Source organism: Brassica napus, chromosome C5, assembly GCF_020379485.1.
Source record: "Brassica napus cultivar Da-Ae chromosome C5, Da-Ae, whole genome shotgun sequence".
NCBI lineage: Eukaryota > Viridiplantae > Streptophyta > Magnoliopsida > Brassicales > Brassicaceae > Brassica > Brassica napus.
Window position 1 is genome coordinate 18,395,303 of NC_063448.1, and position 122,436 is coordinate 18,517,738.

The following is a 122,436-nucleotide window of genomic DNA, read 5'->3' on the forward strand; positions in this document are numbered from 1 at the left end:
TTACTTGAGTATTTTTTTGGTCAGCTTACTTGAATATATTTGGTTCTATAAAATATAACCTTATTTTAAATATAAAGATTAACTACATTGAACAAAAAACATTAAAAATGGTAGTATTCATTTACAAAAACTGAAAATATTAGATTAAAATTGTAAAAATTAAGAAATTAACAGAAAAATAAAAAAATAAGTATAAACGAATTGAAATATTTTTAATGGAATATTATAAGTATAACTATACATTTAAGTGTTAATTTATAATATAAACAATTGATTTACACTGTTAATATTTTACTCAGCACTTCAATATCATTCAGCCTAACATAAAATGTAATGAAATGCAATCATGTAATGCCTAATCAATTCACACAAATGATAATCATAAAAAATATAAAACTATTGACCTCGAAATATAGCAACTCACAATTAACCAACTAACTTATGGTTTCATAATTATAAAAAAAAAATAAGAACACACCTACATCTCATCCATCCAATATAATATGTTATACGCCGCAACCTATTAATAGAGACACAAAAATCAAAATCAAACAAATTCATCTTAACATACATAATCGGTAATCCTTGCACATCCTAACATTAATGAAAACTATAAACTTTATAATACACTTCTCTTGCAAAATTTATATAAAACCACGTTAAAAAAATATACACTTTATAGTTACAAATATATATATCACACGTAAAGCATATTCTGCACGTAGTGCGGACCGACCCTAGTATCTATCTAATTATATAAAAAGATGTTTGCTCCCTCTTCCTTAACCCACCTAAGCATCCAGCTAGGAAAGTCAAGCTTTCTAAAGTTGACACGTGTCCAAAAATTGTGAAACTCACCGTTTCATTTATTCCTCAGTGACATTTCGTTTGGACATTGTGTTTATTTTACAGTTGGGCTAGCAAAATTATATTGATGTAAGCCCAAAAAGTACTATCCAAATCACATTCTTATTCTTGCGATAAGCTATCTTCATCTTCCTCATTACTATGTCGTTTCAAACTCGGCATTGTCTTCAATTTCCGTTTGATTATCATTGTTTTGATGCGTAGACACTAAAAAGAAGCCCCTTCTGAAACCCTGATCTCGCCTCAAAAATTATGCACTCTGTATCATGCTTTGATTAAACTAACAAATCCACCTTCCGAGATTGACCCACCATCGCAGATCGCATACAATTGCAGAGGAATTGATCTTCTTTTTTTTGTTAAGAGAGAGATCTGTGCTTGAAAACAAAAAAAAAACTTTATCTTCCTAGCTCTGTCATTTATAAGAACCCAGAAGACACGAGAGTGTGTTTTTTTTTTATAAGGAGCTTAAATGGAAGGGCCTGGAATGCTGAAATTTTGTTTAATCGAAAGACGAGCTTTTTTTAATAGATGGACGAAGAATGAGACATCTTGACCGTTGAAATAGTATAAGGGATCCATGGTCATTACTAACCGTTGGAGCAGAGTGTTAAATGTTTTTAACGTGATTTTGAAAGCCCAGACTGGCATTGGGCCCAAGATACACAGTTGTTTCCTCAATTTTATTGCTTTCAAATTTATCTTCTATTGTAACATTTGTCTCCGAATGTCTTTGGTTGGAACTTGGAAGCTAGGAAGATGGACAGATGCATGATTGGCATTTTACGATGACGGTCCAAAGGAACCTCTACTGTCAATCTTCTTTTTAATGCTTAATGCAAATGTAACTATAAAACTACGGAATTAATCAGTACGTAACATGACCAGTTAGAATCAATCTACTTCCAGTCTAGGAAAATAAGTCATGTCAGATCACTAAAAGTACAAACCCATGACCTGGGTTTTAAAATAGCGCTTGGTGCTCAATGGTGATGAGCTTTGTGCCTTGCGTCATGCAGATGTCTTAAAAAGACGTTGGGTTTGAATACAACACAGAAGAGAGATTAACATGATAAATATGAAAACAACACAAGCTTTAGAGAGAGATAAAAATAATAAATATGCACGCAATATAGAACTTAGAGAGAATTTACTTTATTAAGAAACGACCTATGCCGTTTAGGTACAAGACCAATGTTTTTTTTTTTGGTCATTCAGTGACCAAAGCTACAATCTTTAGTATTGTTTTGTTAAAAGTTAAAGCACAGAACAGAAAATAAAAATACAAAAACATGAATCATCGATAGTTAAACTAAAACAATAGTTAAAAGAAAGCAAAATAATATTTTTTTATAAATCTTTTAACGATTAAATAATTTTCCAATTTTTAAAATAAATAGTCAAATAAATTGATAAATTGTTTTAATAAAAACATGAAAATTTATTTAATTTCAGTTGAGAATAAAAATATTTTAAATATATTTATATCATTTGTTCATTTGTTTACCCGTCCGTAGCGCAGACCGACCCTAGTATCTATCTATATATATAAAGTAAGGTTATCTCTCCGGTGAGAGCGCCACGTCACTAAGTCGTTCGACGATATGGCGACACGTGTCCTGATTTATTTAAACGCTGCGCATCATTTTCTCGCTGGTTACGTGGGCTTCGTTTATGTGTTGTGTTTTGGGCTGTGTATGGCCCGTTAGAGTAGAAGTCCTAAGTAACCCTAATTTGACTCCAGAGAAAAACGAGTGTCTTCTTCCCTGTACGTGCTACACCGATCAGATGCCAATTCCACTTCTTCTCATCGGCTGAAACGGTCCGTGATCAATTCCATTAGTTCACTCCCCCACTATTTCGTCTTCATTGCTTCGTTTTGATTTGAAAGGCGGTTGTTGTTGGGTATAAATATGTGTGAGTGTTTCTCCCTTTATCTCATCTTATCTTGCATAATTTAAATCTCATACTAATTGATCGTGTTATGGATGCTTCTTTGTTTATCGACATTTTTTTTGATTCGGCGAGCCTCTTACTGTTTGTTCAACAATTTTTTTCTTCATTTCCTGCGAGTTCCTTACTGTTTGGTCATCGACATTTTTTGAATCGGCGAGCCTCTTACTGTTTGTTCATGAATTTTTTTTCTTGGATCTTCTTCCTCTTTGTTGATTATGAGATGTTTGATGGTTGAAGAGTGTAACGACCCCGATTTTGGTTTAGTAGCTCATGGTTTAATTTAATTATTTGATTGAACCTAACCACTAATGAACCGAGTTGTATATATCCATGTGTATATAATCCCTTCTAAAACCTAAAGCGAGAGAAATGTTTGTTGTATCGAGAGAAAGATCAGCCGCCTCCTTTAATCTATATCTCTCTCTGGTTCCCTTCTTCTTCACGTGTGCATGGCTGTCTATCGGAGAAGACGAGACGTAATCACCGATCACCACCATCTATCACCGTTGAGCCACTATCCGGATGTCACCTTCCTTGCTTGTTACGCCGGAGCCACCATGTAGCGTTTAGGACATGGGCTTGTCGTCAAATATCAACCACCACTAATGTGTTATGGTTGTCATGCGATTGATTCGAGAAGCATAAGACGAGAGGAGGAAATGAGCCAAGCCGGAGTCACCGTCTCAACACCACCAAACCACCACAATATAAGCCATAGGAGGAGCAAGCCATGTAACCGGAGACTCGTGCGTGATCACCGGAGTTCGATCCAACCACCATCATCACACGTGATCCAAAAGCTGTGTAGCTAAGTGTTCCTCCTTGTTACTTGAGATACAAGCAACCTTCATCACTTATTAAATAAAGCCTAATCGTATCATGCCATGCGCAGGAGGAAACATAAATCTTTGTGTGAATTATTTGATAAGTAATTCATGCTAAGCTTAGTCCTGTTGCACGAGATGAAGGTTCCGATCCATTTCCGATTTTGGCTAAGGTGAGGGTCTTTTCTCGAATTCCTCTTACACGGCTTAGGACCCTGAATAAGTATAATTTATTTCTAATGTGTTTCCGTCTACGTGAAATCGAGTCTGTTATTGCTTGTTTAGTTTTTAGGTTCTTTGCTTAAACCGGAACTAGGGTGTTAGAGGATTCAACAATGATTGTTTCATTTAAAATTGGTAAATAAAAATAGTTCTTTTATTAGGAGTTATGTGATTGTTTGAGACGGATACAGAGACGGACTTCTGTATGCCGGATTGTGTGGAGGTTACGGTCAGCTATAGTCGACCGGTTGACGCGTAACCCAGGAGGTCGATAAATCGTCTACGGGCGTGTGTTACCGAGCACTTGTTCGGTGTGTGTATGAACCGAGCACCTTTTCGGTAGTGTTTTGGCCTGTTAGTGGGCAGCGAGTGTGCACCTCGCTAGGACCATTGTTTGATCTTTGGGTACTTTAGGTACCGTGTTTGCAACGTGTTAGGATTAAATTATATTTATTCGGAGTGCTCTGTCCGGGTCCATGGACTTCGGGTTTAGTATCCCATACCTCACTGAGTGACTTCCCCGTTACTCACCCCTCATTTGCCCCTTGCAGGTGAGACAGATGAGTATATGATATTTGGACGGATTTGGTGCTACTGGGCTTTTTATTCGGATTTTTATTTGGGTATAGAGTGAGTGGAGTCGTGTATATGGGCTATTGTGTTATGAGATATTGTTGGTGGCACGCTGTTCTCCAGATAGGAGGTGACGGGTGTCACAAAGAGGCTAACCATCTTCAAAATAATTTGGCTGCAGAGAAGATACGCCGTGGTGGTGACCTACGGGTGAACCTTTCCTGTTTGTTCATCAAAATATTTATTTTTTTGCTTGGATCTTTTCCTGTTTGTAGAGATAGGTTTTTGATACTGCTTTTATCTGTCACCCAGTATTGTAGTCATTCTGCAACTAAACATGTGTGAGTTTAGTAATATATGTGGTCTGACGGGAGATGGCGTTCTTAGTTTTATTGTGCTGTTTTATTGTGGCAGGTGGAGGGATCATAAATTCCACAAGAAATGATTGCTATACTGCAAAGAGTCGTGGAAGATAGTTCACATGTTCTTTTAACTGCAAGGTTGAAGCAGAGGAAAGAAGAATCAATTTACGTCTGAGAGAGGAACAAGATGCTGCTTACAGGGCTTCTCTTGAACCCGATCAAGTAAGTTTGAGTTATTGGTGTTTACAAGATCCGTTGTGATTAGTCTAATGGCCAAATTTTGGGGATCTTTTTTGTGTTGATTAGGCACGGGAGAGCCAGAGACAGGAAGAGGAGGAGCGGTTAGAGAGGGAAGCTGCTGAGGCAGATAGGAAACGAAAATAAGAAGAGGAGGCTCAGGAGAGATCCAAGCGTGAAGCTGCAGAGAGAGAAACTGATAGAGTGAGAATGAGACCAGAGAAAGCACTTGCTCTTGGAGACGATCCTGAGAAAGTACCTGATGTTGCACAAGTAAGTTCTCCTCCTTTTCTTCGCCATTCATTACTTTCTCTGTTTTGCTTTTGTTGGGTATTTATGGTAAACGTGGACTGTTTATTTGCCGTGACAATGTAGGTTTTGGTATGGTTCCCAAATGGAGAAAGAAAAGGGAGGAGGTTTGAAAGCATACCAAGATACAGACACTGTATGACTGCGTTGATTCACTTGGAGTGCTTGAAACAGAAGAGTATAGCTTAATCACAAACTTTTCAAGAACAGTGTACGGAAGAGACAAAGAGTCAATGTCACTGAAAGATGCAGGTTTGCATCCTCAGGCAAGTCTGTTCATTGAGATACATTAAGTCTCAGATTCTTCTGTTTCTTTCTCCTTAAGCCACTTTTTTCAGTTTTTTTTCATCTCTTTTAAAATAATTAGTAGTGTAGCTTCAGTGATCCGATGAATAAGATAACATATATATACACATATTTTCAGAAGTTGTGTCACATATTTGATATATTTATTTCTTAAAATGATGAGGTCTCGCATTGTACCTTTTTTCTTCGTGTCATATTGAAAACATCAAGATCAGTCTTTGTTTCTAGCTGCAACAAATAATTCTTTAGCTGGTAAATTTCTGGGGATCAAAAATGTGTTATATATTGTGAACTAGAAGAAAAATGTATGAAAAAGTACAATTGACTAACATTTTAAAAAAGGTCAAAAATAAAAATATTGATGACAATATAAAATAATTATATATTGGTGGTAAGCAAACTAAATGATTTCTAACAATGATAATATAATAAATAGTAAAAATTGTAAGAGAAAATAGTAAGAATAATATAATAGGAAAATGATTTTTTGGATTAGTCAAAACTTAATTACATCATTAATCATGATAAAAATAAGTACTATAATAAGTTCTGACATTTTTTTTGCCATCTCAACAAACGGAAAAAGAAAACATGATAAATCAGTGTAAATTTTTAAAATTTATAATAAAATTCACATTTTTAACATTTGAATATTGAACCATATATGTTAACAATACAACAAATGCTCCATAAATAATCTTTATAGCTAACAATACATCATATATTTATGGTTGTTTGTTATCTTTTTGGTTTAACCTAAACTTTGGTAGTAAAAAAAAAAACAAATTACAGAATATATTATTTTCAAATTTTTGTTAATGTGGGTTTGAAGAAACATAAAAATATCAACATGAATATATTTTTCTCAAAGATGATAATACATGAATATATTAACGATTTGTAAATATTAAACAATAACAACTAATATCAAATTTTTATGCTACTTGCCTATTTTTCTTAAAAAGATAAAAATTAGATTTTCATTTTCGATTTTTAAAATTATATAATTTGAGAAGAAATGTATTTAGAATCCATTAAATTCAAGAAAAGCAAAGGTTGTGAACAAATTAAAATATTTATATTTTGATGAATTGTTTAAATATAGTAACAAATGTACAATTTCAAAAAAAAAAAAAAGTAAAATTTATAGTAAAAATATTGAAATTTATAATAAAATAAACTAAAATTTTCATTAAAATTTAGATATGTTTGTATTATTGTTTAATTTGCTCATAATAAAATAAACGTATATAAACACATCAGAAACTCAAGGTCTGTGACGGTCACACGTGTCTCTTTTTTTTTTTAGAAAAATGTTTCTTTCACTTAGATTATTTGGGCTTTTACGGTTTGTAAAGTGGGCTGATGAAACTCTTCATCCAAATACGATAGTTACAGTCTTCATCTTAAAAAATGGTGACGTCTACTTTGGGGAGGTGATGGGAGATGAATATTCATCGCCAATCTCAGGTGCGAGCTGCTGTTCGTTGTCGAATCTTCTAAATTTCATCTTGCCAGAAAAGGGAAACATGAACCGTTATGGGTTGCATTCAATTGTTCTCATTAACGGCTCTCTTAACTCCTTCTCCCCCACTCTTTCCACAATTCCTCATTCAATGCCATTACCCCTTTCCTTAAGTCGGTGAATCTCAACTATAAAAAGTGAGTCTTGATCCCGTGAATATCATTCTTTCACATATCACAACCCAAAAATCTTTCTTTGAGCACATTAACACCGGCGGAATCCACCAGAGAATTCGACTAGCCAATTTCCGGCGAATTCGACCTTCCAAGTCCCAGCGTGGTCGATACGGGTTCCATCTGCGCTTCGATAAGGGTTTCGAGCACAGAGAGCGCGTGCATTAGCGTTTCAGGAACATACTGGCCACCAAACTTCCCGAACCTACCAAACGAATCGGGTCGTTGCCACAGGGTCGGGTCAGATCCGGCGGTCATTAGAACAGGCGGATCCTTGGCGTTGGTGCAGTAGACTGAGAATGATGACCTTGAGCGGGGGACGTAAAGTTGAGAACTTTGGAGGGTGATGATCTCAAATGGGGTCTATTGGGAAGAGGAAGATGATGATGAAGGAGGAGGAGAAACTGAGGTTTTGAATCTCTCACAATCAATGTCCTTTAAAGTACGACTTTTTATAAATTCTTTAGGACAAAAAAAATAGACAGATTGGTCAGAATTCTAACCACTGAAATAGATAATGAATACAGATACATATATACAGTATATATATATAATAGGTTGGTTGGTAGGATGATGAACATAGAATTAGATTTTTAACACATGGTTTCGTAAAACATATTCAAATGAACCATCACCTACCCTCATCTTTTACTTCAGCATACTTTTTTTTCTTTTTACTAATTTTTTTCCCCACCCTTCAAATTAACTTTCAGCGATCAAGTTCAGCAGAGTACATGCTTCCAACCAGCTCATGTTTGGTCTAATGTTGAACCAGACATCAGCAGCATAAATGATGGTGAGGAGGTACTGAACACATAGACTGTCATGGACCAAGTTTAAGCGTTAGTAGGGATCAAAGCTAAAGATAGGTTGCTTACCGATTGAAATCTACTAAAACGACTTGATTTTAGTGCAAGTAATTCTGTCTTGATCTGTTTTTTTTGGATAAACAGTACCTTCAGTTTCTGTTTTTACTGGTTTGGGATGACACTAACTTTGTTTTATCTGATTTGTCTCTGGTGTTGCCTTCTCAGTTGGATTGATACCACCATGGATACGCATCTCTCTGATCCGATGGGAAAACATCTCTGGCATGCAATGGATCCCCAAGATTTTAGCCCACCTTTTAGTAAGCTCACTTGCCTTAAGAATTCCCAAGTATCTCTTAAACTTTTCTTCAGCATGTGATGATAAGAGAACTCTTCTTCCTAATGTTCTTGGGAAATAAAACTCCTAGCCCTTCCTGTTCAGATTACATCTTCCCTTTGATGCCTTCCTAGATGCAGCTTATGATTATCAGAGTGTTTCCATAGACTTTTATCTAGATGAATCTGATTTAAGAGTTCTCCTAATCCCTGGATACTTCTATAATCCCAATGCTCACTTAGAAGTTTTGGTTTTGTACAGGTAAAAAGAGTTCTTCACATTGTGGAGTTGGTGGTAAAAGGCAGCAGGGGCATTAAGTTGGAGGAAGGACCTGAATGGAGAGAAGGAAAATCAAAGATTCTCTTTAATGGCTGGACCTGTAATGGAAAGAACAAGTGAGATGGTGATTCAGAGCCCTCATCTGGTCAGCTTCCTGTCAGAATGTGGGAACGTCGCTAGGCATAGATTCACAGAGTTGTCAAGGGTACCTTACAAAAATGCAATTAATTATGCAGTATACTTGGAAGGGTACGCGAAAGATATCTCTATAAATGTTATTTAGTGATCCTGAAAGTACCAAAGCATTATAGAAATAAAGCTATCCAAGATTCAATTAAAATTTTGTTTAAAATTTTTTCTTACATGTAACTAACCTAGAAAAAACTATAAATTGAAAGTTGTCGCATGTTTAACAAGAAATTGCGAAAGACGGAAAAAGTGCTAAAGAATTATAAATTAATCTTCTATCTTTTCGTTATAACAGACGAAAATATTTCGTCGTAAATTTACATGGTGTTTACAACGCAGTTACGAGGAGACCAACTTTTATCGTAAACGCCATGTAAATTTACTTTACGACGAAATATTTTCGTCGTAAAATCCATGTAAGTTTACGACGAAAGTACGTGGAATGAGAAATACGTAGTAATCGTTACATTGACATTACAACGAAACATGTTACAGTTATATTTAGGTGAAAACATGTATTCAATGTGCTTTAACTTACCTAATTTCGTCGTAAAGTCGTTGTAAATATTATGTTAAAACCATGTAAAACATTCCTTGTAAAATCGTTGTTATATTTCAACTACCCAACTCGAAAATTTCTCTATATATATGTCATTTCCCACAACTCTCTTCCTCACAACACACAAACGGAAAAAAAAAATCCGAAAAAAAAAGATTTCAAAAAAAAATCTAAGAAAAAAATGGCCGGTGGCGGTAGTATTTACGAGTTATGGAGTTGGATGTATTTGCACAAAGATTCCGACGGGAGGGTGACGAACGCATTTCTGAGGGGGCTAGAGACATTCATGCACCAGGCGTGCTGTACACCGATCACGCAAGAAAGCGGTAAGATGTTCTGCCCCTGTCGGAAATGCAAGAATTCAAAATTTGCACGTAGTGAAACTGTATGGAAGCATTTAGTAAACAGAAGATTTACACCATAGTACTATATTTGGTATCAACATGGAGAGGGTTATGGGGGAAATGAAGCTAGTAGTAGTAATTAATAATTTTGAGGATGCTCATCATAGTGAAGAACCGAATCATTTGCATAATGAATATAATTATCATCAAGATCAGGAGCAGATGCTAGATCATGATAGGGTTCAAGATATGATCAGTGATGCATTTTTAGAAACAACAACAACAATAGCTGATGGAACTGGAAATGTAGAAGAACCTAATTTGGATGCAAAAAAGTTTTATGAAATGCTAGATACTGCAAATCAACCAATCTACACTGGTTGTAGAGAAGATCTCTCTAAATTGTCTCTAGCAGCTAGGATGATGAATATTAAAACGGATCATAATTTACCTGAGAATTGCATGGATGCATGGGCGGAGTTGTTTAAAGAGTATTTGCCAGAAGACAACGTGTCTGCTGAATCTTATTATGAGATTCAGAAATTGGTTTATAGTCTTGGGTTGCCTTCGGAGATGATTGATGTTTGCATCGACAACTGCATGATCTACTGGAAAGAAGATGACAAGTTAGAAGAGTGTCGATTCTGCAAAAAACCACGATTCAAACCGCAAAACCGTGGGAGGAATAGGGTACCGTACCAAAGGATGTGGTACCTACCAATTACAGACAGATTGAAAAGATTATATCAATCTGAGAGGACTGCTGCGTCGATGAGGTGGCATGCGGAACATGTCCAGAGAGATGGTGAGGTTGCACATCCATCAGACGCAAGAGCGTGGAAACATTTCAACAAGGTACACGCAGATTTTGCTACAAATATTCGGAATGTCTATCTTGGGTTATGCACCGATGGATTTAGTCCATTTGGAATGTCTGGTAGACAATATTCTTTGTGGCCAGTCATTCTTACGCCGTACAATTTACCGCCGGATATGTGCATGGAACAAGAATTTCTATTTTTGACCATATTAATCCCTGGGCCGAAGCATCCAAAACGGTCTCTTGATGTTTTTCTTCAACCGTTGATAGAAGAGCTAAAGCAATTGTGGTCAGAAGGGGTGAGGACGTACGATTGTTCCTTGAAAAACAATTTTACGATGCGAGCAGTTATGATGTGGACGATAAGTGATTTCCCTGCTTATGGGATGTTGTCTGGCTGGACAACACATGGAAGATTATCTTGTCCATATTGTCTTGGATCGACGGATGCTTTTAAACTGAAGAATGGTAGGAAGATTTGTTGGTTTGATTGTCATCGTCGTTTTCTTCCACTTGCCCATCCGTACAGAAGAAAAAAGACATTGTTTCGGCACAAAAAAATTGTCAGAGACGGTCCTCCTCCATATCTCACCGGCCAGCAGATCGAAGCAGATATTGATTATTACAGAGCTCAGGAAACAGTTAAGGTTGGAGGTAATTGGCATGTTCCTGGAAATATGCCTGATGAGTATGGTGTCTCTCACAATTGGCATAAGAAGAGTATATTTTGGGAGCTACCCTATTGGAAGGATCTTCTCTTACGCCACAATCTGGATGTCATGCATATTGAGAAGAACTTTTTTGAGAACATCATGAATACATTACTTAACGTCCCTGGGAAGACAAAAGATAACAAAAAGTCAAGGATGGACTTACCTGATATTTGTTCAAGAAGTGAGTTATATATTAAAAGCAATGGAAACGTTCATGTTCCCATCTTCCGGTTGTCATCAGAAGCCAAAACAACCTTATTTGACTGGATTGCATCAGAAGTTAAGTTTCCTGATGGTTATGTTTTAAATCTGTCAAGATGTGTTGAACGATGTCAAAATTTCTCCGGAATGAAGAGTCATGATTGTCATGTGTTTATGCAATGACTACTTCCATTTGCTTTTGCCGAGCTCCTTCCAGCAAATGTCCATGAAGCACTTACAGGTAATTATAATTTTATAATATATATATATGTTATGAAATGTTATTAATTTGATTACTTTTGCAATATACAGCCATCAGAGCATTTTTCAGAGATCTTAGCACACGTACGTTAAGGAAGAAGTCATCGAACAACTTCATCAGAACATTCCGATCATATTGTGCAACCTGGAGAAGATATTTCCTCCTTCATTTTTTGACGTCATGGAGCATCTAGTTGTCCACCTACCGTATGAAGCATTGCTTCGTGGACCTGTTCACAACGGATGGATGTATTCGTATGAGTGACAGATGAAACATTTGAAGGGGAAAGCAAGAAATCTTGCAAAAGTGGAAGGTTCAATAGTTGCGGGGAGTTTGACAGCCGAAACATCCAACTTCACATCATACTACTTTGCTCCAATTGTTCGTACGAGAAAATGAGTTCCTAGAAGATATGATGATGGTGGAGTACCGACATCATATCCAATTCATAGTGTTCCTGACATTTTCTGCGAAATTGGACGGTTTGGTGGTAAAATGAAAGAAGTATGGTGGTCAGGTCAAAGGATAAACATAGTGCCCACACTTATATTCTGCTCAACTGCGAGGATGCAGTGACCCGTTACTTTGAAAGGTAAATATTTTTGTGAATGTTAATTATATGAATTGAAGTTAATTATGTATCACTTGATTATTTGTTTAATTTGCAGCATGTTTGTATCTCAAGTTGAAGAAGCAATACCAGGAATATCTGCAACTGATGTGGACACACGTAAAGATAAGCACTTTGTCAAGTGGTTAAAATCACAGGTACGTAATATATCTCATACATTGATTAATTAAGTAAGTGTTTTGATACTTCAATATTAATTAAGAATATCTGCTTTTTGCAGGTTGATTATGACGATACTTATTATCCCGTATGGTTTCACGAATTGGTTCAAGGTCCAGTTGCAAAGGTCACCACATCACCTATGTATTTCACACGAGGATTTACCTTTCACACATACGAGTATCGGAGACATAGGGCAACGAGTAACTATGGAATATGTGTGAAAGGTGAAACAAACTTTTACGTGATCTTGCAAGAGATTATTGAAGTGGAATTTTCGGGGTTATTGAAGCTAAAATGCGTCCTCTTCAAATGTGAATGGTTCGATCCTGTTGTGAACCGAGGGATTCGGTATAACAAATTTGGTGTTGTGGATGTCAATTTTGGGAGAAGATACAACAAATTTGAGCCTTTCATTTTAGCATCACAAGCCGAGCAAGTTAGCTTCCATCCTTATCCTCAGCTTCGAACTTCCGGGATAAACTGGTTAGCTGCTATCAAAATTACACTTCGTGGACGCATTGTCGCTGGAGAAGAACCGCCCTTGCAAGAAGAAGACGCTATCAATGAAGTTGAGGTACCAGAACAACCAACTGATGAAATCCTTTTGATCAACCCGCAAAACTTTCAATATGAAGATTTTCCTGAAGATGCGACAGATGAAGCACGTGAAGACGAGTTCGAGAGAAGCGACGATGATGATTGTAATGATAGTGATGAGAACGAAAATGATTTAGAGTGATGTAATATTGATGAGAACGAAAACGATTTAGAGTGATGTAATATATGTAACAAATGTTGTATTTCTCTATTGTAACGTATGTTTAAAGAAATATTGTTTTTTTACCATCTTAATGTATGTGTAACAAATGTTGTTTTATATAATATGTATTTCTTTAGTTTTTAAAAAATTATTTGGAGTTTTAGGGTTTTAGAGTTTAAGTTGGAGAAAGAGCAAGAAGTAGTAGAGAAGAAGATATGATGTTAGATGATATGTGACTTTGGGGTTTAGCGATTTCATTCTCAGTGTTTAGGGTTAAGCGTTGTAAAATCGTCGTAAATGGTTAAATCTATTCCACGTAATTTCGTTGTAAATGGAAAAACGCGGGCCTGGTAACTTCGTCGTAAACGGACGTTTCGACGTAATTTCGTCGTAAACCAAAAAACGCGGGCCTGGTAACTTCGTCGTAAATGGAAAAACGCGGGCCTGGTAACTTCGTCGTAATATTACGTCGCGTTTACGATGAAACGTTTTCTATATATTGAGACGCCGAGAACGTGGCTGCCTCGTTCATTCCTCCCAAACTCCTCTGCTCTTCCTCTAAGGTACACTCCTTTTCCTCTTCTATATTTTTTTTAAGTTAGTTTAGGTGATTAATTAGTTAGGTAATTAGTTTAGGTGATTAGTTAGGTAATTAGTTTAGGTGATTAGTTAGATGACGGAATACTATAGTTCAGGTGATTAGTTAGGTAACGAAATATTTTTTTAATTATATCATCATAATTGATTAAATTTATTTTAATTTTTTTTACATGGCTCCTAGAAGGAAACCAGCAACACCTACTTGTGCCCAGTTGTTTGGCGATGGTTCCGGTACATCTTCCTTCGGTCCATCGTCTTCCGATGCAGTTCCAGACTCTCAGACTTCTCAGAGAGTTTTTTCGAGTCCTCATCTTCCACCGCAGATGCCTCCACCTCCTCCTCCGGCGGCTGCACCTCAGCCTGTCCCAGAAGATGCAGTTCATCTGGATTTGCGTGTGCCTTCATATGCTCCATTCACGAGATATACGGTGGAGGATTTGCTTGCCCAGCCTGGACGGGAGGGTTTGGATGTTCTAGACCCCGATAGACCCCGAGGAACCTATTGGTAAGTTATTAATTTTTATTACGGTTAAATTGTTTTTTTTTCAGGTTTGGGGCTAACAACCGTGTTAGCTGGAGCGTTTCGGTGACGATTAAGGGTTACTACGACGGGGCATATCCGAACTGGCCATCCCGTGCTCGGCTTCTCGAAGGACGAAGGATAAAGATGGTCATTTGCCCATGCTTCACAGAACCGGACAAAAACCTCATGCAGGAGTCCGTCTAGAAGCTGTAAGTTTTGTTTTAAATATATATTTTAAAATATTCAATTACTATAATTTTTAATATTTAATTTAATTTTTTTTGTAGTTCGAGAAGACGGGAGTCTTACCATCTCTGTCTGACCTATTCAAGATAACTCACGCCACATCCGACGGAGTTTTTGTGGATCCTGTATCTGAGAAACTCTTCCAAGCAGTGGTTGGTCGGATTGAAGAACGGGAGACGCAACTAACCCAAGAGTCTCCCGATGGATTACCAGTCACATTGTCCACCGAAGAGGCCGACCGAATCTTCGAAGAGGCACAACTTAAAATTTTTGTTTACATTATTTTAAATATTTTAACATAATTAACTATATTAATATATGTTTTGATTTTATAGGTGGCTCCTAAAAATAAGGGACGGATAGTCGGTATAGGCTCTGTTAACAAAGTTACAAGGGCAACTTCGTCATACACTTCGAGACGGGATGAAGAGACTGCTCAGATGAAGGCTCGAATGGATAGCCAACAGGTTCGTTTAGACTCTCTTGAGGATTTGCTAGACGTGATGGCCGTGGGAAACCCGGTTATGCAGAGAATGTTGAGTGAGAGACAAGCCGCTCTTGGGTTGCCAGTACGAGATCTCCAAGAGTTTGATCCAACCCGTCAACAGCCGAGCAACCCCACCAACTACTTCGAGGATATTTAGTTTTTTTTATATTTCTGTTTGTATTATGAATTTAAATATTATTGTATGACTTTTAAATGCCTTTTTAAAATATGTTTTTCAATTTCATATTTCGTTTTAAAATTTAAATTATTTTAAATTCTGAATATTAAATATAAATTAAAATTTATTATATATTAATTAATAATAATATAATAAGAATCGATGTAAACTCCTCGTAAACATTACATGGAGTTTTCATCGAATGTTTACGAGTGATTAACATCGAAAGATTTACGAGGGAGTTTACATCGAATGTTTACGAGTGATTAACATCGAAAGATTTACGAGGGTTTTACATCGAAATGTTTACGAGTGATTTACAACGAAAGTATTTACGTTTGCTTTACATCGAAATCATTACGTGAGCTTTACCACGAAATCTTACGTGTCATTTACGACGAATTCTTTTCCTGCGCTTTACGAGGAATATATTTCGTCGTAAACGTAAAGAGTCGTTTACGACGAAACCTCCGTTACGACGGACGTTTAACAACGAAACGTCTTTCGAGGTTAATTCGTCGTAACACCCCGTTAACGACGAATTTACAACGAATACTGCCCTAGTAAAAAATATGTTTTCTTGTAGTGTAAATAAATAAAAAAGAGGAATTTCCAGTCATGTAATTCAGTCATTATTATATTCTAAAATCAATAAGATCTTTTTTCTTATCAAACAACTTCCAAAATAAAATATAAAACAGTCCACCTCATCAAATAAACATAATAAGAATATATGAAAAACTAAAACCAAAGCAATAAAAACATAGGAAGTACTACTACAACTCATGCATTTATTTAGTTAGAATATTTGGTATTAATTTATATATTGAAATATGTATTTTACACTATATATGTGATTTAATATATAATTTTAATGAATAAAAGAAAATATTAAAATAACAATAAAAGTTATAAATGAATTTTATTTTGAATAAAAATATAAAAAAATACAATGTTTTTATTCTTATGTAAAAGTTTTATGAGTTATATATAATAGTTATTAATTTATAATTTTAGTAGGACCATTTACATAAGAATTTTCTAAATCCTTATAAATCACGGAGTTGGCCAAAACCACAGATTTAATAAATTTATGAAATTATGAAATTTAATAATTATCTAATAATAACTTATAAAGTTAAAAATGTATTCTTAAATCTGTATTCTCACATATATACAAATATTTGATTAATATACCTATTAGACTTCAATAATACTCCATCCGTTTCAGAATAATACATGTTTTAAAAAATTTACATTTTTAATAAAACATATTAAAACTTAATTATAAATGCATAGTTTTGTACTTTTATCTTTCCTATATTTAAAAACCAATAAGATTTTAAAAAATACAATTAATGTTTTTGAACTTCACAATTTTTCATTATTAGTTGACAAAAATTGCATTGGAAATATAAAAAAATTATATTTTTGAAACAAGTTTTCTCTCTAGAGCATGCATCTTTTTGAAACAGATTGAGTATATGTTAAGAATATAATCTTTTCTTTGCATGATAAAAGTTTCCTAGGCCTATTAAATAGATGCATTAATACTTAATATTGTAAATGAAATATAAAAAGTTAATGAATAAGTGAGAAAGTATATGAAATTTCTTTTTAATAACTATGTACTAACCTGATTGGTATTTTGAAAACATAATAATATTTAATAATAAAAATTAAATAAATTGTGCATATTTATTGTGAATATTTTGATTATATTTTTACACTGAGTTGTAATCCAGAATTATATTGTAACTATAGTTAGATTTGTAATATATTTTTTTTCTGTTAATAGTTTAACAAATAACATAATACATAGTGATATTCTTTATAGAAGTTTTAGTGTATTTAACTCCTATATAACGTTCGTTGTCAAAAAATAAAATAAAAAAGCTTATATACAGTGTTTTAGGAAGTATTTTACTTTGGTATGAAATATATTTTTTAAATAAGAGATAATTTAGTTTTACTAAAAACAGTGAATATTTGATATTAGCTTTACCTATTATAATTTTAATAAAATATATTTATATAAAATATATTATAAACATTAAATAACATATAAGAAAAAGAAATTTCCTAAGATAGCTTTTTCACGTTTTTGTTCTAAAAATAACAGTCAATGAAGAAAGTGACCAAAAATAATTTTATTAAAGAGCAAAAATACATTTATAACTAATCTAGACTTAGTGTTAAAGTTAAGGGGTATAATTTTGAGGATAGAGTTTTATATTTTAAAAAATAAAAAATAAAATTAAAATTTTCAAAATAAAAGAGGCTATTTTGGTATTTTTTCTTATTAGAGACTATTTTGTGACAAAAACTTAAAAATTGATATTTAAAAGAATTGCCCTATAAAAAATAATAAACAAAAACATGATATAAATAATATATATAGCAAACTGAAATATCATATAAACAATTATTGTAAACAAGCAAAATATATCTTATCACATATAATTTCTCTTCACCTAAAACTTTATAACAGACAAAAGTCATTATCATATACATTTCTTGCAAATGCAAACCTGAAACACAAACATAAGATTGTATAAAACTTAATAACCATAGATCACAATTAAAGTGTATCCCGTCCGTAGGCGGGCCGACCCTAGTATCTTTATATCTTTATATATAAAGAAGAGTTTGAATCTCTCACATGAAGCCACATGGGATGACAGGTCAGAAAGTCAGGCTTCCAGGAATCGACACGTGTCCCCTGTCCTTAAACTATGCGTTTCATTTAATTGTTAACAACATTGATGGGCTTTTGTGTGTTTGGACTTCAGGCTTTGTTCCAAGAACCCATCTCGATAACGAGCAACCCTAATCCTCTCTACCCACGCCTCATCGAAATTTAGGGTTCTACGCAAGATTTCATATCCAATGTTCGAGCGACTGTGTTGCCCAAGTCAACCTGATGAATCCTTTGTTAGGGTTTCGCTTGCGTCATTTGAGATTCTTCTTCTCCAATCGAAACGCTTCCATTTCAGATTCATCACATTTAACCGCCACTTAACTCCATCAACACGATCTAGCCATCGATGTGATCTTCTGTCTTGCGAGGCAGTTTATCTTTGAGTATAAAAAGGTTAGCTTCCCTCCCCTGAACAATCACCTTCTAAAACTTATTCCCAGGGAAATGGCTAACTCCAAAGTTTCTTTAGAGTTACAATTCATCGGATTTAGTTCTTAAATCTAAATCCATCACTTTACACTTCGTATATCCCTTTCGACTATAGGAGGCCAACACGTACTCTATGGAAAGGGAAGATGGTGATCGGAAAAGATGCCCTTTTCGTGATCATGGGTCTTAAGAGACTGAACATAGGTGGCGAGAAATTGAAAAGACGTAAGCAAACCACTGATTATTGCATACAAAAGAGTTTGAGGCGGGAGAAGAAGACTTGGAAGATATGCAGCTCCTTCTATGAGACGCCTTCCACAATGTACTCTGAGCTCTCCTTCATACTAGCTGTTTTTATCATCTCATCATATCATATTTAGTGGCATCCAAAACGAGCAAGGAGGTGTTTTGAGAAGCGGCGGGAAGTGGTGGAGGCAGAGGCCAAGGTGGTGGCTACAGAGGACAAAAAGGTGGCTGAGCTCTAGACTGTTGTGCGTAAAAGTGGGATGGAAAACGGAATAGCGAGCTCTAACATGGTATTAGGAAGAACGTGTAAGATAACAATAGCCATTTCTACAGTTTCTGATCATCACATAAACACGCTCCTGCCTGTCAAAGAGCATTCGGAGATGAAGCAGTAGTTGTTGCTTCGACTTACGCAAGGATCTTTCTCTGTAACTCGGTGGCTACGGAAATGTGTTTCCGCTTGAGTCAGAGGTTTATGTATGCGATGAGTGTACGACGGGAGAAACGGTGACGATCGAGCTAAGAGAGAGCGATGGGTTATTGACTAATTACTCGACCGGGAAACAATATAAGCTATAGGCGATAGGTGATGCTGGGCTGGTAATGCTGGTGGTATCTTTTCTTATGCGAGGAAGATGGTAATGATTCCATCTCCATTAACAGCTTAACTCCACATTCAATATGATGTGTTCACAGTTCTGTTCTCATGACTTTGTTGTTGTTGATTATTTATCTACTCAAATCTATCTCTCTTTTCAAGGACTGAGAAGATGACTGCATTTTCCATGTAGCAGAGATATGATTTTTATGTACTCATTATCTTCTGTGTCTCAACTAGATTTCTTAAGTAGTTGATACCCGTTTGTGTCTTTGTATTCAACTTATTTTGTTGGTTGGCACACATTCTGTACTATATTTCCATAACGTCCACTTGGATAATTTGTTATTTATTTTTTCTTCATGGATATCACTTATACAGTTCAGAAATAACATATATGGCTATAACAATTGTTGACGGATCTTTGAAAAGTTGAACCAATCACAAAAGCTGCTAAAAAGTGTGATGCAGATTGGAAAGTGCATAGTAAACAAGATGAACAAATCAAAGTTATAATTGATAATCAAATGCAAGAGTTAAGTAAAAAACATGAGAAAAGGTAGCCAAAGGGATCTGGCATGGGACATACACTTGCAAGTGCTTGCATCTATGTTGATCATAATAACTATATAAGACCTAGATGGACGATGGCCTTAATGAGAAAACACCCTGAAACACCTACGCTACAAGAACATGCACACACTTAAAAAATTCCAATTGATAGAGTAGGAGCATAAGATAGTTTCACCAGTTTTAGCATAAAGAAACGAAGTTAAATATGAAGGTTTTTACATTTCTAAAGAGTGCAAAAGCTTTTTCAGAACCAGATGGGCAAGACTGCAAAACCATTAATACTAAAATGTCCTTAAAGCCAGACAATAGCATCCACCTGAATGTTATGGAATGGGCTTATGGAAAATTGAAGATAAGCTAAAGACGAAATGAGTTAATTATGAAAGAAAAACAGTATAGAAAATGAAAGACCGAGCCATTCTAATGAGCAGCATCGGTTGTAGGAAATAGGAAAACCAAAAAATGGAATGGGTAAGTAGAAAAGAGAGCAGACAAAATTAGTAAGAGCTGTTCTTATGGCTCAAAAACAAGTTTTTTTTTAAACAACCATTCATATTAGAGTCGTATTACGGTATATATTTAAATATTTTGTGTTCTTAAATATAGTCAAATAATTTTATATTTTTTCGTAAGTCTTTCTTTAAGACCTTTTAACACTTTTAACTGGGATTACATTTTTAGGCTGCTTACAAAACCTATTTGTCACGTATGTGTAACATATCAACTAGGACAATCTTTCTACATTTTTCTGAATTATTTTGCTAATTTTCTATTCCGTCAAAAAATAGAGAATAATGAAGGTTAAGTCTATTCAACATTTGTATAATATTTTCTTAATCTACAATGATTTTGAAAATGCTTCATAAAATTAATATAAATTCATATAAAGTCAGTGAAAGTTTGTTCATATGGAATCGTTTGTCAATGATCCAAGCTATACCAAGTAGCAATATTTGACGACTCTTGGATGGAAGATTAATGAGAAGAAAGCTGATCGCTGCTAGATGAGAAAGTAAAATCACTTAAGCGTTTCGATATTAAAAGGAAGCGTTATATTCGCAACATGCTCCTCCCAGGGGAGGATCTACAGTGATAGCAACGGGGCACGTGCCCCCAACTACTTTATAAAAACATTTGGTTATTAAGATACGTTTGGATTTTGTAGAGTAATTGGTAAAGATGCCCCCGCTTAAGCCCATCCACATTGAGTTCTAAACTCATAGTGTTTGTATTCTTTTTGTTTTTTTACTATCTTGCTATACAATTAATGGTTTTTTGACACGTCCACTTTTACCGTATCAGTATCATTCTTAATTGGTATTAAAAGCTTTCCATTTTTTTTTTGTCAACAATTCCTTTTCCATGTTAACATATTTTTTGTTTTGTTTATTTGTCTTTTTTAATATTTTCATCTTAGATTTCAATATTTTCTGAAGCATATATTAAGCCCACTATTTTAATTGTAGACATTCACAATTGCCGCAAACAAACAAATAAAACTAATTGATATTCAAATAATAAAAATAATTCATTCATTTTAATTTAATATTCTAGAGTTCATTTCTTTATAATATAAGGACCATAACAAGTTATGTGTATCATATTGACATATTGTTATATATATATATATATATATATATATATATATATAAAAAAAACTTGAAGACAACTTTTCTATATATTTTAATTATTTTTTTCTGCAACAATATATTCTTGTGCATAATAACATTTGTATTTAGCAAAATGAAAACTATTTTATAAAAGATATCATGGATTAAAAAATATGTTTATTTTTTGTTACAGTTTATAAATGATTAAATTTATAATTAATATTTTATTATATATTTATTTATTTCATTTATATACTTATTAATGTGCCCCGTCTAATAGTTAGTCTGGATCCGCCACTGGCTCCTCCTCAAACCGGCTAAGAGGTGTCACGTAAATAGCTTGAACAAACGATGCAAACGTTACTTTCTCTACAAGCAAGTTATGAAGTTTGTTGACTACATTTGAACGTGGATTTTATAATACAAAGCCATGCAAAACTATCATTTCTGATTTTCCTTCCAAGTTCTCATGTTCCCATTCAACTTATGGTTTGTTCTAAGTTATGATTTCCTATTGCAAGTTTTTCCACATTATTTATGATTTATAATAATAAATACCTTCTTCGTTCCAAAAGTATTATTGTATGACGCTAACTTCTGATACCATCAATATGGATCGGATAATACTTTGATAGTCAATCTCATAATAAAAAAAAGAAAAAAAAACATAATACTTGCACCTTATTATAGTTAAAAAGACAAACGTTGTACATAAAAACATATAGTCCAAAACAAATAAATGTCCGTCCGGAATAGAGAATTTGTGTGTTTGTAGTTGTATAATATTTTTTTAAAACTAATTAAAGACGCGAGAATAAATTTTTAAAATACATGAATTCTCATTAAAACCACCTTCTAACATCAGCTATAGCACACGTGAAACAATTTTGAAGTATTTAAAATAACTAAATTCAATTAATCTACACTTAAATAAATCAAAGTTTTTTTAAATCCAAAGCATTAACATGGACTATGCATCACACATTATATAATATTAAATTTACAAACCATAATACCATATAAATAAACAGCCAAATATTAAAAATCTCAAGACTAATAAAAACATATTACAATTTTACAAATAAACATAACACAAATATACGAAAATGACAATGAGACACCTAGGATCCACGTATATAAATACTTTCATATCGGAGTGACACGTGTGCAGGGAGAAAACCGCATCGTTTCATTAAAGAGATGGTCATGTTGGGCTTTGTTCTATGTGTTGGTTATGAGTTTGAAAGCATAGCCGGCCCGATATTTTTGAGATACGGGAACCCTAATACGGCTTCAACAAAGAAGGAAATCGTCCTTCTTCTTCGATGCGACTTGCGATGCAGTGACTCCTGCGATTCTTCTTCTAGAAAGTGAGGTCTGACTGATATCACCATCTTAACTCATTCGACCCACTCCAAGCACGTTTCCTCATTCAATGCATCGTCCCTCTGTACAAGGCGGTGAGTCTACATTTATATAAAGGTTAGCTTTAATCATGTGAACATCATTCTCACAATCCTAATAATCTTATGAGATAAGAGCATTCAAACGAATCTAGTTTTTGTTTCCGATTCTTCTTCCATGATCTCTTTTTTTTTTTTTTTGGTTATGTGAGTGTTATTGATCATATCCTGTTGTTTTACAACAACAGTTTCTTTCCTACGGCTTGATGTTTTAAGAAATTGATATCAATCTCGCTTCTGGATTTCAGACTTCCGACTTCCTTCAATGAAGGTATTTATTTCTCTCATTCAATCCATACGTTAATCTCCCAATACTTTTCACTATCAATTCATCATCAGTATATACGTTTCGAAATCATATCAACAGAACACTATAAAAAAAAGTGAACCCCGTTCAGATAACACCACATCTCATTAGCCTCATTACAAAATTTGCAACTCGCAAAATCATTCCCTCTCCACCCCAAAAATGTCTGAAATTGATGTGGTTACAATTGCAGCTGACGGTAACCACGCCACGTCTGATGAAATCCCTCTCAGCTGTTCGTCTCAAGAGGTTGTCGGATGTTCCGCTTCTAGGGAGCTCTCAACATCAAAGAGGATGGTGATATGTTTTATAACTGAATAATCTACTAATTCTGGTTTGTTCATGGTGGGCTAGGTCAACGTTGATTGAGGATTGTTTCTTTTGTTTTTGGTGGGTTAGGTCAACGCTGGGAAGCTTCAGAATTGGCCTCAAGTCATGGGATCAACTTCAGAAGCTGTGGTATGTTGTTCTCCAATAGAAAAACATGGTGATGACTCAGAGCCATATGCTTCAGGCCGAACTAATGTTTCCAAACCCTGAACGCATTTGAAAGGTAATAGTAATTCAAACATCTCTCATGAAGGTCAAGAGTTCTATATGCCACCTAAAGCATGTGCTGAGAGGTAAATGCTCTGTGACCCATTGTGCTTATTTTCTTTATCGAGCAGTAAACTTGAGTCAATTGACACTTGGGATTAAGAATTAAAACTAGCATTTAAGACACTGAAGAAGATTATTTTCTCTTAGAACTGGTCTAATAATTCAAATTTTGTCTCTGGCAATATAAATGTTTGTTCGGTAGTATATGCAGATTTCTGTAAAATCATGGTTGATGTTTATACTGAGTATTCATAGCCTTCTATCTTCCTATGATGAGGGAAGTATGGTATGGTGTTAACTTATTTATATCTATAAATCTGATGTTGTGGGTGGATGCATTCTTAGCTTTTTCTTTTTGTTTGTCAATTTTATGATACTTTTCTATTGATATGTTGTTTAAAGGCTCCAAAATGTTTGACTTTGAGATTATCTTCTCTGACGATTTTATTATGCTCGCAAGAGTGTGCAGTTCACACAGCTTGAACATGTTACTTCTCTTGTCACGAAACAGTGGTTTGGTTATATCACAATTAATAAATGCGACACCATTTCTGAGCAGAATATATCTAACAAATTGTCATTATCGTTTTGCAGCGGAATATAACTGAGGCGCTTCGATTTCAGCGGATATAAATTAAGTCATTTATTCCAGTATTAACAGTTTTTGATTGTCTCAGTTCTTATTGGATAATATGTGCATTCTAGCCACTGTAAAACGTATTAGATTTTATTTGTATACTTGCAAAAACAAATTTCCACAATGCACTTATCTATCAGAGATTTTATTATTTATTGTTTCATGGTAATTTATATATTGTTTCATGGTAATTTATCTATGCTAATAGATTGTTTTCTTTTAGTAAACCTAGCAAAACTTTGTAGATCAGAATAAAAAATTTCACATGTCAATCATGACCATTATTCTTTCTACGAGAAAACTTTTTATATGATGACACGTAACGCAAAAGTAATGTTTCCACCTAAACTAACAAATTATTTTTCTTCCTAGCTCAATAAAACATCATATACTAGGTTCAAGAGTATTTACATCATCAATTGTATTGAACACAACTTATTTGGTGGCCAGTGATTCGCTCAAGTGAGCAAAAAATCAAAACGCACATGCTGATGAAACGTGAGTTTTCCGTAATCCAATCTCCTGGTTAATCTTCATTGAACTTGATACTCCTTCTCGCAACCGCCATAACTGCTCGGTGGGATGAGAGAATCACATGTCATACATTTAAGCCTAAGAAGCTACATGAAACATCAAACCTTCCCTTGATCTAGCCAAATGTTTTTTCTGGACGAATAGAATAGAGAATGACAAACATTTGTTCTATTCGTCCAAAAAAAACATTGGCTAGATCAAGGGAAAGTTTGATGTTTCATGTAGCTTCTTAAGCTTAAATGTATGACATGTGATTCTCTCATGCCACCAAGCAGTTATGGCGGTTGCGAGAAGGAGTATCAAGTTCAATGAAGATCAACCAGGAGATTGGAAAGAGTGTGTGTGTATGTCTATGGGGGAAGCTATGTTGTAGTCATTGTAGTCCTAGACGGAAAATCTCATTGGTTTTCCAAACATCCTGCCAAATAAAAAAAAAACCCTCTCATGCACCCAGGCTCCTAAAACTTATTTTAAAGTCGTTATCGCTCATGTCATGTTAGCAAACACTATGACTGTAAAAACAAATAAAGAGAGTTTTAGAGGTATTTTGTCTACCCAACCGGTGGCGGACCCATCAATTATATTAATCTGTGCCATAATTTTCTTTTTTTTTTAAATCACAACAAAAGGGTCAGAAGAAGCATCGAACTTTGGTTAAGGGGTGTCAACCCTTAGCAAATAGCCAAATACTAGTTGGACTGATTATTCTAAACGATTTTCAATACAAAAACAGTTGTTTTTATCATTTTACCTGTGTCAACTGATGCCACAGGTCTTTTACTGGGTCCGCCTCTGTACCCAACAAAACCTATCTAGGTTACAGTCGAAAGTTAGCCACCATAATCCAGTACTATAGACCCATAAATGAAAACGTTTAGAAACTGGATTACCCAACAAAAGATGTTTTCACCGCAGACAAAAACTAAAAAAAAATAAAAATGTTATAAGGATGTCCATAACCGGCCCAATGCTAGAGAGAGGGAGTCAACCGTGAGGAGAAAGAGAAAGAGAAAGAGAAAGAGAAAGAGAGAGAATAGGCATCTTGTTTTTTCCTTATTAGATTATGATTTGTACTCTTTCCATATTTGTATTTTCTTTCTTTAGTCTTTCTATTATTCTATGACGGTGTAATTCCCTATATATAAAAGGCTCCTTATGTTTATGAATAATATAAAAACATATATTATATTCTCTTGTTTCACAACACGTTATCAACACGATAGAATCTAAATCCCTAAGCTAAAACAAACCGCCTAAAACCCTAACCCTAATCGGCGAACACACTACAAGAAAACAGCGGTATTCTGACGGACATTCCGACGGAAAATGAAATCCTCGGACTTTCCCGAAGAATTTCCGAGGATATTCCGAGGAAACCCAAAATTAGGTTTCCTCGGAATATACCGACGGAATTCCGAGGAAATATCAATCTGTCGGAATATTCCGACGGAATAATGAGGAAAAATGTATTCTTCGGAAAAAACCGATGAATTCCGAGGATATATTATAGCCGTTGGAGAGCCGTTGGGGGATTTTAAAAATTCCGAGGAAATTCCGACGAACTAGCCGTTGGTGTCGGAATTCCGTCGGAATTTCCTCGGTTTGTCGGCAAGATTTCAACTATAAATACAAGCACCCCTCTTCCTCTTCATTCACTCCATATCTTCATCCTCCCTCTTACTCTCTTTACACACGAATTTGATTCATAAAAAACATGTCTTCTTCAAATTATTTTCGTTCTTGGATCGATCGACCTCATTTGGATCCGAACACGAGATTGCTTACAGAAGAATACCAACGAGGTATAACCGAATTCATGGGGTTAGTTCACCGACAACCGGAAGCAAAAACATGTATGTTAAGATGTCCTTGCTCTAATTGTAAAAATAGAAAGGTTATTAAAGAGTGGGATGTTTGGAATTAAAGAGTGGGATGTTTGGAATTAAAGAGTGGGATGTTTGGACTCATCTATATTTGACTGGGTTTACACGAAGTTACAAAATTTGGTATCATCATGGGGAAACTGATTATGAACATGGTAGTACTAGCGAACCTTAGCCAGCGGTTAGATTAGAAGAACCAATTAGAACGGATGTAGATTATGGTGTAGGTACTGAGGAGATGGTAAATGATCATTTTAGAGGGGAAGATTTACCCAATGCACAAGCTAGGAGATTTTATGATATGTTGGATGCTGGAAAGCAACCATTCACTACAAGAAAACACGCCGAATTCCGACGGAGGTTCCGACGGACACCAATGTCGTCGGACATTTGTGACGGATTACTGACAAATTTCCGACCAAATCCCAAAAAATGAAGTCGTCGGAATTCCGTCGGCCATTTCCGACGGAATTCCGACGAAACATGGTTTGTTATTTTCCGACGACTTTTCGACGACATTCCGATAAAAAATCTAACCGTTGTAGTCGTCGGAAGTTCGTCGGTATATTCCGACGAATTTCTGACGACATTCCGATTAACAGTAAAGTCGTCGGAATTCCGTCGGTATTTTCCGACGAATTTCCGACGAACCATGTGACCGTTGCCGACAAATATATATGACCGTTGTATAGCCGTTTGAGATTGGACAATACCGACGGAATTCCGACGGACTGCTTTACATCCGTCGGAATTTCGTCGGAAAGCCGTCGGAGGTCCGTAAGCAATTTCCTATAAATACAACCCCTCCTCATTCAACTCATTCACACTTCATTCTCTCTTCATTCTCTTTAGTCATAAGAATTCCGTGAAAATCATGTCTTCAGAAATTTATTATCGTTCGTGGATGGATAAACCTCATTTGGATCCGAACACCAATTTGCTTACGGAAGAATACGTTCAAGGGATTGGAGAATTCATGAGGCTTGTTCAACAGCAACCGGATGCAAAAAGTGGTATGTTAAGATGTCTCTGCTCTTCTTGCAATAATAATAAGGTTATAAAAGAATTTGATGTTTGGACTCATTTGTATATGAAAGGGTTTTCACGTAATTATAAAGTTTGGTACCTTCATGGGGAAACTGGTTATGAATATGGTAGTACTAGCGAACCTCAGCCTGTTAGTGAACTTCAGCCTGATATTAGGTTAGAAGAATCTAGAACGGATATAGATTATGGTGTAGGTACAGAGCAGATGGTACATGATCATTATAGAGGGGAAGAACCAAACCCCGAATCTAGGAGATTTTTTGACATGTTGGATGCAGGAAAACAACCTTTGTATCAAAATTGTAGAGATGGTCATTCAGTCTTATCATCTGCAACTAGATTAATGAGTATTAAGACAGACTATAATTTGGCTGAAGAATGTATGGATGCGATTACTGATTTTGTCAAAGGTATTCTACCTAAGGATAACCATGCACCGGGTTCATACTACGAGGTTCAGAAACTTGTTGCAGGTCTTCAACTACCGTATTAAGTGATAGATGTATGTATTGACAACTTCATGATCTACTGGAGAGCGGATGAGACACGGAATGTATGCAAATTTTGAGGGAAACCTCGTTATCAGAAGACGAGGGGAAGAGTTCCGATCCCATTCAAAAGAATGTGGTATTTGCCTTTGACGGAAAGATTGAAGAGGTTGTATCAGTGTGAGCGCACAGCAAAAGCAATGAGATAGCATGCAGAGCATTCCACAAATGGTGAGATTAGACATCCTTCAGATGCAAAGGCTTGGAAACATTTCCAGTCAACATATCCAGAATTTGCGGAAGAGAGAAGAAATGTTTATCTTGGATTATCTACAGATGGTTTCAGCCCATTTGGAAAGCATGGAAGACAATATTCTCTATGGCCAGTTATTGTGACACTGTACAACTTACGGCCGATCTTGTGCATGCGACGAGAGTTTTTGTTTCTCTCAATTCTCGTCCCCGGGCCAGATCATCCTAAAAGATCACTAGATGTGTTTCTTCAACCACTAATATATGAGTTGCAACTACTATGGGCGCATGGTTTTGAGACATACGATGTTTCGCGCAAAGAAAACTTTCAGATGCGGGCAGTACTTATGTGGACAATAAGTGACTTTCCAGCATATGGTATGTTATCTGGATGGACAACACATGGGAAGCTATCATGTCCATATTGTCAAGATGACACAGATGCTTTCCAACTAAAGAACGGAAGGAAAACGTGTTGGTTTGACTGTCACAGACGATTTCTACCACCTGATCATCCATACCGCAGAAGTAAGACTTCGTTTACGAAGAACAAGCAGGTGTTTGATGGTCCACCTGAGGAAGTTAGTGGGAAAGATTTGTTGAAGCAGTTTAGGTATTTTGATGCAGAAAGGACGCCATATGTAGGTGGACATGAAAACATTCGAGTCAATGCGGTTGGAGAGCTACATAACTGGCACAAAAAGAGTATTTTCTGGGATCTACCATATTGGGAGAGTCATCTATTGCGGCATAATTTAGATGTCATGCATATTGAGAAGAACTTCTTCGATAATCTGATGAACACAGTCCTTAACATCCAAGGTAAAACGAAGGATAATTTAAAGTCAAGGTTGGATTTAGTCGATATTTGTGATCGTTTTGAACTTCACGTTGACGAGAACGGTACGGCCCCTTTTCCCATTTATCGGCTGGATGGTGCTAGAAAAGAAGAGTTCTTTGATTGGATTACAGATAAAGTGAAATTTCCTGACGGATTTGCATCATATTTGGGGAACTGCGTTGATAGAAGCGAAGGAAAGTTTACTGGCTTGAAGAGTCATGATTGTCATGTAATTATGCAGCGCCTCCTTCCGTTTGCTTTTTCAGCATTATTGCCACGTAATGTTCATGAAGCAATTGCAGGTATATTATATTTTTACAATTTAATTTATTTTTATATTTAACAATTATGCTTATAAAAACTTAATACTTACGAAAATTATGTCTTTTATCTATGTAGGGATTAGTGTTTTCTTCCGCGACTTATGCAGCAGAGTAGTGACTGAAGAGGGTATTAATAATTTGAAGACAAACGCACCAGTCAGCATGTGCAACCTTGAGAAGATATTTCCTCTATCTTTCTTTGATGTAATGGAACATCTTGCTATTCATCTCGCAAGAGAATTGGAACTTGGTGGTCCTGTGCAGTACAGATAGATGTATATTTTTGAGCGTTATATGCATCATCTGAAGAAGATGGTCAAAAATCAAACCAGGGTGGAAGGATCTATAGTGGCACAGGTGATCAATGAAGAAACTGCAATCTTTGCTGAAAATTATTTTCCACCAGAAGTGCATACAAAACACCGAAGACCTGCTCGGCATGATGATAGAGGGGAGAGAGCAACATATCATGTTACTGTCCCAAGCATGTTCAAGGAAATAGGACGACTTAGTAGAAAATTCACGAAGCGGAGACTTACGGACACTGAGCACGCTCATTTGCAAACATATTTGCTCACCAACTGTGAAGATGTTCTACAATATGAGAGGTAAAAATATTTATTCATTTATTGTTAGATTAATATTCAATAAATTTATTTCATATTGATTATATTTTTGTATATAGTGTATATATGGCGGAGTTGCGTATGACTCACAGGCATGCAACAGAAGATGAGCTTCGACAACTTAGAGATAACGGATTTGCTGCGTGGCTTCGTAGTTATGTGAGTCATATATCATATTACCCTATGCAAATGATTATTTTAAATTTAATATATATAAACTAATTAACTTTTCAATCATATATGTTTTTAATTTATAGGTGAATGATGGTTTGGCCAGAGGTCTTGTGTTCGATGATTGGATACGCGAATTTGTGCAGGGACCAAACTATGTGGTCAAATCATATCCTAAATTTTGTACGCGAGGATAAGCATTCACAAGGAAAGGTCATTCTAAGACAACATATGATGCTGGTGTTTCATCTTATTCTGGTGACGATGTCTACTACGGCAACATAAAAGAAATATTGGAAATCCAATTTCTTGGAATGGTTGGATTGCGCTGTGTAGTATTCTATTGTGATTGGTATGACACCACCCCAGATAGAGGAGTGAAGATTGATGCGTTTGGTGTTACATCAGTTCATTCGCGGCGGAAACTTCAATATTATGATCCCTTCATTCTTGGTTCGCAAGCTGATCAGGTATGTCAATCTATTCATAATTTTTTACCAGTATAATTAATTAATGTTATATATTTTACTAATACTTGTATAATTGATATGTATAGGTGTGCTACATCAGTTACCCTCAGGTGACGTACAGAGACGATCCATGAGTTACTGTAACGCAAATCAACCCAAGAGGACGAGTGGATGGAACTTATGATGATGATGAACCATTGCAACCAGTGTCTACCAGCAACGCCCAGGCAGTTGAAGATTTGGAAAATGTTCAACTCGTTGAGAATTTGACTGTGTTTGGACATGACGCTGTCGTACATTCAGAGCCAGAAGCCGAGGTTGGGGAGTTTGATAAAGATTCAGAAGATTCTGATTAGTTTTTTTTTTTTTTTTTTTTTATTGGTCCGTCGGAAATCCCTCGCAATATACCGACGACATAGCGACGACATTGGGTTTCATTGAAATTTGGAAAGGTCGTCGGTATTTCGTCGGAATATACCGATGACATTCCGACGAACTGTCGTCGGAATGTCGTCGGTATATTCCGATGAATTACCGACGACATGTGTTTCTATAAAATTTCAATCATAAAAATCTATAAATTTAGATGCCAAAACTATGTAAATAACACATAATAAGTGTTTAGTATAGTATTAGATCGCAACCGTTCAAATATAACAACTCATTAAAATATTTATGTATGCATATCATTGTTTTCATAACATCTCATCTTAACATTATATACTTATGTTCACCAAGTCGAAAAATGGCATTAGCCGGAGCATCAACCAGATGATGTACTCCATGCTCCGTTTTGGATATCCAAAGTGGAGTGTGATCCCTTCCGACGAACGAGAGTTGTGGTTTTGTCAGTTTGCGGTATAGTAACTCTTCATTTTTTTTAAGTTTTTACATTTTTTTTTAATATATTTACTTATTAAATTGTGTTTGTTTTGTAGGAAGAGTTCAACTGGCACTCCGATCTTACGGAAACAGTCCGTAAGAAATTCAACGAAAAGGCCATGGACTCTTATACAAAGCAGATACACGCGTGGAAGACAGTTTGGCAGAAGAACAAGAAGCCACGATTCATCAACGGGACGGTGTGGGAGCAGTTGATAGCTCATTGGGAGAAGGAAGAAACTGCAGAGACGTCTTCTAGGAACTCCAGGAACCGGAAGAGCGATCGTGGCGGGAAAGGTATGTATGTGCACAACCTCGGCGCTTGCTCTATGTCTACTAAGGAGGATGAACTTGTAAGTTTTTTATTATTATTTATCTTTATATTTTTTAAATAAATATTTTATATATTCCTTGGCTAATAATGGCGGTTTTTTTAGATCGAAGCAAATGACGGTAATCCCGTTGATCGTTTCCAACTCATTAAGGTGGCTCACACTAACAAGACGACGGGTCAAATTCAGGACCCCGTGATCAAAGGTGTAGTTGATTTTGTGGAAGCTGAAATAGTATCTCAATCTCAGCCTCTCTCTGATGACGGCGACTCTACGGGAGCTTCAACCAACCTGTCTCTATTGCAAATAAATGAGATGGTTGAAAAGTTAATTTTTATTATTAATATATTTTTTTTTTACTGTCGATTACTTATTTGTCTCTATTTACTTACTTTAAATATTTTTGTAGGCGGTTCCAAAAAGGAAAGGAGACCGTTTAGTTGGGTTGGCCCGTCGTGCTGGGAGGATCATCTGCTAAGGCATAATTTAGATGTCATGCATATTGAGAAGAACTTTTTTGACAATCTCATGAACACGATCCTTAATGTTCAAGGTAAAACAAATGATAATTTGAAGTCAAGACTGGATTTAGTCGACATATGTGCTCGTTCAGAACTTCATGTTGATGAGAATGGTAGGGCTCCTTTTCCCATATACCGACTTGGTGCAGGGGGAAAAGATGCGTTCTTTGATTGGATTTCAAACGATGTGGAATTTCCAGACGGTTACGCATCTAATTTGCGTAACTGTATCGACAGAAAGGAAGGAAAGTTTACTGGCTTGAAAAACCACGATTGTCATGTAATGATGCAGCGCCTCCTTCCGTTTGCCTTCAAGAAACTATTACCACGAAATGTTCATAAAGCAATTGCAGGGATAAGTGGTTTCTTCCGCGATTTATTCACGAGATCAGTGACTCTTGAAGGTATTGAAAATTTGAAGACTAACATAGCCGTGATTCAGTGCAACCTTGAGAAGATATTTCCTCCCTCATTTTTGATGTTATGGAGCATCTTGTTATTCACCTAGCAAGAGAATTGGAACTTGGTGGTCCTGTGCAGTATAGATGGATGTATCTGTATGAGCTGTATATGTTCCATTTGAAGAAGATGGTGAAAAATTTAAGTAGGCTTGAAGGTTCTATAGTCGCACAGATGATCAATGAAGAAACTTCAAACTTTGCCGAGTACTACTTTCCAGCAGAAGTTCAGACCAAAAACAGAAGACCTGCTCGGCATGATGATAGAGGCGAACGGGCAACATATCATGTTACAGTTCCGGACATTTTCACAGACGTTGGACGACTTAGCGGAAAACCAAAGGACCGTCGACTTACTGAGCAGGAGTAATTTGCAAACATATTTGCTCACCAACTGCGAAGATGTTCTTCAATATGAGAGGTAAATAAATAAGCTTACAAATTTTTATTTTAACAAGTTGAAATTTAAATCTTAATTAATTACATTATTGTCATCATATGTACAGAATTTTCATGGCAGAAAGGAGGTTCAAATATAGATACGCCACAGAGGACGAACTAGAAGAAATGAAGCAGAGAGAATTTTCTGGATGGATGTTTACTTATGTGAGTGCTTTAAACAAATTAAAATATCATTTATCACATATTTATACTAATTCACATTTATTGATATATAGGTGTCTGCTGGTTTGGCCAAAGGTGAAACATTTGACGATTGGATACGCGAGATGGTCGTTGGACCAAAATTTGTTGTGAAGTCATATCCGAGATTTTGTACTCGAGGATATGCATTCACAACTCAGAAGAAGAGACGTTCGAGTACGACTTATGATGCTGGCGTTTGTTCTGCATCAGGAGATGATGTATACTACGGACACATACATGAGATTTTGGAAATCAAGTATTTGGGCATGGTTGGATTGCGTTGTACTGTTTTCTATTGTGATTGGCACGACAACACTCTAGATCGAGGTGTGAGAACAGATGCATTTGGAGTTACATCAGTAAATTCGAGGCGAAAGATGCAATTTTATGATCCTTTCATTCTTGCTTCTCAGGCCGATCAGGTAATTAAATGTTATTTATTTAGAATGTGTATTAATTTATAATTTTACTAATAATTTTTTAAATGTTACAGGTTTGTTATATCAAGTACCCCCGGGTAAGGAACAGAGATGATCCATGGGTTACTGTTACAAGACTCAACCCGAGAGGCCGAGTTCAAAGAAGTTCTGAGCTGGAAGACCCACTACAACCAAGCACATCCGGCAACTTAAGTGCAGCAGAAGATTTAGCTGGAGTTGGCCTTGTAGTCGATTTAAGCGACTTCGGAGAGGAAGCCGTCGTTCACGTAGAGGATGAACCAGTGATTGGAGAGTTTCACCAAGATCCAGATTCAGATTCATCTGGTGATGATGACTCGGAAACAGACTAGCATCGACTTTTTTTGTTTTTTTGGAATATTCCGACGAAATTCCGAGGAAGATAAGAGTTTCCTCAGAATTTCCTCAGAATATTCCGAGGAAATTCCGAGGAAATAGGGTTTTTAAACCGAAAACAACGTTTTACGGTTTAAATAACACTTATATAACTCTTATTAAGTGTCTTAGACTGATTATGAAGTCAAACATTAGTTCCTTACCCTATAATAAACACTTTTCCGATTGTATGAACGAAGTCCCCACAACGTAAGAGAAAAACTTATACACTTTAACTATAAGGTGAAGGGAATACTTTCAATTCGTTTTGAAATTTGTTATTTCATGGTTTATGATCATCTATACAAAGAATCCTCAATGGTATGCATTACAATTGTATAAGAAATGAAATACGGCAAAAAAATTGATGTTTTGAAACCCCAAACACTAGTTCCTCGGAATTCCCTCGGAATATTTCGACGGAATTCCGAGGAAGATAAGAGTTTCCTCGGAATTTCCTCGGAATATTCCGAGGAAATTTCGAGGAAATAGGGTTTTTAAACCGAAAACAACGTTTTGCGGTTTGAATAACACTTATATAACCCTTATTAAGTGTCTTAGACTGATTATGAAGTCAAACATTTGTTCCTTACCCTATAATAAACACTTTTCCGATTGTATGAACGAAATCCCCACAACGTAATAGAAACACTTATACACTTTAACTATAAGGTGAGGGGAATACTTTCAATTCGTTTTGAAATTTGTTATTTCATGGTTTATGATCATCTATACAAAGAATCCTCAATGGTATGCATTACAATTGTATAAGAAATGAAATACGGCAAAAAAAATTGATGTTTTGAAACCCCAAACACTAGTTCCTCGGAATTCCCTCGGAATATTCCGACGGAATTCCGAGGAAGATAAGAGTTTCCTCGGAATTTCCTCGGAATATTCCGAGGAAATTCCGAGGAAATAGGGTTTTTAAACCGAAAACAACGTTTTGCGGTTTGAATAACACTTATATAACCCTTATTAAGTGTCTTAGACTGATTATGAAGTCAAACATTTGTTCCTTACCCTATAATAAACACTTTTCCGATTGTATGAACGAAATCCCCACAACGTAAGAGAAACACTTATACACTTTAACTATAAGGTGAGGGGAATACTTTCAATTCGTTTTGAAATTTGTTATTTCATGGTTTATGATCATCTATACAAAGAATCCTCAATGGTATGCATTACAATTGTATAAGAAATGAAATACGGCAAAAAAAATTGATGTTTTGAAACCCCAAACACTAGTTCCTCGGAATTCCCTCGGAATATTCCGACGGAATTCCGAGGAAGATAAGAGTTTCCTCGGAATTTCCTCGGAATATTCCGAGGAAATTCCGAGGAAATAGGGTTTTTAAACCGAAAACAACGTTTTACGGTTTGAATAACACTTATATAACCCTTATTAAGTGTCTTAGACTGATTATGAAGTCAAACATTTGTTCATTACCCTATAATAAATACTTTTCCGATTTTATGAACGAAATCCCCACAACGTAAGAGAAACACTTATACACTTTAACTATAATGTGAAGGGAATACTTTCAATTCGTTTTGAAATTTGTTATTTCATGGTTTATGATCATCTATACAAAGAAACCTCAATGGTATGCATTACAATTGTATAAGAAATGAAATACGGCAAAAAAAATTGATGTTTTGAAACTTCAAACACTAGTTCCTCGGAATTCCCTCGGAATATTCCGACGGAATTCCGAGGGATATTTAAGTATCCGTCGAAATTTCCTCGGAATATTTTCATTTAACCGGGCAAATATTTCGCGAAAATTGAAATTGGAATTCCGACAGAATTCCGACGGATAGTATCCGTCGGACCCTAGGTTTTATAACCACGAGCCGCTTCTTCTTCCCCATTTCTCTCTTCTTCCTCTGTGCCTCCTCTCCCTCTTCTCCGGCGATTTACCCTTCCTCTCCGACCTCTTCTCCGGCGATCTCCCCTTTCTCTTACACAAATCATGTAAGGACCCTATCCCACTCTCTTAGGTTCTATTTGTTAGGTTTTTGTGTAGATTTGATAGATTTTTGTTAGGGTGATTAGTTAGGATTGTGATTTGGTTGTATAATAGGTTTAGAATTGTGATTTGGTTGAATAATTTGTTCTGTTGAATTGATTAAGAATTTTTTTATAAATTTTTGATTTTTTTTGTATTTATAAATTCGATTTTTGTGTATAAATTCGATTTTTATATTTTATAAAACGATTTTTGATATTTTACAAAACATTTTTAATATCTTTAAAACTTTTTTTGTGATTAAAAACTATTATTTGGGATTTAAAAAAATATTAATTTTTTTATATTTATATTATATAAAATTCTATATTTATTAAACATTTTAATATTATTAAAACTATTTTTTGTAATTATTAAACTATTTTTTATTTATTAAAACTATTTTTTGTTTATTAGAACTATTTTTATATATTTATTAAACATTTTTAATGTCTATAAAACTTTTTTGTGATTTAAATTTATTTGGGATTTTTTTATATTTATATTATTTAAATATCTATATTTATTAAACATTTTTAATATTATTAAAACTATTTTTTGTAATTATTAAAGTATTTTTTATTTATTAAAACTATTTTTTGTTTATTAGAACTATTTTATATATTTATTAAACATTTTAGTGTCTATAAAACTTTTTTGTGATTAAAAACTATTATTTGGAATTTTTTTTTTTTTTTAAAATTAATTTATAAATTTCTATATTTATCAAATATTTTTTTTATAATTTACACGTCGCATGATGATCAGACCCGGCCACGGCAGCGTCGTGGTCGTGGTGGTACGGGGAGCCAGTTTTCGGATTCCAGCCATTTTCAGGATTCTCCTTCGCCCCACAGCTCCTACCATACATCTCCCTCTGCTGCACCCGCTCCTGCTCCTCTCGCTCCCGCTGCTGCACCCGCTCCTGCTCCTCCGGGTCCTCCGGGCGTGATGAGTGTTGCGGAGTTGGTTCGACAGCCCGGTCGTGACCATCTTCCCTATCTCACTCCGTATCCACATGGACGGGGTCAAACATGGTAATTAAACATATTTTTTTTCATTAAAATTTGATTCATTATTAAGCGTTTGTTCTTTTTATTAGGTTCAACCGATCCGGGAACAGGATCAGCGCATGGATCAGCCGTATGATGTACTCGGCCCTCGACAAGGGACATCCGACTTTCACTGACTTCCCTACCGACAAGCAGCATCTGTGGTTTCGGCAGTTTGCGGTAAATATTCTATTTTTTTACTTATATTTTAATCTTTAATATAAATTTTCTACTAATTGTGTTTTTTTTTCAGCAAGAATTCACCTGGAATTCCGATGAAACGCTCTTTATCTATCACCACTTCGTCTATAAAGTTATGGACAACTACGGGAAGCAGATCCACGAGTGGAAGAAGAAGTGGGAAATCAATAAGGTTCGATTTAATTTATTAAACAATTTTTTAATTTATTAAAGTATTTTTTAATTTATTAAACTATTTTCTTTTCATTTTTATTAAAAGGTCCCAAAGTCGATAAACAACACGGTCTGGACGGAGTTGTGTGCGCATTGGGATAAGGAAGAGACGAAAGAAACTTCTTCCACCAACTCCACCAACCGCAGGAGCGACCGTAAAGGGAAGGGCGTCTTCAAGCATAACTTTTTTTTTTGTCATCTACTTTACAGACTCATATAGACTCTGTGAACCAAACTGGGAGATCTTGATCCATGTGAATTACAAGAGACGTTTCTTTCCTAGCGCTACGGGCTAAGCTATCCGCCTGCTTGTTCTGCGTTCTTGGGACATAGATAATCTCTGCACAGGAAAAACTCTCCTTCAAGCTGTTTATATCCTCCAAATAACTTGCAAATGCTGGCTAATCCTCTGGTGTTGAAACCATCTTCACCAATTGAGAACAGTCCATTGCAAACGTAACCTGAAATTGTCGTAAGTTTTTCATACATTCCATTGCCCATAACAAAGCTTCCATTTCTGCATGAAGTGGAGAAAGGGACGCCCGGACATTCCTTGCACCCATCAAACCCGCAAATCCCTCTAGAGTACTATACCATCCTTGTCCTGAGAAAATATCATTGTCTTTCCAGGAACCATCCGTAAAACACCATCTTCCTGGGATTGACGGAAGAACCATTGCACCAACCTATTGAACTCTCTTTTCATCAGTCAGAATTTGCGACTCAGCCCAAAGCTTTGATTCCGTATCAGCCAGTTTAAGGGTATCTAGCGGATCTACATCCATATTACTAAAGACTTTATTATTTCTTCCCTTCCAAATATACCATAGTATCCATGCAAACTGATGATCCTCCATCTGTGGAAGCACTCTCCAAAAAAGATGATCCATGTTCACAAAGAGGGAGCTTGTCGGAAACATATTTGGATTTGTTGGAATCTTTGAAAGAGCCCATGTCTGAAGTGCTGGAGGGCATTCAAAAAACACATGGTTGATTGATTCCTCCTCCGCACCACATCTTGCACACACAATGTCTCCGGGTATCCCTCGCTTATGCAGATTTTTCTTGACTGCTATACACTCTGTCACCAATTGACATAGGAAATGTTTAATCTTTGGTGGACACCGTATTTTCCAGCAATGTGCCTTCAAAATATCCACCGTAGGTCCAAACACTACTGGTGGTTTTTCCCTATCTGGATATATCCTTTCCACCTGATATCCAGATTTAACCGTGTATTTTCCATTATTTGTGAAATGCCATCCATCTTTGTCTGCCATCCGAGTCCTACTCAAAGGTATACTCTCTATTAATTTCACATCCTGTGGGTCCTCCAAAGCCCGAATCGCCTGCTAATTCCATCTTCGCAAATGAGAATCAATAAGCGAATCCACTGTAAGGTCTGAGTAAAGATTGTGTTGATTTTTATTTGCTGGTCTCGGGCGAGTGGTTGGGAGCCAAGGATCATTCCATACAGATATGGAGGATCATGTTCTCACCCTTTTGATTAGTCCTTTGCTTACCAGAGATCTAGCAGAAACAATACTCCGCCAACCATAAGACGGAGAGTATGAACGAATCGGTTCCAGGGGTGAAGCATTCCTGTAATACCGACCTTTAAAAACTCGAGAAAATAGAGTATCTGGCTTTTCTATCAGCCGCCATAATTGTTTCCCAAGCATTGCGGTGTTAAAGTCAGTGATATCTTTAAACCCTAAACCTCCATCTTCCTTACTTACACATACTTTGTCCCATGATTTCCAATGCATTCCTCTTGTGCTACCGCTTGGGCTCCACCAAAACTGAGCTAGTGCACTCGTCAATTTTTTTGCAGTAGCCTTGGGTAAACGATAGCACGACATCACATGATTTGGCAAAGCCGTAATCACGGATTTGATGATCACCTCCTTTCCTCCTTTTGTAAAGAACTTAAAAGTCCAACCATTGACCCTATTATTTAATCGTTCCTGAATAAAGACAAAAACTTGTATCTTAGAACCTCCAAGACTCTCCGGTAATCCTAAGTATGTTCCCATTCCTCCCAAATTTTGAATGCCCAAAACATCCCTTAGCTCCTGTCTGACAGATTCTTCAATTTTGTGTCCAAATTGAATGGAAGACTTATCAAAGTTTATAAGTTGACCCGAAGCTTTCTCATCTTCCTTTAATATCCTTAAAATAGTATGACACTCCTCCTTTTGAGCTTTGTAAAAGAAGAGACTATCATCCGCAAAAAGCAGATGTGATATTGATGGGCATGCCCTGGCCACCTTTATTCCTGTTAATTGTTTCTCCCTCTCCGCCTTCTTAATATTTGATATCAGAGCCTCAGTACACAGAATGAATAAATAGGGAGATAAAGGATCTCCTTGTCTTAATCCCCTCTGTGGTATAATAAGTCCTTTTGGTTGGCCATTCAAAAGAACCCGATATTGAACTGATGATATGCATTCCACCATTAGTTTAATCCAATGCTCATGGAACCCCATCTTTTGTAATAATGCCTTAATAAATGCCCATTCAACCCGATCATAAGCCTTACTCATATCCGTTTTGACTGCCATATACTTGCCTTTACACGCCTCATTAGTCCGTAATCCATGAAACACGCCTCATTAGTCCGTAACCCGATCATAAGCCCTACTCATATCCGTTTTGACTGCCATAGTCTTCAAGCATAACTTGGGTGCTCAATCTATTGCCTCTCTGGGAGATCGCATGGTAAGTTCAGCCGCTTTTTCTTCAATTAAGTTTTGAAATTTTATTTTTTTTCCATTTCTTCTAATTTCTAATGTTTCTTTAATATATGTTTTTTTTCAAGGCGGAAGAAAATGATGGCGAGCCGGTTGATGATCTCGCCCTAATGAAGAGGGTGTATACCAACAAGAAGACCGGCCAGATTGATGACGGTCTTGTGAGGGAAGTGGTCAGCCTGGTCCAAACTCAGGTGCAAGACGAAGTGTCTCAGCTTCAAACCGAGGATGACGCTTCGACGGCTTCGACCAACTTATCTCGGTTTTGAATCAACGAAATCGTTGAATCCGTAAGTTCTTTTTTTTAAAGTTCAATTTATTTATTTCTTGATTTAAATTTGTAAATTTGGCTATTTTCTATTTCAGTCGGTTCCAAAGAAGAAGGGATGTTTGGTCGGTTTGGGTCGTCGCACCCGGTTGGTTCCTCCTTCTTCTGCACCACCGCCCTTTGTTGATCCAGAAGTACTTACGGCTCAGTTGAAGGACAAGGATGATCGCATATCTTTGTTGGAGACCCAGATGGCGGCTCAACAGGCGGGCTATGAGGCACAGAGGAGGCTGAACCAGCAAATGATGGAGATGATGCAGAGGATGTACCCGAAGGAGATCTTCCCGGATGTGCCAGACCCGTAGTTTTTTTTTTTTCCAAAACTCGAAATGTTTTATTTTTATTTGTGAAAATTTGAATATTAATTAATATGATTTCAATTTTAATTTTATTTTTATATTTTCGAATTTAAATTTCAAAAATTTTATTTTTAAAAAAAAATTAATTTTTTTAAATTCCGAGGAACGGGGTCCCTCGGAATATACCGAGGGACATGTTCCTCAGAATATACTGAGGGACCTCGTTCCTTGAAATATACCGAGGGACATGTTCCTCGGAATATTCCGAGGGACCCCGTTCCTCGGAATATTCCGAGGAACATTTCGTCGGAACTTCTGAGGATTGAACCATCGGAAAATCTATCGAAATATCCCGAGGAAGCTCTCCCTCGGTATATTCCGAGGAGCTTTCCGACGAACAGGTGGTCCTCGGAATTTCGTCGGAAATTTGTTTCCTCGGAATTCCGTCGGAAAATTCCGAGGGATTTCCGAGGAAAATTGAATTTCCGAAGAGTTATTTCTGAAGACTTGTTTCGTCGGTATGTCGTCGGAATAACATTATTCCGACGACATACCGACGATTTTTTCCCTCAGTATGTCGCTGTTTTCTTGTAGTGACATCCTTACCGGCGAACCATCCTAATCCCGATCATGAAACCTTACATCCCGATCCTTGTTTGTAATCTGTTCCCGATCAGCTTCAGCTTAAGGCGTTCCTGATCCTAGCTAAGACGATCTCGGCTTGTTCAACCTCAGCTCGCAAACAAGACGATCTCAGACAGCTCGCGGATAGCTCGCGACCCGATCAGCACGTTGGACAGCTCGCGTTCCCGATCTCTACAATCAGACAGCTCACGACAACATCAGCTCGCGTTCCGATCAGTTCCAGCTCGCGGTTCATCTCTTTGGTGGTCCATTCAACCCTACTTGAGGTTAAGGTAATTCAAAACCTTAAAGAGAACCCATAATCGAATTTGATTGTTTGATAAAGAATTGAAACCATAAAACTATAAACCCTAATTGTATATGTGTTGAAATCAAAACCATAGGGTAATAGATCAAAACCCCTATGAGTAAATGGAAGCTCATAATCATAAGTTCGATACCCCGAATTCCTTTATCCTTAGCCGCATACATGCATAATGCATACTATGCAAGAAATCGATCAAAACCCTAAAATCCTAAAACATGATCGATTTTGAACAAACCCTAAACTAATCGATTGATTGTTGGATTGCTTGAACCGATTATATGTTTTGATTGATTGAATATAATTACATAGGAATCGTTTGCTAAGATTTTTTAATCTCATAATTGAATATGGTTGTTTTGAAATTGAATCACATTGAAACCGATTGCATAAAGATCATATAGAAATCGTATTGTTTAATTGATAAAACCGTTTGCCAGGATTGATAAATTTATGCTTGAATTGAAATTGAAATTGAAACCCTAATACTTTGAAATTGAAATTGAATTCTAGCTTGATAGTTTGATCGAAATTGATTGTTGCTTAATTCGACTTTGAAATAGATTGATTGAATTAATGAATCCGATTGCATGATCTTGAGATTGAAACCGCCTGTTAGGATAACTGTTTTCATATGACCTAGTCTTGATTGTTTGAAATCGAATACTTGAATCTGAAACTGTATAATCCGATTGAAACTGAAACTACATGCTAGATTAATTGTTCTAGACTTGATCATACCTTGTAGTCGTGAGGCTTGTTACAATTAGAAATGAGATATGATCACCAGAGAACGGTGTTATTACAAAAGGCTATGTATGATTGGAGGAATCTCAGAATCCAGGACTTCAAGTCCGTGGACGAATATAACTCGGCCCTGTTTAAAATATTTTCAAAATTGAAACTGTGTGGTGAGGATATAACGGATAAGGATATGCTTGAGAAAACATTTTCCACCGTCCACACAAGCAATGTGTTGTTACAACAACAGTACCGTGAGAAGGGCTTCACAACTTATGCTAATCTGATCTCTTGTCTCTTGCTCGCTGAGCTGAACAATGAACTGTTGATGAGAAATAGTGAATTGAGACCTCCTGGAACAAACCCATTACCTGAGGCACATGCGACCGTAGAGGTTAAGAAAGAGTCGAACCATGTCCAGAGTGATAGCCAACACAACTGTGGTCGTAGAAAATGGCATGGATGTGGTGGTCGAGACCGAAAGTCGTTTGGTCGAGGCCAAGGCAACTCATATGGCCGTGGCTCCTATGGAGGCCGTGGACATGGCCGAGGTCGTGGTACATCTTTCAAGCCACAAAACTCGACCAAATCCGTGTGCCATAGATGTGGTATGGATAATCATTGGGCTAAGACATGTAGGACTCCGAAAAATCTCGTTGACCTCTACCAAGAGAGTTTGAAAGGAAAGAATCCTGAAGCTCATATGACTTATCAAGATGGTGAAGATGATTTCAATCATGACCGAGACGATCTTATGGATTATGAAACTTCAGATTGTTTAAAAGAATGAGGTTGAATTAGACATCTATGTTTTCATGTTCTTTGCTTTATGTTTTCTATGTTTTGATTGCTTTGAACTTATTTTATTAATGAATGAAAGTTTTTATATGAAGTCTCTAAAGTATCATTCCGGGTATAGCCAGTCTCATAGAGGGCTACGATCAGGCTAACATCCTGTTGCCTAAGGGTACGCATCTAGAGATATCTGATGCATTGTATTCACCTAGCTCTAAGAGAAGCCTATTATGCTTTAAAGACATTTGAATGAATGGCTTTCATATTGAGACTAAGGGCGAAGGAAACAAAGAGTTCCTTGAGTATATACATGCGTTCTCTACTGGCCTTTTACTATGCTAAGGTCGGAATGATAGAGACCAATGCTGGTGAGTTCACGTCCCAAGCGTTTAATGGTTACTGTATGTCCATGGGGGTAAGTGTGGAACACTCCGTGGCACATGTACATACACAGAACAGCTTGGCCGAATCATTCATAAAACAAATCCAGCTAATAGCTAGACCATTGCTTATGAGGTCTAAGCTTCCGGCCACAGCTTGGGGACACGCGGTCTTGCACGCGGCCGAACTGATTCATATCAGACCGTCTAGTGAACATAAGTATTTCCCATCACAATTGCTTACGGGTCATGAGCCAAACATATCCCATCTTAAAACATTTGGTTGTGCCGTCTATGTACCAATTGCTCCACCACAGAGAACAAAGATGGGACCTCAAAGGAGGATGGAGATATATGTTGGATATGATTCCCCCACGATTATAAAATATCTTGAGCCAACTACGGGTGATTTATTTAAGGCCAGGTATGCGGATTGTCACTTTGATGAATCCGAACATCCAACATTAGGGGGAGATAGCAATAAGCTGGTAAAAAAAGATTACATGGAATCAAACATCCTTATCTTGGCAAGATCCTCAGACTCAGGAATGTGATTTAGAAGTCCAAAATATTATACATTTACAAAAGCTAGCTAATCAATTGTCTGATTCCTTTGCTGACCCGAAAAGAGTGACTAAGTCATATATACCAGCTGATAATGCACCAATCAGAATTGATGTTCAAGAGGGACACAATCAAGTTGCTACAGAGTCTCGACAACGTTTGAAACGTGGTAGACCAATAGGTTCCAAAGATAAGAACCCTCGGAAAACTAAGAAAGGTGCAGAGCATGAAACCGAGGTTGTTGAAACCCTAGACACGACCGCGGCCGTTCCTAAATCCCGGGACTTAACCGCGGCCGATCCCAAAACCCTAATAGCGATCGCGGCCGATCATGAATGCTTAGATGTGGCCGGCCCTTATGTATCTAATACTGATTCTTGGGACGCCAAGATTCAAGGTACTGAAGGTCCTAATAATAAGGAGATCTCAATAAACTATGTCTTGTCTGGGATACAATGGAACAGAAAGAATGTCGACATTGATGATATATTTGCATACAAGGTAGCACTTGAACTTATGGATTTGAATGAGGATCATGAACCTTGGATTGGATCAAATGGAAAGAAGCTATAAACGTGGAGTTAAACTCTTTAAAGAAGAGTGATGTCTTTGGACCAATAGTCCGGACACCATATGATGTTAAACCAGTCGGCTATAAGTGGGTCTTTGTGAGGAAAAGAAATGAACACGGCAAGGTTGTGAGATATAAAGCACGGCTTGTTGCACAAGGATTTTCACAGAGACCTGGAATAGATTATGAGGAGACGTACTCCCCTGTGGTGGATGCTACTACTTTTAGATTCCTGATAAGTCTGGCTATAAGAGAGAACTTAGACTTGCGGTTAATGGATATTGTAACTGCATACTTATATGGACCACTGGATAATGAGATTTATATGAAAGTACCAGAGGGTATAGATTTGAAAAACAAATCGAGTACTCGAGAACAACACTATATAAAGTTGAATAAGTCACTTTATGGATTGAAACAATCAGGTCGAATGTGGTACAATAGGCTAAGTGAGTACCTAGAGAGAGAAAGATACAAGAATGATCCGATCAGCCCTTGTATCTTTATAAAGAAATTCGGCCAGGGCTTTGTGATTATAGCAGTGTATGTTGATGATTTAAATATCCTAGGAACCTCTGGAGAGATTTCCCAAACAGTTGAATATCTTAAGAAAGAACTCGAGATGAAAGATCTTGAAAAAAAAATAAAGTTTTTTTTGGGATTACACTTGAGTACATAAGATGGAATCCTTGTGCATCAAATAGCATATACAGAGAAAGTACTCAAGAGATTCAATATGGCCGAGTCTCACCCATTGTCTAGCCCCATGGTCGTGAGGTCTCTCGGCCTGTACACTGACCCGTTCCATCCTAAGATGGACGATAAAGATGTCCTTGGTCCCGAAGTGCCATATCTCAGTGCTATAGGAGCTTTGATGTATCTGGCTAGTCACACGACCATATATATGTTTTGCCGTGAATCTATTGTCTAGATTAAGCTTTTGTCCAACCCAAAGGCACTAGAACGGGATTAAACATGTTCTTCGTTACCTGCAAGGAACGAAAGATTTGAGTTTATTTTATACTAACCAAAACAAAGAAGGTTTAGTTGATTTTGCTGATGCAGGTTATCTTTCGGATCCACACAATGCTCGATCACAGACATGCTATGTTTTCACACATGGTGGAACGGCCATATCATGGCGTTCCATGAAGCAGACGATCGCGGCCACATCTTCAAACCATTCGGAGATCTTGGCTGTTCATGAGGCCAGCCGCGAGTTGTTCAGAACAGGGTGAGTAATACGTGTTGTACTCTTTTTCCTTCACCATGGTTTTGTCCTACTGGATTTTCCTGGTAAGGTTTTAATGAGGCAACATCTAAAATGTATTACAATCCTTGTATGGTTATGGCATCCAAGGGGGAGTGTTATAAATCATATTGATGATGTCCATAACCGGCCCGGTTAATAACCGGCCCAATGCAAGAGAGAGAGAAAGTCGACCGTCAGGAAAGAGAGAGAAAATCGGCATCTTGCATTTTCCTTATTAGATTATGATTTGTACTCTTTCCATATTTGTATTTCTTTTCTTTAGTCTTTGCATTATTCTATGACGGTGTAATTCTCTATATATAAAGGGCTCCTTATGTTTATGAATAATATAAAAACATAGATTATATTCTCTTGTTTCACGACAAAAAATTGTATATTCAAAAAAAAATTAATAACTTCAGCTTAACTCAGTAAGTCATGAAACAACATATTCTGATATATAGAAAAAAGTTAGCATCTGAAACGAACAAGACGCAATCACGAAGAATCCCCTATCCAAATGCTACAAAAAATACTTGATTAAGCACAACCACTACAAACTCCCACATTACTAGATATGGGAAAACAATGCATTCACAATATAAAATTATACTAATTTTACACCGATTCAAACCACATCAAACAACCTTACAAACAACAATTGACAAAAAATATTGCCAGACAAAGCAAACATCTTGAGGAACTAAAAGTATCGATTGGCGTTGTTTTCTTGGCTTTTCTCAAATGGAAATGACAAATAATCTTAAATCCCGCGCGTAACGCGGACCAACCTTATATTTACAACTTTTTTGGACAAACATATCTACATCATTATCGTATTCTCTATATGCATAAGAATTGAAGTAATAAGCTTACACTAATTGGTGTTATTAATATGTTAATGTTAAGTTGCTAACTACTATGTATATGCATCTTATTCTTTGTACAAAACACAACTCAGTAATGAAAATCAATAATTCTTTTTTATATTGCTTCGCATATACATTCAACTTATCAATTTCATTATGGGTATTTTTCTTTTCCACCCACTTTGACAAATCAAAGTATGTCAATACATTTGGCTTTTGAGATAAAGCGCAAAAGATATAGTTTTCCTTCAAATTTCAAAATATTGTATGCTTCGCCTCTAATAAAGAAGTTATAGGAAAGCTGTAAAAGGAAGTAACCGGAAAAATAACTTATAAAACGTAAAACATGATAGAGCGAGCAAACTAAGACAAGCCTCTTCTACGAAGACCGACAGAGAGACGCCAAGTATCAAGAAGGTTCTCCGGCAAAAGACCAGCGAGAAACCACTGAAGGGAATGAGCCCAAAATGGAGAGCATTGTGATCCAATTCCGATCTGCTCCACCGCCGCTTTTGCATATACTTCCGGCGATGGTACAAAGAAGCTTGGTTTATCTATATCTGCTACTTCTGACACCATCCTCGTTGCCACATATAACGGCACCTGCCACATTACATGGGAAGTCATAACATAATTAAATACATATCGTATTCTAAGTTGCAAAAAAAACATACATCGTATTCTTTAAACTAATGTATAAGAAAACAAAAAGGTACCTGACATTGGACGTGGATGCCAAACTGCTTATATTCCACATGCAACGATCTTGATAGTTTATCAACATAACTGCATGCACGTATTCGTCAATTCACTTGTGCACCAACCAAGCATAAAATTCATAAAACAGCTGACATTTTGTTTTATAAAAAAAACGATAAAATGACAATTAGTGTATACATTTTACAAAATATGATAATTAGCCTTTCCGAATCACCAAAGACATTTTTATCAACTTATGGACAAATGATACTATGTATTGCTATGATGCTATCAAAGTAAAAACGTTACTTAGTTGTCATTTTTACAAATAACCTAGAACAAGGTTTGTCGCGTGATTATTCATCATTATTACTTTAACATCCACCTATCTAAAAATTCGTAAATTCACGGGTCTTACATGTGGGTGGGTTAGTGGGGATATACATTTACATGTGTGGAGTCGATTACACAGTTTCATACACAATTTATTATACAACAACTAATAACTACAAAAAAAAAAAAAAATAGAAAGAACGGACCGAAACCTTAATCACTACATGCAAGTCACCGATATAGCTGTAGTTAGTAATTTGAAAAGAAACAAAACTTTGTAGTAGTTTTCAGTATTAAAATAGATATAATTTAATATTCCAATATAGACCGTTTTACACTATAATGCATGATTTTAAATAACTACAAACTTATAATTGAGCTAAGTAACTAACTTTAAGTCAAGATCTTTTAGACTTTTAGTTAGAGCTAATAACAACCAAAGTTTAGTTTTCTACTTTATCTTGGTTAGAAATCTGTTTTAAATGACATAAGATATCTTGTGAATCTTTTTTTTACTCCCATCTAATATTTTTCTTAAGACCTCTCTAGTTTTTTCTAATTTTGTTGGTTAGTATGCTTATATTTATAAAATGTGCATTGAACTTAGAAGCAGTAAATAAAAGAAAAGTTAAAGTCCTAACGCTTTGGTGGCGGCGTAGATGGCATAGAGAGGATGAGAAGGGACAACAACTGCGGCGCCGGAGCTAATATTTATGATAGCTCCTCGACGGCGGTGAAGCATTGGTCCGATGAGAGATCTTGTGACCCAGGTGGTGGCTTCAAGATTAACCCTAAGGATTTTGGTCCATGTGAGTTGGTCAACCTCGTGGAAGAACATGGCTCGTGGATAAGTTATACCAACGTTGTTTATCAGAATTCCAACTTCGAGGCCTTTGATTCCCTCCTCGATTGCTTCATATCCTCTTTCTGCACATTTCTCCAATTTATCACTGCTCCTAAATACAACACCCTTCATTTCTTTTTTTCTTTTTTCTTTTTTTTTTTTAATTATAGAACCCTTCATTTCTATATTACATCTGCCACCATTTTTGGTTTTGCATGCGTATCATCTTTGTAGACTGAAATAGCTTAGAAGTTTACCCGGCCCCCTAAAATAATAAATATACAAAAACTAAAAAAAAAATATTTTAAGAAAGCATTTGATCTTTAGTTTAATCTTGTGAATGCATGTATTAGTTAGTAACGTTATACTATAACAAATTAAAGTGTATCTTGCATTCTAGAGCAATTGTATACTATATTTACTCGGTTCATTTTGCATTTGGATTGAATAATTGTGTTTTTCATCCTGGCTAGCTGTTGAAACAAGAATATATTTTCCAAGTTTACAGCCCTGTAGTTATGCTCACACAGAGACATATAGACGCCTACACTACAAGAAAACAACGGTATTCTGATGGACATTCCGACGGAAAATGAAATCCTCAGAATATACCGAGGAATTTCAGAGGAAATTCCGAGGAAACACAAAATTGGGGTTCCTCGGAATTTCCTCGGAATATACCGACGGAATTCCGAGGAAACCTCAGTCCGTCGGAATATTCCGAGGAAATTCCGAGGAACAATGTGTTCCTCGGAAAAAACCGATGAATTCCGAGGAAATATTATAGCCGTTGGAGAGCCGTTGGGGGATTTTACAAAATTCCGAGGAAATTTTGACGAACTAGCCTTTTCCGTCGGAATTCCGTCGGAATTTCCTCGGTATGTCGGCAGGATTTAAACTATAAATACAAGCACTCCTCTTCCTCTTCTTTCACTCCATATCTTCATCCTCCCTCTTACTCTATTTACACACGAATTTGATTCATAAAAAATATGTCTTCTTCAAATTATTTTCGTTCTTGGATCGATCGACCTCATTTGGATCCGAACACGAGATTGCTTACGGAAGAATACCAACGAGGTATAACCGAATTCATGGGGTTAGTTCACCGACAACCGGAAGCAAAAACAGGTATGTTAAGATGTCCTTGCTCTAATTGTAAAAATAGAAAGGTTATTAAAGAGTGGGATGTTTGGACTCATCTATATTTGAGTGGGTTTACACGAAGTTACAAAATTTGGTATCATCATGGGGAAACTGATTATGAACATGGTAGTACTAGCGAACCTCAGCCAGCGGTTAGATTAGAAGAACCAATTAGAACGGATGTAGATTATGGTGTAGGTACTGAGCAGATGGTAAATGATCATTTTAGAGGGGAAGATTTACCCAATGCAGAAGCTAGGAGATTTTATGATATGTTGGATGCTGGAAAGCAACCATTGTACGAAGGTTGCAGAGATGGTCATTCAGCTTTATCATCTGCTACAAGATTGATGGGCATTAAAACAGATTATAATTTGGCTGAAGACTGTGTGGATGCGATTGCTGATTTTGTAAAAGGTATTCTACCCGAGGATAATGTAGCTCCTGGTTCATACTACGAGGTTCAGAAACTCGTAGCTGGTCTTGGTTTATCGTATCAGGTAATAGATGTATGCAGCGACAACTGCATGATTTATTGGAGGGCGGATGAACAGCGGGTTACATGCAAATTTTGTGGAAAGCCTCGTTATAAAGATACGAGTGGAAGAGTTCCAGTGCCATATAAAAGGATGTGGTATTTACCTTTGACGGAAAGGTTGCAGAGGTTGTATCTGTCTGAACGCACAGCGCAACCAATGAGATGGCATGCGGAGCACTCAACAGATGGTGAGATCAGACATCCTTCAGATGCAAAAGCGTGGAAGCATTTCCAATCAAAGTATCCCGACTTTGCGTATGAGAGAAGAAATGTCTACCTTGGATTATGTACTGATGGTTTCAGTCCGTTTGGCAAGAGTGGAAGACAGTATTCTCTATGGCCCGTCATTCTTACACCATACAACCTCCCCCCAAACTTGTGCTTGCGACGAGAGTTTTTGTTTCTCTCGATTCTCGTTCCCGGACCAGAGCATCCTAAGAGATCACTTGATGTGTTTCTTCAGCCACTAATATATGAGTTGCAACAACTATGGGCTCAAGGTGCTGAAACATACGATGTTTCGTGTAAAGAAAACTTTCAAATGCGGGCAGTACTAATGTGGACAATAAGTGATTTTCCAGCATATGGTATGTTGTCTGGATGGACAACGCATGGAAGGCTATCATGTCCATATTGTCAAGATAACACTGATGCTTTCCAACTAAAACACGGAAGGAAAACGTGTTGGTTTGACTGTCACAGGAGATTCCTACCACCTGATCATCCATATCGTAGGAGTAGGAATTTGTTTACGAAGAACAAGAGGGTGTTTGACAGTCCACCTCCGGAAATTTGTGGGAAAGATTTGAAGATACAACTAAGAGATTTTGGTGCAGAAAGGACGCCAGAAGTCGGTGGACATGAGCGTTTTCCGGTAGATGCTGTTGGAGAACTACATAACTGGCACAAAAAAAGTATTTTCTGGGATCTGCCATACTGGGAGGATCATCTGCTAAGGCATAATTTAGATGTCATGCATATTGAGAAGAACTTTTTTGACAATCTCATGAACACGATCCTTAATGTTCAAGGTAAAACAAAGGATAATTTGAAGTCAAGACTGGATTTAGTCGATATATGTGCTCGTTCAGAACTTCATGTTGATGAGAATGGTAGGGCTCCTTTTCCCATATACCGACTTGATGCAGCGGGAAAAGATGCGTTCTTTGATTGGATTTCAAACGATGTGGAATTTCCAGACGGTTACGCATCAAATTTGCGTAACTGTATCGACAGAAAGGAAGGAAAGTTTACTGGCTTGAAAAGCCACGATTGCCATGTAATGATGCAGCGCCTCCTTCCGTTCGCCTTCAAGGAACTATTACCACGAAATGTTCATGAAGCAATTGCAGGGATAAGTGGTTTCTTCCGCGATTTATGCACGAGATCAGTGACTCTTGAAGGTATTGAAAATTTGAAGACTAACATAGCCGTGATTCAGTGCAACCTTGAGAAGATATTTCCCCTCATTTTTTGATGTTATGGAGCATCTTGTTATTCACCTGGCAAGAGAATTGGAACTTGGTGGTCCTGTGCAGTATAGATGGATGTATCTGTATGAGCGGTATATGTTCCATTTGAAGAAGATGGTGAAAAATTTAAGTAGGGTGGAAGGTTCTATAGTCGCACAGATGATCAATGAAGAAACTTCAAACTTTGCCGAGTACTACTTTCCAGCAGAAGTTCAGACCAAAAACAGAAGACCTGCTCGGCATGATGATAGAGGCGAACGGGCAACATATCATGTTACGGTTCCAGACATTTTCACAGATGTTGGACGACTTAGCGGAAAACCAAAGGACCGTCGACTTACTGAGCAGGAGCGCAGTCATTTGCAAACATATTTGCTCACCAACTGCGAAGACGTTCTTCAATATGAGAGGTAAATAAATGAGCTTACAAATTTTTATTTTAACAAGTTGAAATTTAAATCTTAATTAATTACATTATTGTCATCATATACAGGATTTTCATGGCAGAAAAGCGGTTCGAGTATAGATACGCCACAGAGGACGAACTAGAAGAAATGAAGCAGAGAGAATTTAGTGGATGGATGTTTACTTATGTGAGTGCTTTAAACAAATTAAAATATATTTTATCACATATTTATACTAATTCACATTTATTGATATAATATATATATATGTGCTATTAATAGGTGTCTGCTGGTTTGGCCAGAGGTGAAACATTTGACGATTGGATACGTGAGATGGTCGTTGGACCAAACTTTGTTGTGAAGTCATATCCGAGATTTTGTACTCGAGGATATGCATTCACAACTCAGAAGAGGAGACGTTCGAGTACGACTTATGATGCTGGCGTTTGTTCTGCATCAGGAGATGATGTATACTACGGACACATACATGAGATTTTGGAAATTAAGTATTTGGGCATGGTTGGATTGCGCTGTACTGTTTTCTATTGTGATTGGCACGACAACACCCCAGATCGAGGTGTGAGAACAGATGCATTTGGTGTTACATCAGTAAATTCGAGGCGAAAGCTGCAATATTATGATCCTTTCATTCTTGCTTCTCAGGCCGATCAGGTAATTAAATGTTAATTATTCAGAATGATTCATCATCATGTGTATTAATTTATAATTTTTCTAAATGTTACAGGTTTGTTATATCAAGTACCCCCGGGTAAGGAACAGAGATGATCCATGGGTTACTGTTACAAGACTCAACCCGAGAGGCCGAGTTCAGGGAAGTTCTGAGCTGGAAGACCCACTACAACCAAGCACATCCGGCAACTTAAGTGCAGCAGAAGATTTAGCTGGAGTTGGCCTTGTAGTCGATTTAACCGACTTTGGAGAGGAAGCCGTCGTTCACGTAGAGGATGAACCAGTGATTGGAGAGTTTCACCAAGATCCAGATTCAGATTCATCTGGTGATGATGACTCGGAAACAGACTACCATTGAACTTATTTTTTTTTTTTTTTAAGAAATACCGAGGAAATTCCGAGGAACACTTGATATAACCTCTTTCCTCGGATAATAGTTATTTGGTTTATCTAGCAAGGCAAAGCTGAATACGAATTAAAAACTACTCAGAACACAACCAAATAAAACGAAGAAACCATGTAAAAGAAATACGAACTCATAATTAAGAAACCCAAAAAAAAACTCAGTTCAAAATTAACAGAAAATAAGACCATAAAACGTTAGAATAGAAAAGAAAATAAAATAGCCGGTGATAGCTCCTACTCCTCGTCTCCTGCTCCAGATGTTCCTGCATCGTTGGGTCTCTTGGACCTCTTTCTTACCCTGTGTGTACCACTCGAACCCGAACCAGAGCTGGATGGAGAGTTGTCCCGATGAACTACATCATCCTTTTGGCAACGACACGGCCTGATACGTGAAATGGCAGCCCAGATCTTGTGTAGCATGTCGTTGTTTGTCTTTATGCTCTGATCTCTCCAATGTTGTTGCTGGCGCGAAGTGGCGTTCGGTGGAAGCTCTTGCAGCTTGTACTGGCTGGAGTCTGATGGGAGTAGCTGATGGGGTTGTGAATCATCTGGAATGGCTTGTGCAGCCTCATCTTCTCCTTCTTCATCAACCACGCCCTTGCCTTTGGTCTGATATTTTGGCGTGAAGAAGGATGGCTTGTCTACTAGTGCGGTAGCAGGGGGTAGGAACTCAACTGCAGCCTCTGAAAGTAGAGAAGTCAGACCGATCTGAGGCAGGTGGCAGTAGAGTGTTTTCTTCGCTCGGTCCTGGAATACGTAGACGTAAGGACCATCCCGATGGATCCTCGAGTGGGGACCAGCTATGAACTCCTTACTTACTAGAGAAATGACATCCAGGTAGTTCCAAGCAATGTTGTTCGATCTGTCCAGTGCTACCTGCTGGTTCTTGCAGTCTACACCCACATGTCTAAGGATCCGAGTAATCACTGCACCAAATCCACATGCATTGCTCTTGGAATTGGTTACTTTCCCCTTGTATCCTGCTAAGTTTGCGGCCAGCACCGCTCCCATGTTGAAGGCAGTAGCAGGTGGGAATGTAGAGTTTCCAAATGCCGGTAGCAAATGCCTCACACCTTGGTACAGGAGGCACAACTCCCATTGCGTGACTGATGCGGCTGTGGTTGTCCCGTATAGCAATGAGCCAATGAGGCGTGTGGCATATCTCAGTACTGGGCTCCGGATAAGTGACTCCTTTGCCTGAGAAGATCTATAAACCCCTGTGCCAATCGTTTCCCAGAAGTTCAACAGCTCTGAAGTCCAATAAAGACCAGATGTCCTCTCCCCTGCACTCAATCCAAATAGTCCGCAGAGGTCTGTGAAAGATACCTCATAGTATACTTTCTGCACTACGAATGCCAGAAAACCTTCCTGATGGCTATCATCGGGACGGGTGACGTATGCGGATGCTATGAACTGGCGTACCAACTCCGGATAAGTGGGTTCGTTGAGGTTGCATAGTTGGCCTAGACCCATGTTCTGGAACAGTCCTTCAATGTCTGCTTGGATTCCCAATATTGTCATCGTCTCAGGACATGCTAGTTGTGTAGCCGGAACGGCTACCTTCTTCATGTTGTTGTAGTGGGTGGTATCAGACTTATCCCACTTCTTTGGCCTTTGCTTCTCCAGCTGAGACGAACCCTCTTCTTGTGTGTTCTTCTTTGCTGACATTTTCGTGCGCTTCATTCTCTACAAAATAGAATCATTGCTCTCAACATGGTTATAATCAATTAAGAACTCAAAGCAACATGAAAATGAAAAGCGAAATCGAGTTGTGATAAAAAAAAAACAAATTGAAAAAAATTCTCAATCCCTAAATCATCTCAAATCCTGTTCCAAACTCGTTGATCACAGACAATTGTGTTCTATTCCATGTTTTAACATCTGTTTCATGCATATTTGATCAAGGAATCAACACGGAAATAAGAAATTCACAAAACCCAAAAAATTGCTCAAGAACACGATTTCAGAATGTGGAGATTCGCGGAGTATACCTGTCTTAGGGTGAAGACGAGTGTAGGAATCAGGTAGAGCTCGAAAAATCAAGTGGAATGGAGCCCAAAATTGTTCAAATCGGATGATTATAGAGAGAGAAAGGGGGGCGAATTATAGGGAAAATCGGAGGGGATGAGAGTTCTAAGGTTTAGATCCAGAAAAGGTCGGGTTTTGCCTTATAATTCTGTTTTCCGAACACGCATCGATCGATGCGTTTTTGTTCTATAACGCATCGATCGATGCGTTTTTAAAAAAACATACCAGATTTTCCGAGGACATTCCGAGGAACAATTGAGATTCTCGATCGATCGATGGGATACTCTCATCGATCGATCACAATCTTACGGCCCGGTCCATCTTTGTAATCGATCGATTTGTTTTTGTTCAGAAACGCATCGATCGATGCGTTTTTAAAAAAACATACAAGATTTTCCGAGGACATTCCGAGGAACAATTGAGATTCTCGATCGATCGATGGGATACTCTCATCGATCGATCACAATCTTACGGCCCGGTCCATCTTTGTAATCGATCGATTTGTTTTTGTTCAGAAACGCATCGATCGATGCGTTTTTAAAAAAACATACAAGATTTTCCGAGGACATTCCGAGGAACAATTGAGATTCTCGATCGATCGATGGGATACTCTCATCGATCGATCACAATCTTACGGCCCGGTCCATCTTAGTAATCGATCGATTCGTTTTTGTTCAAAAACGCATCGATCGATGCGTTTATTTAAAAAAAATTACGTTTTGAAACCCCAAACACTAGTTCCTCGGAATTTCCTCGGAATATTCCGAGGAAATTCCGAGGAAGAAGAGGGTTTCCTCGGAGTTCCCTCGGAATAATCCAAGGAAATTCCGAGGAAATAGGGTTTTTAAACCGAAAACAACGTTTTGCCGTTTGAATAACACCTATATAACCCTTATTAAGTGTCTTACGTTCATTATGAAGTCAAAAATTTGTTCCTTACCGTATAATTAACACTTTTCCGATTGTATGAACGAAATCTCGCAACATAAGACAAACACTTATACCTTTTAATGAACGGTAAAGGGAATACTTTCAATTAGTTTTGAAATTTTTATTTCATGGTTTATGTTCATCTATACAAAGAATCCTCAATGGTATGCATTACAATTGTATAAGAAATGAAATACGGCAAAAAAAATTGATGTTTTGAAACCCCAAACACTAGTTCCTCGGTATTTCCTCGAAATATTTCGAGGAAATTCCGACGGATATTTTACTATCCGTCGGAATTTCCTCGGAATATTTTCATTTTACCGGGCAAATATTTCGCGAAAATTGAAATTATAATTCCGACGGAATTCCGACGGATAATGTCCGTCGGACCCTAGGTTTTATAACCACAAGCCCGTTCTTCTTCCCCATTTCCCTCTTCTTCCTCTGCGCAAATCCTCTCTTCTCTCCGGCGATTTTCCCCTGAAATCCGACGATATCTCCGGCGATCTCCCTCTTCTCTTACACAAATCATGTAAGGACCCTATCCCACTCTCTTAGGTTCTATTTGTTAGGTTTTTGTGTGGTTTTGATAGATTTTTTTTTGGGTGATTGGTTAGGATTGTGATTTGGTTGTATAATAGGTTTAGAATTGTGATTTGGTTGAATGATTTGTTTTGTTGAATTGATTTAGAATTTTTTTATAATTTTTTTTTTGTATTTATAAAATCGATTTTTGTATATAAAATCGATTTTTGTATTTTACAAAACGATTTTTCTATATAAATTCGATTTTTTGGACTTTACAAAAAAATAAATTCTATATAAATTCGATTTTTTTTGATTTTACAAAACATTTTAAATATCTATAAAACTTTTTTTGTGATTAAAAACTATTATTTGGGATTTAAAAATATTTTTAATATATATATATTATTAAAACTATTTTTTTGTAATTATTAAACTATTTTTATTTATTACAACTATTTTTTGTTTATTAGAACTATTTTTATATATTTATTAAAAATTTTAAATATATATAAATCTATTTTTGTGATTAAATTATTTGGGATTTGGTTTTTTTAAAAAAAAATTAATTTATATATTTCTGTATTTATTAAATATATTTTTTAAATTTACAGGTCTCATGATGATCAGACCCGGCCTCGACAGCGTCGTGGTCGTGGTGGTACGGGGAGCCAGTCTCGGGATTCCAGCCATTTTCAGGATTCCCCTTCGCCCCACAGCTCCAACCATACATCTCCCTCTGCTGCACCCGCTCCTGCTCCTCTCGCTCCCGCTGCTGCATCCGCTCCTGTTCCTCCGGGTCCTCCGGGAGTGATGCGTGTTGCGGAGTTGGTTCAACAGCCCGGTCGTGACCATCTTCCGTATCTCACTCCGTATCCACATGGACGGGGTCAAACATGGTAATTAAACATTTTTTTTCTTTAAATTTGGATTCATTATTAACCGTTTGTTCTTTTAATAAGGTTCAACCGATCTGGGAACGGGATCAGCGCATGGATCAACCGTATGATGTACTCGGCCCTCGACAGTGGACATCCGACTTTCACTCACTTCCCAACCGACAAGCAGGTTCTGTGGTTTCGTCAGTTTGCGGTAAGTATTCTAATTTTTTACTTATATTTTTAATCTTTAATATAAATTTTCTACTAATTGTGTTTTTTTTTCAGCAAGAGTTCAACTGGAATTCCGATGAGACGCTCTTTATCTATCACCACTTCGTCCATAAAGTAATGGACAACTATGGGAAGCAGATTCACGAGTGGAAGAAGAAGTGGGAAATCAATAAGGTTCGATTTAATTTATTAAACCATTTTTTAATTTATTAAACTATTTTTTAATTTATTAAACTTTTTCTTTTTTTTTAATTTATTAAAAGGTCCCAAAGTCGATGAACGACACGGTCTGGAAGGAGTTGTGTGCGCATTGGGATAAGGAAGAGACGACCGCAGGAGCGACCGTAAAGGGAAGGGCATCTACAAGCATAACTTGGGTGCTCGATCTATTGCCACTCTCGGAGATCGCATGGTAAGTTCAACCGCTTTTTCTTCAATTATTTGAGTTTTAGAATTTAAATTTATTGTGCATTTCTTCTAATTTCTAATGTTTCTTTAATTTATGTTTTTTTTCAAGGCAGAAGAAAATGATGGCGAGCCGGTTGATGATCTCGCCCTAATGAGGAGGGCGTATACCAACAAGAAGACCGGCCAGATTGATGACGGTCTTGTGAGGGACGTGGTCGACCTGGTCCAAACTCAGGTGGTAGACGAAGTGTCTCAGCTTCAAACCGAGGATGACGCTTCGACGGCTTCGACCAACTTGTCCCGGTTTCGAATCAACGAAATCGTTGAATCCGTAAGTTCTTTGTTTTTAAAAGTTCAATTCATTTATTTCTTGGTTTAAATTTCTAAATTTGGCTTTTTTCTATTCAGTCGGTTCCAAAGAAGAAAGGACGTTTGGTCGGTTTGGGTCGTCGCACCCGGTCGGTTCCCCCTTCTTCTGCACCATCGCCCTTTGTTGATCCAGAAGTACTTACGGCCCAGTTGAAGGACAAAGATGATCGTATATCTTTGTTGGAGACCCAGATGGCGGCTCAACAGGCGGGCTATGAGGCATAGAGGAGGCTGAACCAGCAAATGATGGAGATGATGCAGAGGATGTACCCGAACGAGGTGTTTCCGGACGTGCCAGACCCGTAGTTTTTTTTTCCACAAACTCGGAATGTTTTATTTTTATTTGTGAAACTTTGAATATTAATTAATATGATTTCAATTTTACTTTTAATTTCATATTTTCGAATTTAAATTTCAGAAATTTTTTTTTTTTTTTAAATTAATATTTTTTACATTCCGAGGAAATTAATTATATTTTTCACTTGATCGATCGATGCGTTTTTGAACAAAAAAGCATCGATCGATGCGTTTTTTAAAAAACGTTCGGGCTATACCGAGGGACAGGTTCCTCTGTTTATTCCGACGATTTTTTCCGACAAACTAGTGATCCTCGGAATTTCCTCGGAAATTTATTTCCTCGGAATTCCGTCGGAAAATTCCGAGGGATTTCCGAGGAAAAAAGAAATTCCGAGGAATTATTTCCGACGACGTGTTTCGTCGGTATGTCGTCGGAATAACGATATTCCGACGAAATTCCGACGATTTTTTCCCTCAGAATCCTTGATGTTTTCTTGTAGTGCTAGTTCTATAGGATTGACCAAAAGTGAAGTGAAGTCTGCATTGGAAAATAAGAAAGTGCATCTAGTATTACCAGAGGAGAAGTCAAAGGGAATGATCTTGATCTTGATTTGGGGAAATTCTTGTCTGAAATCATCGGAGACAGAAGCTAGCTTCGAAGGGTTTCTGCTGACTAGGATGAGGTTAAGGCCATGTTTTGCCAGCTCGTGAGCAAAGGCTCGTCCGATCCCATCTGTGGCTCCAGTGACCATAGCCCACGAGCCATAACTCTTGAGTCGCCTGGGGTCAGTGAGGAGGAATCTCGTGATGAACCATTTCAGGAGAGGATAGAGTAATCTAAGCAGAGAGAGAAAACCTATGAAGGTTACGACATGGAGATATGATGCCATAATCTTTGCATGCTCTTCTTTCTGTTTCTTTTCTATTTTTTCTGTTCTGTTTTTTTTTTTGTTTGCTGATTTTGTGTGGTCATGAGATTTGGGCATGGAGCTAACTCACTTTGTATGTAGGAAAATTAGAGTTGTGAAGATAGGTATATTTATTTCTTAATTTTCTTTCCTCAATCTTAATTACTTTACACAAAAATGGATTGTAATTACACAAGTTGTGGCTTATAGTAATATACCAAGTCAGTGTCATCATGTACTATTTAGGATAATCTTTTTGTTAGTATAAAAAAAGGAAATGAAACAATGAAAGAAAGTACTCAAAATTCAAGTACACAACTGAAAGTATATGATAGTATTGTGAAATTGGTAGATAGGGGTTTCACCCAAAAAGGACTCTGCATTCAATTTGTGGACAGTGCCTCATGTTAACTTCAATGAACTGGTTCCATGGCAGATTTAGACATTAATCATGTTATTATAGTGTTCAACTAATTTTTCTCAGTCTGTCCAAGCTAATTCGTCCAATTATTTCTCGGTTTTGGTTAGAGACAAACCATAAATACGTCAATTTCCAAACCTAAATTTTTGGGAATAGTGAAAATAATTAATGAGTAGGTAAGCCTAGAAGTCTCCGTTTCTTCTCCCCCCCGGGTAAATGTTACTCGGTTGTTTTAATATACACACGAATTAAGAAAACATAAGATTTTGTATATTTTAACCAAATACCTATACACCTAAGTAATTTTCAACCAATAAAAAATAAAATGAAAAATTTTATTAATAAATTTTACATTGAAACTCAAAAATCGCAACACAACAACTATCAAAAATAAATTGTTGGTGGTTTTAGTAGATAGATCATAGGCATATCAGTTGTTCAAAAAAAAAGATCACATGCCTATCATAAAAAAAAAATTACAGTCATTCAAAACTTAGTCGTTGTAGATGTAAAACTTTTCTATTAAGTCATGGGACAACAAATGTCCGAGACAAACAACCACCTGTAATAACGTACCGAGTCCTAATCCAAACATTCTAGGACTATGAAACTAAAGAACTAGAAGAAAAAGCTCGCCGGTAATCGAGACATTATTCAAGGATATATACACAATACGACACCTATCATTCTCTCGTCTTACGGGTCGACAAAGAATGGGAAAGAATAGGGGAAAGAGAGGGAGAAAGGGCAATTTGTGTGTGTTCTGTTGTATGTAGTTTCATGCGAGAGGCCTAAGAGATATCAATCACCTGTCTTGTTACAAGATGGAAGCTAGAAGCCACATATGCAATAAGAGACTGTATACTATAACGCCAAGCCTCGCTTGAGGACGGCTCATTAATACTCTTCCACCTGAGACCCTGCATTGCACAAATCAAAACTCATTAAGACAACTACAACTCAGGTGCCCTTTCAGATCAGTTTGATATGACTTGAGTTGTTTACCATATTCCATCGACCCGATCTGCTATCATCTTTCCTTGCGTCGGAATCAGACCAGACGTGCTGAGAGACTTGAAAACATGTCCTGCCAAAGAAAAAATAGATTGCGTTTAAGATGAGTGAGCTTAGAGGCGCAAGCAACACTTTGGAAATAAACGAGATAGATATGATATGTAGAAGCCTCAGTTCTGACCTTTATCTTCATCTGTTTCGTTGTGGTTCATCAGATGCTCGGACTCCGAATCTATGTTGATTGAAAGATGATCCGCCGATCCTTTCCTCACCGTCCGCACTTGCGCTGCTGTAGGCACAGGTGATATTGTTTTTTTCACCAGGGTACCCTAAGCACAAAACGTTTTCAGTCCAAATGTGAAGATCGAAGCTAGATCATTTCGTTCAGAATAATCAAAATAGTAAGAAAATACAAGGACAATTATGCCATAGATGGCATCCACAAGGGTCAATCATAAGTTGAAAAAGCACAAAGATAAAATTTTACCTTGTCCTCAATCTCAGATATCTCTGAGGTAGAAGGTGCTTCGAAGACGCTCCTTTCAAGAACGACATCAGGCTGAATGGCTTTGCTTTGAAGTTTATCCTCAAGTTCTTTGACCTTTAGTGATAATTTGTCCACAAGTTTTTCGCTGCTGACTAACTTCAGACCAAGTTCTTGGGCCCTTGATTTTGAACTCTCCGACTCTAGGAGGAAGGAAGCTACTTTTCTCTCTAGTGCTTGTAAGACTGTCCATGACTCAGAGAAGTCTGAGTCTACGACAGTATCATTGCCCGCCAATATACCCAGCAGTTTCTCCAAGCCAGATATTAGCTTGGACAACTCGTTCTTTGTCTTCACTAACTCTAACTCTGTGGTACTCTTTGCTTCAGCTGCCTCCTTCAAACCTTGAATTTCAAGATCCTTTTCTGCCAAGGTGGAATTGAGCTCGCTTTGTCCATATGACAAAAGGTCTATCTGATGCTGCATCTCACAAACACTATCAACAATTGCGTGTAGCTTCTTTACATCATATGGACTTTGAGGATCTAATCCATTGACCTGATCTACTGACGGCACATCAATACCACTTATCTTGTCAAAAAGGGCACGCATATCAGAAGCTGGAATTAGGTTTTCCTTTGATTCTGGAATCGGAAGAAATAGCATGCGACATGCCAGTAAGTGGTAAACATGTTTAAGAAGATTTATAGAACTGAAGGACGAGAAAAGAAAAAAAAATTACCTTGCTCTTGCGCCAACAGCTTATCATATAATGTAGAAAGTTCCACCTCTTTTGCATGCCATTTCTCTTCTTCGGCTTTGAAATTTTCCAGCTGAAGTTTCAGATCTTGGCAGATCGCTTCCGTAGATTCCACCTTCGCCTCGGAACTTGAAACCTTAGTTTGATTTAGATCTCTTTCTACCACAACCTTTTCTAGAGCGGCAGATGTTTCTTTTAGTCTGTTCTCCATATCTTGTATTACAACAGCAGCTGCACTACTTGTTGTCTCAAAGAGCTTAAGAGTGGTACATGCTTTCTTTGTAGCAGAAGATAATTCTTTTACTCTCCGAGCGCATTCACTTACATGAGGCTCCTCTGGGTGTTCAGTTGATTCAGTTTCACTACCGTAATAATTTTCTTCGAACTGAACCAACTCTAGGAGGTCATTTTTCACTTCCGATTGCAGTTTGCTGGCAGCCTCGCCACATACAGACATCAAAGATGACAAATCTGTTTGTAATGCAGATATAGTGGTTTCCTGTTCGCGAACAATATTTTCTGCACTCCTCACCTGTTCTTTCAGGGACTCGTTATGACCCATGACGTTCATCACATCATCCCTAGATGCTGTCATGTTTTCCATTAATGCCGCAGTGAGTGTATCAATGGAAGTTGAGAAAACCTCAAAGTTTTTCTCAAAATTTTTGTTTCTGAACTTGACCCCCTCTGCGATCCTCCTAAGGGATGAAGAAATTTCGTCTTCATCATCAGCTACATCCCCTTTATTATTCTCCAGCTCGACATCCACTGACTCATCAAGACCACTTAAAAAGGATTTTACCACAGTCGAATCCTCCTGGAAATATAAAAAGCGTCAAGAGAACAGCCGTATTAAAAAAAATCGCCAAGAAAAGATGCATAAGTCTGGTTCATCAATATTGCTTAACTCCCACATAGGATAGAAGTATGTACTACTGAAAAAATATTGACAGAACAGAATTCATTATACTTATCTCTGGTTAATCAACTTCAACACAGAATATATTGCAAACAACAAACTGGGGATCCCTATAGGATAAGGAATGTTTAAAACCAACAAATATGTAAGGAATGATGAAGGGAAACGGTAAACTTTACCTCTGTAACGTTGTCCATTTCCCCAGCCAATTTCTTCTCACCAGCATTTCTTATGATATCTCTAGCAATGGCGTCTATGTCTTTAAGGCTCCTGAATTTCTTTTCAAGGAATTCATTCACCCTGGAAATTAGCCCTCCATCCTTCAGTAGCATCTGAAGATTATCAAGATGAGTAATAATCTCCAAAGATTTGCTCTCTGTGTTTCCACCTGATCCAGCTAACTCTTCCATGCATACATTAAGTTTACTACTGAGAGTTGATATCTCGACTTCAGCTTTTACCATTTCTCCTTGTAGGACAGAAACACTGTTCTCCGCCTTCATGAGTGCTTCTTCGAGGGATCCTATTGTCAAGGAAGCATCGGCCATCTTGCTACGCTCTAACTCTAATTCATTTCGAAGCTCCTCTAACTCTGTCTTGAAATTTGTAGTAAGGAGTTTTTCATCTTCCATTTGTTTGGACAGCGATTCCATGTTGCTTTCTGTCTGAGCAAGTGTATCTTCAAGTGATTTTATGGTGCTATGTGCTTCTGCTAATTTGTTATTCTGATCTGAAATTTCTTCTTTCACCTTCTCGAGCTCCATCTCTGCAGTAGCAGTACTGCTTTGAACCTCTTCCTTTTCACTGATGATATCAGATATGTTTCTTTCAGCCTGCTTGAGTGCAGCCTCAAGTGTATTCCTGGTTGCACAAGCTTCATCCAGCTCGCTAGACAGAGAGGAGGCCTCTCCCACAGCTTTCTGTAGCTCAAGTTCAACATTTTCCTTGGTAGCTTGGAGTTGCCTATTCTCTTCAGAAAGTCGATTGATGTTACCCTCTGCAGTAGACAAGGCATCCTCAACCAACTTCAAGGCTGTGTGGGTTTCTGCTAATTTACTGGCTAATGTACTGGCTTCTTCTTTTACTTTTTCCAGTTCTTCTTGTTCCTCTACTCTAGCCTGCTGCACTTCCTTGAAGTACACAGCAAGTCGGTCAACCTTTTCTGAAGAATCCTCAGTTGCTAAATCGACAGGGATGCTCATAGTTTCAACTGATTTCATCACTTTCTGCAACAAGGTGTCATTCAGAGATAAGGATTGCTTAAGCTGATCTCTTTCGTCTACAATAGCAACAAGCTCAGCCTCTAGCTCTTTTGTGCGCTCTAAGTCTCTCGATATCATATCTATCTGACTCTTGTAGCTATCAACCGTACCAGTTGCCTGCTGCAACTCGAGCTTCAGCTTCTCGATGTCAGAGCTTTTCTCATCCAACTGAGTTTTTAACTTTTCCCTATCTTGGACAAGTCCCTTGCCTTTCTTGATAGCCATGGAAAGTTTGTCTCTGAGCAAAGCAGATTTCTCCTCTGATCGCTCAAGATCTGTCTCCAGAGCAATTTTTTCTTCTCTCACGGAAGCAAGTTCTCGAGATACGGTTTTTAGCTCATTTGAGAGATTGGATACCTGCAAACTAGCCAGCATATCCTCTCCTAGCATTTCCTTACAAAGTGACAACTCCAGATCACTAGCATAAAGGGCGCTTTGGAATCTTTCAATCAATTCTTCGTTGCCATAAGAACTGTCACTAGAGTCTCTGATTTTCTTTTCTATCTGATCAAAGGATCTAGCAACAAGCAAATCGATAGCTGAAGTATGATGCTCGACTCCTTCTGTAATCAAGCCAGAGATTTCGACAAGTCTCCTCACAATTTCCTCTTTTTCTAAAGAATCTCTCTCTGCAGTTTCCTCCACTCTTTTAAGATTGAAAGTTAGATCATCGAGTTCTTTTCTAATGTTATTTTTGTCCTCCATTTCTGCTGAAACAGACATCTTTAAGCTTTCGATTTGGTTTTGCAGGGCACTAACTTCATCCTTCGCCTGTAAAAATGATTCCCTCAGGCAAGTTAGGCGAGTTTCTAAGCTGGATTGGGAAAGCTCCTCCGGTAAGTCAATGGAAAAGTCCAAATCTTTTAGTCTGTTGTATTCCTGGGAGACATTTTGCAGCTCTTTCCTCTCTTCTACAAGTGACCTAACTTTGTCAATGATATCGAGAGACTGACCTTCCTCAGGTGCATCTATGTTTGACAAGATGGTTTCAATATTCTCAATGACAGAGCTCCTTGAGGACACCATTTCCTGAAATGACGCAACCAAAGCTTCGGATTTTACTAACTCACCTTTGATGAGTTCAGATTCATCCATCGCTGTTGACATCTCTTGTAGCTTCATCAAACACTCTTCAAGTTGTTTTGTTTTCTCAGCCAGAGACTGTTCCAACTCGTTCTTTGCAAGCTCATATGCTTCCAGGGATGCAGACTGATCACGCAATTGAGTATAGCACTTCTCGAGTTCATTTGACTTTTCAGCTAACGATTGTTCCAGCTGCCCCTTCGCTACTTCGGAAGTTTCAAGGGCAATCTTCATCTCCTGTAACTCATTCAACCTATTCTCAAGCTCAGTTGTTTTCTCAGATATTTGATGCTTGAGAGCATCCCGGTTCTGAACTAACGCCTTCCCCTTTGTGACAGCCATGCTGAGCTTCTCTTTCGTGTTAATAAACCTTGTCTTTTCTTGCTCAAGCTCTGCCTTCAACTTTCCAGACTCTGCATTCATCGACTCAATCATCTCTCTATCTCTGTTCACTTGCTCAACCAGTTTCTTATTTTCATCTTCTAGAAGGCCAAGTCTTTCGTAAAGCGATGTTTCCTTCTGTTTGAGCTCAAGTAACTCAGAACAAGCACCACGGAGAGCTGAACCAAAATCCTCTTGGAAACGAAGATCCGCCTCAGCACTAGACAAACACTTCCTCAACTGATCAGCACCGTAGTAAAACTCAGTATACTTGGCACTTAAAAAGGCAACACCGTTCTCAAGATGAGCAATCTTCTCAGAGACGGAAGAGCCGTGCATCAACTGTTGTTGCCCAAACACATTACTAAGAGAAACCAAAACCCTATCAGTTGCAGCCACAAGTTGCTCCTCGTCCTGTGAGGAAGAAAGCTCAGAGATTTTGGTGGAGAGATGAGCAATCTCGTCGTCCTTGCCACTGATAATCCCACGAAGCTCCTTGAGTGCATCCTCATGCTGAACCTTGTCTTCCTCAGCAGTTTCTAAAAACTTTGAGAAACGGCAGAGTATCTCCACGGTGTTCGCATCTTCTTCACCTTTGGAAACGTTCTTCACAGCAGTCAAGAGGTTAAACTGTTCCTGCAACACTGCAAGTTCCTTCTCCCTATCCACCTCCTTGTCATTCTGTAACATAAAATGAACAAAGATCCTTTCAATAAATACAAATTAAAAAATCAACAGACACTGGATTATTTACATTATCATCGTCGTCGTCGTCTGTGGTGAGAGCTTCCTTGCTAGGTGTATCGAAATTCAACTCTTCGGGAGCATCAACGAACATATCTTCCTTACTGTCGACGAAGGCTGTTCCCTGCAAAATCAATTATTTTTTACCCAAAATTTCAGCATCTGAAATTAACAAACATTAAACGATTCGGAAAAAAAAAAAAAGGAACATTACAAATTCTCACCTGGTCAGGAGGATCAAGCTCTTGCTGCTCATTTGACTCGTCATCGTTCTCGATTCCGTCAGCTGCAGAATCAACCGAATCCTGAGGAAGATCATCGGTCTCTTCCATTATCTAAACAGATCTAGCCAGGGATTTGGAAACGGCGAGAAGAGAAGAGATTCGTGAACGAAGCACGAGAAAGAGAAGCTGGGAAGAGAGTCGGAGAAATAGAAAGTAAATCAGGGAGGGAGGGAGCTACAGAGAGGTAAAGAGAGAAGCGTTGCTGCTGCACGACCGACACGGTGCGTTTTGTTTTCTCCCAATCCTTCTTTTTTTAATTAATTTAATTTGTATAATTATGTCGTGACATTGAAGTGGGTGATGTGTTTCATCCAATCACAAACCTTCGCTTCCGTTTAAGCTTTTCATTCATGTGACATTTAATATTGTATCGATTTCATGGATTAAGACAATATTAGGATATACAAGTTTTGGAAAATAGATCTTCTAAACTAAAAGCGTTAATTTTAATATTACAAAGACCACACTCTTTATTCATAAAAAAAAAAACTAAAAGCGTTAATTTTAATTTTAATTTTGTTACACAATTAATATCATTTTATAATTTCAATACAATTTATATTTAGTTTAATTTTCAATATTAACTGCAAATACTATAGATATTATAAATTGCTTTATTATCTTAGATATTGCTAGTTGAATAAATACAATTAATAAAACATAAATATATTTTAATTATTTTTTTAATTTGAGTGAAAAATATTAAAAATGATACTTTTCATAAAAACGGAAGGAGTGTATCTTAACAAAACTACATATTTGTATATAAATACGAATATTACGACATATGATGAAATGATGATGACATTCCCAGTTTCATATGACTTTTGCTTAGTGCAACATGAACAGCAGCACTCTTTGCATTTCAATGTGTCGCTGTTGTTCATAAGATGTTTACAACTGTTGATCCACATGTCACATTTTGTGGCACACTTTGCACTAATTTCTACGCTGATAACAAACAAAATTTAGATTTTGTAAACGTGACATGACATGTAGCTTCTCAACACAAAACCAAACTTGTTAGCCTATTCAGTTGAAAATTGAAACATTCAGTGGTACCTTATCAATTGGTCCATAACACATCCTCATAACATCAACCAATATTATTATGTTTTGGTCATCAGAGTCACTCTGAATGACTCACTCATCACACAACACAAGAAAAGAAAAGAAAAAAGAGACAGAGAAAGCAAGCGATTAGTAGTAGTAGTAGTACCATATAAGCCTTAAAGACGAGTCTCTTAGAACTTTTACCATCGGAAGCAAACTAGTACCATACACTAATATTACAGCACAGACACTAGTATCCAACCTCGATCTCCATGTACTTTCCAGAAAACCTTGATAGCCTCATCAACCATTCCAGAATCAATAGCAACAGCTCCAAAGATTGCCCTGAACCCACCACAAACTATGGCCGAGTTGGACGCATCAGTCTTGGGAGAAACCCTGATAACCCTCTCCAAACCCAACCGGTTTCCATCAAGAGCGCACGAGGAATCCACATTTGAAACCTCTGCAATCAAACGTGTCAAAGCTTTGGAGGAGGTATCGATGTCTTTAGAGAGAAGGTGAAGAGAGACAGAGGTTTCGATGAGATGGGATCCAAAGATACTGAGGGCTTTGTTGTTCTCTTGAGAGAAGGAAGCATGAGTCATGGCACGGCGAAGAAGGTTGAGGTTGGTGAAATTGTAGCTAGAGAGAGATAAAGGAGAGAGAAGATAGAACTTAAAAGATCAGTGATTCAAGTAACCAAAATCAGCTTAAAAAGTCTCAATGATTCAACTTGATCATTACAGAGATGCATCACGAGAGTATCTAATCTAATAAAAATGGTGAAAAAGCATTCGACAGTGAAAAGAGCCGTACCCAATTTGAGATTGCAGCGTTGCAAGATTGGTAGCGAAAGGCGAGGAGAATGATTCGATTCCGACATTGGTTGCCCGAACCTGTGAGATACGAATCGTCTTCCGATTTCGATACCAAAAAAGGGGATAAGAATAGTTTAGGGTTTTGGAGGAAGGGGAAGTTACCTGAGAAGAGGAGGAGACGATCACGACGAAGGCGAGAGGGAGAAGAAGCAGAGTGAAACGAAGATGAGTCGTCACCATCATAGTTTTCTTTTCTTTCGCTTGATTTCGCCACTCACCGACTGTTTAAGTTAAATAAAAGACCGTCGATCTTTGCTTCTTCTGCGTGAGAGACCACGATTTATATTTATCAAAAGTATAATTTGCTTTTATTTATGAGATTAAATATGATAATTTTAAGTTAATGACATTGCTTTTACGGAATTTGCTCTACTTAAGCTTTAATATTTTATCTTTAGTAGAAAAATCTTTTTATATTTCAAGAAATCAAAAACTTTAACTTTACAAACAAAGGGACTTTTTCTTTTGGGTTTTAGACACCAACAATTGAAAAAGGAAAGCCACTAAATTGTCAGGCTTATATTTAAAGAGAGTATATGATTAGTACAATCTTTGGTTAATTAAACATTTAACTTCATTACTTTACACATGCACATGTAGAGTTTCTAACTCATCTTGAAACATATGTTTGTGCTATCAAAGAAGAAATCAAGACAAGAAATGGGGAATACATGTAAACAGAGATCATAACTTCTTTTTCATATATCATAACAAGGGTACACATATATTTTATGACAATCATCTTTATTATCATAACCTAAAAACGAAGGATTATAAATCATGGATCACCAGATTCTTTATATACACTTAGTTAAAAGGTCTGGGATCTCTCTCTCCCTCTGTACACCCCATCCGTGATGTGTTTTCCCCATCAAATCAAATCAAGTACTCGTTGTAGCCTAAGAAGACAGCTTCCGGATAATCTTTAGGGAGGCTATTGATATGGAGGTAGAACCTAAGAAGATCCTCTTTAGTGACCGTCTCCGGATCCACCACATCTTCATCACACGTCAGCACCCACAGATCCTCCGAGTTTACTCTCTTGATGCTCCCCCGACAAAACGGGCATGACTCAGATTTTGTGTTCCAGTTGCGGTAACATTTGATGCACATGGCGTGACAACAGTTAGGTAACACCATTTTGGTGCAGGGCTCTAAGCAGATCCCGCATTCCTCTTCTCTTTCTGAGTCAACGTTGTTGGTCATGATGAATCTGTTGCCTTCAATGTCGTAATTCTTCTTCTTGGTTATAGCTTTTGGGTTCGGATACCACAAGCCGTCGCCTGGTAAGTCGGAGAAGTTGATATGAAGACGCTCTAGTGATGGTAATATCACACCTGCACTTAGCCAACGACCTTCTTCTATAAGACTAAGCTAGAAGTAACAAACACACAATCGTATTGAAGGAGCGCTCTCAAGTCTTTACCGTAAAACTCTCTGATTGTAGCTTTCCTTCCGTACCTTGATAAGTTCCAACGCCCATCAGAACGTACCTGCACAAGACAAAGAAGACACCTATAAGACAAACAAAGCCAAGAGGAAAGGAGAGAGACATATGTATAAATGGTAAGAACCTTGTAAATGAGTATGTGGAAGAAATCAAAGTATCTTGGAAGCAGACAAGAGAAGTCCATCCATTGAAGCAGGAATATGAAGAACGGAGCCAAATTGCTGCAAACCAGTTTCATCTGAAGTCGCACACCGCTCTTCCCCATGGGAATCTCAGCAGCCCTGAACCAAAGTTTGACACTTTTTTGAAGCAAAAGTTTCAATTTTTCAACCATCTTGTTTCTGCAATAATCTAAGTTAGGAGTAGAAAAATTAAGCCCTAAGTGGGTTTGGGCTAATTCAATTCCTTAATCCCTCAATCAGCCAATATTCAAAAGTAATCAACAATCATGTTAATTTGATAATCAAAACCCTAAAGATACAAAATCAGAAACAAAACCCCCAATGACTCACAGTCCATTGGCGTGCTCGATGTCAGCCTCCAGAATCTTCAAAGAGTCCATGTAAGAAGACTTTGTCAACTGGTAATACATCTCTTAACCCCTTCGCTCTCTATAAAGAAATTATTACAAAAAAGAAGGAACAGATGAGGGAATCCAAAGTTTGGGTATTGAAACAGACAATCCTTGGAACCAGAGGATGAACAAAACAACAAACTATGTCTGCTTTTCTCTCCTCGGCTTTATATCTCTTCGGTTCTGCTTTATAAATTTCTAGAAAAAGATTGGAAGAAAAAGGGGGACGACGTTTCGCTCTTTGGTGAATTTAGCGGCCAGAGAAAGAGACAGACTTCGTGAAAGCCAAGGCAAACTGCATAAAAAAAATAAAAAATCTTATCTCTTTTTTTATTTCTCCTTCCCAAAAAAAGTTTGGTTTCTCTGTTACAGAAGAGATCATAAATTGTAACGTTTGAAAATGGATATGATGCGATAATGAGTGTGTGTTCGTTGTTTAATAATGTAGAGAGAGAGAGAGAGAGAGAGAGAGAGAGAGAGAGGAAAATAGCCTCTCTTTGTCCTTATCTACTACAAAAACATTTATATGCTTTCTGTTGGCAGGTAGGTCTTCGTTTCGAAACTGGCATTTATTTTTTAATCAAGGTTCTTATATAAAAGTATTTCAATATCTGTGACCTGTCATAACCAACATTATATCTGATTCCATTATGGAATCAATGTACCAAGTCTTTAATTTGTTGTTTTAGTTATCTGTTTTTGTTTGATCAAAAAACAAAAAAAAATGTTATCTGTTTTTGTTTGTTCCATCTGATTTCTGATTTTATCATTCCAGCTTTACGAGTATATATTAAGATATATATCTTCACGATTTGGTATCCTTATTGTGCCACAAATGCGTTACTTTACAACAAAATTATAAGAACGGATTCTAGAAACAGTTACGAAACCTTCATCCAATGCTGATTTTTTTATATATTTTGTTTCTTTCTTGGACAAACTTCACGAGACACTACAGTACAACGTAACAAGCACTTAAGAAGATTAATAATATCCTCAACATTTCAGAAGTTTGCACGTTTGCTATTGAGTATGGTGGATAATCCCTTTTTAATTAAGTCCTTTGAATTTATCAATTCAGATGTAATCCTTTGAACGTGGCTTTGATCGTGTGGAGAACATATACATACGTAATTCTCAAATAAAACCCCACGTTTTCGGTTTTATAAACTATAGTTTTAACTTCTTGAATCATTACTCTTCGCGTGGGGATCCCCAGCGAGTAAGTAACAAACTAATCTATCTCCCAGTATTTCAAATACAAAATATTGTTAGTAAACTATAACCTAACTTCACATATGATATTTGTTTTAAAATACAGTTAAATATATTACTATTCTTCTGGTTACTATTCTTCTGGTTAGTTGTTATTGGTCGTAGTTAGTGATCAAATTAATTCAAAGTAGATGAACAGCCCATATAAGTGAAGTTAAAGAATGAGAATTTGGAATAATTCATACCCTAATTTTCTATTCAAAAATAGAAATTAACTGATCAAGTTTCTACCTAATGGTTCCATTGACTTGGAAGGAGGAATCTATCAACGACAAACATACAAATTAAAACCATAGGTTATATAAGTCGCAAATAATTAAAGTTGAGCTAAGGAATAGTCAAATGTTCACGGTAAAGTTGTTCAGCCCCATCCACCAGCAACCCCACCTATGTTAATGATGATGTTGGGAGTTGATTGGTACTTCTTATTTCTAAAACCATCTCTAACTTTTTTTGTTATTTTTCTATTCTAAATGTTGGAAAATCATTCCACAGCATCCGCAGATATTGATTGATACTTTAAAATTTTGTATTCTTTCACTCGCGCCTAAAATACATAACTTATTATCACTTCAACCAGGATTATATATGTTTAAGCACCACCAAAAACAATTGGTTAGTGTCTCACAAAACCTTTTCACTCGAACACGTTTTCAATGACATTTGCAACAAGACTGAAGCTATTATGTATGTGTATAAGAGAAAGAAAAAAGTGATTTCTTGCCGGAAAATGTATCTTGTGAAGCTGCTTTGGTCACTTGCACCAAATGCACAATTTTCAACTCTAAATAAAAGTTATAGTATTCACCTAACGTCAGTATAAACTTGGGTTACACACATCAAGTTTAATAATGTTGACAAAACAATCCAGCTTTCAAGAACCAAATATTTGAACTTCTGTTTACTTGGGTACATATACATAATGGCTAATCACCATGACGTGTTTATTATATCAAAACAGGGGGATTCAAGGAAGCTGATTCAAGAAGCTCTTCATCTTGTTCGAAAAGAGACATGTGTTTATCAACAAGAGTGATCCAAGCTTCAATCCCCTCTCCATCTTTAGCATCAATTAACAACATAAAGTTCTTGAAACTAGAAGTGCCTCTTCCGGTCACCCAAACCGGCTTTCCCCATCCAAAATCAGCCTCGTACATGCCAAGCTTACACCAGCTATTACTCATCCACAAGTCCATCTCATTTCCTCTTCCATATACTTTCCCAATCTCTGCCAAAGACTCAAGAACTATCGACGACGACATTTCCTTGCATCTTAAGCTGAAGTTTTCCTTTGTTTTCCTCAACTCACTAACCACATCTTGAATCCCATCTATCATACCTTCTTGGTTCTTGAGAATCATGATGGAAAGCATATTCCCAATGGTGTTCTCAGGCAAATAATCTACCTTCCCTCGTATGCTCACCGGTATCAGCAACACCGAAGTTCTTGTTGTTAAAGAACTCAACCTAGAAGCCTTAGTTGCACATCTCCAGAAGAGAGCTGTAACCACTTCAACACGAGTTGGATTCTTGACAAGGTTACATGAAGCTTTGGCTCTAAGTTTCTTGATCTCTGAAGCATCAAACACAAACCTTTTTGTTACATAGTTCATCTCTTCAACCTCTACTTTACGATCCATCGGTTTAAAAGGAAGCTCATCAGGAGGTGGAGGAAAGAACTTTGAAGCGGTGAAACTAGGAGTCATTGTAATCTCTAAACCTCTTGCTGTCTCAACCCATCCTATGATGAACATTGCTAAGGATGTTGCATCAGTGATCTTATGAGAAACACAGATTGTTAAAACTAATCCTCCACAGCTGAAGAAGTTGGCCTGGATTAGCAACACAGGCCATGTAACTGCTTCTCTTGATAAAGCTTCAACGGGAATGAGTGATTCCAATGATTCAGGAACAGAGCACTTGAGAAACTCCGAGAGAAGATGGTCCACCCTAGCTTCTATAAACACAGCTCCTTCATCATTACATTCGATGAAACTTCCAGTGATTCTTCCGGCAAGAGGGTAGAAGATTGGTAATGTTTTAGACAGAGATTTCTTGAGCTTCAAGGATGTTCCTTCTGATGAAGAACCGAGAAGGTTATGCGGGTCTGCAGCGTAAAAGAGAAGTGCACCTGTGTACATGGGTGAGCTGAGGATATCAAGAAGAGAGAGACGGAGAATTCTCTTATCATTTGGAGTTGGAGAAGACGGTTTGATTACTTCTCTTGATAAGATCTCAACTTTGTTCTCCATTGTTACATACAATTATACAAATGTTTCTCAACTTATCTGGTTATCTCAGACAGCCCTCATAAAATCAGTTGAAGGAAGATTCTTGGTGAGATTAATGAAAGATTCATCCATCACAAAAGACCAGCCATATTATTATTATTATCTATATCCCCTATATATTATTTGTGAAACATTACAACTTCTTGTATCATCACTAGGATGATTCTTAGAATTATTAGAGAAATAGTTTGGTCCATCTAATTATATAATAAAGTTTTTATTAAACTAACCATAAATTCATTATTAATGTCATTTATTATTTCCTTAAATAAAGATTACGGAATTGCCTAATGTGGCTAAAGTATATATGACAATTAATGATTTTGAATAATAAAGATCTGATAAAAAATAATAATGTATCTTATCAAATTTGTTTAATTTTAAACTATTGAAATAATTTTAAAAAATCACAATAACCATATTATAAAAATTTAGATTTTTCTGTATATGTTATATTTTGAATTTTAAAAAACGACTATAAATTACTAAAACTGTTAAAAGTCTCACATTCAAATTTTACGATCCATGGTTTAAAATTTTTGTTATGACAAAATACAAATGATTACAAAATCATATAAGTAAAAGTCTAATTTAATTAATCATTAAGATTTAAAATATATATGTACATATATCATTCTAAATTAAACTATAAACCATATTGAATAAATAAATATTTTAGTTTCAAAATTTACTTTGAATAATTTTTTTTGATAAAAGTTTTGAACTAACATTGATAAATTTTTTTAAATTATAAATTACTAAAATTATTAATCCCACAATGAAAATTTTGTTATCAAAAATTTAAAGTTTTTGCTATTAAAGATACACATGATAAAAATAACATATGAGTAGAAAGCATCATTTAATAGACATTAATATTAAAAATATACTATGTATGTTAATATCTTTTAAATTAATTACATATCATATCAAATTTTTAAAAAAATTATTTGAATTAATAAAATTGATTTGTACGTTCGCACCAATTTAACTATATATCTAATAGTTATTGACTTTTAATTATTCAATATATATTTATTATTCCATAATATGTAAGAACATAAAATACATACAATAATTTATATATATAATATTTATTCCGCGCAAGCTTAATCTAGTTTAGTAGTATTAGATGTTCACATCAAAAGTTCCTGGTAGGCAACACTTCAAGATTCGTACTCATTAGGAGACAAATATGATTAGTCCATCTTATAAATAAAGAGTAAACTATCTCGTCTTACACAAAGCAAATTAAAGTTAGAATGATAATGACTTTACAGAAAGTTGGTAAAGTAGAGGGCTGGTGGCACGTCAAAGTAATGTATTTAGGATATTTTATGCTAATTATGTACATAAATTAGGGGGAATAACCATAGGAAAAAAAACTCAACGATGATTTAATCCATATGGTCAAGTCATGCATATAACTAACCCTATAAATAAAGACCGATAATGTCTTCGTTTAGGCTTGAGCTACCATCTTTACCTTCTCCCTTTCTCTTAATCTTTCCTTGACTTTCAAAAACTTGTAACCCTTCTCATCTTTTGTTGTTTTTAGATCTTTTTTTTTTTTTGACAAAATTGCTTTGAGATCTTGTGATTCAATCTCCATTGATATTTTGATTTATTTATTTTTCACACAATTTTTTTGAGAGATGCATTCTCATTTTTAAATTATTTTTTTTCATTTTTATTGATATTCCTCTAGTATCACACTTTTAAGTTTTTTGAGACTTTTATTGTTATGGGATAAATTTGGATTTGCTTATGTAAATCTAAGCATCATGTTAATTGATAAAGAACGAAAGCAACACAATCATCCACAACCAACATAACTTTTAAATTTTTTAAAAGATTTGGCAATTGCAATTAGAAGAATGGGTAAAAGAGAAAATAACGCTTAATGGATTAATCACACGAAACAAAAGAACTAGAACAATAAACCCTATATATGATTACTTATCAGATTTCTTGCGAAGTTCTTTCACCCATTTGAAGGCCTTTCCCAAACTGCTTTTGCTTGCGTCTTCCTTCTTTTTCTTCTTCTTATCGTCGTCTTTAGATGAATTTGGAGGAGGATCAGAGTTGTAATCCCATTGATCAGCCCAAGATAGTCCCGAATCCATCTTCCTCTCTCTTCAAGATTTTGTTGAATGTGAAGGTTTAGAAACGAAGATGGGGTGAAAGAAAGATTTTATTCTGCTTATTTTAGACATTATTAGTTAATTTGACACAATGTCCATAAGTTTCTTGGTATCTTATTTTTGGTTCCCTCTGTTTTTAGCTATCCATTTAGTTGTACAAAGAATCAACCCTTCGCCTTTAACTGTATGTAACCTTCTTTCGACATGAAGGGGGAACACACGTACACATTCAGCTAAAATTACAAAGAAACCCCTAACAAGAATTACAACTTGATTATTAAATATTTGTGTTTTATATTTAACACTTCCAAATAATATACAGATTTACGTTGGTTCTGACTGGTGAAGCGGTACAAAATATACTGCCAATTAACAGCGCGGAAAGACTAGATGAAGATATGTAACATGAGGAGTTGTTTGTACACAAATTTGACAGCCATCATTTAAAAATGCTAAAGAGGCAGAAATATAATATTAGAGAATCCAATGTAAATATCTTACATAAGACCACAAGTCCAACCGTCAGAGCTGTTAAATGGATGGGTTAACCATTAGTTGTCTATATCCAAATTTAACGGGATTTATTTTGGTTACACTCATTTTTCTATATAAGCTATAATTAATCAATAATTAGAAGATCAATTAATCCATTGCTTTAGTGAGTTTAAGCTATGTGAACGTGGTCGGCCCAATAATCACATAAAGCTAAGTTTTCAAAAAAAAAAATTCATTTGGAAAAAAAACATTTCATCTCTGGCTCGTTCTCTCTCTCGACAGTAACTCGTTTTGCAATCTTTTTAGTAACCGTCTCCATTTGTCGTGTCCGTTCGTTAATTCATTCATCTCTTCGTTTTTTTCTCTGAAAATCAAAAAATTTAGGGTTTCAAACTGAGATAGATAGATCGATTGTTGATTTTGAGAGACATGCATATGAGTTTATTTGTTTTTGTTGTTTGATATCTGAGACAGATAGATCGATTTTTTTATTTTTTTGCTCTATTGATTTTGAGAAACATGCAGACTTGTTTTCGTTGTTTGAGATTTGAGATAAATAGGTCGATTGTTGACTTGTTTGCTATGTTGGTTTTGAGACACATGCATATGAAGTTGGTGGGTTAGTTGTTTTTGTTGTTTGCTATGTGTTAGTGTTAGATGAGATATAGATAAATTACAATTGTTTACTTGCTCATTTTGAATCTGCTATAACTGTCAATTTCGTGAAAGTGAGTGAGTCTAGAGAGAGATTCTTTCAAATTTGTATGGAAATTGTGTGTATGGAAGATAGAATATGATTGGTTTTGGATATAGCAACTAGATGGAACTCAACTCATCTTATACTTTTTAAGAATCTTGCTGAAGTTGAAGCAACTTATCAAACATGTCCAAGTGATTTGGAGTGGAAGAGGGCATAGTTGATTTGCGATATCCTCGCCTCATTTTCAAAACTGAAAAATCTGATTTCGGGTTCATCTTATCCAACTTCAAATCTTTATTTATGCAAGTTTGGAAGATTGAAAGTTGGCTGAGAGCAATGGGGCTGAAGATGAAGTTATTCGTGAGATGGTGGGTTCAATGAAGCTAAAGTTTGATAAATATTGGGAGGATTATAGTGACATACTCACTATTGCTGATGTGTTTGATTCTAGACTGAAGTTCACCTTTCTAGAGCATTATTTCAAAACCTTAATTAGATGTATCCACAAGTAAGTCGAAGTTGGATCATGCATGTTTGTAAGGTGATGAAGAAGTTGTTTGATGTTTACAATAAAAACACAAAGAAAAACATGATATGAACTTCAAGATCAAACCCTGACATACCACTCTACCATGATGCGATGTAAGCTCTTTAGTCTTTACCTTAATTTTTTTTTTTCATGAATGATTCAATGTCTTTACCTTATTTGCTTCAAGGTCAATGTTTGTACACAAAGAAGAAATGGTTAAGTGGATATGGACAAATAGACGTCGGCTAACTCAACTGATAGCTCTACCAACCGTAAGACATGGTCTAACCACAAAATTTGATAATCGAATAATACCAAAAAAAAGGAATTCAACCATTATATCCAAAATTTTGCTACTTCAACTGAGATTCACTGACCAAGATCAAGAGCAGAAACATAATATACAATTCGGCCCAAAAGTATGTTCGATCAACAATCCAAGACAAAAGACTTACCATATTTGTCATCAGACCAAAGCTCAGTGTTTTGACCAATGACTAATCACCTTTTCACTAAGAACCCATGCCACTTTCTTGATCGGAGGAGTGTCAGACATTCAATGCTTAAGGTAAGACAAAATAAGTTTGAATCTCATTGATTTGTCTAACAATTTGTGTTTCATTTCATTTTGTTTTCTTAGTAAAAAAAACAGGTGTAATTTACTTCATTTTGTTTTTATTCAATCTTAAAATTGAGTAAGTAAATGTCATTTGCTTCAAGTACTCTAGAATTGCAAAACTGTTCGGAATCTATATAAAGTTTCCTCTCACAACCATGTATCTTTACCAAGAAATCAAAATAAAAAGAAATTGCCACTTACAATACCATTTATTTTAAATCTTAAAAAAAAAACATGATAAGCAGTCGACTTATCAAAGTTATGTTCATAGAATTTGGTGGTGTTTTTGTTCCACCCATGGACCATCAATTCCAGTACCAGCGACCAAATTTGAGAATGTTACACAGCCCATCAAGTTTAGCTCTATCAACACTTGTTTCAATCATCTTTTGATCAATATGAAAGTGTTACAAAACCACTAGTATAGATCTTATCCTCACTTGTCCATCGCCCTGACCATCGCCCATCTTCCACGGTCTTTGGCTAGTCCATGACTGCATTATATTCTCATTTGTTTTCTTTTGCATTTGTTTGTTAATCAGAGATAAAATAACAAAAGGGTTTATATACAAGTATAAATAGAACTAATAAATTAAACTTCTGCCACTATATCTACAATAATAAAAGTTCATTGAGCTGACAAGAGAAAAAAGAAACGGGAAAATTATAAAACTTATTTTAACGTGTTTACATTTTACAAAGAAAAAGTTTAACTACACAAAAGAATATATGATTAATAAGATATGGTCAAGCATAAAACCAGAATATTAAAACGAAAAACCATGCTTAAATAGTTTTTTTCTTTGTTTTTGTTATATACTAGGCCCATGAAACAAAGAATTAGGTCCATTTTTAGATCTAGAACACTTTCTTATAGAGATGATATAGATCCTAAGGTTCACTTACATTTCAAATCATCTTTGTAATGAATCTTTAATCAATAAAATCTCTTGGATGTTCTTTTTCTCATTCGATTTCATTGATGATTTCTCATAAACTATCTAATTCTTAGATTCTTTGATGTGTGAATCCAACAAACAAACGACCGCTGCTTTCTTCTTCTACAGTCTCAGATAACATGGATCCTAACATCAGCCTTATAAACCTCCTAATCTGTTCTCATCTCACCTCCAGACCCACTGAACGAAGATTGGCCACGGCTTGTGCCAAAGAAACTGTTGAGAATTTGAAGATGATTAGGGAGTTAAGCGAAAAGATATGTCACAGCCATGATTTCAAGAAGATTCCCGACAAAAGGACGCAATATGATCGGTGTGTTGCTGCTGCTTGTTTGTACATGGATCAATCAAATGAAAACATTTCAAATTTGGAAGATCCAGATTCCAAAGTTACTTGTAAGATTTTTTATTGATTTGTAACGCCGTAGACTTCTAAGGGGGGGGGGGGGGGGGGGGGGGGCTATTCTGGTTTTAATATCAAACTGTAAAGCATTCAGATTGAATTTTTCTATAGCTTTTTTTAGTTTATCTATACTTGGATTCAGAGGCCCCGCGAATGGGAAATAATATTAAATTTTAAATATAGTTTGAAACATGATGATACACAAAAATTGCACAATTTCACTTTAGAATTTATCTCTGAAATCCAGAGTAAAATTAATGTATTATAGAATACATAAACCAATGTCACTCCTACTAACACTTTGTATCTATTTCTGATAAATGTATACATACATTTCTAAATGAACTATGAATTATACCATCAACAATAAAATCATTCTTATAATGTTTAAGCCATCTAATAGAATTAATTAACATTTAGAGTTTATATAATTGGCTAACATAAGGGTAAACATGTTAATTTAATTATAGTCAAATTGTTATAAAGTATGAATATAGATAATGATTAAATTTTATATTTTAACATTTGTCAATTTGTGGTTAAACAAAATCTCTTTGGAAAATGAGACAACAAAAATTTCCTCTTATTGATAATAAGGCTGTATAAAATAAATACAAATAAAATTTCCAATTTTTATGTATTCTAAATATATTTTATTATTATTTGGAGTAATGCAACTCTCACTATTTTTCTCTTTCTTTTTATTGTGTCCTTGATTTTGTCGATGTCCACAACCCTTTTATACACAAATTTTTTAATAGTTAAATTTAAGAGATTGCAATGGTAAATTGGGAAATGATTGATCACTAGATATTACAATGGCTGATCATCAAATCTTGCAATGATGGAGCATTTACACGATTGGAAATATTTATCTAAACAATGCAATTATATATTTAAATAATTACAAATTTTTATCTAAAAATTACAGTGGTTTCTTAAATTATTGAATTGATTGACTAAATTTTTAAGATCTCCCATTTAGTTCCAATATGTTAATTTTCTTTCAAGCATTCTTTTTGTTGAAAACTGAATGTAAATCAAATTTTTATTTATCTTTAACTATCCCGTAAAATTGTTTTTTTTTTCTAACTCCACATTAGCAACAATCGGTTAAAAGTGATGTTAATATTCTTTTCAATAGTTCTAATTTTTTTGAAAATTCTATAATATTTTCAAATAACTGGAAGTTATAGTCTATAAATGAGAATATGTTATACCATATTAAATTTTTCCTTTTCTCATTATTTTTTTGTTTAGTGAAAACAATATAAAATCTAATAGAAACATACATTTCAAAAGTAATTAAGATAATATCAGATATTTCTACTAAAGAATTATAATCTACAAATCATATTAGTTGTTTTTGCTCGATTTTAATTGAAACCATCTTTAGTTACATGTTATAAAGTTATTCTAATGAGACACCAAAACACCAAATTTGGTGTAATTTCATCGCTAATGAATAACTAAAAGTGCCACTATCCGACTAAATTTGGTGTAGTGTCAATAGTGTTCTACCAAATTTGGTGTAACACTATTTATTCATGATGTTAGGAGTTTTCAAGGCTCCTAAGACAAATGTTGTAGTATAGTGATTGTCGAACCAGTTCTGAGGGATATCAAAGCACTGAGAATGAAAGTACTCACTTAATCTAAGTGCAACCAATGATTTAAATGGGTTTTAAGCTATGACTAAAACTAGAAAGCAATAACAGAATGATATTTTCTTGATTAATGGAAAAAAGAACTCATGGGCATAGGGATTAGACCTTGGGTGATCAAGTATCGAACTAAGGATGGCAAACGATCAATCAAACTATCAACCTTAAGCCTAGACACAATTCTAAGCAAGCCCTATGTCTAGATGAATGCTCATTTGCTAACATATCTCAAACATCAAATATCTTTGGTTGAATAATATGAAAGCAATCATTACTAACAAGTCTATTAGCTATCTTAGCATCTTTAACAACAAATGTCTTTGGCAAAGTATACTAAAAGCCTAGGAGAGTTGTCTCAGGCATTTCATCAAACACCTTTCGGGTGGGAAATGCCTATTGGTCAACTTTTGAGTGGCCAACTCAGAAGATGCATTAAGAATACTCTACTAGCAAGGAACAAGAATGATCTACACTAAAACATCCTAGAACTAACCTAATCACCCTTAATCTCCCTAACCCATGAATTCAAAAGGTGATTACTCACTAATCTCCATGATTCCTCTTAAACTCATATTGGATTTCAGATTAATCATGTAGAGAAATAGATAAGAAATCAACAAGAACACAAGAACATAACAATCAAAAATCCAAGAGATGAACTTCTCTAGAGAGTTTTTATGTATTTTTCAATAGATCCAAGATAATCTCCTCCTGGTGGCTTACAGAGTATTAAAACATAGGTTTAAAAAATAAAAACGTGCATAATGAAATGACCAAAAGGCCCTTGAGAAAACATGAATTCGGCCAAACAAATAGACGTGGAGCGACCTCGGCACGTCGCTGCGAGAGGTCGCTCCCGGGTCGTTTCTTCGCGAGCGACCTGGCTGTGTCGCTCCGAAGACGTCGCTCCCGGGTCGTTCCTCGCGAGCGACCTGGCTGTGTCGCTCTGAACTGGTCTCTCTAGGAGCTGGAGCGACTTCGCCTTGTCGCTCTAGGAGGTCGCTCCGAAGCGTATAGGGCGAGCGAGTTTATGGCGTCGCTCCGGTAGGTCGCTCTGGCTGGAGTGACTTGAGATAGTCGCTCTGGGCTGGTCGCTCCAGGCAATGCTCGTCCAAAGATCACTCTAATCACCTCCTTTGAGCTCCAAATGCACCCAAGTGTCTCCAGGAACTCCATGTGGTACTCCAATACCTGATAAAGACTCATGTATGCAAAATGCAACCTAAACATGGCTAAATCTTAGTCTATATGATCAAAATGCACATGGGCGAATGGATAAAACAATGTAAATATGCAAGATATCAACTCCCCCAAACTTATTCTTTTACTTGTCCTCAAGTGAACTTTCTAGAACTCATAGGGAGAGAGGTTTGAAGGTGGGAACTCATAGCCAAAAGAAACACACAAAGCACTCAAATCAACATTAAAATTCAGCATTAGTACACCCTCTCTTATTATACTCTTGCTTCTCTAGGCCTATCTTAACTCTTTTCATCCCTACACTCATCATCATGCATTCACACACGCAAATCAGCCAACTCTCAAGTTCATTAAGCATAGCATCAAGTGAATTCTTGCAAATGGTCAATTGGTCCAAATCATTTGGTTGAGTAAGGGAAGGCTTTTATTCAATTGATTCAAGAGGTTCAAAACATATGATCTTTAAGGTGGTTTACTCTCGAAACAAGTAGACTTGACATTGCACATAATATATCTAAGAAAGGGATCAACTCATGCATACAATGCTCAATCTCCATTGTTCTACCCTTTTCCCAAACATACAATTACACAATCATTCTCAAATGTCAAACCCAACTCACATCTCTCACCAAAAGATCCTAAGAACATTAACTCCTTCTCTTTGAAATCTACAAGGGATTTTTCACAACCTCAAAACATTACTTAGCTCCTAACAACTTTGCTAGCCCCCTTTTTCTTTCTTTTTCTTTTCTTTTCATTTTTTTTTTTTTTTTTAACAAATGGGGGCCAAGACTTTTCATAACTTGAGCTAGAGGTTTTTCTACTTATCCCAATAAGACAATTCACTTAAACACAAAGAGTCATTTCTTTTCCTTTTTCATTGCTCCCAAATCATAATCACAACTCTCACCCCCCACCTATAGCTAGACAATAGAGTGCCCAATCTAGCAAGAATGAAGATCAAGCATTGTCGCTCCCGATACTCTCAACATTATGCACATGTAAGACTTTCCGAAGAAGACCTCACTCATCAAACAATGAAAGCTTAAAAGGAGGGAAAGGTTTTGGGAGTGGTCTACCACTAGAGTTTGTCAAAATAAGATTGGCATAAAGGATGTGACAACTCAAGTGTGTATAGCCATGACTCAGTACACAAGGGACCATGAGCAAGAAGCATTAAGTTTGTTCAGTTCAAATAAGGTTGTAGTTGGCTTCAAAGACTGAGTTTCAGCAATCAACAAGTTTCAGGAAGAGTCTTCAAGGCTCGAAGCATACAAGTATTTTTGAGAGGTGCATAAGCTACTCAGGTGCAAACTAATGTTCTTTACAAGGCATTTCAAATCATTGCTCCCAATGCAAGTAAATGCAACCTATATGCTCTAGTCTCCTAGAAATGCAAATGATGCAAACTAAATGAATTTTTTTTTATGCAAATATATGTATAATGCAATGCATGAGACTCAAAATCATCAAAGCAAACGTGATCAAATACTTGGTACCTCCCCCAAACTTAAATGACACAGTCTCTGTGTTGTCAAGGAGAGAGAGAGATACCCAAAAAGAGAAAACTAATATGCAAAAACGAAATGGTATATACAAGGGAAAGTAGTGGATTACCTTCAATGGAGAATGAGTAGAGGGAGATGCTCCCTCCTCGTCGTCCTCAGGTGGTAACTCTTCAAGGTGCTCATCAGTAAGAGTGCCCATCTCTTCAATGTAGAAGGCTTGCCCGAACACAGTTGGTTTCTTCATTTTCTCCTTGATGTCAAAGTGGAGAACATGCCCTTTACCCAAATGGAGATCAATCGTGCCCTCTTTCACCTTAACAATTACTCCTGCTGTAGCTAAGAATGGCCTTCCAAGAATCAATGGGTCTTGAGCCTCCTCACCCATCTCAAGCACCACAAAATCTGTAGGTATCTCATACCTTCCAATCTTCACAGGTAGGTCCTCTAAGATGCCCACAGGGTACTTCACTGAACGATCAGCTAACACCAGAGAGAGTTTACACTTCTTGTACTGAGTGAATCCAAGCTTCTTTGCAACAGACAAAGGCATCACGCTGACACTAGCTCCCAAATCGCAGAGACATTTCTCAAATACCATAGGTCCAAGAGCACAAGGTAGTGTAAAGCATCCTGGATCCTCTAACTTCTCTGGAACATCAAGCCTTTGGATGATGGCACTGCACTCATGGGTAAGAATCATCATGCTTTCCATTTCCTTCTTCTTTGCAGCTACAACATCTTTCAGGAACTTGTTGTATTGAGGAATCAACATGAAAGCATCGATGATGGGCATTGCAACCTGAGCTTCACTCATTTGCTTGTCAAACAAAGCCTTGTACTTCTCTAGCAGCTGCCTCTTGAATCTACCAGGGAATGGTAGTTTGGGTTCATAGGGAGGAGGAACAAAAGAATTCTCACTTGCTGGAGCAAGAACTTCACCATCCTTCACTGTTTTCTTCTCTTCCCCAACCTTTCCTTTACCCTTGGCTTCCACAATCTTCTCCAAGATTTCATCATTGATTTTCTCATCAACAATCACCACTTCATCATCTAAGTTGATGGCCACCTCCTCACCTAGTTTCTCAGCATCCCTGGTGAGGGTTGTAGGAGGTAACTGCTTACCACTCCTAAGGGTGATAGCTTTGGCCTCCTTGGGGTTTTGGTCAGATTTTCATGGTAGAGATCCTTGCTGGCGAGTCTGGTGAGTGTTCATGGAAGCAAACTGATTCTCTAAATTCTTGACTGTAGAAGCAAGATGTGAGAACTTGTTGTTGAGCTCATTGTAGCTCCCATCAATCTTGGAATGAAGGTTTTCAACTCATATCCAACATGCTTCTCACTTCTAGTCTGAGACTCCAAGATTTGTTTCAGCAGGGTGTCAGTGCTGCTCTCTTGAGGAGCAGAGGAACCAGATGAGGGGTTTTGCTGAGGTTGATAGCTGCCTTGCTGGTTGTTTCGAGGCGGATAACCACTCTGTTGGTTGTTGGGATAGGATTTCTGTTGGTAGTTGTTGTACTGAAAGTTGGGCTCTTTTTTGTACCAGCTACCATTGTTGTTGATGAAACACAGCTCTTCCTGACCTTCCAAACCCTCAACCTCATGGACAACAGGTGGTGTCTCTTGGCTTGGGTTACCAACAAAGTGCAGCTGCTCTTGTGTGGCTTTATCAGCAAGGAGGATGTCTATCTTATCCTGTAGAGCTTTCAACTCTTTCCTCGTCTGCTTATCATCTGTTCGACTGCTTCTGTCGTGGTCTCCACTGTAGACTGCATCACTCTTTACCATGTTGTCAACCAGCTCCTCTGCATCTTCCTCAGTTCTCCCCAAGAAGAACCCATTGCTAGCTGTATCCAGTCTGGCCCTGTACTTAGGAAGAGCACCACGGTAGAATGTGCTCAGCAAGCTCTCCTTAGAGAAACCATGGTGTGGGCATTGAGCTTGGTAGCCCTTGAATCTCTCCCAGGCTTCACTGAATCCTTCCAAGTTCTTCTGTTGGAAACTGGAGATCTCATTTCTCAGCTTAGCAGTTCTTGAGGATGAGAAGAATTTCTCCAAGAATGCTCTCTTGCACTCATCCCAAGTGGTGATAGAGTCGCTGGGTAGAGACTTCTCCCACTGACGTGCCTTATCCCCCAAAGAGAAAGGGAATAGCTTGAGCTTTAAAGCATCTTCGGACACACCATTGGTTTTTGACAACCCACAGTAGCTGTCGAACCTGTCCAAGTGATCAAATGGGTCCTCCAGAGCCAAGCCATGATACTTGTTGTTCTCGATCACGTTGAGGAGTCCTGACTTGACCTCAAAGTTGTTGGCTGCCACAGCTGGTGCTCGGATTCCGAATCTATGACCATGTATGTTGGGGCGGTCGTAAGTGCCAATGGGTCGAGCTGCCCGCGGTTGGTGTTCTGCCCCTTGCGGTGGATCTGCCATATCAATATCCAAGTGGGCCTGGTGTTCTTCTTCTCTTCTAGCTCTAGCACACTCCCTCTCAAAAGCTCTGATGTCTGCTACTATTGGAACTAGGTTTGATGGACCCCTGCTCCTCAAGTTCATACACCTGAAAGTGAAAGGTAGGTGAAGAAGAAGAATCAGTAACAAAACAAAATTAAAATGACTTAGTCTCAAGCAAGTGACTAAATCTCAATGTTTAAATCTACTCAGAATTTGGCAACGGCGCCAATTTGATGTTAGGAGTTTTCAAGGCTCCTAAGACAAATGTTGTAGTATAGTGATTGTCGAACCAGTTCTGAGGGATATCAAAGCACTGAGAATGCAAGTACTCACTTAATCTAAGTGCAACCAATGATTTAGATGGGTTTTAAGCTATGACTAAAACTAGAAAGCAATAACAGAATGATACTTTCTTGACTAAGGAAAAGAGAACTCATGGGCATAGGGATTAGACCTTGGGTGATCAAGTATCGAACTAAGGATGGAAAATGATCAATCAAACTATCAACCTTAAGCCTAGACACAATTCTAAGCAAGCTCTATGTCTAGATGAATGCTCATTTGCTAACATATCTCAAACATCAAATGTCTTTGGTTGAATAATATGAAAGCAATCATTACTAACAAGTCTATTAGCTATCTTAGCATCTTTAACAACAAATGTCTTTGGCAAAGTATACTAAAAGCCTAGGAGAGTTGTCTCAGGCATTTCATCAAACACCTTTCGGGTGGGAAATGCCTATTGATCAACTTTTGAGTGGCCAACTCAGAAGATGCATTAAGAATACTCTACTAGCAAGGAACAAGAATGATCTACACTAAAACATCCTAGAACTAACCTAATCACCCTTAATCTTCCTAACCCATGAATTCAAAAGGTGATTACTCACTAATCTCCATGATTCCTCTTAAACCCATATTGGATTTCAGATTAATCATGTAGAGAAATAGATAAGAAATCAACAAGAACACAAGAACATAACAATCAAAAATCCAAGAGATGAACTTCTCTAGAGAGTTTTTATGTATTTTTCAATAGATCCAAGATAATCTCCTCCTGGTGGCTTACAGAGTATTAAAACATAGGTTTAAAAAATAAAAACGTGCATAATGAAATGACCAAAAGGCCCTTGAGAAAACATGAATTCGGCCAAACAAATAGACGTGGAGCGACCTCGGCACGTCGCTGGGAGAGGTCGCTCCCGGGTCGTTTCTTCGCGAGCGACCTGGCTGTGTCGCTCCGAAGACGTCGCTCCTGGGCCGTTCCTCGCGAGCGACCTGGCTGTGTCGCTCTGAACTGGTCGCTCTAGGAGCTGGAGCGACTTCGCCTTGTCGCTCTAGGAGGTCGCTCCGAAGCGTATAGGGCGAGAGAGTTCATAGCGTCGCTCCGGTAGGTCGCTCTGGCTGGAGTGACTTGAGATAGTCGCTCTGGGCTGGTCGCTCCAGGCAGTGCTCGTCCAAAGATCACTCTAATCACCTCCTTTGAGCTCCAAATGCACCCAAGTGTCTCCAGGAACTCCATGTGGTACTCCAATACCTGATAAAGACTCATGTATGCAAAATGCAACCTAAACATGGCTAAATCTTAGTCTATATGATCAAAATGCACATGGGTGAATGGATAAAACAATGTAAATATGCAAGATATCAATTCATCACACCAAATATTAAAATAATATGTTTTATTAATTTCTATTTAATTATAGATACATTAGTTTTAATTAGTTTTAACTTATAGCTAGATGAATATATCATTATATTTTAACCATCTTTAGTTACGTGTTATAGAGCCATTCTAATGAGACACCAAAACACCAAAATGCATTATGCATTACTTTGACTAATAAAACTAATCGAAATGTTGCTGAAGATGAATCTGGAAGTTGACTCCTTGTCGTGATCAACAAGTGATTGTCACTTATCGTAATGTTTCCCTCCCAGTCTCTAACGTGGCCCGTAAATGTTCCATTATTTCACTTGATTCTCATGTATTGTGTGATGAAGACTCTAAATGGTTCAAAGGGTTAGACTCAAGCCGGATATCCAAGACATGTGAGAGGCACGTGTGGTCATTAGTCTCTCAGCCAATCAAAAGAGGGTTCTCCATTAGTATATACGTATTGTTTTTTTTTTTTGTAACACAGTATATACGTATTGTATCTTCTTCTTCTTCTTCTTTTTTTTTTTGGTAAAATGTTAATATTATACCATTTTTGATTTTCCACAATGTTGATTTCAACTTATTACACAAAACAGTAACTAAAACACCAGAACATGAAACAAACTGAGAGAACTTCAAGGAGGTCTGTAAGTGGAAAAATAGAATTGGAGCAAGGACGGCTGGGCTGACGACCTTGTTGGAAGAGACAACATCCGATCCCTAAGCAGCCGGTCCACAGAAAGATGCAGGACTGATGTTGGGGAGGATACTGAAGTGAAGATGCGCGCATTTCTTTCCTTCCAAATGACATAGATGATGGACTGGAAGAGAAGCTTTGCGAGAGTGGAGGCGTTGTAGTTGGAACGGTGCGGAGGTGATAGAATCCAAGCTGCTGCAGCGTGCAAGTCTGATGGCGGATTGGACCAAATTTGGGAGGCAAAAGCATTCCAGATCACTGAAGAGTAACTGCATTCAAAGAAAAGATGGTGGTGTGTTTCCATAGCAGAGGAACAGAGCACACACTCCCCTGTAACGTTCATACCCCAGCGTAACAACCTGTCTTTAGTAGGCAGACGCCTTAACAAAGCCAGCCAAGCCATGAACGAGTTCCTGGGAATACGTTCCTTGAACCATATTGCTTTATGCCAGTAGACTGTGGCAGCATGCTCTCGAAGGTTCTCCCAAGTGACTTTGGAGGAAAACGCAGAGCCAAAAGTGTCATTGGACTTACGCCATTGAAAAATGTCTGGTCCATTTGATGGAGCTGGCGGCTCTACTGCATTGATTGCTGTCTGGATCTCTTGAATTTCAGGTGACCTTGCAGGTGGTAGGTGCCATGCCCCATCCCTTGTTGCATCACCAACAGAAGCACTCTTTCTCAGCCTCATACTCCGAGGACCGCTCTCTCCTGAAACCTCAATTAGAGGTCCTAGAGATGTCCATGAATCATACCAGAAACTCGCAGAAGCTCCATCACCAATTACACACTTCATATAGTGGGACAGTATAGGTCGCAGTTGCAGCATGCTTCTAATTGTAGCAGAGAAGCGCGTTGAGTCTGGTGTTTGAGAATCTTCTTCTTCTTTGTCAGAGAGAGTTCGAGAATCTTCTACGAGAGTTGTAACAGAAAGAAGAGAGGGGTAGAGAGAGAGAGAGAGATACGATTAAGATAGAGAAAGCTTGAGAGAGTTAGGTGATTGTAAAGACTCTTTATTCATAAACACATATTTACGGAATTTCCGGAAATCTCGGGTCCGGCGAGTATAGCGGCTTCTCCACATTGGAGGAGTGCGGTGAACACCGGGTAAACAATCTTGTGTGTCTCTTTCGTTTTCCTTTCGTTCTTGATTGATTGTGCTTAGATCGATCTCCGAGTAGATTCTTGATAGGAATCGCACAGACACAATACATGTCCAAAACCACGAAAAGTCTACGTTGAATTCCATTAAACCGAGAATTACTAAAGTGAAGGCCACTTTGCTCCCCATGAAAAACACGTGTACGGTGATACACTGGAGACACCAACTTTCGATCAAATATGACGTACGCCCCTCCGTTAAATAAACCGACGACATCAATGAAAAAATAATCCATTTCACGGCATCATCCGTGAGATATTTGTGTCTCTGAGATATTCCATTGGTTCCTTTAATATTCAATCCCAGCCAATCTATTGTATTCATCAATACCCCATGTATATTGTTGACCGGAGAACATCTATTCTGAATTTCATAAAGCCGTAGATTATTATGGTAACAACTTTGAGGCCTCGAGGAAACCACAGCATAGTGATACACTAGAAACAGCAACTTCCATTTTGAAAAATGGTAACTACTCCCATTTAGATTATTATGGTAACAACTTGTATACATTGGAAAATGTCCGGCCATGGCGGCTTAAGATACCGTTTTGACAATTGAAAGCCATGAAAATCATCGGATAAAACCAAAAGAGACAGAACACTGCGACCCAAGGACAACAGACGGATGCTGTCATCAGTTCAGCTATCAGTTCGTGCCAGAAAAGAACACTCCCGAAAGGAGACAAGCACCACACCAATGTTGGTCAAATAATTGAGTTCCTAAGTACGTTAAGTTTGTTAAGTTTTATGTATTAAGAGTCGTAATATGTTATTAAGTTAGTTATTCATTTAGAGTCATGAGAAAGAAGAGACGCAATGCTTAGGAAGAGACACAACTTTTGTCTTGTTCCTTTTTACTGTTTCGAGTCTATTTAAGGTATTGTCATTGTCCTGTAAACAAAAACAATCATTTCTCACACAATAAAACTTAAAGATTGTCTTTATTAAAGAGAGCACCGTGATATTTAATTATAGATAGATTAGTCTTTAATTAGTTTTAACTTTTAACTTATAGTTAAATGAATATAACATAATATTTTTTCGTTTTATTTGTATTTCCACTTTACTAAAAACACTAATTTTTTAATTGTTTTTATTTTATTTCATAATATAACTAAATGATTATTATCAATTACATTAACTCGTAACAAAATAAAAATGTTTTTATTTATGTATAAAACTAAAAATTTTGACTAATATTTTAAATAAAATAAATAAATAAGTATACAAATTAACTGAAAATAACATATATAAATAAACAGAAATATAAAATTATCAAATTTTAATAAATAAATAAAAATAAATGTGATAAATATAATTAGTCAATTATAAAAATAATGTATTAAATTACGAAAACTTAAAAAGTTAATAATATAAAATATTGTTATGGTGTAGAATTTGGTACAATGGTTGGAAATAAATAAAGTTTAATACCAAAACACCAAATTTGGTGTAATTTAAACACTAAATTTGGTGTTATCGTTGGTGATGCCCTACATGTTTTAGATGACTTAGATGACTACTAGCATATTAATCAAACCTTCATCATAGTTTACGTCAATTTTCACTTATACCTTTTTTTGAGAACCACTTGTGCTTTCTGGTAAGAGATAAATTATATTATTTGTATGATAAAATCAATTCAAAATTATTTGTAGAAATTTTTAATCCAATGAATATTGCATCATAACAATGAAGAGAATATTTATAACTCTTATTACTAAATATATATACACAATATGCAATCAGTATAATTTAAAGAAAGAATAATGTTATAACCACAAATAGCAATTTAATATGCAATCAGTATATTATATTCTTTGAATCTATTGCGACTGTTTCAATTTTATGATTTTCACAAGGAATCGACAATATAAACTACGAGACCGAATACTGGAAAGAAGTGGGTAGCAATAAAGGAAAACTTTTTCATTCCTCTTGGCCAGGATGTTCACTCGTCATGCCCTTCTTTGCCTCCTCCATTAAGTTAGCTTTTCATGACAAGATACAAGAATCGATAAATCAAATAACTAAGATCACAAACATATTGATGAACTCATTGTTAGTTTCTTTCTTCTTATTTTATTTATGTAGTCTCTCTTTTAACAAAGAGAAATATAATTAAACATAATCTTTTCAATTTAAAAGACGTGTTGATTGATATGTTTATTTACCAGTTGCTACAGCTCATTTTATATCTATAACCAAATTTACATATCTTAAAGAATGATTTCCAATCTATATTATAATAGATGAGTTTTTGCTCACTCATCAGCGCGCCACGTCAACGTTTTGTGGGCCCCACTTTTAAAAAGTGTGAAAAATGTCAAGTCTATGGCTCGAACCCGGGTTATTGAGATATAAACACCAACATTTATACCACGAAACTAAATGATACTTTGTACATTGATGGTCGAACCTAATATATATTTATGAAGGTCAGAAGCTCTTGCTTCTTCGGCTTCCTCTGAGGGTCGGGCCTACAAGTACGTTATGGGTTTCATTTTTAAATGAGATTCATCACGTTATATGAAAAAAAAGCTCAAGTTTGCAACAATTATAGTTTTCTCATATTGTAAATTGTTGTCGTTTAACATGAGTTTGAGTTCTTTTCTTCACTGTCTCAAACAAGTCTGAGTTACAGAGTTGCACCATGTGTCTGTTCGTAATCTATTTTTTCACCGGTGAACTCTTCATGTCCACATCTTAAATCGGTTGATAATAAATGTTCATGATTTGTAGCCCCTATATAAACCCTATATATATGATTCTAATCTTTGATGAACTCAATCTGCATCTCCACAAAACTCATTGATTCCTCTTAGATTTAACCAACTTCTAGAAAATGTTTCTCTCTGCCTCTCCAATTCGTCAAACCGGCATCTCGGCGTCCATCACTCAACCTTCGAATCTCTCCGTCTTGGTCGTAGTAGTCAGAGCATAGCCTCTGGCTTCCTCGCTTCTGGGATTCCCTGAACTTCAAGAAAGACAGGGAGTTTGTGGGAATCACGGTTCTCTTCTTTGATGAAAAGGTAAGTTAATCTTCGATCTATAACACTTATTTAACATAATTGTTTTAATTTATTTCCTGATTCTTTGTTGAATAATATTATTTGCAGATTCTGTGATTCATTGGTTTACTCCCATCGAACATGCTAATCATTATATGCCATCTTTGAAAGCTGGTTCCATTGTGAAAGTCGATCGTTTTGAGGTTTCTAGGTGCTCAAGCATGTACAAGATAACTGATCATCCATTCCTCATTCGTTTCATCTCACTAACCATTATTGATGAAGTCATCACGGGTGCTCCTGAGATCAATCTTCAGTCAAGATTAGACTGTTCGACAATCTCCAAGTGATTGCGAACACAAACCTAGAACTTCCAGGTATATTATCATATTGCATCTGGGTTTATATTATGTTTTGATATCATAACTGATATTTAAACTCACAGATGTGGTTGGGAAAATATGTTTTGTCCAGGGCTTTGGCCTCACCAAAGAAACAACTCGAGTCGTTATCCGTCTCCTCATTGATCCGTAAGAAACAATCAACACATAATTCCCTTTATATTACTGTCTATATTGTGCTAACGTCAATAATCAAAAATATTTCATACCCAAGATTTGTGGTCGTCTATTTATCTCCCTTACTTATCAATATAATTTTACACAAATCTTTATTTTACTGTTTAAAAGAAACCACAATAACCCAAACAATCAAAACACCAAAAACTAGAATCTCAAAAAAGACGAATCATTAATGATCACCTCTCTTTTTGTCTAATCTTACAAATAAACTTCAAAACAAATATACCAAATCAATCAACTCAACTAAAACTCAACGACACATATATTGAGCCAGCTAAACAAATATAAACTACACGGCCAAATATTTAACAATTTACAAACTTACTTTCACATATGCTTACAAAGAAGACGAAGACGACAACCAAGATCAGTGAAATTACCTAAACAAAAAAAACAGAGTAAGTTACAAAATCTGATAAATACAACTAACAATGATTTGTGTTTACATATTACCCACCAAATAAAAGAGAAACAAATACAGCCACACCAGAAGATACAAGAGATAATCCCAACAGACACAAAGGTGGCAACACCATCTCCACCTGCTCACTCCTCTTGTCTTATAAAAATAGCTTATATGCTCAATGTCTAATTGTCTTCTTATGAGAAATATATATATTCGTTTAAAATCCATTAAGACCCAAATACCAATTGTCACTCATTTTATAGTTATTTCTACAAGTCTTCATATATTTGTTTTAAAGGTCCAGTAAAAACAACAAGTTTAAAAGTAAAAAAACATATAACCAACATAATAAGAATAAAAAAAAATATTACTTAATACACACAACTTACACAACTAAACTGGTGAAAAAATATCCAGAAACAAAAGGTAATCTCAACAACCTTAATATAATTTATGTAATCTCAATAGTACAAGTAACAAATTAAAAAGGCAAACAAACAATAAGTCTCAGTGACACAGCAAGCAACAACACGAACTATATCAATCACATTACTAATACAGTTTAGTCATTCATGAGTGGAGAACATTGCATACACAGTACATCATCAAAACTCTAACCCTATAACAATAAAAAACTTAAAAAACAATGATCAACCCAAAACACAAAATTCACAGCTACAATAACCCTAACAAATATTGAGATGAAACAAGAAATATGTCTACAACTCCGCGCTTGCGCGGGGGCAATGCCCCTAGTATGGTTAATACCTTCTTTGTGTTATTTTATTTGAAGACTTGGTATTTAATGCACTTCATGTAAAATTATGTTTTTGATTTCAATAATTAAAAAGTTGACTATAAGGACACAGTCAACATAGTTTTTATAAATAATGTACTACTATTCGAGGAAAAGAAAATATCTCTTGCAGATCATAAAAACCTTGCTTTCAGAGAGAAAGAAAAAAACATAAAAAACCAACAAATCTGGTTGCTTCAGTACCAATTTTAAATACATAGAATTTTATGGCAGAGGAAGCAATGAAACAGTTTTGCTACAACGTACAAGAGTTAAAAAACGATTTGTTAACTAAGGAATGAATTGGAACGTTCCTGTGGATATGTCTACAATCTACGCAATTAATTATGGGCTATTTGCAAAATTGACTCAAAACTCAAAGTCAAACCTAAAACTGAACCATGTTTTTATTTTGGATTTCTTTTGTCATATTCACCCCACAAGTTCATATTATTCACGAAAATACTATTAGTTTTTTTTCTTTTCGAAAATGGTCTTTTTACTCTCTCAACCTCATCATCTTCAAGTATTTACAAGATTGTCATTGACGTCTTACACCAACCACCATGAGCAACCAATTTGAAGCTCTTAATGCACCTCAAATCGATTGAAACTCTTTCTTTCTTAATTCTTATGAACTAAAAACAATCTCTTTCACTTTTTCTCCATATTCATCCAAAACCAAGATTTTGATTCTAAAAATTCTATGGTTCATAGAGCCATTGAAACTTATGATTCTTGGTGGGTCACTTTTGTTTGAGAGTTTGGGTGCTTGGAGAAGACTTTTGTGTGCTAAATAAGTTATTTCACTGGTTGAAACTATGAAATTAATTTTTTTTTCCAGATTTTTTAGTCCAGACGACTTCTGGGTAAGTCTTCTGGCTGCAGACGACTTACATGGAAGTCTTCTGGTCAATGCAGATGTTAGTTTTGCAATTGACTTTTAAATGTATTTTTCTAGACGACTTACATGGAAGTCGTCCATCTTTGTTTGTTAAAAAAAAAATTCGAGACGACTTCCATGTAAGTCGTCTCAGGTTAGTTTTACAATTGAAAAATAAAACAAAAAAAAATATTTTTTTCTAGACGACTTACATGGAAGTCATCCATCAGACGACTTACACGAAAGTCGTCCATGACTTTATTCCGAGATTCTGGTCAAGCCTTGCTTATCTTGGACGACTTCCATGTAAGTCGTGACTTCCATGTAAGTCGTCGGACGGATGACTTCCATGTAAGTCGTCGGACGGATGACTTCCGTGTAAGTCGTCTAGAAAAAAAGAATATTTTTTGTCTTATTTTTCAATTGCAAAACTAACCTGAGACGACTTACATGGAAGTCGTCTAGGTATAACAAAATATTGATTATTTAATTTTCTATTGGAGGACTTATGTGTAAGTCGTCTAGGAAAAGTCAAATTTCTGACACAATCCGGTCAAATGCAAAACTAACCTGTTTTCCCTAGACGACTTTAATGGAAGTCGTCTCAAATTGTTTTTAACAAACAAAGATGGACGACTTCCATGTAAGTCGTCTAGGTTAAAAATCAATTGCAAAACTAACCTAAATGGATGACTTTCTAGAAGTCTACCAGACGACCTCCGTGGAAGTCGTCTTTGTCAATGTTTAATAAACTTTCATTTTCTCTAAAACTATAAAGACTTTTAAATTTTTTTTTGTTAATTCATTTATATTAGTCAATATTGGGGCTACTGAATGAAATTTATTATTTAATTGGTGATATTTATGAGGTTACCAACATTCCTGCTTAGTAAAGTTTCTAACTAATTGAAAAGACGTCTGTGGAAGTCTTTTACGTTAGTTTTTGTAAATTTGTTAAGTAATTTTAAGATATGTTTATTTAATTTTCAAAAGTGTTAAGTAACTTCAAGAATATCAAGTAACATGGTTTAATGTGTCTTCTTAGATCATAAGATATACTTTTTACTTATGTATCTAATGGAAGTGTTCTATCTTTGAACTTATGTAATGTTTTATCTTTTGTGAATTTGACTAAGTTTTATTGAGAATTCTTCTCCCTTAGTTGTAATAAATTTGCTTAATTTTTTTTGTGTTATTGTGTTTTGATATTGAAGTTGTATCAATAACTTCAAATTTTTTCATTAATATCTCTTCAAATTTGCAAAACAAAGTCACAACTAAAGGAGTACACATACAAATCACAAAACAGACCACAAACAAAACTATTATAGATCATTCCTCTGCAAAGACAAGCTTAGACTCCACTTGATATGGAAGAAGATTCCGTCAGAAGACTTCTAGAAAGTCTTCTGGAAGACTTCCTGTTTGGAAGACTTCTTTGAAGTCGTCTGGAAGTCTTCTAGCGCATTATATTTTAGAAGACTTCCGAGAAGACTTCCCATAAGTCTTCTAAAGTCTGATCCAAATCTGAAAAACATGTATATCACACACATATCTGAAAAACATGCATATCATATCAAAAAACGTTCAAATGGCTTAAAACAGAGAAAATGAGTGGAAAATTAGATATATATATATATATATATATTTTATAGAACACACAAAGTACATATCCAAGTGGAAGATGAGAACCACCTGATTAAAAAACTGCAACAAAAAGATAGAGTAGTGAGAAATACATGAGAGAAAAATGAAAAATTCATATAAAGTTTAGTGTTTTCAAGTCAAAGAGATTAGAGTGGGTTTTGAGAGTTTTAGTTTGGGAAAAAGGTATGAACTTTATGTAACAGGATGTTACCAAATGAATAAAAATCAGACATAAAAACTTACCAAAACGCTCAGATATGTTATGAAAGAGAGACATGGGAGAAGACTACGTCAGAAGACTTCCGGGAAGTCGTCTGAAAGACTTCCTGGAAGTCGTCTGGAAGACTTCCTGGAAGTCGTCTAGCCCAGAAGTCTTCCAGATCTGAAAAACCTGCATATCCAAATCTAGATCTGAAAAACATGCATATCCAAAACGTTCAAATGGCTTAAAAAACATAGAAAATGAGTGGAAGATTAGATAGATCAACATTAATAGAACACAAAAAATGCATATCTTAAATTAATAGATCTACCTTAAAATGAGTGGAAGATGAAAACCATGTGATGAAAAACCTGCAAAAACAAGATAAATTATTGAGAAAGACATGAGACAAAAACAATAAAGTGATATAAATTTTGATGTTTATAAGTTCAAAGAGATTAGAGAGAGGTTGGAGAGTTTTAGAATGAGGAACATTACATTTTTGTTGCAGCCATTTGAGACGAGGAAAGAAAATGTGTAAATTTTTCTTTATATAGGGAGACAAAAAAATCCAATTAGGTTAAATATTTTCGATTCAGAAGAATTTCAAGTAAGTCTTCTAATAGAAGACTTCTGGATGACTTGCAAGTAAGTCGTCCAGAAGACTTCAATATTTTTAGCGGGAAATTAAAATATTTTTAGCGGGAAAAAATTGAAGAGTTCCTAGACGACTTACATGTTAGTCGTTTAGACCCTAAACATAACATCTAAACTAAATATATAACTAAACACTTCATAAAATAAAATTAAACTTAAACAATATTTACTATACACATAAATAAACACATATAGGTAAAAATTTAATTTTTCAAAAAAACATTTAAGCTTTCCAAAATCTAACCCTAAAAATACATACGATACTACAACATATATTGTTAAACCCTAAACCAAAGAATATCATGATTAACTACTTTCACTTATCTATGTTGAAAACTATTCAATTTTATTATATCTTAATTTACATCACTTAAAACTGTTTATAATTACATGATTTTAATTTTTCACCTGTCAAAATATTTTTTAAACAATTTATAAATTATTTTTAAGATCAACAACACCAGACGACTTACCCAGAAGTCGTCCAGATGACTTTCAGTATCTCAGAAGACTCAAACGACTTACCGGGGCTATATCCGTAACAATGAGTTTTGTTTTTTTGTTTGGTCACAAGGGATTGAGTGTATTTTCACAAGGCTTTTAGGTTAATTTTACATTTGATTCATGTTTGGGTATAAATTTGTATATCAAATCAAGTTTTGAGTCATATTTGGCAAATTCCCCATCAATTATCTCCAATCTAAAAACATAAAATCTCTTCGATTATGACTGGTTAGACAAGCTTATGAATCATTCATGTTTTCCACAATTGTGTACGCATACACACATGCCCTATATTTTGATACGAGTGGCCATTGTATGGAGCTCACAATCGCATCAACTGATGGTACATCCATCCCAACAATAATGCTAGGAACTTGTGTTACTAATGGCATGCTGGTGAACGCTCCATAGTTAACAAGCAATTCAGTCCACCAACCTTGGCGTTTATCTTCAGGCGAACATTGGTATACACGTACGTTTGGAAGCATTCGTAAAATCAGATGAATTTAGTTGTAAATACTACTTATATTTATTGACGTCTCGTCTCTCTAATATGGACGCCAAGTCAATTTGGAAAGGTACATTTCCGCTACTATGATAGAGAGAACAGATGGCTTGCATTGAATTGTTGTTTCTACATATATTCTGAATGGGAAGATTGAGAAACTCAACAAGGACAGTAAATTGAGTGATCGCAGAGAAATATATCAGAAAATTCAATAGCGACATTAAATTCAACAGATACATAAAAAAAAACTATATTGCAGGGAAATATATAGGAAAATGCACAAACTCAATAGGGACAGTAAACTCAACATACAGAATATGAGAATGGGACTACCTGAAAAGGAGAGGGTTAGAGGAAAATAAGATCTTCCGCAAAGAATGCCAACGAAAAGGAGATTTAAAATCCAGAGAGATAGAAAGAAAAGCAAAATGAGAGAAACCTCAGATAAATTTGATAACCTATTCTATCTCTTCAATCTATAACATTCTGTAAAAATTAAAAGTTTTTATTTAGTGTTCTGAATATAAGCCAAAACTAAAAATTTAAAACCTAAATCTTATAGCAATAAATAGAAAGTTACAGCTTCAACCAATCAAACCCTATATATAGATAAATATCACGGGGTGCAAGTGAGTCTTTCTAAGCATATGAATAGATACGCCTCTTTCATTGTAGTCGAATGAGTCCTCGTTCAGATGTTGAGTTTGTTACACTTACATCTATATATAAGATGTAAAAATTAAAATACATAAAAACAGATATGATATAAGTGATTTATCTGAGTCTAATGTTGTTAAGATATCAAGCTAAGATATGGAGCAAACATTGTTGGGGGGTAACCCGGATGCAAATTTATATTTTTCACAAAAAATAATACAGTTATCGCTTATATCAAGTCGGCATGAACTAGCGGGGTAATTTATGAATTCACAAAAGAACCTACAAAACAAGAGAGAATAAACAGAACTAGCGGGGTAATTTAGTCATTGTGTACGTACAGGCGCGAGTTAAGCATGAGTTTTCTCAGCTGTTGTTGCCTTATATAACGGAGAAAGACCACAACATTAGTAACACTTTAAACAACTTGAAACTGAAATATGTTTATTACAGAAGATAAATCGTCGAATATTTAAGTTAGATAACTTCAAGTGAGAGAATCTCGAGTCTTCATCCAACTCTTAAATATTACCTAACCCATCTCATCTTCATTCTGATCTTAAAATCTTCTTAATAGCCTCCTCTCCTCTTATCTCTTCTCCTCTCTATATCTCAAAAAGAGTGTCCCTTATACAACGATATGGGGAATAACGAAACGTCAGAGAGTGAGACTGCCGCGGCTAAGCAGAAGAAAGTCGACGATTGGTTACCGATCACATCCTCAAGAAACGCCAAGTGGTGGTACTCTGCGTTTCACAATGTTACTGCCATGGTTGGTGCTGGTGTTCTCAGCTTGCCCTACGCCATGTCCAATCTCGGATGGTACTTTAGATTCATAACGATTCATTTCTTTGACTTGTATTCATTATATATTTGATATCTAGCTAATGTTTTTGGACATTTTAATAAGGGGACCTGGCGTGACGTTGATGATAATGTCATGGGTGATAACTTTGTACACACTGTGGCAAATGGTGGAGATGCACGAGATTGTACCTGGGAAGAGGTTTGATAGATATCACGAGCTAGGTCAAGAAGCTTTTGGGGAAAAGCTTGGCCTTTGGATCATTGTGCCTCAGCAACTCATCGTGGAGGTCGGTGTAGACATTGTTTATATGGTCACCGGAGGAAAATCTCTACAGAAAGTCCATGAACTCCTCTGCTCTGATTGCAAAGACATCAAAACTACATATTGGATCATGATCTTTGCGTCTATCCACTTCGTTATCTCTCACCTACCAAACTTTAACTCCATGTCCGTCATCTCACTCGCCGCTGCCGTTATGTCCTTAACGTAAGTATTTTAAACACATTTGTTAGGTTTTGAATTTATAACTTAAACAGAAACTTACACTAAATGGTCTAATTCAATTTTAGTATTTGAAGCAATTTGATTTTTATTATGCTTTTAGATGATTTTAGGTAAATTGAAGTTCACTCTACAATTTTACTTATAACCATGAGATTTAATTTTTTATTTTTAACTAAAAAGATTTATATCAAACAATCTAAAATGATTGGAAGAATAAAAGTTCAATAATACTGAATTTTAAATCTTTATCAAAAATTCATGTTTGAATAACCATAGATTTGTTTTTTTAATACAAACTTTCGGTTGAATAAATCCTACGGAATCATGTTTGATTTTTATATATGTTAGTTTTTATAATAACTTGAAACTTACGTTTCAAAACCATTTAATTAAAACGTTTATAGTGATAAATTTTGGTTTGATGATATGTGTTTGTATTGTGTGATGCATTAACAGTTACTCAACTATCGCGTGGACCGCATCAGTGCACAAAGGGGTTCGTCCAGATGTAGACTACTCGTCTAGAGCCTCTACAAGTGCTGGAAATGTATTCAACTTCTTGAACGCGTTGGGAGATGTGGCTTTTGCCTACGCAGGTCACAACGTCGTACTGGAGATTCAAGCCACGATCCCTTCGACTCCGGAGGTGCCATCCAAAGTTCCAATGTTGAGAGGAGTCGTTGTAGCCTACATCATAGTAGCCATTTGCTACTTTCCTGTAGCGTTCCTAGGGTACTGGATCTTTGGGAACAGCGTTGACGACAACGTTCTAATGACTTTGGAGAAGCCTGTTTGGCTTATCGCAATGGCTAACTTATTTGTGGTCGTCCACGTTATTGGAAGCTATCAGGTCATCCACATTATAGTGCTTTTTTTTATCATTGATTGAATAAAGAATATATATCATGAATATTGATATCTTTCTCTCTGAACTACTTTGGTGGAGACAGATCTTTGCAATGCCGGTATTTGACATGCTTGAAACCGTTTTGGTCAAGAAGATGAATTTCGATCCATCCTTCAAACTCCGCTTCATCACTCGCAGTCTTTATGTTGGTAAGTCACATGTATTCTTCATTTTATACATTTAAGTTTCGTTAGAGCTACTCCATTTATTTACCCGACTTGTCCTCGCATTGGACCGTGCAGCTTTCACTATGTTCATTGCGATATGTATCCCGTTTTTTGGTGGACTACTCGGCTTCTTTGGAGGATTTGCCTTCGCACCAACAACTTACTACGTATAATACTCATAAATCATTCATTTTTTCAGAAACTAAAGTTGTGATTTAGGATATAACACACATTATTGTTGCCACTGCAGCTTCCATGCATTATTTGGCTCATTCTCAAGAAACCAAAGAAGTTTAGTCTATCATGGATAATCAACTGGGTATGTTCTTTCTCTTTTTACTAATGATCAACGGCTCTTGTTTTTTTATTGTACACTAATAATATTTTTTTTGGGTGTTTTGTAAAAATGAAAATTGCAGTTTTGCATTATAGTAGGAGTTATTTTGACGGTCATGGCTCCCATTGGTGGCCTCAGAACTATTATTGTCAACGCAAGCACCTACAAGTTCTTCTCTTAGATTTCTTCTTGTACCACAAAAAAAAAAGTAGATATAAGGAAATAAGCCACGGCCAGTCCAGTTTTCTATGACTCTCCGTTTTGTTACTTTTAAGGTTTTAGTATAGTTTAAGACTCGTAATTTATGTAATCTGCTGCTTTATATTAAAACTTCATATTCCGGTTCTTTTGTTATTTCGTATCTTTATGTGCTGCCGTATGAGAAGTACAGAGAACTTGATCACTAGCATCAAGTGCAGAGGCTATGTTATCTACTATAACAAAAGATTGGTATTACAAAATGTTAATCAAGTGTTATGTTACTAGAAGCTATATAATCTTCTTATCGCTTTAAAGGATCTTCTTATCGCTTTAAAGGTTGGCAAAAAGAAATTATAAACCTTGGTGTTTATGTTACTTATGGGTGTGGTCTTTGTGGTGCTAAGTTCCAAATGGCAGACCAAGTGCAAAACATGCTTCCATCATTTCCACAAAGCTCTTTGGTTCATATATTACGTAACTTAGTTTAAGCAATGCGTTTTAGATTTCTCTCCGAACAGAATCCACAGAACAGAAATCCGACCAAGTGCCGGAATAAACTCAACTTTGTCTGTTTTACCAAATCGGTTTTGCCTAAACACAAAGCAACTCTTAACAAATGCCTAGATGGCAATACCTCCATCAATGGTGAATGCCTGCAAACCAATGATTTTAACCATGGTTAGACCGATGACTTAATAAAAAAAAGAGCCTAATAACCAAGAGGTTGATTGTTTACAGATTTTGAAGTAGTTTTTGGCTTTTGTTTTTGGAAAAACCAATTTTTAGACAATCAAGTTTTTAAGAAAATAGATTCCCTACATTTTAGGGAAACTAGTTTTTCAAATAACTGTCATTTTCTAAAGAAAAACCAAAATCCCAATTTTCTTGGTTTCTACGGTGATGATTGTTTGGATGGTTTTTAGATTTTAGTTTTTGGTTTTTGCCTTTTGGATTTTAGTTTTTAGATTTTGGTTTTTAGTTTTTGGTTTTTGATTTTGCAGTAGTTTTTAGATTTTGAAAAAACTCGAATGGCAATTTTGGTTTTTAGCTTTAGATTTTTGATTTTACTGTAATTTTAGTTTTTAGAAAAATACAAGTGATATTTTTTCAGGTTTTAATTAATTTTAGTATATTTTAGTTAATTATTTTTTGTTATTTTTTAAAACGTTAACTTATAATTTAATTTATTTTTTAAACAAACTTAAAATTACTCTAAGAATAATCACAATTTTCAATAAAATAACACCAATAGATTATTAACAAAACATGCAAACTTTACATAAAAGTAAATTTAAATAATTAAATTAATTTTAGTGGCAAATTTAAAAGAATGTTCTTAATATATATTATTTTGTATTATATATGTTAAACAAATTCTTATTACTAAAACTTATTTGCTCATACTTATAGTAGTTAGCATTTTATTTATTTATTCCTATATTAATGCACAAATGTAACAAAACTTTTAAATTAAAAAAAAAAGAAAAACAAGAAAAAGCATCGTGAGATGTAGAAACCAAGAAAATTGGGATTTTGGTTTTTCTTTAGAAAATGACAGTTATTTGAAAAACTAGTTTCCCTAAAATGTAGGAAATCTATTTTCTTAAAAACTTGATTGTCTAAAAATTGGTTTTTCCAAAAACAAAAGCCAAAAATAACTTCAAAATCTATAAACAATCAACCTCTACATCTCACGATGCTTTTTCTTGTTTTTTTTTTTTTTTTAATTTAAAAGTTTTGTTACATTTGTGCATTAATATAGAAATAAATAAATAAAATGCTAACTACTATAAGTATGAGCAAATAAGTTTTAGTAATAAGAATTTGTTTAACATATATAATACAAAATAATATATATTAAGAACATTCTTTTAAATTTGTCACTAAAATTAATTTAATTATTTAAATTTACTTTTATGTAAAGTTTGCATGTTTTGTTAATAATATATTGGTGTTATTTTATTGAAAATTGTGATATATTCTTAGAGTAATTTTAAGTTTGTTTAAAAAATAAATTAAATTATAAGTTAACGTTTTAAAAAATAACAGAAAATAATTAACTAAAATATACTAAAATTAATTAAAACCTGAAAAAATATCATTTGTATTTTTCTAAAAACTAAAATTACAGTAAAATCAAAAATCTAAAGCTAAACACCAAAATTGCCATTCGAGTTTTTTCAAAATCTAAAAACTACTGCAAAATCAAAAACCAAAATCTAAAAACTAAAAACCAAAAGCCAAAAACCAAAAACTAAAATCTAAAAACCATCCAAACAATCATCACCCAAATATACATTTGATAGGAGTTTGAGTTAACCTGTCCTGTGATGTAACTAGCTGCAGGACTGAGAGCCAAGAATTCTACCAAGCCAGCCACATCTTCAGGTTGTCCATATCGTCCTGATAATCAAACCCGTTATCAGACTATTTTGATGTCTCATACACACTAACCCACATAAATTGCTAGCAACAAATGTAAAATTTTGAACTCTCCATTACCTAATGGGATTGTTCCCAAGATTTTCTTTTCCATGTCTTCTCCAAGCTTGGCAGTCATGTCAGATGCAATGAACCCAGGGCAAACCACATTGACCTGTAATAGATCACATTTTCAATGGACCAAGTTTAAAATCTTGTCCAGGGAATGGAAAAAGAGAAGTATGATTATTTAGGGAGATAGGTTCACATACATTTATATTCCTGCTCGCACCCTCTCTGGCGGCAGTCTTGGAGAACCCAATAACACCAGCTTTAGCAGCAGCGTAGTTTGCTTGGCCAATATTACCAATGAGACCAACAACTGACGCAATGTTGATGATTCTTCCCTGCAAGATCATACGCATTCACATGCTTGTCTTTATGTCACTTCATAATCTCATAGAGGAGCTCAAATGAAAACCGATAATGCAGATGATAATTGCGAGAAAATGTAGAAGGTGAAGCGAAGTAAGTAATACCTTTCTCTTCTTCATCATGATCTTTGTTGCTGCCTACAGAGAGTAAATATGAGTCTCAGTCCCTGAGATTCTGGGTATCAAAATTTAAGCAGGATGCACAGGAACACAAACCTGGGTACAGAGAAAGACTCCAGTGAGATTCAAATCAATCACTTCATCCCATTGGGACTTCTTCATTCGTATCAACAAGGTATCCCGAGTGATTCCTGAAAATTATGTAGCCATGTCAGTGACAGTAAATCAGTGGGAACCAAGGTTTTTCTTTCATATACCTGCATTGTTGACGACGACATCAATGGTTCCCCATGCATCAATAGCCTGCAGAGACATAATACAAAAGAAGATTAATAAAATGTAGGAGAATGATATAGTGTACAAGTTGAACACTTACGGTTTTCATCATGGCTTCCACATCAGCCTCTTTGGAGACATCACCCCCAAAAGTAATAGCCTGGCCTCCATATGCTTCAATCTACAGCTCCATAGAGGATAAATGTCAGAGAAAACATCAAATAAGGTCACAGGGTAGAAGAAAATATTAGACTGCATATGTTATTTTGATTCAGCAGTGTTGATTGAGAGTGGATCACAAACACAGTCGAGAAGCATACAAAAACACGAAAGAAAATATTATAATCCAGGGTAAGGAAATGCGGTTGTGAGTCAGTTTTCGTCCCAGAAACCAAAACTTGTTTCAAGAATTAATTAATTGGTCTAAAGTGATTTTCCGAAATAGAAAACAAGGAAAGAGCTGCGAAACCAAAGCAATGATTGGGAGATACAAAAAAGAAAAAAGAAAAAAGAAATACAGTCACCTGTTTAGAAACTTCCTCAGCCTCCTTTGCTGACCTAGCATAGTTCACCAAGACCTGGAAGCAGAAACACAATGTTTCATCATTAGACCGTAACCTCAACAGCTTTTTTTGCTTTTCTTTTCTTTGTAGAACTAAAACACTATTAAACTCAAGCCAAACTAGACAGATAACTAAGAGTTATGGGTGTGTGTACCAACTACTGCAATCAAACCCTGAGCTATAAACTCTTCATAAGGTGCAAAGTGAATGTATTTCAGACCAAATCTGTAGCAAGGAAACCCGAAAATCAAAGATGGTGAAAAGTCCAAACCTTGCAGCCAGCTTTGCCCAAGGAAAGAGCAATAGCTTTACCAATCCCTCTCGAAGCACCAGTCACAACGACCACCGGAGACTCCACTTTCGGAACAGCTTCTCCTGTCGATTGCTCAACAGCTGTCGCTTGAGCTTTCACAACTGCGTGCGATCATATTAATGAGAAACGAATCTTAGAGGGAAACGGCGATGGAATTGAAATACCAGTGGAGGTTGCGAATGACTGCCGCGATCCGAAATGAGGCATCGAAGACTGAAGCGGAGTCCATTGACGGACCTGACGGATCTCACGGAAACCGAGCTTCTTGACGGCTTTCAAGGAGGTGAGCTTTGTTGCTGCGACGGTGGTTGCCATCGAACGGAGGAGGAGGTGGAGACGGGTGGAGAGGGAGAGAGAGAGAGAGAGGCCAAGGAAGGAAATAAGTCTGAATCTTTTTGGCTTTCTTTTCTAAACAAAATATATTTAATTCGAATAAGCGATACGGACGAGGTTGCGCTTTCTTGTGCAGTGTTAGTTGGTAGTCACTAGTTGGAGCTCTGGTTGAATTTAGACGGCCTGGCAAGAGAGTTGGAAGGGCATCAAACCAACTTTTTGTTTGATCCGTTTTCCCGATAAACTATTTTATAACGCTGATTTATTATGACATTACAAGAAATATTACATACACGATTCAACAACCGACAATACTACATGTCTTATGAAGATCTACGCCTAACTGCATCATCTGACTTGAAACCTGGATTTCTTGTAATCTGCAAGAAATTGCATAGTCTGGAATTCGAACCCTAGGCCTGGGTGTAGAAGCCTTTAAACCTTAACTTGTAGGCTACGGTGATGCTTTCACACACGATAAGCTCCATGGGATTGAGAAGCGAATGCATAATATACGTTCTTTCCGTTAAGTTTACACGGCTACTAGACTTTTCTCCTGATGTACCCAAACGTTGTTAACAAGCCATGTTCGTTTGATGAGAGCATAAAATATGAATAAACGAAAGTTTTATAAGTCGTTGGTTATGAAGTTGTTTGTGTTGTAATGTGTGCTCATTCTGCTGAAACTATGCATTACGCAATATATCAATTCACGCTAGATTTCTCAAAAAAAGTATAAGATAATTGTTTAATTTGTTTCTTTACCGTGTTGGTTAACATCAATAAACTAAACTTTTTTTCTCGTTTTTTTTGTAAAACTTCTTACTTAATTTAAATAAAAGATCCAAAATGTTTACAAAAGCCCAATAGATTTTAGTGTTGATAACAAGCCATATTTAGAATCACATAGTCAACCTGAAGATAGTTTGAAGCCCATACTGAGACAAGCCCAAGGAGTAAGCCCACTGGTGAAGGGGAAAGGTCTTTTCTGATCAAGGAGCGCGGAGAAGTCGATGCTTATGACGATCATGATCATCCAAAACAAAACCAACTCTGCATCATCAAGGAGGATCGATTTGGGTTTGAGTCCCTGAAGCTCTGTAGTTTATTCCTAAGTTGGCGATCGATCTGCTTGAAGAGCTGATCAGTCGAGCGAAAGGTATTGGTGTGGAGTCTTGTGTTTCGCTCATTCCAGAACCAGTAGGCTGTCGCTTGCCAAGCAAGAAGGACAAGTAGTTTCTGCAGTAGAGATATCGAGAGAGAGGTCATCTGATGAAGTGTACCGGCCCAGTCCCTGATAGGTGTGAGGTCAAGTCGTCGCGCCACAAGCGTCCACAGATCGTAGCTGAACTGACAGAAGAAAAAGAGATGATCTCTCGACTCTGGGCTCCTATTACAGAGCAGACATTGAGGATCAACTTGTAGTCCCCAATGGATGAGCCTATTACGAGTGGGGAGTCTCTTCTGTATCACTAGCCACATGTGGAAGCTACGCCGTGGTATTGCCCTTGAGAACCAGACAGAAGCATACCAAGAGACATCATGGAGTTGTTCCATAAGGTAATCATAAATGATACCTGTTTTGAAACTAGTGTATGTTTTGTCATTTATCTCCCACTCGTAGTAGTCTTGATTATCAATTAATTGGACAATTGTGAGGTAGGCATAGAGCTGAAGTTGAGCTTCATTCCGAGCTGGTGGAAGTACCCATGAGCCATTAGGACACAATGAGGATACAGTAGCTTGAAGAGGTATCACCAATCTTGAGTTGCTGCCTGAGAGATGAGTGAAAAGGGCTTTAAAAGGAGACCAGTTATCACACCAGAACCGAGCCGTTTCACTGTTTTGAAGCCTGAGCTTTATGAGCGGAAACACCTCATTCTTCATTTTGAGAAGTTTGTTGACTAGCCAGGAGTAGGACTTCCTTGGCGAAGTGGTCCAGTAATTGTGCATCGAGCCCTTAAGGATCACCTCTTTGAACCATTGGACCCAGACAGAGTCAGGTGTAAAAAATAAGAGTCAAAGCAGGCAAAAGATGCAAGCTTTATTCCAGGTACGCAGATCCTTTACCCCTAGTCCTCCTTCTCTTTTTGTTAACACTACTGTTTCCCATGAGACTCGAGCTGTATGATGACCCTCTAGACTCCCTTTCCACAGGAATTGGCTACGGAGAGAGCTGATTCTCGTAATGCACGCTTTAGGCAGTATAAAGGTAGAGCACCAGAAAGTAGTGATTCCCGCGATCACGATTTTGATGAGGAGCAGCCTTCCAGAAAATGATAGAGACTTGACTGGCCATGATGAGAATTTTGCCTTTATTTGGTGGATCAAGGGCTCACAGTTCACGAGTGATGGCTTCCTAGAGTTCACGGGAACTCCTAGGTACCAGAAGGGAAGAGAGCCTAGTGACATGCTCGTTGAGACTTGAATGAGGTCAGTTTCACTTTGAGTTAGTCCTGAAGCGTAGAAACTGGTCTTTCTCATACTAACTGCCAGACCCGATCTTGTCTCAAATTCTTTTAGCACTTGTAGCACTTGCTGGACGGAGTCAATGGAGCTGTCGATAAAGATCAGGAGATCATCCGCAAACGATAGGTGGGTGAGCTTGGTAGAGGTACAAGTTGTATGGTATCAGAATCTATTTAGTGATGCCACTCTGTTAAGCATATATGATAAGCAGTTCATAGCAATCACAAATAGATAGGGTGATAGTGAATCCCCTTGCCTTAAGCATCTATTTCCTTTAAAGTAGCTGTGCACTGAACCGTTGTAGCCAACCATGAAGCTTGTGGTGCATATACAAGCTATTAACTGTCTCATAAATCTTTCAGGGAATTGAAGACCTTCCAAGCAAGTGAACAGAAACTCCCACGACAGGGTATCAAATGCCTTTGCAATGTCCACCTGTATGGTAATCCTCTTTGGTCCCTTGTTCTTGTGGTAGCCATTAATTAGTTCTCCTGCTAGAGTAGTGTTTTCCACTAGTAGTCTGCCTTTTACAAAGGCTGTTTGGCAGGGGAGAATTAGATCTGACAGTATTGGCTTCAAACGCTTCACCAGGAGCCTAGATATGACTTTATAGATAGTATTAAGACAAGATATATGTCTGAAATCACTTATCTTTGTTGCTCCCAGAAACTTCACTACTAACGTTAAAATAGTGGAATTTGCTGTTGCAGGAAGGAAGTTTGTTGCAAAGAAGTTCCTGATTGAAGTCGTTACTTCAGAGCCGATAAAGTCCCAGGTTGCTCTAAAGAATGCTGATGTTAGTCCATCCGGGCCAGGAGCCTTATTAGGGTTCAGCTTGAAGAAAATAGTTTTGATCTCCTCTGTCGTGGGGATGGATAACATCAACTGGAGCAAATGGGGAGGAAATGAGAATCCAACGAGATCAACAAACCAAGTAGGGGCCGTGTAGATGGCAGGCGGTTGATAGTTATGCGGCCCTAGTACTGATTTGAAGTGTCCAACAGCATGATCACTCATTTCCTACGGGTTCGTAATCCAAATGTCTTCTTGGACCATGAAGGCTTTGATTGCATTGTAGCACGCTCTGGTCTGGCAGATACGGTGGAAGTAGATGGTGTTCAAGTCCCCTTCTTTTAACCAGTTGATCCGCGACTTTTGTCTGAAGTACAGCTCCTCAATCTCTCGAAGGAAATTCCACCGCTGGTGTAAGTCACGTTCTACTTGAAACGTGATTGGAGTTGGATCTTGTAAGGCTTGTACCTACTCAATTTGCAACAAACTGTTAGTCTCTCGCACTCTCTCCTGTATATTTGAATAGTTTTCTTTGTTTAGGAGTTTCAAATCTATTTTGATGAGTTTTAGCTTCCAGCACAGCTGCATTAGTGGTTGACACTCGTTTCCTGCTTTAATCCAAGCATCATGTAGTAGCATAGGGAACCCCGGGTGTTTGGTAAGGTAATTTGGGAATTTAAATGGTTTTTAACCTGCTGTAGGTAGGCTGAAGGGAAGGTCGAGGACACAAGGGGCATGATCAGAAAAGACCGGGGGTAAGAAAGTGGGGAGGGCATGAGGGAACGTTGAGACAAAGCTACTATTCACCATGAGCATGTCCATTTTCTTGGAGTAAGGGCCAGAAGGCTGCGAGTTGGTCCAAGTATGAGCAGCGCCCACATAGCGAAGGTCAAAGAGTCCCAACTGAGTCAAACAATCCCGTAACTGATACATGAGAAAACCAGGTACGTTGACGTTTGGGTCTGGATGCTCTGTAGGATGAATAATTTGGTTTAAGTCTCTTCCTAGTATCCAGCAGCTGCTATATAGATTGTAGGTTGATTGAAGCTGAATGAGTTCCGCCCATAGGTCAACCCTTTCTGAGCTTAAGTTAGACGCATAGATAGCTGAGTAGTAGACTGGATGGTTGTTGGGAAAGGACAGTATGCAAGTAATGCATTGTCTGCTCTGTGAGAGAACTTGGACCTTTAGGGAATCTCTCCAAATAAGAATGATTCTGCCATCAGGATCAGATAAGTGGTTTGAAGTGAAACGCCAATTCGGGCAGAGGTTTGAAAGAATAGGGGTAAGAGAAGGTTGTTTGATATGTGATTCTAATATAACACCAAAAAGAAGCTTGTTAGAACTAAGCCAATAAATAAAGGGTATATGCTTGCTCGGATCATTTAGACCTCGAATATTCCAAAAAAAAAGCTTTACGGTCATTAGGCTTGAGATTGAGGATCCTCCAGATGTGCGGAGGAATCATCAGAATTAGGAACATAAAAGTTGAGTAAAAGAGGTGAAAAAGGGTTTAGGGAGAGTTTCAAAAGAGAGTGGTTAGGAGGCTGAAAAAGAGAGGGGTCTGAAAGAGAGTTTGAATTTGAGAAAGGGTTTTGGTGTTGGTTTTGGTTTTGGTTTGATGTTAGAGGGTGAGACAGTGTTGGAGAATAACGAGATCTTTTTAGGGAAGGTCTAGGAATGGGTGAAGTAGTTTGGAAAAGGTTAGAGGAGGATGGCTTTGAGGCTAGTTTGGTAAGGTGAGAAGTATGCTTGATAGGGGTGGGAGAGGGTAAGGTAGGGGAGGGGTGTGGAGCTGCGATTCTGGTAGAAGGAGCGGGGTCAGAGATCACAGCATTAGTTGGTGCTGATTTTGAGTGATTCACCTTAGTGCCTTGAGTCACTGGGCGATATTTTTTGTTTTGAGCAGGAGCCGTTTTATTGACATGTGCCTTTTTCTTTGCACCTTCAGGTTCGTTTGGAGGTGGCGTGTAGGAGAGGCAGTTTCGAGTAATGTGACTGAGCTCTTGACAGTGGGTACATTTTGGAGGTACCCGAGGGTAGTGTACAGAGACCTCCACTACCTCACCATCTTCCCTTTCGAAGTCAACAACATCAAAAGCGGTTTTGTAACGTCCACCTCCACCTTAACATGGGAGAGAGTTAAGCTTACAAGATTTTTTGTAAACTCATCTGTCTCTTTTGGTTTACCCACCAATCCAGAAACAAAGCTCAATCCTTCATTATGTCGCAGGTCTAGGGGAACACCTGTGAGATGAGCCCAAATTTTGATGGCCTTTAGCAGTGGAGTAGCTTTGGAATGAGCTGACGACCACTGAGCTATATGGAACATTGAATCGCCCACATACCAAATGCTCTTGTCAAAAATCTTCTGTCTAAGGTACTCACTTTGGATCCTTACAATTGCGGAGTGGTTTAGAGGGTTATTATGAATTTCTAAGCGCTTTCCTTTCCCCCACATGTGATTGAACACGCTTTGGATCTGGTTGAAAGGTGGTGCTTTGCCATTGAAGTAGCATATTATGAAATCTTTGTGTAACTCTGCTCTCTTTTGGAAAACAGAGTCAGGAATTAGAACACGCGGTCGGCCAGTGGCACCGATAGAAAGTGGAGCAAGCCTTCTCAAAGTCTTGTCCTCAGACCGACGTATTCTTTCAACTAGAGAGGGTGGGGCAGTCATGGATTTGGGGGCAACTGATGGCTCGGTAGTGGGAGCAGTTTGTTCACGCAAAGTGGGGTTGAGGGTTTCAGTTGAGTGAGCTTGAATGGGGCTTTGATTGAGGCCAGTGTTAGGTTTATTGGGTGAGGAGGCAGTATTGGTGAGAAGAGGGGAGGAGGTTCTTGGTGGGAGAGTTTGCAAGTTTTGGTTGAGGCTTAGGTTGAATTCTTTCCCAGCTCCAAGAACAGTATTTTTTTCCAGATCCATGAACAGGATCAGTTGAGGGAGGAAAAACTACTTCAGTTACCGGAGAGGCAGCTTCAGTAGTCTCAGTATCAGCTGTAGCTTTACAGTCACTAGCAGTAGATGGGTTTGGACCTTTACAAGTTGTAGAGGCAGGAGTAACAGATCTGTAAGAGGTTTTTGCAGATCTAGGAACAATTTTGGCTTCAGATAAGGTAGGGAAATGGTTTGGAGATAGTGGAGAGGACGGGTTATGGGGGTCAGGGGGGACAAGCAGGGGGTCAGGGGGTTCACCAGCAGCTACATTTTGGAGGTACCCAAGGGTAGTGTACAGAGACCTCCACTACTTCACCATCTTCCCTCTCGAACTCAACAACATCAGGAAGCGGTTTTGTAAGGTCCACCTCCACCTTAACATGGGAGAGAGTTAAGCTTACAAGATTTTTGGTAAACTCATCTGTCTGTTTTGGTTCACCCACCAATCCAGCAACAAAGCTCAATCCTTCATCATGTCGCAGGTCTAGGGGAACACCTGTGAGATGAGCACAAATTTTGATGGCCTTTAGCGGTGGAGTAGCTTTGGAATGAGCTGACGACCACTGAGCTGTATGGAACATTGAATCGCCCACATACCAAATGTTCTTGTCAAGAATCTTCTGTCTAAGGTACTCACTTTGGATCCTTACAATTGCGGAGTGGTTCAGAGGGTTATTATGAATTTTTAAGCGCTTTCCTTTCCCCCACATGTGATTGAACACGCTTTGGATCTGATTGAAAAGTGGTGCTTTGCCATTGAAGTAGCATATTATGAAATTTTGTGTAACTCTGCTTTCTTTTGAAAAACATAGTCAGGAATTAGAACACGCGGTCGGCCAGTGGCACCGATAGAAAGTGGAGCAAGCCTTCTCAAAGTCTTGTCCTCAAACCGACGTATTCTTTCAACTAGAGAGGGTGGGGCAGTCATGGATTTGAGGGCAACTGATGGCTCGGTGGTGGGGTTGAGGGTTTCAGTTGAGTGAGCTTGAATGGGGTTTTGATTGAGGCCAGTATTAGGGTTATTGGGTGAGGAGGCAGTATTGGTGAGAAGAGGGGAGGAGGTTCTTGGTGGGAGAGTTTGCAAGTTTTGGTTGAGGCTTAGGTTGAATTATTTTCCAGCTCCAAGAGCAGTATTTTTTTCCAGATCCATGAACAGGATCAGTTGAGGGAGGAAAAACTACTTCAGTTACCGGAGAGGCAGCTTCAGTAGTCTCAGTATCAGCTGTAGCTTTACAGTCACTAGCAGTAGATGGGTTTGGACCTTTACAAGTTGTAGAGGCAGGAGTAACAGATCTGTAAGAGGTTTTTGCAGATCTAGGAACAATTTTGGCTTCAGATAAGGTAGGGAAATGGTTTGGAGATAGTGGAGAGGACGGGTTATGGGGGTCAGGGGGGACAAGCAGGGGGTCAGGGGGTTCACCAGCAGCTACATTTTGGAGGTACCCAAGGGTAGTGTACAGAGACCTCCACTACTTCACCATCTTCCCTCTCGAACTCAACAACATCAGGAAGCGGTTTTGTAAGGTCCACCTCCACCTTAACATGGGAGAGAGTTAAGCTTACAAGATTTTTGGTAAACTCATCTGTCTGTTTTGGTTCACCCACCAATCCAGCAACAAAGCTCAATCCTTCATCATGTCGCAGGTCTAGGGGAACACCTGTGAGATGAGCACAAATTTTGATGGCCTTTAGCGGTGGAGTAGCTTTGGAATGAGCTGACGACCACTGAGCTGTATGGAACATTGAATCGCCCACATACCAAATGTTCTTGTCAAGAATCTTCTGTCTAAGGTACTCACTTTGGATCCTTACAATTGCGGAGTGGTTCAGAGGGTTATTATGAATTTTTAAGCGCTTTCCTTTCCCCCACATGTGATTGAACACGCTTTGGATCTGATTGAAAAGTGGTGCTTTGCCATTGAAGTAGCATATTATGAAATTTTGTGTAACTCTGCTTTCTTTTGAAAAACATAGTCAGGAATTAGAACACGCGGTCGGCCAGTGGCACCGATAGAAAGTGGAGCAAGCCTTCTCAAAGTCTTGTCCTCAAACCGACGTATTCTTTCAACTAGAGAGGGTGGGGCAGTCATGGATTTGAGGGCAACTGATGGCTCGGTGGTGGGGTTGAGGGTTTCAGTTGAGTGAGCTTGAATGGGGTTTTGATTGAGGCCAGTATTAGGGTTATTGGGTGAGGAGGCAGTATTGGTGAGAAGAGGGGAGGAGGTTCTTGGTGGGAGAGTTTGCAAGTTTTGGTTGAGGCTTAGGTTGAATTATTTTCCAGCTCCAAGAGCAGTATTTTTTTCCAGATCCATGAACAAGACCAGTTGAGAGAGGAAAAACTACTTCAGTTACCAGAGTGGCAGCTTCAGTAGTCTCAGTATCAGCTGTAGCTTTACAGCCACTAGCAGTAGATGGGTTTGGACCTTTACAAGTTGTAGAAGCAGGAGTAACAGATCTGTAAGAGGTTTTTGCAGATCTAGGAACAGTTTTGGCTTCAGATAAGGTTGGGAAATGGTTTGGAGATAGTGGAGAGGACGGGTTATGGGGGTCAGGGGGGATAAGCGGGGGGTCAGGGGGTTCACCAGCAGCTACAGACGGAAGATTCCCGCCGGAAACAAGGCCGGGGACACGCCAGGCACTATGCATCGAAGTTTGTGTCAAAGAGGTTTTTAACTAAACTTTCTTATACACTACTATATAAAGTTTTTTTTTCTTTCTTGTGGACCAGACCAGTGTTCTATTTGAAAAAATGTTGGTCAAATAAAAAAAAAAAAAACAAAACAAAACGAAGACTAAGAAGATGGAACGTTCTAAACGCCATTGGATAGAGTTTGAATAGATACATAAAGCGAATTGGTCTTCGCCTTAGGGATCATTATAACTCTTCTTCTTCTTCTTCTTTTTTTTTTGTAAACTTCTTCTTCTTCTTCTTCTTCTTCTTCTTCTTCTTCTTCTAGCTGAAGCTATCGCGCCATTGAAGCCTGACAAGACCCATCATCGGCTCCATGGAGGAACCTACAGCTACGACAACTTCGACGACTCATTATTTCTCCATTTTCACGAATAAACCCTCTCTTCTCAGCCGTTACAGATTTCACTCTCACTCAATTCATCAAACTCTCTTCACCTCCTGGTATGTTCTCTCTCCCCCATCTGTATACATTCTCTAGGAACCGTTGACGAGACTCTCGTGTCTGAGACCCGCTTTAGTGGAGATTGGAGAAAGTATAGAGATCTTTTTATCATGTTATCATTGGTTTTGTAGGTATAGGGAAAGGAGATGGGATCTCAAACAGCTTCTTGGGCCTGGAGGAATGCCTTCTTCTCATTCATCTACAGTTACAGCTCTCGCTATTGAAATTGGTTTACAAGAAGGATTTGGTGGTTCACATTTTGCTATTACTTTGATCTTAGCTTCAGTTGAAAGTTGTTTACCTCCTTTATCTTGTGGGGGACACTTGCCACTACAAGAAAACAGGGGGATTCTGATGGCCGAAATCGTCGGTAATTCGTCGGAATCGGTCTATTCCGACGAATTTCCGACGAATCCGTCCGTCGGTATCGTTTCGTCGGAAAAAAAAAATTCGTCGGAATTTCGTCAGAAATTCCGACGACTTTCTGACGAATACCAAGAAACGTCATTCTGACGAACTTCCGACGATATTACGATGCGGCTACACGAGACCAGAGTTCATCGGAAAACTACAATTCCGACGAACGTGGTTCCTCGGTTTATTCCGACGAACTGTATCCGTCGGAATTTACCGACGGACATAGGTCGTCGGAATATACCGACGGACAACGGTCGACGGTATATTCCGACGGAAATGAGTTTGTCGGTAAATTCCGACGGATATATGTCCGTCGGTATATTCCGACGACCGTTGTCCGTCGGTATATACCCTTTTTTTTTTACAAATTAATTTTGCATTTTTATATATTTTTTGATATTAATAAATTTTAAAAATTGGAAATTTAAAACTAATAATATTATAAAATTTAAATTCATAAAAACCGAAATAGGAAAAAAACATTCATACAAACCGAAATAGAAAAAAAAAACATTCCGAAAGTTTTATAAAGCCGAAATAAACTAAGAAGAACTCGAAGACATCAAACGATCTAGCTTCTGCATAATCTCGGTGTTGAACTTCTTCTGGGATGCCAACTCAGCAAGGATAGTGGCATTCTCCGAACGGATAGTGGCATTCTCCGAAAGGATAGTGGTGTTCTGCTCCTCCAATGCCCCAATCCGTTCATCTTTGTCATGTAGCTCCTCGAGAATCATGGGATCGGCATACGGAGCTTGCGAAGAAGATGCCGGATACGAAGAAGCACGACGGGCCAACCCAACTAAACGGCCTCCTTTCCTTTTAGGAACCGCCTACAAAAATATTTAAAGTAAGTAAATATGGACAAGTAAATAATCGACATTATAAAAAAATATATTAATAAAAAAAATTACCTTTTCAACCATCTCATTTATTTGCAATAGAGACAGGTTGGTTGAAGCTCCCGTGGAGTCGCCGTCATCAGAGAGAGGCTGAGATTGAGAAACTATCTCAGCTTCCACCAAATCAACTACACCTCTGATCACGGGGTCCTGAATTTGACCCGTCGTCTTGTTAGTGTGAGCCACCTTAATGAGTTGGAGACGATCAACGGGATTACCGTCATTTGCTTCGATCTAAAAAAACCGCCATTATTAGCCAAAAAATATATAAAATATTTATTTAAAAAATATAAAGATAAATAATAATAAAAAACTTACAAGTTCATCCTCCTTAGTAGACATGGAGCAAGCGCCGAGGTTGTGCACATACATACCTTTCCCGCCACGATCGCTCTTCCGGTTCCTGGAGTTCCTAGAAGACGTCTCTGCAGTGTCTTCCCTCTCCCAATGAGCTATCAACTGCTCCCACACCCCCCCGTTGATGAACCGTGGCTTCTTGTTCTTCTGCCAAACTGTCTTCCACGCGTTTATCTGCTTTGTGTAAGAGTCCATGGCCTTTTCGTTGAATTTCTTACGGACTGTTTCCGTAAGATCGGAGTGCCAGTTGAACTCTTGCTACAAAACAAACACAATTTAATAAGTAAATATATGTAAAAAAATGTAAAAACTTAAAAAAAATGAAGGGTTACTATACCGCAAACTGACGAAACCACAACTCTCGTTCGTCGGAAGGGATCACACTCCACTTTGGATATCCAAAACGGAGCATGGAGTACATCATCTGGTTGATGCTCCGGCTAATGCCATTTTTCGACTTGGTGAACCTTTAAAAAAAAATACAAGTTAGCAAGTTAATTAAAGCAAAAATTATAACGGTACAAATAAAAAAAAATACTAACCAAGTGCTATGGCCTCGTCGTGGGTTGAGTTGGAGAAACGGGAGATGCTCTCGACCTGGTTGTTGAACCAATATATGAACCGGCATGACCCCCGGATCCTGTTGAGCAGCAGCGTGAGGGGCAGCGTGAGGGGCAGAGGGAGCTGGAGCGGGAATATATGCGGGAACTGAGTCATGAGACGATACCGATGCACGGGAACCGCTCACCGAACTACGTCGAAGACGGGCTGCTGGGCGGGCTTCATCCTCGGCCCTAAAAAAAAAAAATTAACCCATCAAACATATTTTCATTTATATATTTACAAAAGTTTTTATAAACGTTTTAAAAAAAACTATTAAACCTTTTATATATATATATATATATATATATGTATACAAAATTATAAAAAATTTATAAATATAGAAAAATGTTGTTAAAAATTTATAAATGAAGAAAAATGTTGTTAAATATTTATATTTTTAAAAAAAAATGTTGTTAAATATTTATTAGTGGAAACTTAAAAAAAAATATAAAAAATTTTAAAATTTTAAAATTTTTACTATACATGATTTACATATATATATGTATACAAAATTATAAAAAATTTATAAATATAGAAAAATGTTGTTAAAATTTATAAATGAAGAAAAATGGTGGAGGAGTATCATTTCTTCTCCGTCATATGGCTGGAGGAGTATCATTTCTGCTAGATCTCTGGTTTGTAAAGGACTAATTAAACGGGTGGGAACAGGTTCGTCTATCTCTGTATGGAATGATCCTTGGATCCCAGCCACTCGCCCGAGACCAGCAACCAAAAATTTCCCCAACTTTTATCCGGACCTTACAGTGGATTCCCTCATAAATTCGGAATCTCGCTCATGGAATTTACAGGTAATTAGGACTCTTGTGGATCCTGCGGATGCGAAAATAATTGAAAGTATTCCTTTAAGTAGGAATCAGTTTGAGGATAGGAATGGATGGCATTTTACTAAAACTGGAAAATATTCAGTCCAATCAGGCTATCAAGTGGAACGGATTTATCCGGATAAGGAAAAACCACCAGTTTTTTATGGCCCTACAGTGGATATACTTAAAGCTTTCTGTTGGAAAGTTCGGTGTCCCCCAAAAATAAGGCATTTTTTATGGCAACTTCTCTCAGGATGTATATCGGTAATGAAAAACCTCAAGGCAAGAGGGATAAATGGAGATACATTTTGTGCTCGATGCGGAGAGCCTGAAGAATCAATTAACCATGTATTTTTTGAATGTCCACCGGCACGCCAAGTGTGGGCATTATCCAAGATTCCGTCAGCTCCGAATTTTTTTCCTACTTCTTCATTGTTTGCTAATATGGATCATCTATTTTGGAGAGTCCGGCCAAAGATGGATGATCATCAGTTTGCATGGATTTTATGGTATATTTGGAAAGCTCGAAATAACAAAGTTTTCAGTAATTTGGATATGGATCCGAGGGATACTCTTCAATTAGCTGAAATAGAATCATCACTTTGGGCAGAAGCACAGGTGGGAAATGACCCAACGAGAGGGCTTTCGGTACCGATCAATGTTCCCCTAGTGACACAA

General features: G+C 37.0%; 12 protein-coding genes, 2 long non-coding RNA genes and 1 other non-coding gene across 32 annotated transcripts; 5 read left to right on the top strand and 10 right to left on the bottom strand.

The window, feature by feature from the left end:
• The first annotated feature begins 2,274 nt into the window (after positions 1 to 2,274).
• LOC106367447 lies at positions 2,275 to 9,134 on the top strand. 15 transcript variants are annotated; one of them, XR_007324204.1, is made up of 7 exons: positions 2,279 to 3,820; positions 4,421 to 5,026; positions 5,111 to 5,314; positions 5,417 to 7,763; positions 8,068 to 8,158; positions 8,389 to 8,483; positions 8,762 to 9,134. XR_007324204.1 is itself a non-coding variant. In XM_013807222.3 (4 exons), the coding sequence occupies exons 1-4, from the start codon at positions 7,711 to 7,713 to the stop codon at positions 8,897 to 8,899; spliced, it is 369 nt and encodes a 122-aa protein (XP_013662676.1). In that variant the 5' UTR covers positions 6,558 to 7,710; the 3' UTR covers positions 8,900 to 9,134. The 15 variants fall into 15 exon arrangements, 1 of the variants encoding a protein (XP_013662676.1); XR_007324203.1 differs by having other exon boundaries at positions 2,282 to 3,820; positions 5,417 to 7,796; positions 8,068 to 8,150; XR_002661817.2 differs by having other exon boundaries at positions 2,283 to 3,820; positions 5,417 to 7,796; positions 8,068 to 8,270.
• Positions 9,135 to 17,902: 8,768 nt separating this feature from the next.
• Positions 17,903 to 19,776, top strand: LOC125587820. Its single transcript, XR_007324210.1, has 2 exons — positions 17,903 to 18,548; positions 18,700 to 19,776. It is a non-coding gene; the product is annotated as an uncharacterized LOC125587820 (long non-coding RNA).
• A 3,062-nt stretch (positions 19,777 to 22,838) lies between these two features.
• Positions 22,839 to 24,779, top strand: LOC106367449. Of its 3 annotated transcripts, none has more exons than XR_001273861.3 (4): positions 22,839 to 23,093; positions 23,263 to 23,345; positions 23,575 to 24,004; positions 24,576 to 24,779. It is a non-coding gene; the product is annotated as an uncharacterized LOC106367449 (long non-coding RNA). The 3 variants fall into 3 exon arrangements; XR_001273860.3 differs by having other exon boundaries at positions 23,575 to 23,678; positions 23,781 to 24,779; XR_001273858.3 differs by having other exon boundaries at positions 23,575 to 24,779.
• Positions 24,780 to 48,102: 23,323 nt separating this feature from the next.
• LOC106399628 (very-long-chain 3-oxoacyl-CoA reductase-like protein At1g24470) lies at positions 48,103 to 61,269 on the bottom strand. The gene is made up of 4 exons (XM_048759048.1): positions 60,684 to 61,269; positions 49,580 to 49,865; positions 48,623 to 48,692; positions 48,103 to 48,509 (listed from the first exon to the last, which is right to left on the bottom strand). The coding sequence occupies exons 1-4, from the start codon at positions 61,093 to 61,095 to the stop codon at positions 48,270 to 48,272; spliced, it is 1,008 nt and encodes a 335-aa protein (XP_048615005.1). The 5' UTR covers positions 61,096 to 61,269; the 3' UTR covers positions 48,103 to 48,269.
• A 603-nt stretch (positions 61,270 to 61,872) lies between these two features.
• Positions 61,873 to 68,853, bottom strand: LOC106400687 (trans-Golgi network-localized SYP41-interacting protein 1). The gene is made up of 8 exons (XM_048759047.1): positions 68,310 to 68,853; positions 68,096 to 68,209; positions 64,795 to 68,022; positions 63,679 to 64,513; positions 62,940 to 63,580; positions 62,634 to 62,781; positions 62,444 to 62,525; positions 61,873 to 62,358 (listed from the first exon to the last, which is right to left on the bottom strand). Exons 1-8 carry the CDS (start codon positions 68,415 to 68,417, stop codon positions 62,256 to 62,258), a joined length of 5,259 nt encoding a protein of 1,752 aa, XP_048615004.1. The 5' UTR covers positions 68,418 to 68,853; the 3' UTR covers positions 61,873 to 62,255.
• A 607-nt stretch (positions 68,854 to 69,460) lies between these two features.
• LOC106397169 (protein NUCLEAR FUSION DEFECTIVE 2) lies at positions 69,461 to 70,596 on the bottom strand. The gene is made up of 3 exons (XM_013837740.3): positions 70,406 to 70,596; positions 70,242 to 70,321; positions 69,461 to 70,067 (listed from the first exon to the last, which is right to left on the bottom strand). The coding sequence occupies exons 1-3, from the start codon at positions 70,484 to 70,486 to the stop codon at positions 69,659 to 69,661; spliced, it is 570 nt and encodes a 189-aa protein (XP_013693194.1). The 5' UTR covers positions 70,487 to 70,596; the 3' UTR covers positions 69,461 to 69,658.
• Positions 70,597 to 70,977: 381 nt separating this feature from the next.
• Positions 70,978 to 72,821, bottom strand: LOC106402041 (E3 ubiquitin-protein ligase AIRP2). 2 transcript variants are annotated; one of them, XM_013842681.3, is made up of 4 exons: positions 72,266 to 72,821; positions 71,878 to 72,034; positions 71,730 to 71,796; positions 70,978 to 71,640 (listed from the first exon to the last, which is right to left on the bottom strand). In XM_013842681.3, exons 1-4 carry the CDS (start codon positions 72,343 to 72,345, stop codon positions 71,180 to 71,182), a joined length of 765 nt encoding a protein of 254 aa, XP_013698135.2. In that variant the 5' UTR covers positions 72,346 to 72,821; the 3' UTR covers positions 70,978 to 71,179. The 2 variants fall into 2 exon arrangements, with proteins under 2 accessions (XP_013698135.2, XP_048615006.1); XM_048759049.1 differs by having other exon boundaries at positions 71,878 to 72,094; positions 72,266 to 72,736.
• Positions 72,478 to 75,990, bottom strand: LOC106400261 (BAHD acyltransferase BIA1-like). Its single transcript, XM_013840636.3, has one exon. The coding sequence runs from the start codon at positions 75,852 to 75,854 to the stop codon at positions 74,550 to 74,552; it is 1,305 nt and encodes a 434-aa protein (XP_013696090.2). The 5' UTR covers positions 75,855 to 75,990; the 3' UTR covers positions 72,478 to 74,549.
• Positions 75,991 to 77,712: 1,722 nt separating this feature from the next.
• Positions 77,713 to 78,160, bottom strand: LOC106364672. Its single transcript, XM_013804199.3, has one exon. It carries the CDS (start codon positions 78,017 to 78,019, stop codon positions 77,849 to 77,851), a length of 171 nt encoding a protein of 56 aa, XP_013659653.1. The 5' UTR covers positions 78,020 to 78,160; the 3' UTR covers positions 77,713 to 77,848.
• A 9,869-nt stretch (positions 78,161 to 88,029) lies between these two features.
• LOC125588022 lies at positions 88,030 to 88,136 on the top strand. Its single transcript, XR_007324418.1, has one exon. It is a non-coding gene; the product is annotated as a small nucleolar RNA R71 (small nucleolar RNA).
• A 2,724-nt stretch (positions 88,137 to 90,860) lies between these two features.
• Positions 90,861 to 91,718, bottom strand: LOC125587129. Its single transcript, XM_048757286.1, has one exon. The coding sequence runs from the start codon at positions 91,716 to 91,718 to the stop codon at positions 90,861 to 90,863; it is 858 nt and encodes a 285-aa protein (XP_048613243.1).
• Positions 91,719 to 102,365: 10,647 nt separating this feature from the next.
• Positions 102,366 to 105,006, top strand: LOC106399820 (lysine histidine transporter 2-like). Its single transcript, XM_013840270.3, has 7 exons — positions 102,366 to 102,760; positions 102,849 to 103,232; positions 103,707 to 104,100; positions 104,201 to 104,306; positions 104,400 to 104,491; positions 104,575 to 104,643; positions 104,744 to 105,006. The coding sequence occupies exons 1-7, from the start codon at positions 102,579 to 102,581 to the stop codon at positions 104,840 to 104,842; spliced, it is 1,326 nt and encodes a 441-aa protein (XP_013695724.2). The 5' UTR covers positions 102,366 to 102,578; the 3' UTR covers positions 104,843 to 105,006.
• Positions 105,007 to 105,332: 326 nt separating this feature from the next.
• Positions 105,333 to 109,365, bottom strand: LOC106401718 (3-oxoacyl-[acyl-carrier-protein] reductase 1, chloroplastic-like). Its single transcript, NM_001316127.1, is given in 11 exon segments — positions 105,333 to 105,515; positions 107,183 to 107,265; positions 107,365 to 107,458; positions 107,556 to 107,690; positions 107,823 to 107,855; positions 107,934 to 108,028; positions 108,095 to 108,140; positions 108,214 to 108,294; positions 108,638 to 108,691; positions 108,948 to 109,090; positions 109,154 to 109,365. Coding segments are annotated over 11 exon segments (948 nt in total). The 5' UTR covers positions 109,305 to 109,365; the 3' UTR covers positions 105,333 to 105,482.
• Positions 109,366 to 110,354: 989 nt separating this feature from the next.
• LOC125587130 lies at positions 110,355 to 111,275 on the bottom strand. The gene has a single exon (XM_048757287.1). The coding sequence runs from the start codon at positions 111,273 to 111,275 to the stop codon at positions 110,355 to 110,357; it is 921 nt and encodes a 306-aa protein (XP_048613244.1).
• Positions 111,276 to 113,270: 1,995 nt separating this feature from the next.
• Positions 113,271 to 115,263, bottom strand: LOC125587131. Its single transcript, XM_048757288.1, has 3 exons — positions 114,774 to 115,263; positions 114,238 to 114,708; positions 113,271 to 113,896 (listed from the first exon to the last, which is right to left on the bottom strand). The coding sequence occupies exons 1-3, from the start codon at positions 115,261 to 115,263 to the stop codon at positions 113,271 to 113,273; spliced, it is 1,587 nt and encodes a 528-aa protein (XP_048613245.1).
• Between the last annotated feature and the right edge of the window lie 7,173 nt (positions 115,264 to 122,436).

Coding starts and splice junctions, on each gene's coding strand:
- LOC125587130 (XM_048757287.1), bottom strand. CDS start 111,275: ATGCACAATTACTGGACCACTTCGCCAAGGAAGTCCTACTCCTGGCTA.
- LOC125587129 (XM_048757286.1), bottom strand. CDS start 91,718: ATGAAGTGTGTAATTGGTGATGGAGCTTCTGCGAGTTTCTGGTATGAT.
- LOC106397169 (XM_013837740.3), bottom strand. CDS start 70,486: ATGATGGTGACGACTCATCTTCGTTTCACTCTGCTTCTTCTCCCTCTC. Junction 70,322..70,405: donor TCGTCTCCTCCTCTTCTCAG/GTAACTTCCCCT, acceptor CGTATCTCACAG/GTTCGGGCAACCAATGTCGG. Junction 70,068..70,241: donor ACGCTGCAATCTCAAATTGG/GTACGGCTCTTT, acceptor ATCTCTCTCTAG/CTACAATTTCACCAACCTCA.
- LOC106399628 (XM_048759048.1), bottom strand. CDS start 61,095: ATGCCCAAATCTCATGACCACACAAAATCAGCAAACAAAAAAAAAAAC. Junction 48,693..49,579: donor ATCTACGCCGCCACCAAAGC/GTTAGGACTTTA, acceptor ACGTGCATGCAG/TTATGTTGATAAACTATCAA. Junction 48,510..48,622: donor GCATCCACGTCCAATGTCAG/GTACCTTTTTGT, acceptor GTAATGTGGCAG/GTGCCGTTATATGTGGCAAC.
- LOC106400261 (XM_013840636.3), bottom strand. CDS start 75,854: ATGGAGAACAAAGTTGAGATCTTATCAAGAGAAGTAATCAAACCGTCT.
- LOC106367447 (XM_013807222.3), top strand. CDS start 7,711: ATGGGGTCTATTGGGAAGAGGAAGATGATGATGAAGGAGGAGGAGAAA. Junction 7,764..8,067: donor AAGGAGGAGGAGAAACTGAG/GTTTTGAATCTC, acceptor ATTAACTTTCAG/CGATCAAGTTCAGCAGAGTA. Junction 8,151..8,388: donor CATCAGCAGCATAAATGATG/GTGAGGAGGTAC, acceptor TTGCCTTCTCAG/TTGGATTGATACCACCATGG.
- LOC106400687 (XM_048759047.1), bottom strand. CDS start 68,417: ATGGAAGAGACCGATGATCTTCCTCAGGATTCGGTTGATTCTGCAGCT. Junction 62,526..62,633: donor CGAAACAGATGAAGATAAAG/GTCAGAACTGAG, acceptor TTTCTTTGGCAG/GACATGTTTTCAAGTCTCTC. Junction 62,359..62,443: donor GATCGGGTCGATGGAATATG/GTAAACAACTCA, acceptor TGTGCAATGCAG/GGTCTCAGGTGGAAGAGTAT.
- LOC106402041 (XM_048759049.1), bottom strand. CDS start 72,345: ATGTATTACCAGTTGACAAAGTCTTCTTACATGGACTCTTTGAAGATT. Junction 71,797..71,877: donor TCCACATACTCATTTACAAG/GTTCTTACCATT, acceptor TGTCTTGTGCAG/GTACGTTCTGATGGGCGTTG. Junction 71,641..71,729: donor TACAATCAGAGAGTTTTACG/GTAAAGACTTGA, acceptor GGCTAAGTGCAG/GTGTGATATTACCATCACTA.
- LOC106364672 (XM_013804199.3), bottom strand. CDS start 78,019: ATGGATTCGGGACTATCTTGGGCTGATCAATGGGATTACAACTCTGAT.
- LOC125587131 (XM_048757288.1), bottom strand. CDS start 115,263: ATGACTGCCCCACCCTCTCTAGTTGAAAGAATACGTCGGTCTGAGGAC. Junction 114,709..114,773: donor CTTTGTTTCTGGATTGGTGG/GTAAACCAAAAG, acceptor TCCCATGTTAAG/GTGGAGGTGGACGTTACAAA. Junction 113,897..114,237: donor ACCTTCCCTAAAAAGATCTC/GTTATTCTCCAA, acceptor GTGTTATATTAG/AATCACATATCAAACAACCT.
- LOC106399820 (XM_013840270.3), top strand. CDS start 102,579: ATGGGGAATAACGAAACGTCAGAGAGTGAGACTGCCGCGGCTAAGCAG. Junction 104,307..104,399: donor CACTCGCAGTCTTTATGTTG/GTAAGTCACATG, acceptor TGGACCGTGCAG/CTTTCACTATGTTCATTGCG. Junction 104,492..104,574: donor TCGCACCAACAACTTACTAC/GTATAATACTCA, acceptor TTGCCACTGCAG/CTTCCATGCATTATTTGGCT.